Source organism: Myxine glutinosa, chromosome 5 (assembly GCF_964187855.1).
Source record: "Myxine glutinosa chromosome 5, kmMyxGlut1.1, whole genome shotgun sequence".
Classification (NCBI taxonomy): Eukaryota; Metazoa; Chordata; class Myxini; order Myxiniformes; family Myxinidae; genus Myxine; species Myxine glutinosa.
The window spans coordinates 101044309-101188487 of NC_136265.1; the positions used below are offsets into that span (position 1 = coordinate 101044309).

The 144179-nt window shown below is 44.4% G+C and overlaps 1 protein-coding gene across 1 annotated transcript; it reads right to left on the reverse strand.

Annotated features, from left to right (window-relative positions):
- Positions 1-33824: 33824 nt before the first annotated feature.
- On the reverse strand, positions 33825-117344 carry LOC137417721 (uncharacterized). Its single transcript, XM_078778399.1, is given in 7 exon segments — positions 33825-34583; positions 34585-36085; positions 92944-93117; positions 103481-103654; positions 107266-107376; positions 111483-111677; positions 117133-117344. Coding segments are annotated over 6 exon segments (2439 nt in total). The 5' UTR covers positions 111667-111677; positions 117133-117344; the 3' UTR covers positions 33825-34288.
- Between the last annotated feature and the right edge of the window lie 26835 nt (positions 117345-144179).

Below are 144179 nucleotides of genomic sequence, written 5' to 3' on the forward strand. Positions count from 1 at the left end.
CATATAAACGTCTTTATTGTAAGACTACACTGTAACACTGTACTGTCCCGGGCTGGGCGCCCGGTGTATATCATGAGGCCACGCCTACCCCTGGTGCGTGGCCACCGCCCACTTGGTGCGCGGAATGATGTCACCACGCCAGTGGGCTTTTGTGTCCGCCACACGCGCCCCCCCAGAATTCCCGCGCACCTGGAGGGCCAGTTTGCGGGGCAGACGAATGACCCGGCCGAAGCGCCCCCTGGCGATCGGCGGCGTCCGGGGTGCAGGGATGCCAGGTGGGATGCCCCTGGCTGCCCCTGGGATGGGTGCAGGACCGGGGGGCGGCGTGGCGGCGGGGCTGGGCGGTGCCGGGGGTCCGCCCGCAGGAGGGCGGCCCCGACGTGGGGGTCGGGCCACTGGCGGTGGATGGTCCACATCGAGGTGGGCCGGCTTGAGGCGGTCTACCGAAACGCGGTCAGGAGTACCGCCGATGTCCAGGGTGAAGTGCTTCGCCCCGGTCTCCAGCACGCGGAAAGGCCCGTCGTACGGGGGCCGCAGTGGTGTCCGATGGGCATCGTGGCGGACGAAGACGTACTCCGCCGTGCGAAGCTCCGGGGCGACGTGCGTCGGTGGGTGCCCGTGGCATGCCGTTGGCACCGGGGCGAACCTCTGGGCGGTCTCTTGTAGAGCGGAGCGCTGCTGTGCCGCGGACCATGGTGCCGTGGAGTCGGGGAGGAACTCGCCCGGCACCCGCAGCGGTTGCCCGAAGACCAATTCCGCCGCGGATGCGCGCAGGTCCTCCTTGGGCGCCGTCCGGAGGCCCAGCAGGACCCAGGGGAGCCTGTCGACCCAGCCGCCGTCGCGGAGGGTGGCCCGGAGCGCGGCCTTCAATGAGCGGTGAAATCGCTCACACAGGCCGTTAGCCTGGGGATGGTAGGCCGTGGTTCGGTGCAGCCGGACCCCGAGCCCCTGCGCAACCGCCCCCCAGAGCTCCGAGGTGAACTGGGGGCCGCGGTCGGATGAGATGTCTGAGGGGGCGCCGAACCGGGCGACCCAGGTGGCGATGAAAGCCTGCGCGACATCGGCCGCCGTTGTCGACGCCAAGGGCACGGCCTCCGGCCACCGGGTGGTGCGGTCCACCATGGTGAGGACGTAGGTGAAACCCCGCGAGGGGGGCAGAGGTCCCACCAGGTCCATGTGGACGTGGTCAAACCGGCGTTCCGGCACCGTGAACGGGGCCAACGGGGCCTGGGTGTGCCGGTGCACCTTGGCGCGCTGGCACGCGAGGCACGTCCTGGCCCAGCCGCGGACGGCCTTCCGGAGGCCATGCCAGACGAACTTGTCGGCGATCAGCCTTTGGGAGGCCCTCGCGCCCGGGTGGGACAGGCCGTGGATGGCGTCAAACACCTGGCGCTGCCAGCCCGCGGGCACGATGGGGCGAGGACGCCCGAGGGAGACGTCGCACAAGAGGGCCGCGCCCGCGCCATCAAACGGCACCTCGGTGACGCGGAGGCCCGTGACGGCGGTCCGCAAGGCCTGGACGTCGGGGTCAGCGGCCTGGTCCGCTGCCATCCGGGCATAGTCGATGCCGAGGTGGACTGCGTGGGCGACGGCCCGGGAAAGGCAATCCGCCACCGGGTTGTCCTTCCCCGCGACGTGCTGGATGTCCGTCGTGTACTCGGACACGGCCGAGAGGTGACGCTGCTGCCGGGCCGACCACGGCTCGGTGACTTTGCCCATCGCAAAGATCAGCGGCTTGTGGTCGACGAAGGCAGTGAACGCCCGGCCCTCGAGCAGATGGCGGAAGTGCCTGACCGCCAAGTGAAGTCCGAGCAACTCGCGGTCGAAGGTACTGAAACGGCGTTCGGGCGGGCGAAGCTGCCGGCTGAAGAACGCCAGCGGTTGCCAAGCTCCACGCACCCATTGCTCATGCACTGCGCCCACCGCGTAGTCCGAGGCATCGGTGGTGAGGGCGATCGGTGCATCGGGCGCCGGGTGCGCGAGCATGGTGGCGTTAGCCAAGGCGAGCTTCGCGCCCGTGAACGCCGTGTCCATCTGCTCGGTCCAGGTAACGTCGCCTTTGCCCGGCTTACCTCGGAGAGCTTCGTGCAGGGGGCGCAGGAGCTGGGCGATACGGGGCAGGAACCGATGGTAAAAGTTCACCATGCCCAGGAACTCCTGCAGCCCTCTGATCGTGCGGGGGCACGGAAACCCCTTCACCGCCTCCACCTTGGCCGGTAGGGGGACGGCTCCGTGCCTGGTGACACGGTGCCCCAGAAAATCGATTGTGGCGGCGCCGAACCGGCACTTTGCGGGGTTCACAATCAGGCCATGCTGGCCCAGGCGTTCGAAGAGCGTGCGGAGGTGGCGTAGGTGCTCTTCGCGGGACGCGCTGGCGACGAGGATATCGTCCAGGTAAACGTAGACAAAATCCAAGTCGCGCAGGACGCTGTCCATCAGTCGCTGGAACGCCTGAGCCGCATTCTTCAGACCGAAGGGCATGCGCAAGAACTCGAAGAGTCCGAATGGCGTGATGACCGCCGTCTTCGGGACGTCCTCCGGCCTGACGGGGACCTGATGGTAGCCGCGTATGAGGTCCACCTTCGAGAAGAAGGACCTGCCCGCCAAACGGGCGGAAAAGTCCTGAATGTGGGGGACGGGGTGGCGGTCGGGAGTCGTGGCGTCATTGAGACGGCGATAGTCCCCGCACGGTCGCCATCCCCCGCCGGGCTTCGGCACGATGTGCAGCGGCGACGCCCAAGTGCTCTCTGAGCGCCGAACGATGCCGAGTCGCTCCAGGGTAGCGAACTCCGCTTTTGCCACCGCCAGCTTCGTCGGCTCGAGGCGGCGTGCCCGGGCGTAGACCGGTGGCCCGACGGTGGGGATGTGATGGGCCACCCCGTGCTTGACGGCCCCCGCCGAGAAGGTGGGCCGCGTGAGGGCCGGGAAGCCGGCGAGGAGGCGGGTGAATGCGTCCGCTGCCGGAAGCGTACAGACCAACGTGGCCGGAACCGAATCGTTCGGCAAGCCGCTTGGCAAGCCGCTCGTTGAGCTGGGCAACGCACAAGCGAGCGAGCTGAACGTCTCGGCCTGGACAAGCCGTCTGCGCTTGACGTCGACCAGGAGCCCATTAGCGCACAGGAAGTCCGCGCCAAGCAGTGCCATGGGCACGTCGGCGGTGACGAACGTCCATCGGAAAACCTGCCCTCCAAACCGCAGAGAGAGGCAGCGTTTTCCGTACGTACGGATGGGCGTCCCGTTCGCGGCAAGCAGCGCGGGGCCCCCACCCACGGCGTGCTTGTCTGACGTGCCGGCGGGAATGACACTCACCTGCGCTCCCGTGTCGCACAGGTAACGGCGCCTGGAGAAGGTGTCCGTTATGAACAGCAGGCTGTTCGAATGGCCGGCGCTCATCGCCACTATTGAGCGCCGGCCCGGGCGTTTCCCGACCCGTTGAAGGAGCACGGCGGATGACACCGCCGAGCTTCGTGGCCGAACTTGGCATGGAACCAGCACCAGGTGGTGGAGCTGGAGGAGCGCGGCTGGCTCCGCCAGGCCGGTGGAGTTGGCGGGTTTCCCCGCGGTGGCGGTTTTCGCCGCGGCGGTGGGCGGGGCGTGGCGGCGTTCACGAGGTGCGTATCAGCATGCTGCTGAACATCAGCGTGCTGTAGAAGCTGATGCTGTGGAACATGCTGCTGAACATCAGCGTCGAGGGCCGTGACGGCCACGCCGACGCTCGCCCGCATGTCCGAAGCGGCGAAGTACCTGTCCGCCTCGGCCGCCAATGCTCGGGGTTCCGTTAGCTCGGTCCCGGCCAACGCGAGGCGGACCTGCGCTGGAAGTTGGCGCCGGAAAAGCGCCCGGAATAGCGAACCGGGGGCTTCGTCGCCCAACAGTGACAGCATATGGTCCATTCGGACCGACGGGCGCGTCTCACCGAGCTCGGGGAGATCCAGGAGGCGGTCGGCCCGTGCGTCGTCCGTAAGGCCGAACGTGGCTAGGAGTAGCCGCTTGAGTGCCTCGTACTTGTGGCCGTTCGGTGGGTGGCGAAGGACGGACACAACTCGAGCGGCCGTGCCGGGCCCGAGGGAGGCGACGACGTGGCAATAGCGCGTGTCATCGCCGGTGAGGCGCCGAAGCTGAAATTGGGCTTCGGCCTGGACGAACCAGACTTCGGCCTGAGCCTCCCAAAATTCCGGAAGTTTGACGAAGTCGGCCATGGCGATGGCGTCGCGTGTGGAAGGATCGCTCCAGCAGATCCAACGTCGAGGGTCACCAGTAAAGCGCGGCGTTACGCGCGCTGCTTGTGAGCAAGGAGGAAGCGGACAAGCGGTAACATATAAACGTCTTTATTGTAAGACTACACTGTAACACTGTACTGTCCCGGGCTGGGCGCCCGGTGTATATCATGAGGCCACGCCTACCCCTGGTGCGTGGCCACCGCCCACTTGGTGCGCGGAATGATGTCACCACGCCAGTGGGCTTTTGTGTCCGCCACACTGGGACAAATGCTCTGGTAATACACGCTGGTGGGGATGAGGACGATCGAGGAGATTCTCGGGATGTTATGCTTCTTATTATAATAGAGCAAACGGACATGGTTATGTCGTTTTGTTTAAATGCGACGAAAACGCCTTCTTCTTCTTCATTTAAAATGAACACCCTCTTAATTAACCCTCTTAATTACGTTTGGACTGCTGAAACCCCTCAGACCTTTGATGACCCTTTAATTCCCCCAAGACCCCTGAAGACCCAAAATACACTTGAAGACCCTGAAGACCGAAAAGACCCAAAATACCATTGAAGGCTCAAAAGGACCCTGAAGACCCAAATGGCCCCGAAGACCCAAAATACCCTTGAAGGCCCCGAAGACGCAAAACACCCCCAAAGACCCAAAATACCATTAAAGGCCCTGAGGATCCAAAAGACCCGAATGGCCCCAAAGTCCCAAAAGAACCGAAGACCCAAAACACCCCGAAGACCCAAAACACCCCGAATACCCAAAACACCCCATAGACCCAAAACACCCAGAAGACCCCAAAAAAACCCAAAACACCCTGAAGACCCAAAACACACCAAAGAACCAAAATACATTTAAAGGCCTGGAGGATCCCAATGGCCCGAAAGACCCAAAACACCCTGAAGACCCAAAGCACCTTGAAGACCCCAAAAAACCCAGAAGACCCAAAACACCATGAAAACCCAAAAGACCCCGAAAACCCAAAAGACCACAAAGACCCTTAAAGACCCTGAATAACCCAAATACCTCAAACACCCCAAAGACCCAAAGACCCTTAAAGACCCAAAATATCATTAACGGCCCTGAGGATCCAAAAGACCCCGAGGACCAAAAAACCCTGAAGACACCAAAGACCCTTAAGACCCAAAAGCCAGTGAAGACACCGGAGACCCAAAAGACCTCGAAGAACCAAAACACATCAAACACCCAAAATACCCTTAAAGGCCCAGAGGATCCAAAAGACCCTGAAGACCCAAAACACCATGAAGACCCAAAAGACACCGAAATGGTCAAAGATGCCCATCCCTCGAAAATGACGTGTTGTAACGAAAATGAGGTGCCGCCGAGTCACGCGAGTATAATATTGTAACGGTTTTGAGAAGTGTAACGAGTTTGAGAAGTGTAACGGTTTTTGAGAAGTGTAACAATTTTGGAGGAAGTGTAACGAATGTGAAAAGTATGGTTTTGTTATGTGTAACACCCTGGTAATGTAAATAATGGTCGCAGCCGTCCTCCTAGTTAATTCCATGAAACTTACACGCAGGCCACGATATATCTTTTTAAATAGTGTATTTCCTTATTCTATGTAGGCTAAATATGTGTTTCCCACTAGACTCTGCATTGTATCAAACGAAATAAGCGTAGGCCCTTCCAATTTCCCCAATCATCTCCGCTCTCCAAAGTTCCTTTCAAAAGCGGTGCGAGTGGTGTTCAATCCCGCAAGCCGCCATTGCCCATGTGCTAATCTCGGAGAAGAAAGGCGTGTCTCCACCTCGTCATAGAGGGGAGGAGTGAGCCAACCCCACTTGGCCAACCAGCACCGCGGTTAGCGACCCGGTAGGCGTGCCCTCGTAGCCGGCGGCTTGATTCCGCCCCGAGTGATAAAAGCGACTGTAAGGGACTGCTTCACGAGATGACCTGGGAGATGAGAGATGAGCGAAGAGGTGAGATATGAAAGGAGCGGTGAGATGCGAGACGCTCCAAGCCAAAGAGGAGAGGTACTCGGAGAGGAAACCAGCTAAGGAGAGACGCGCTGAAAGGAGGGAGACGGCTCCACCAGAAGGAGAGGAGCAGGTGTGACCGAGCCAGCGTGTGACGTCTAGAGCATCGGCAGCGGATACGCGACGGAGGGTTTTCCCGCCAAAAACGCGAGGAATTGAGAGCTGCTGCCTCCGACCCTGCCTCCCTCTCCAGCAATCCACCTCATGCCACATACCTGCCTGCAATATCCCCCGTGTAAGTGTGAACGTCGTCTGTCCTACTCGTCCTGGGGTTAAGTAAATTGAATAGGATAAGCTAACGATGCACTGTGTGACTGCTTCTTCCATCCATTGCTGTAAATAATTTTGGTCGCTCTTTCTTTTTGCTTGTGTGTGTATAATAAATCTGTTCTTCCTCCGTACTCTGTCTTCTTCTCTTTTCCTTCTCTTTCGGTCGCTTTAGAGGTTTCCCGATTGAATATCTGTGGGGCGATCTGGTCAACGTCGGGTGGAATCGGGCTAATCGGGGAGTAACTGTTCGGTCGCGGTTGGACCATCCGCTCGGCCCATCATAACATCTAAAACCGCGTCTGTAACAATTGGTTGTCAGGAGTTGGGATTCGGACCTGGGACTAAATTTGTTGGGCCCAAATTTTGGAACACCAATTGTGTTATTACAGTACCAATTGGTGTCGAGGAGTGAGATCGGACCCGAAGCGCGCTTAACGCGCTCAAAATTACAAGCTGCCGAAATTTATTTTGTTTTATAAAACCCGAATTTTGAGATCGCGCCATGGACAATCAAGGCGATCGGATGTCGGTGGGAGAGATAAACAGGGTGGAATCGACCCAGGACCTCGGGGAAATGTATGGGGAGGAAAAGGAGGAGAGCAATGAGGAGGCGGTTGAGGGGGTATCAGACGCACAAAATGGCGCCTCGCACATTGCTACGGCGGCCGCACCCGCTGCACAAGTGGGAGGGATGGCCCAAATGCAGGCCCTCATGGAGCAATTTATGCTACAAATGCAGGCGTCACTCAACCTGCAGAAGGACGATATGAGGGCTAATAGTGAGCAAATGAGGGCTGATAGTGAGCGATTGGAGGGCCAAATGGGGGCAAATGCGCACTAGCTTATGGGGTTGATGGCAGTGAAAACTAGCCCGGGTGGGTTAGGATATATCGTGTGTAGGGATCTAGCGAAGATGACATTAGGTAACGTCAAGTTTAGTTAGTGACTGATACCTGTAGTGGGGACGCAGGTAGTTTAGTGTGGATGATAATGACGTGGGAGCGCAATAGTTTAAAGGGACGACTGGGAAGCGCAAGTTTCAGAGGGGAGTAGTTAGATGAGATGATGCCGTGTGTTTGAGGATTGAACAGGTGTGATTGCACAGGTGTGCAACTGAACAGGTGAATGGAGCAGTGTATGAGTGAGTGATGATGATGGGTATTGTGATGACCAAATGGTCCAGGAAGAAAGGAGGGTGCAGGTGTGCAACAGCAGGTATGGAGAATGGTAGTGTGGAATAAATGGAGTATTGGAATGGATGGTCGTGGAGTGAGTATGGTGGAAATTGTGGAGTGGAGTGGATGGTGCCAAGGTGTGAATGGGGGAAGAGTGGACTCCCATCACGGATACCCGGGGCGGGTAGTGTAAGTGTTAGGTAGAGGGTACAGGTAAATTGTGGTTGGATATTGGCATCTGTGGTGCGGGTGAAAGAATGGTCTTTGGATGGGTGCATTAGTGTTGTGGAAATGGCTGGGCGTGTAGCCTGTTAGTGTGTGTAGTTGGTTTGGGCACTCCACCACTGTGAGGATGTCGGCCAGGTGAGGCCGCAGGTGGGCTCTGGGAGCCGGTAGTAGTTGTTGTGGATGGGGCCCGAGGATCCGGAGGACGGACCCGGGTAGCCCAGTGCCAGAGGGCACCGAGTGGGGTGACAGAGCCAGGAGGTGACAGAGCCAGGAGCCAGGAGGGGCTAACCCAGTTAGTTAGGTTAGGGTGAGGAGCTAGGTAAGCTCGGGTGGCAACTGCAGTGGTAGAGGTGTGCAGGTGGGTAGACCTGCTGGGAGAGCTACACGTCGCAGCCCAGAAATTGTGCGAGGGCACCGGGAGATGAATCGGGGGAGTGAGACCCCAAATTGAGAAGCACCACAGTTTGGTCAATGGGAATTGGTTTTTAGAACCCATAGTGTAAGTTCGCCAATGGATTGGCAGGGAGAGACCCCGGGTAGTGTAAAGTGTGTTAAAGTCATTTAGAGGATAGTTAGGATGAAGGATCTCCTCGCACCATCTGCATCCACTCACCTGAGGTGACAGGTACTCCACACCATGCCATGTTTTGATTATTTTTTATGATGCAAATGTTTGGATTGTGAGACGCATCATGACGTGGGTGTGACATTGTGCGTAATTCCATCTCTCCCTCCTTATGAGGATTGATGATGAATTGGTGATGGCAAATTTTGAAGTAGAGGGATTGTGGAGACGAATTTGGTATAGGGGAAATATGGGGAAGACGTGACAGTAGTGACGAATTCGTAATGGGTAGATTTTGTAAATATGGGGTAAGGGCAAGGGTAGTGTAGGTGACAGGGGGGTGACGTACGGTAGGGACGAGCTTTCTCACTTCGCCCTCCGTATGCATTTCGCCTTGCATTGCCTTATTGATGTGTACCCTTGTGACCTTACCCCTCGCTCAATTGTCTTCCCCCCTTTTGTCTCCCACTTGAGGACCTGTGCGCCATTGGGTGCCGAGGGGAGCGTGCGTGAGGTGGCCATTGTGCGCACGAGATTCCCAGAACCAGCATGCATTGCGTTGATGTACCACTTTATGGACCGCTGTTCTGCGGCCAAGTACCACTTGATGGACCCCAGGTTCCGGGGCAGGGCACCTCTGTTGGAGACCGGCCATAGTGGCCACGGAATCTTGCTTGCGGACCTCGGTAAGGTGGCACCTATGCCAAACAGGTGGACCACCCTTAGTAGGCCCCTGAGGCCCTAAATAAAAAACGAACACAAGTTGTGCTTTTTTATATTTCCAAGTAGGCCGCATGAAGCCAGAAGACGTCGGGAAGAACATCGGCCCAGCAGAGAAAGAGAAGACCACCACCAGTTGTTTTGTTGTGTTTATTATGAACCATGGTGACTGCGCACCGAGTGGTGCTTTTGGTGCTTTGTGGTGCTTTTGGTGCTTTTGGGTGCTTTGGTGGTATTGGTACTGGTGCATCGATGCAATGCGTGCTGTCTCCTCCCTCCCAACAGGAATTTCTTTTTCTTGTTCCCTAAAAAAAAAAAAAAACACAGGTCCTGGGTTGCGTTGTAAATAAGAAATCACGTCATTGTAAATAATGCTCCCCACCGTAAATGTATAGTTTGAGAATAATTCCGTAATTCGGTTAGCTGTGGGCTTGAGTCTGTTAGACAGGGTGCAATGCAATAGGGGGACATACTTATTTGTGTTTTAAGATTGTCACACTCAGGGTCAGGTTAATTGTAGAGGGAATTACACCTACGTGTCACACTAAGTTAAAGTTTTGTAGGCCCGAGGACGGGCCTGAAGAAAGGAGGGTGCAGTGTAACGGTTTTGAGAAGTGTAACGAGTTTGAGAAGTGTAACGGTTTTTGAGAAGTGTAACGAGTTTGAGAAGTGTAACGGTTTTTGAGAAGTGTAACAATTTTGGAGGAAGTGTAACGAATGTGAAAAGTATGGTTTTGTTATGTGTAACACCCTGGTAATGTAAATAATGGTCGCAGCCGTCCTCGTAGTTAATTCCATGAAACTTACACGCAGGCCACGATATATCTTTTTAAATAGTGTATTTCCTTATTCTATGTAGGCTAAATATGTGTTTCCCACTAGACTCTGCATTGTATCAAACGAAATAAGCGTAGGCCCTTCCAATTTCCCCAATCATCTCCGCTCTCCAAAGTTCCTTTCAAAAGCGGTGCGAGTGGTGTTCAATCCCGCAAGCCGCCATTGCCCATGTGCTAATCTCGGAGAAGAAAGGCGTGTCTCCACCTCGTCATAGAGGGGAGGAGTGAGCCAACCCCACTTGGCCAACCAGCACCGCGGTTAGCGACCCGGTAGGCGTGCCCTCGCAGCCGGCGGCTTGATTCCACCCTGAGTGATAAAAGCGACTGTAAGGGACTGCTTCACGAGATGACCTGGGAGATGAGAGACGCTCCAAGCCAAAGAGGAGAGGTACTCGGAGAGGAAACCAGCTAAGGAGAGACGCGCTGAAAGGAGGGAGACGGCTCCACCAGAAGGAGAGGAGCAGGTGTGACCGAGCCAGCGTGTGACGTCTAGAGCATCGGCAGCGGATACGCGACGGAGGGTTTTCCGGCCAAAAACGCGAGGAATTGAGAGCTGCTGCCTCCGACCCTGCCTCCCTCTCCAGCAATCCACCTCAAGCCACATACCTGCCTGCAATATCCCCCGTGTAAGTGTGAACGTCGTCTGTCCTACTCGTTGTCCTGGGGTTAAGTAAATTGAATAGGATAAGCTAACGATGCACTGTGTGACTGCTTCTTCCATCCATTGCTGTAAATAATTTTGGTCGCTCTTTCTTTTTGCTTGTGTGTGTATAATAAATCTGTTCTTCCTCCGTACTCTGTCTTCTTCTCTTTTCCTTCTCTTTCGGTCGCTTTAGAGGTTTCCCGATTGAATATCTGTGGGGCGATCTGGTCAACGTCGGGTGGAATCGGGCTAATCGGAGAGTAACTGTTCGGTCGCGGTTGGACCATCCGCTCGGCCCATCATAACATCTAAAACCGCGTCTGTAACAATATAATGGGAAAGAGAAGAAGCATCGCGCGTGGGTCCGTGTTCAAGGGGCACGCACAGTGACATAAATTATTATTCTTCCTCGGGTCGATCTCGATCGGACATAAATGTTGCAATCCGAATTGTGAGTATGTGAAATGCTGTGCAGATTTCTGGTTTTAAAACATCTTCATGAGAAGGGATAAAGCTGGTCGAACAGATGACACCTTCCTTAAAATTAAATACATTTGCATTACATTCTGTCCTCTTACGTTCTGTGCAATTATTATCGAATACATTATATACACTCGTGTTACTCAGCACGCTCCGCGCGCCTCACCACACGTCGTTTCAGAGGGATAGGCATCTTTGACCATTTTGGTGTCTTTTGGGTCTTCATGGTGTTTTGGGTCTTCAGGGCCATTTGGGTCTTCAGGGTCTTTTGGATCCTCTGGGCCTTTTTGATCCTCTGGGCCTTTAAGGGTGTTTTGGGTCTTCAGAGTGTTTTGGGTCTTCGGTGTCTTCAGGGGCTTTTGGGTCTTTAGGGTATTTTGGTTCTTCAGGGTGTTTTTGGTCTTCGGGGTCTTTTGGATTCTCAGGGCCTTTAAGGATATTTGGGGTATTTAAGGGTCTTTGGGGTGTTTGAGGTATTTGGGGTATTTAAGGGTCTTTGTGGTCTTCAGGGTGTTTTGGGTCTTCTGGGTTTTTGGATCTTTTGGGTCTTCAAGGTGTTTTGGGTCTTTTGGGTCTTCACGGTGTTTTTGGTCTTCACGGTGTTTTGGGTCTTCAGGCTCTTTGGGGCCTTTTGGGTCTTCAGTGTCTTTTGTGTGTTTTGCGTCTGAAGAGTCCTGGGTGTGTTGAAGAACAATTTGGTGTACAAAAACCAAGTCATGGACACTCATTGAATACTTATATAAAATTTAATAACTGAGAAAAATAATCATTCAGTTGCAACAGCAATACATGATGTAACCAACTCACTCAGCACAAGGACCCCGGGCCGACACGAGTATTGTTCTTGGATCGCACTGTTGTTGCCTCTTTTATATCACTTAGAACAAAGAGAGAATATTTGATGAGGTCGTCACAGTGGGGTGGGCAGGAAGCAAGAGATGGGGGGACAAGGGATTGGGAAGGGGTAGATCGGGGTTCAAGGAATCACTGATTAAACCGTTATCTTCTCAGTGGATTGTTTGAACCAAAAGATAATTGTCTTTGTACAACAAAGCTTTACAATGTTATCCTCAACTAATACTTACACACGACTGCGAATGAGAGATATGTCTGTCTTTTCATCACAAAAGCAATACCTGAGTCAACCAGTCTGAGTTATTCTGTTAAATACCTTTAAATGCGCTTTGTTCCCCTTTTTTCTTTTTTTTGTGTACTGAATCGAGGCTCGTGAAAGAGCTAACATTTACTTCACAAACAAATCAACCAGACAAACAAAATATATAAAAAGAGGGAGCGGAAGACAAGATGGGGAGAGAAGGGGAAGCACACAAACACAACATTTGAGAGCAGGGAGATGTGTGGGAGGGAGAGGGCTTGGGGGGAGGAGGCGTGGGAAGGGGGGGGGGGAGAAGTATAAAACTCAAGGACACCAAGGACTTCCAGGACAGAAGTTGGTATTTCAAAAAAGTGGAATTGGGGTGAAATTAGCGGGGGTAGAAAAGATCAAGGTTTTGGATGGGGGAAGATAAGAGATGGTGGTGAACAGCTGTTTTAAAGACCTGGAGGGTGGAGTGGGATTGGAGAGAGTGAGGGAGTTTGTTCCAGAGGCGGGAGAAAAGAGGAATGAAGGAGTGAAGGTGAGCAGAGAGTCTTGATTTTGGCAGTTTAACCATAACAGGGTTGCAGGCAGATCTTGTGTGACCTGTAGGAATATTTGCAGGGCAGAGCCCAGAGAGAGCTGGGGGGCAAGGCCAGAGAGGAGTCGGTAGAAGACGGAAAGACCACCAATCTGCCTGCGGTGAGTGAGTGAGAGGCCCCTGGAGTTACCTTCATCACGGGAGATTCCAATGATTCTGAATGCTTTGGTTTCAACAGCGTGAAGACGAGCTAGGTGTGAGGCAGGAGCACCAGCCCAGAGGGGAGAGCAGTATTCCATTGAGCTGCAGATGAAAGCCTTGTATGTGGTGAGGAGCTCAGGTGTGCCAAGGAAGGACTTCGCACGACGGAGGATGCCCAGTCGGCGACTGGCTTTAGAGGCCAGATTTGAAATGTGGTTTTCCCAGGAAAGATCATGGCAGATAGTGAGACCCAAAAGCTTGAGTGAAAGAACTTCTTGGAGAGGATTATTCAGAAAGTGGATGGGAGGGTTGTCCAGTCGGTCTTTTCAGAGAGACATCGTAAGAGTGTGAGATTTGTCAGGATTGAAAGACATATTCCACTTGTTTGCCCAGTCTGTGATTTTGTCCAGGTCTGCAGAGAGTGAGGAGGCTGCAGACTGCTGATCTGAGGGATGAAGAATGGAGCAACAGAGAGTAGAGTCATCAGCAAAGAGATAGAGAGGATTTTCAAGAGAGTCAGAGAGATCATTGATGAAGACCAGAAAAAGCACAGCGCCCAAAACACTGCACAACCAAACCACACTGCACAACCAACACTGCACAACTGCACAACCAACACTGCACAACACACTGCACAACACTGCACAACCACACTGCACAACCAAACCAGCCTGAACAGGAAGAGGAGGTAAGAGAAACCCATTCAGGGCCACATGTTGACTACGACTAGAGAGGAAGTCCGCCAGCCATGCGTGGAGATTTCCATGGATACCAAAAGAGGAGAGTTTGGTGAGCAGAGCGGGGTGCCAGACCGTATCGAAGGCAAGTGATATGTCAAGGGAAAAAAGAATGAATAGGAATGATCGTTTTAAGGCCATTTTCCCCGCTAGAGTGGGGGTTAGCCTTGCGGGCCCCATGACAATCATGGTTCCCTGTTTGAGGCAATGTTTTTATGGCCGGATGCCCTTCCTGACGCCAACCCTTGGTCACGCTCTTACGATGCGCAGGGATACGGTGTACCTATTCTAACCGGGCTACACACCGTGATCATTCAAGGGAGACAGCTCTAATTTCCTGTTTGGCATTGAGGACCTCCATCCATTGTTGAGAAAGCAGAAGCAGCATGTCCAGAGTAGAGTGACCAGGTCTGAAACCAAATTGATGATCAGAGATCAAGCCATTGGAGAAGAGGAAAGATTTCATATCCGAAGCAATGATGGATTCCATGACTTTGCTGATAATTGGGAGAAGGCTGATTGGTCTGTAGTTGCTAGGTTCTGTTTTTGCACCTTTTTTGTGCAAAGCGGTGATGTTGGCTGATTTCCAAGCAGATGGAAGATGACCTTGAGCAAAAGAGAGGGTGAATAGAACAGAGAGAGGGAGTGAAAGAGCGGAAGAACAGGATTTTAGGACCCGTGGCTGATGCCGTCAGGTCCAGTTGCAGAATCAGAGTCGAGGGTTGACAGAAACATTTCCACCTTGTCAGGAGGAAAGGACACATAGTCCAGGAGCAGCTGGGTACGACTGGGTACGGTGGGTACAGAGAGGGATGGGTTTGGGACACAAGATTTAGAGGCAAACACAGAGTTGAGGCATTCAGCTTTTTCACGTGCGGAGTCAGCCGTGTGGCCATTTGAGGTGAGGGAGGGGATGGAGGGGGAGCAAACACCAGAAACAGATTTGACCAGACGCCACCAGGATTTGGAAGAGGGAGACAGATAAGAGAGTTCGGTCCTGAGAACGGAGAGATATTGTTTCCTGGCTCTCCTGAAGGTGGACACACACTTGTTTCGGGCTTTGTGAAAGGAAATGAGATTTCCTTCCGTTGGATTTGCTTTCCAGGAGACGAAAGCAAGTTTGCTCTTGCTTAATTTTTTACGATCTTTTCTGAAATATTATCTCACAACTAGTAGCTTCATGATGAAATTTTTTTTTTTTTTTTAATCTCACGGGCTTTTATTTTCCCAAACCCATCCAGATTTTACGAAAGAATTTATTCAATCTCCATACATCTTTAATAGACAATTTTTTCCAATTTATCACTCTGTCAACCGAGATACGTTCAGACCTTATTTATTCGATATTTTGATTCACAAAGCCATAAACAAGTTTGTGGTGCACACATAAAATTGTTGTATGACAATTGTGAAGTAATTTTTTTTTCCTCATTTTTCAAACACTTTACAATTTTCACAATCTTATATTTGCTATTGGAAAAGCAACAAATACCTCTTTATTTCCAACACCAAGCAAGACACCATATCATGGGCCAATTTTTGACCCTCCTTCATACTGGTACGTATATGTCCTCTAAATATATTCACATATCTACAAAACATAGCAGACTGACCAGCCTTTTAAACTACCCACCACCCCAGCGTCTATCAGTCATGTGTGCTTGAGGACCTCACCATAAGTATACCGACAGGATTTCAACTATCAGTACACATTTTTCCGGGACAGCTCAAAGCTGTGGGTAAAATATTACAAGGTCATGTTGTGGCTTCTTTTGGACACCTTTCTTAGCAAAACTCACAGACTCGGCGAGACTCACTCAGTTTAGATCGAGATTTATTCCGATTTGCAGAGAAGACTTTACACAAAATACAGTTATACTTTACAGACAAAATACGACGCGTCGTTCCATGGGGAGAATTCTCTCTCGCAGCCTCGGAGGGTCCTGTTAAATAGATCTCAGCTGCTTTGATTTTGTTCAGTTGGAATTTCGAGGTCAACACAGAACTTGGTCAACTCCATCTTCTTGGCACCAAAGCCCGTCTGGGTTCCATCATCATAGAGACACTAAGAGGTTTACAAAAGATGGCTATCACGGGAAGAAGGGAACAGGGTCACTGTTTGGGCCGAAAAGGTCAATACTCTCTGACAATTTAATCTCAGTCAGTTGACTCTTGCATTCAAACCCGGGCTGAGTAAACACTCTGCCCTGAGCCTTTCACTAAACGACAAAGGTTAAATCTTACCGATGGTCGGCTGCTTGGTCCAGGTTCTTTGCACATTTCCTTGCATGCTTTAAGAACAAGATTCACATTGAAGTACAATTTAACTAATATTTATAAATTGTATTATAAATATGCATTATATATTTTATCTATAATTCACATGGGTCGGGGACAAGTTTGAATTTGACTGCCTGCGATAACTCGCCGACCCTAACAAATATAGAGGTCTTCTATAGTCGTCTTCCGTGACCTGTAATGTAACCTGACCAGATGTTTCTTTCAACACCTTTGGGACAATAGGGTGACCTGTAATGTAATGTAATGTCCCGATGTTTCTTTCAACAAACTTGGGACAATAGAGTGGGGTAATGTAATGCAACTCGTGGGGTCACCCGTGGGAATCCCACGGCCATGGACGTATGTGACATTTGGACATCTTGAGTTAGATGCTGCACCTGCAAATTCAGTTTTACAAAATGGTTACTGGCAATTTGTCAGATCCACAAATTATGTAATCCACACAATTTATGTACTTTACATAATGTTAATATGAATAAATGCCTGTGCAGATGGGAAATACAGTTTGTTTATAAAAATCACAAATATCAGATGAAAGTTTTTAAAATTTAGAATTATTCTCACTCAGAGTTAAACATCACCATAATATTATGTGGTTGTTTAAACTTTTTCGGTGAATTATATGTCATTGTTGTGAGATTTAAAAAAAAAAAAAAAAAAATTTGGAATGACATTTTTCTTTAAAAAAAAAAAACGGCAAAAAGCATCAAAAACAGCATTGAAGAACCATCAAAACAGCATTGAAAAACCATCAAAATAGCATTGAAAAACCATCAAAACAGCAGTGAAAAGCACCAAAACAGCAGTGAAAAGCATCAAAACAGCAGTGAAAAAGCATCAAAACAGCAGTGAAAAAGCATCAAAACAGCAGTGAAAAAGCATCAAAAAAAACATCAAAACAGCAGTGAAAAAGCATCAAAAAAGCAGTGAAAAACCATCAAAACAGCAGTAAAAAAGCATCAAAACAGCAGTGAAAAACATCAAAACAGCAGTGAAAAAGCATCAAAACAGCAGTGAAAAAGCATCAAAACAGCAGTGAAAAAGCATTAAAAAAGCAGTGAAAAGCATCAAAACAGCAGTGAAAAAGCATCAAAACAGCAATGAAAAAGCATTTTTAAAAACCCATCAAAACAGCAGTGGAAAAGCATCAAAACAGCAGTAAAAAAAAAAAAGCATCAAAACAGCAGTAAAGGTCCATTCAATCACTGCGGCTAAATGTGTTGGAGTAATTAACTATTTTCCTTCGTGCCCTCCTTTTGTTGCCTGAATGGTGTCACTTCAGGACCTCCGGGTAAACAACATTATGGGTGAAGATTCCACTGTGGCCATCAATTTTTCCCTGTTGGCCATTACTGACTACCTTTACCTTCACATCCTCAAATCGTTTAGCACGCGACAATGCAACATATAATTAGCCATGGCTGAAGACAGGTTCTGGTAAGTAAATCCCAACTTTGTGTTATGTTTGACCTTGACTCTTGTTTATTGAGAAAGAGAATGCCACACGAACTGGAAATTGATGGCGTTTGAGTACGAATGGTAGTGTTGTATCGGAAGGTACAATACTAATCCTGGGTATAAATGTGCGTGTTCCTTTGTGACTGCCAGAAATTATTTCTCCGTCTATTATGTTCGGCAACAATCTTTTAACAACCAATCTTTGCACCATTGCACAGTCCCTGTTTCGGATCAAAGATACCGAGTAACATGATGACAACACCATCTTTGAGACGAGGTTTGTGCAATGGTATTCCAGAAGGAGTCAATTGATTTAGGAATTCCATAGGACAATTTAGTGCCTCTTCAGGGTCATCACAGGCAATGGAATCAGCGCTGAAGGCTTTTCTTCCCCAGGAAATGCATCCAGTATCTCACCGTTGATCACAAATGTGGATTCATTCTTTGGACACACCACTACACGGCTCGTTGTGCCAGCGCATCATAGTTTGAATGGATTTCTTTCAAATTACCGAAAACAGCCTCTGCTAAAGAAATGTTGGCTTGTACACAGATACGATCAGGCAGTTGTATTAATTCTCAGTCCGGAATTGTTTACACAGCCCCATTTCCAACTGACAGCAACCATTTTGAGAATTCTTCATCATCAGCTCTCGTGTTTCATATTAAGTTCAGCTGTTTGAACTTTGGCCACAACTTGCTACGCTTGATGCATGTGGTGATTGCTGCAGGTGCAGCACGTGGTACAACGGGCAAAACCTGCCTGAAGTTCCCACCAAGATATAAGACCTTTCCACCAAAAGGAATGTTGTCACTGGTTACATCCCGGAGACATCGATCAACAGCTGCTAAAGCATATAATAATAATAATAATAATAATAATAATAATAATACATTTATTTTATATAGCGCTTTTCAAGAAGCCCAAAGACGCTTTGACAAAGTACAAAAAACAAGTGCAAAAAGACAAAAATAAATAGGTAAATAATCAAAGCAAAAGGAAGGAGAAGGAGAAGAGATAGTCAGGGGTTAAATGCTGTGGGTTAAATGTTAAATGCAGTGTTGAACAGGTGGGTCTTGAGTGATGTTTTGAATGTGGTGAGCGCGGAGGAGTCTCTGATGGTGTGAGGTAGTGAGTTCCAGAGGGTGGGAGCAGCGATGGAGAAGGCCCTGTCCCCCCAGGATCTGAATTTGGTCTGGATGGGGGGGGGGGGGGAGGGACAGAAGGTTGGCGCCAGCAGAGCGGAGGTTGCGGGTGGGAGTGTGTGACGGGGTTGATGTGGTCACGGGTCCGGGAATGGGTGAGTAGACGGGCAGCGGAGTTCTGAATGTATTGGAGTTTATTGATGATTATTGAGGGTGAACCATAGAGGAGGCTGTTGCAGTAGTCCAGACGGGAGGTGATGAAGGCGTGGATGAGGGTTTCTGCAGCCGTGGAGGACAGGGATGGACGGAGACGGGCGATGTTTTTCAGGTGAAAGAAGGCTGTCTTTGTGATTTGTTTAGTGTATTTGTCGAAGGAGAGGGTTTGATCAAAGATGATGCCAAGATTCCGGATGTGAGGGGAGGTGGATACTGGGAAACCGTCAATGTTGAGGGCGAAGTTATGGGTGGATTTGGTGAGCGTTTTTGGGCCAATGATGATTATTTCAGATTTATCATAGTTAAGTTTGAGGAAGTTGATTTGAAGCCAGGATTTTATTTCAGTGATGCAGTTTGTCAGGATAGAGTGGGTGGCGGTGGAGATTGACTTGGTGGAGATGAAAAGCTGGATGTCATCGGCGAAGCTGTGGAATTGGAGACCATGACGGCGGATTAAGTGACCAAGGGGGGACAGGTACAGGATGAAGAGGAGGGGGCCGAGAACTGAACCTTGGGGGACACCTTGGGGGAGGGGAGCAGTGGGGGATTTGCAGTTATTGATGGAGATGAACTGGCGTCTGTCAGAGAGGTAAGATTTGATCCAAGAGAGGGCAGTGCCGGTAATGTTAAAGGTGGTTTCAAGTCGGGTGAGGAGGATGGTGTGATTGATGGTGTCAAAGGCGGCGCTGAGGTCGAGGAGGATGAGAATGTTGAGGTTGCCAGCGTCAGAGGAGAGGAGAAGGTCGTTAGTGATTTTGAGGAGAGCAGTTTCAGTACTGTGGTTGGAGCGGAATCCGGATTGGAATGTTTCATACAGGTCATTGGCAGAGAGGTGATTTTTTTAGTTGAGTGGCTACAGCGCGTTCCAAAACTTTTGACAGAAAGCGTAGGTTGGATATGGGTCTGAAGTTATTTAGGGTGTCAGTGTTGAGTCCAGGTTTTTTCAGAATGGGGGTAACAGCAGTAATTTTGAGGGATGGTGGGACGATGCCTGTAGACAGGGAGGAGTTTATTGTTGCAGTGATAAGTGGAGAGAGAGCAGGAAGGGAGGCCTTGACAAAGCTGGAGGGGATGGGGTCCAGAGTGCAGGTGGCAGTTTTCATTCCTATGAGGAGTTCAGATAGGTCAGTAGGGGAGACTGGGGAGAACTGAGACAGGGGTTGGCAGGATAAGGGGGGGTAGGTGGTTTGAGGGGGAGCAGGTGCGGTGGTGGTTAAGCTGTTGTAGATGTTGTCAATTTTGCTTTGGAAGAATGAAAGGAAGGAGATGCAGTTGTCTACTGTGAATGACTGGGTGGTGGTGTCCAGGGGGCTGAGGAGTTTGTTTATTGTAGAGAAGAGTGCTTTTGGGTTTCCGGAGCCAGAGTGGATAATTTGAGAGTAGTAGGCGGCGCGGGAGAGGGCATCTTTGTAGTGCTGCAGGTGGTCCTTGTAGGCTTGGGAGTGAATTGTGAGACCTGTTTTATTTCGGAGTATTTCAAGTTGGCGAGCACGAGTTTTCATCAGGCGGAGTTCAAGGGTAAACCAGGGAGCAGAATGGGTGAAAGAAACTGTTTTGGTTTTTATAGGCGCAAGCTGGTCGAGGCAGAAGGAGAGAGTGTGGTTGTAGTAGTCAGTGAGGTCAGAAGGGGTGTGGAGGTCAACGAAGGGAGAAGTGGACATTTTTTCAGAGAGGGTGGATGAGAATGAGGTAGGTGAAAGAGAGTTTAGCTTGCGGAAGTTGATAATGCGATAATGCCTTGGTGCTGGGGTGGGGATGTTGATGGTCATAGTGATGGCTAAGTGGTCAGAGAGGGTGAGGTCGGAGCTAGAGAGATGGTGCAAAATTAGTCCAGTAGAGCAGACAAGGTCGAGAATGTGACCACGGTTATGGGTAGGAAAGTTGACATGTTGAGTGAGGTTAAAGCAGGTGAGTAAATCAGTGAAGTCAGTGGTTATTGTGGAGTCAGTGGAGTCCATGTGGATATTGAAATCACCGAGGAGGAGGATTGAGGGGGAGAAGGAACAGAGCTGGGTCAGAAAGTAGGAGAAGTCAGACAGGCATGATGGGTGTGGTTTGGGAGGGCGGTAGACGACTGCCATGACTGACTGTGTGTGACCAGAGAGTTTAAAAGCCAGGTGTTCAAATGATGGAGCAGATGAGATGGAGATGAGGCTGGTCTTGATGTCCTGTCGGTGAATTACGGCAATTCCACCACCTCGGCCCTCCGAGCGTGGTTTATTGATGTATGAATATCCATTGGGTGTAGTGAGGTTGAGTGAGAAGTAGTCCAGAGGTTGTTGCCAGGTTTCAGTGAGACAGAGAAAGTCCAGTTTATTGTCCAGAATGTAGTCGTTCAGGATGTGGCTTTTGTTGTTGAGGGACCGGGTATTGAACAGGGTGAGCTTGATGTTGCTTTGTACGGTGGGGATGAACTCAGGTGATTTTGCCAGGGTTTGCAGACAGGAGGTGCAATCGTGTGCGTTGCTGTGGTGACGTAGTCGATGAGTGGGAGTGCGCTGAGCTGACCAGAGTACGGGAATGGAGTGACCTGTTTGTACGTAAACAAACTTGCGACCGGAGCCTCTATGAATGTATCTGGGTCGTCGCAGGAGTCCGTGGTATTTGATTGCAGAGATGCATGATGGGGTGGAGTGAGTGTTGAGCAGAAGAAGCCTTGCGGCGGAGTACCTTAGAGCCATGCCAGGCAGGAGCGAAGGGCACGCGGACGAGGCCAAGGCCAAGGAGGACGAGCAGGCCTTGCCAGTGCGGGACGTGCAGGACGTGAAGGCCAAGGACGTGCCGACCGGGCTCAATGACCGCAGCAGCAAACCAAGACAGGAAAGGCCGCAGCGGCAAACCAAGACAGGAAAGGCCGCAGCGGCAAACCAAGACAGGAAAGGCCGCAGCGGCAAACCAAGACAGGAAAGGCCGCAGCGGCAAACCAAGACAGGAAAGGCCGCAGCGGCAAACGACCGCAGCCGCAAACCAAGACAGCAAAGGCCGCAGCAGCAAACCGGGCGTCTTGCTCACCCCGGCCTCGTGGTGTTCCAGCAGCAAACCACCCTCGTCCACGCGCAACCGCAGCCGCAAACAAGAATATGCATATGCTGGAGCCATCGGTGCTTCATCCCAAATGAATAGGTTGGCCTTCCTTAGAGCATCTGCATCTTTACTCGTTGGTGATATGCTGCCTGTGGAGTTTTCCAAAATGGGCACTGGCAATTTAAATCGATGGTGCAATGTACGGCTGCCTGCTAGCAATGTTGCTGCAATGCCTGAGGACGCCATTGGAAGAACCAAACAGCACTGGCCTCGCAAGATGTGCAGAAGCGTATTATAGAGAAAGGTCTTGCCACTTCCGCTCGGTCCATCAACGAAAAACAACCGGTTGCCTGTGTACTGGTCCCCACACTGAACGGCAACAGCAGTTCTGTAGGTCATGATTTGGTCTCATCTACAATTTACAATTTTGATCTACAATTTACATGAATTTACAATTTACATACAATTTACATCTACAATTTACATGATCATCTACAATTTTGATTTGGTCTTCATTTAGTAGTTTTCTGTTGTTTTCACCTTTTTCATGTTCAGCTCCCGGTACATACTGATAATCATCGCTTGAATGATCTTCAACAGTGTCTGGAAGTACTGGTAACTGAAATGCTTCCAAGGTCTGTCCATGTCTCAGGAAGAAAGACTATTTCTCGCAATGCCATGTAAATACCACTGTGCACAAAATCTTCGCAAAGGTCGTTTTTAAACTTTTTCCACAGTGCCGACGTGTCTGTTGGTGTGCAGAATATGCATAGGGTTGCAAAAAGAGATCTCAATTGTTGTGGCATGGCGAAGATAACTGCATCAGCTTAGGACCTGTACCATTCTGTATCATCTTCTGTTAAATGTAATTTCCTGGCTGCATCCTTGTATGTTTCACAAACAGCTCCATCTACGGTTCTGAGATCTTCAAATGATGTTTTACCAGGGCAGTGCAGCAGGAGTACACGAAGATAAAAGCGCTCGATGTCCAGAGGGCTTGCCGAAACCATGCGTCCGATAACCTTGTTGCCGCCCCTGTGTCGAAGTTTCCATGTCTTTCGTCCATCTTTAAATACGTAATGTTTTGGAATGTCATGGTACAGATAACTTCGTGCCTCAGGGTCTCTCTGGTTTAACTGAAACCAAGCTGTAAGTGTTGTACCCCCATGTCGTACAATGGCTTCTTACTCGGTACCATCCCTGAACACAACAGTCCAATTCAGGTAAGTGTACTGCAAGTCTGATGATGAAATGGGACTGTTTGTGCATTTCAAATTCCATCAATCTCCATGCTGCCTCTGGGGCACTGACACACCTGCAGCCCAAGTAGGTCTTAACTTCGTCCACCTCCACTCTGCCGCGCTCTCGAATTTCGATGCTGGCGCAGTCATGTCCCTTGTACACATATTTAAATAAGTACTTTATACTTTTAATGCTTGCGCAAACCTCAATGTTGATGTGTGCTCTGTACTTCTTCAGTAAATAAGCATTGAATGGGACCACAAATTGGCAATCAACATCGGTTCCATGAACGGTTATGGTGGGTCCATTTGGGGGACGCTTGTAAAGGGCATAGCCATCTATGCTCGCAAGTGTCTCGGCAGCATACGCTTTTGGAAAGCCTTTACTGCACACTCCATCTTTCATACAAATCCAATGGCGATTTAAAGTGCCACACGGACCATGTATCACGTGAGACTTCAGCAAGGAATGGATCTCCGGTGACTCATTTGAATTAGGAATTTGTGCGGAAACAATTCCGTCAATGTCTTTGGCGGTACAAATTTTGTCTTCTTGGCACAGCGTGAGTAATATGTGGGCATGCGGTAGGCCAAGCATTCTAATACTCGACGACATAGAGAAATGCACTTACTTTTCCCAACACGTGCTTCTTCATTATATCGTCGATTAACTCTTTTAATTTCAGATGAAACACGCATGCCACTAAATCTGGTCTGCCTTCAGCTCGTTGGTGTTGTCCGATGTTTCCTTGTATCTCTGTCCATTTTGGATTACACGTGAAGGTGATGAAGAGATCTCGTTTCCCGAATTTTCGAGCAATGACCATAGCATGTGGGTAGTTCTGCTGCATAGCTCTTGGACTCCCTGCAAAACTCGACGGCAAAATGACGATACGACCGACAGGACGTTGGTTATCAGCAGCAACGTTCTGGACGTGGTCCAGTAGTCCTCTGTATTCCATGGCTCGAAGGGTTTCCTGATTTTGTTTGAAGTATTGCAGTCGATTTGCTTCTGCCTTGCAATATCCGTCGACAACATACTGCTGGAATAATTAACCCGAAGAATGGATTGTGCTGAATTCATTTCGAATAGCCAGTCGGTAGGCATAGAATTCACGATGAGTTACCTTGTTTCGAACCGCAGTTTGTCGCTGGTGAGGCATGTTTATCATCCATCCAGGCTCGCCATGTGGAAAGAGAATGGGATATGTCATGGGATCAATGTGAGAGGAAAGTGGAGAGAGATTGTGTAAGTCCTGGTCATGCAAATGAACCTGGAAATCCCTGTTTGCAGGTGGTTCACCATCTTGTCCACTAACGAAGACGTCAGCAATTTCATCAGCAGTTGGTATGTTGTAACGTCTTTGGTCGGCCGGACACAGTCGACGAAAATGCATTTCCAAGGTAGAAGGGAGGCGATCTTCAAGCACAGCTTTCCTGATTTCTTCCTGTTCACGCTCGAACATAGTCTTGTAACATGTGACATAAGGATTAACGTCAGATAGTATGTTGTGCAGTTCTGCCATAAATTCTTGCAAACATCTGTGATTCTCAGGTCGATTCATACGTTCCTTTGTAGCTTGAGCTGTATCCAAAATAAATAATTGTGCAAATTGTGCTTGTTCATGTACATGTGATGGATGTAATGGACCACAGCGATGGTAAATTTGACCGTGGATTTTGAAACAGTACGGTCCATTTCCTGGAGGAGATGAGATCTGAGCGCCCATTGATGCAAAAGCTAATGCCGAATTGTAATTCCGGATATTATCTCGGAAGTTGCGACATTTCCCATCGTCACCCTGATAAAGTTGTTGCAGTCGAGCAGGTACGGCAAATAGTGGAGGTAATTTTACTTTTCCCTTGGAGCAACACAGTGTAAATCCATCCCCTTGTCCTGTTGATTCATTTGTGAAATGCTTTGCAGAACAGTACACACATTGTGAGGTCATCGGACCGCAATTATGCTCTTGAACAATATTATCCGATACTTCAGCCGGATTCATTATGGCTGCGGTTGTATGTTGTTGCGGATCTCCGCGCCGGCCTTTTCCCCTCACCAAGGGGGGATTAGTCCCCTTGTCTTTGACTAGCCGACGGGACCCGGGACCTATGACGTCTTTCCAGGACAGCGCGAAATAGGGTTTTAGGACTAAGAATTCGCTATTACCTAATTACTCGCACTGCCCAGAAACGAGGAAATAAGCCCCGCCCAAATCACGGGTGTTGGTGGATACGCCGAGCGGTAGCGAACCCGTGACCCGAGCCGTTATCAATGACTAAACCCCGATCCAAGCGGTTCTTATTCATGCCACCCTTACCCAATGATGGAAATCACAGAAACGGTCGAATTGGAAGAAAGGAATAACAAGATTTATTTATACTTTGTACAATAATCAGAAGAAGAAGACACAGTGCAGTCCTTAGGTACAGTCTTAACTTATTCCCTGGACAAACGGGCCCGTTCACACTCAGACACACTCACACGGGGTTTGCAGATGAACAGGTCGATGGTCCAGGGATGGCGTCCAGGCTGCTCGCTCTCCGGTCCCCAACTCGCACCGCGAAGAAGATGAATGGCAGGCGGCAGGAGCTCTCCGCGTTGTCGCGTGCGCGGGATTATTACAGGGCGAACAGGAGGGCTGGCTTTGGCGGTTAATCACTCGCGTGGCTGCGTATGTAATAGTTCAATATGCGGTCACAATGCGCTCTGCAATTCCCCAAGTCCTCGTGCAAATCCTCTCCAACAAGTCCTCTTACACAGCGCAATTCTTTCACCCAACGAGTCCTCCTCATACAGTTCTCATCAGTCCTCGACTCGAGCGCCTGCCTCTCCCTTCTCATAACTCAACTCAACACCGCGCATCCCTTCTCATCTCTCAACTAAGGTGGGGGCCTCGCGCAAAGGGTTTTATTGCCACGCCCTTGGAACCCTCTGGAACTTACTAGACGCGTCTTGCCACGCCCTATCACGCCATGCCCACAGAGCCCTGGTTGGCTGGGAGCCCTTACCGTCATCACCTTCTGACGCGCTGCTTGACGCGGCCACACCTCGACTCTCGCGCTCCTCCCTCTTCTTAGGCCTACCTCATGTTACCCGACTAGTTTCGAGCAAACAAAGGGCAACTAACGCTGCTGGCAGCCAAAGCGCCATACACGGAGGGATCAGCCAAAATGGGGCGCGGGATCAAGTTTGCTCATCGGTGGAATTGGAGGGTGGCCGCAAAATGAAAAGGACCTAAGCTCATTTCTTTACACAACGCAGATGTTACTAGTGAAATGGCCTACTGTTACACATACTATGACATAACTAATACTCTAAGTGGGCCTACGTGTTGCTTGTGGACTATCTATGGGGGGCAAACCTTTAACCTTTAATGATGTCATATATACAAATCTCAGAACCGTATCAATATGTTTGCTAAGCCCTCCAATGTCTTTGTTGCTCAGCATCCTGTGTGAGTCTGTGTTCACGTTCATCGACGGTCTCGTTCTCCCATTTCATCATTGTTGCAGCAGCATCCTGTGCGAGTGTGTTGACGTTCGTCGACGGTCTCATTCTCCCATCTCATCATTGTTGCAGCAGCATCCTGTACGAGTCTGTGTTCACGTTCCTCGATGGTCTGGTTCTCCTGGCTTATCGTAACTGCTGCTGCATGCTGTGCGAGTCTGTGTTGACATTCATCGACAGTCTCGTTCTCCTGTCTCATCGTTGTTGCAGCAGCATCCTGTGTGTCTGTGTTCACGTTCCTCGATGTTCTTGTTCTCCCGGCTCATTGTTACTGCTGCTGCATGCTGTGCGAGTCTGTGTTGACATTCATCGACGGTCTCGTTCTCCCATCTCATCATTGTTGCAGCAGCATCCTGTTCGAGTCTGTGTTCATGTTCCTCGATGGTCTCGTTCTCCTGTCTCATCGTTCGTTGTTGCAGCAGCATCCTGTGCGAGTCTGTGTTCACGTTCCTCGATGGTCTCGTTATCCCATCATCGTTTTTGCAGCAGCATCCTGTGCGAGTCTGTGTTCACGTTCCTCGATGGTCTCGTTCTCCGATCTCATTCTTTTTCTTGCTGCATCCTGTGCGAGTCTGTATTGACGTTCGTCAACGGTCTCATTCTCCCGTCTCATTCTTTTTCTTGCTGCATCCTGTGCGAGTCTGCGTTGACGTTCGTCGACGGTCTCATTCTCCCATCTCATTCTTTTTCTTGCTGCATCCTGTGCGAGTCTGTGTTGACGTTCCTCGATGGTCTCATTCTCCCGTCTCATTCTTTTTCTTGCTGCATCCTGTGCGAGTCTGCGTTGACGTTCGTCGACGGTCTCATTCTCCCATCTCATTCTTTTTCTTGCTGCATCCTGTGCGAGTCTGTGTTGACGTTCCTCGATGGTCTCATTCTCCCGTCTCATTCTTTTTCTTGCTGCATCCTGTGCGAGTCTGCGTTGACGTTCCTCGATGGTCTCATTCTCCCGTCTCATTCATTTTCTTGCTGCATCCTGTGCGAGTCTGCGTTGACGTTCGTCGACGGTCTCATTCTCCCGTCTCATTCTTTTTCTTGCTGCATCCTGTGCGAGTCTGTGTTGACGTTCCTCGATGGTCTCATTCTCCCGTCTCATTCTTTTTCTTGCTGCATCCTGTGCGAGTCTGCATTGACGTTTGTCGACGGTCTCGTTCCCCCATCTCATTCTTTTTCTTGCTGCATCCTGTGCGAGTCTGCGTTGACGTTCCTCGATGGTCTCATTCTCCCATCTCATTCTTTTTCTTGCTGCATCCTGTGCGAGTCTGTGTTGACGTTCCTCGATGGTCTCATTCTCCCGTCTCATTCTTTTTCTTGCTGCATCCTGTGCGAGTCTGCGTTGACGTTCGTCGACGGTCTCGTTCTCCCATCTCGTTCGAGTCGTTCACCAGTCGTTCATCGAGTCGTTCATTGACCGTCTCGTTCATTTCGGAAATTGGAGTTTCCATGCAACGCATTCATTTTCACGATCCCCAAGGGGAAGTGTCTCGTAATCATGAAATGGCAAGTAAATGACATTTTTAAAATTAAAGATTTCAAATAAACTTATTTAAAGTGTACGTGCACATCTATCTATAATTCCAGTAATCTCTGTACGTTTGTACGTTTGTACGTCTGTACGTCTGTACGTCTGTTTGTCTGTGACCGCTGTTTCTCGACAACCACGGGTCCGATATACTTTTAACTTGCCAGGTATATTGCTGGGGACCCGAGGATGTGCCTTTTCAAGGTTTCATATTAATCGGACAATTACTTACCGAGCTATGTCCAAAAAACGATTCAACCAATCAGAGAGCAGCGAACGATCGCGTGTGCCGAACGTGGAGGACACACTCTGCCTCGGATGGCACATTTGAGAGCGTATTCATTTATTTCACGTTTGCAAACTATGTTGGCGTTAAACTATGTTTTAAAACTAATAAAACCGAATTTGCGATTCATTCGCTTTCCTGCACGTTTGTGCACGCGATGGCGATTTCTTTACCAAACTTGGTCTGTTCTGAGCCGTTCGCTTTGGACCAAACCATTGCATGTAAATAGAGGGGGGGGATTGTCACCGTACTCGCAAGCCGTTCGCTTTGGACCAAACCATTTCATGTAAATAGAGGGGGGGGATATAATTTTAGATATAGATATAGTACGGGCAATGCCCTAGTAACTTATAAAATAAGAACGAAGAAATATCGCTCGGCAATTTCCCGTCTGTTTATTTATTTATTTTGCATCTGAATTTCACGCACGTGAAATGGAGTTTCTTTATTAATCCTGGATGTGAACCCGATGCAGCCTTGAAAAGTTGTGGGAAAACAAAACAAATTTTCAAAAACTATTTTATTTCCTTTCGCTATGAAATGCATCTTGTTTGGGCGGTGTATAATCACTCTGAACAAAACAGACATTGCCTGGTTTCCTTTGCTTGAGTTGTAATCAAAATGTACCTTTTTTCTTCAAAAATTAATTTATGATCGAAGACGTGCTGATTCAGTTTTAAAATCACAGGAAATGAGGGGGAAAAGAAGAGCAGTGAGGGTGGGAGAGGTGTGAAGGGAGAAAGGAGAGGAGTGAGGATGGGAGAGGAATGCAAAGGAAAGGAAAGTGAGGGGAGAGGAAAGTGGGGGGAGAGGAAAGTGAGGGGAGAGGAAAGTGAGGGGAGAGGAGTGAGGGATGGAGATGTGAGGGATGGAGAGGAGTGAGTGGTGGTGAAAGAAGAGGAGGATTGGAGAAAAGAGAGGAGTGAGGAGAGGATAGGAGTGAGGTGGGACAGGAAAGTGAGGGGAGAGGAAAGTGGGGGGAGAGGAAAGTGGGGGAAGAGGAAAGTGAGGGGAGAGGGCTGAGGAATGGAGATGAGTGAGGGGTGGTGAAAGAAGAGGAGGAGTGAGGGGAGGAGAGGAGTGAGGGGAGGAGAGGAGTGAGGGTGGCACAGGAAAGTGAGGGGAGAGGAGTGAGGAGGGATAGAAGAGTGAGGGTTGGAGAGGAGTGAGGAGTGGTGGTGAAAGGAGAGGATTGAGGAGTGAGGGTTGGGGATAGGAGAGGAGTAAGGTGGGAGAGGAGTGGGGGTGGGGGAGGTGCCCCACTAGTTTAATAAATAGAATGCATCAGATGTCTATCTCTATATTCACGTTTTTTGCGATCACGTTTTTTGCAAAGACAGATGGGCTGACGGCCACCAAATTTGGCAAACAGACCAAGTCCAACCAGGGGATTGTCCGAAGGGTATTTTTATTCACGACCTCAGCCTTTCAAGACCCATAAGATCCCTAATACCTCTTTTTACATGCTTGAGAGATTCGATTACATGCTTGAGAGAAGACTTTTTACATGCTTGTGAGATTCGACCCCATAAGACCCCGAAGGCCCAAAAGACACATAACACAATTAAGGCTCATGAAGACCCTGAACACACTAAACACCCTTTAAAACCCCAAATACCCCCAAAACACTTTAGACTCCAAATACCCTTTTGACCCCAAAGATCCCTAAAACCATAAAAGGCTGTTAAGACCTCAAAGACCCTTAACACCCTGAAGACTGTTACGGATTCGTCACTTCCGTTGTTGTGGTTTTCATCCACTGTAAACATTTTTGATTCCATGTACTATATTGTTGTCGTTTGAGGGAAATAGATATTGCTATTTTCAAAAGGTAAAAGTTAATGTTTTAAATGAAACCGGAACCGGACGACGAAGAAGAGGAAGAGAAAAAAGAGGGTGGAGCGAGTGAGTTGGACAAGAAGGAATCGAGCCACTTGGAGGTTTGGAGCAAACGTTGACGAACGAGAGTCACGAATGAACTTTCAGGTTTCCCGGGAAAGGGATTGCGACAGAGTTGTTATCACTTTGACAGATCAACCTACGTGTCAGGTTTTGTGGTCGATTCCGAAGAGAATCATCGTCGGGCAGTTACGTCTCGAGTACGGGCCTTCGGCCATTTTGACTCGCGCGCTTTGCGCGTCGCGCAAGGTTTCTTTGCTTCGCTTCAGCCGTTTTCACCGCATTCAGACGTTTATCTGGTGTGGGTGTGTAATATATATATATAACCACCTTTAGAGGCCATTTTTCCCCGCAAAGCGGGGGTTGGCCTTTTTCGGGAACCGTGGTTGTTGTTGTTTTTTGGTCCCCTTTTTGAAGCAATGTTTTACGGCCGGATGCCCTTCCTGACGCCAACCCTTTTTGCCGCCTTTAACGACAAACAGGGAATTACCAGTGAACTGGTACTCAATTAGCCGACCTCGGAAGGATGACAGGCTGAGTCAACCCCCCTGGCGTTAATTCAGCGATCGACCGGGATTCGAACCCAGGATCCTAGGATCATAGGCCGGCACCCTAGCCGCTAGCCCAACACTTCGGCCATTTTGACCCGCGCGCTTTGCGCGTCGCGCAAGGTTTCTTTGCTTCGCTTCAGCCGTTTTCACCGCATTCAGACGTTTATCTGGTGTAGGTGTGTGTAACGTGAATTTTGAAGGTTAATTTGTGGTTCGCCGACTGTGAGCCCTGAAACGTCCATATCCGAGGGTGTGATTTCTCAGTCGCCTGGAGGGCGCCTTTGGATTTCCCCGTCGCCTTGAGGGCACCTTTGCGCAGCTTTGGCCGCGTGGCTGTGGCTGTCATCCGAACAGGATTGTGGTCTCGATTAGACATCGTTCTGACGATCGCTGGAGCGGATCGACTTTGGCTTGATGCCGGAATACAACTTTGGCTTGATGCCGGAATACGACTTTGGCTTGATGCGGGAATAGAGACATTGGGAATCTTCTTCTTTTCGCTCACTTGGAGCACAGCGAGTTATATTGTACGAACCTGATGGTACCATCATAGGAATGATATACTATTTGTTCTACAATTGATTACTATTGTTTTTGTATTGTTATTCTTGTGTGACCTTTATACAATATTTGTTTGTTGGTAACAATTGGTGTGGTTTCACCATTGATCTTTGACACAGAATAACACATTTTTCTGCCGTGACTCCTCTCGGGGCTCGGAGGTACACCGTGACCAGGGGGTTTGGGGAGGAGCACGTAACAAGACCCTCAAGACCCTTAAGACTTTGAAGACCCTTAGACTCCAAAGACCCTTCAGAACCAAAACACCCTTCAGGCCTGAAAGACCGTTAAGACGCCAAAGAACTGTCGTAGAAAGCTCGTGCCTCGAATGAGACCAGACACAAGTTGGCTGAATCATTCATTTAAATATTTATTTACAGCTTGCAAACACAGTTGTTATACATCTTAACGTGCCTTGCACGGAGAAAGCACCTGAAAGCACGTCTGAACATCAGCTCTGAGAGCTCTGTATATAAACTCTTTCAGGAGTGAGTGGAGGGGGGGGGGGGGGGGAGGGGTGGCATTAATGTTTAACAGTTGTGAGGTCTTGGTGTGATAAACATTCACACCAACCCGAGGATATTGATTGCCAGAGAGTTTGATATCCTGTTGGTTCTCAGCACAGAAGAAGAACCCTCAAGAAATTATCTCAGCAGTTCAGCTGTCCAATTCCCTCACACAGTGTTCCCCAGCTCGGCTACAATGTGCTTTGTTATATTGGGAGAGCGGAGGGATCATGTTTCCCAAGCAACGTTGCAATTCATCAAAACTGCTTTCCCCTCTCTCTTAAAATCCCTTCAACAGCTGCCCGAAACCTGAGCCTGTTAAAGCTGTGGGAGGGGGGGGGGGGGGAGGTGGGGGCAAGAGGGGCTTGTCCATTACCGAAGCTGCACAGCAGTGTGAACACAACCAGCTGCCTGCTTCGATTTACTCCGAACAGAGAGTAGTTTAACAGAATCTTATTTTGTAAAATATATGGGTTTTCTACTCACTTGCAAACAATTTTTTTAAGTTCACAAACCTCCACAGAAGAACCTTTACGACCGCTTTCGCCACCAACATTGCCTCAACACACAATTTTATATAAAACCCGTCGAGGATTTAATTTTCGATCATTATTATGTCGACACAATTGTAATGAAATAATCGATTGTCCTCTACGTGGGATTACGTTGAAGAATATTTTTAATGCTCTGGAGAGGGAGTCTGGCTTTTACAAACAAAGAACATACCAAAAATACAGAGTTACTCGGAGTACCATCAATGAATACATCAAAGCAACATCAAATACAGAACAGTAACATCATTTAGGCCAGTATCTCTCTCTCTCTTTGGATATTCCAGTGATCTCATTTTTATACTCAAGCACACTGTCGATTACATCATCATCAAGGCCACAGCAGATGCAATGTTTGAATTATGCCGCAGTAAATCAAAGCCTGGTGTTGGCTTAGCGGTTAGGGTGCCGGCTTGGGATCCTAGGATCCTGGGTTTGAATCCCGGTCGATCGCTGAATTAACGCCAGGGGGGTTGACTCAGCCTGTCATCCTTCCGAGGTCGGCAAATTGAGTACCAGCTTGCTGGGATGAATGATCACGGTGTGTACCCCGATTTAGAATAGGTACACCGTATCCCTGCACATCGTAAGAGCATGACCAAGGGTTGGCGTCAGGAAGGGCATCCAGCCATAAAAACATTGCCTCAAAACAGGGAACCATGATTGTCATGGGGCCCGCAAGGCTAACCCCCGCTCTAGCGGGGAAAATGGCCTTAAAAACGATCATTCATTCATTCATTCAAATCAAAGGTTGTGCCATGTATAAGCGATAGGGATTGCAGACATCTTGGAGCCCAGGACGTCTTGACCTTTGTATGGACATTCATACATTTAGTTTTAAGACCATTTTATTAACCAAATACATTTAACTAATTTGCCAACATTTTAATTCAAATTCACAACCAGGTAAAATGTTATACCATTTCGTTTAGCATTGAAGATGTAACATTCATATCATAATAGGGCAAGTGTTGTCAGCGAGATGTTTGCATTTATCAGTCGAGGACAAAAGCCATTGGGGCCCTGGGCCAACTCCACATGTTCAGACAGTGGGAGAGCTGACCATGAGACTCCCCCTTCGCCGTGCCGGCAGCACGACTGTGATACGGCTGCTCAATACAGAAACACTCAGTGATTATTCTCATTAGCCACATTTTACACTGTAACACCCTCATACCCAGTAAACATGTCAGTGTGTGTGTTTGTGTGTGTCTCCCTGTACATGTGGATGAAAAATCTTCGACAGACACAATTACGTCAATTCCCATGACCTCGATCTCTCCCCCCCCGTCCCCCCCCCCCCCCTCCCCATCCAAATCCCTCCCTCCACTCAACCCAATAATGTATAAAGATGCACACACTGTAACATGAGGACAAGAGATTTTCTGGACTGCATGTTGCTTTCTTTATTGTACTGTATAATCTCTTCACGTGCGCATGTCTGATTGAATTATTTAAGCTCACGAACCGGAATAATCGAGTTACTTCTTCTACATGCCCATGTGCTTATCCAGTGGACCCCATCCCAACCCTCTCCCTTCCACAGATCTCCCTATTCTCTGCTGGTGTTGTGTTTCCCTCTCTCCCCTCTCTTCTTTCCCGCTCCCCTTTAATATGTGTTATATTTGTTAGCTCTTACACAAGCCTCGACTGAGTATAGAACAAAAACTTCTCCCCAATGTGAACGATTTTCAAGTTAGAGGACTGAATAACAAACTTTTCACAGTGTGCATTTCTCTGGGGCATTCTCCATTGTGAATTCTAAAAAAAATTTGAGGTTCCATGAGTGAATGAATGATTCTCCTTAAACTGTGCATTTGTATAAACGTTCTTCATCGTGTATTCTCATGTGCACTTTAAAGTTGAATGAATGACTACAAGATTTTCCACAAGTTGTGCATTTGTATGGGCGTTCACCATTGTGAATTATCATGTGTGTTTTAAGGTTGAATGGACGATTAAAAGATTTTCCACAAATTGAGCATTTGTATGGGCGTTCGCCGTTGTGAATTCTCATGTGTGTTTTAAGAGTAGATGGATGACTGAAGGATTTCCCACAACTTTTGCATTTATATGGGCGTTCACCATTGTGAAGTCTCGTGTTTTTTCAGGGTGTATGGATGATTGAAGGATTCTCCACAATTTGTGCATTTGTATGGGCGTTCTTCATTGTGAATTATCATGTGGGTTTTAAGGTGGGATGATTGATTAAAAGATTTCCCACAAATTGTGCATTTGTACGGGCGTTCTCCATTGTGAATTATCATGTGGGTTTTAAGGTGAGGTGACTGATTAAAAGATTTTCCACAACTTGTGCATTTGTATGGGCGTTCACCATTGTGAATTCTCATGTGTGTTTTAAGGTGGGATGATCGATTAAAAGATTTTCCACAATTTGTGCATTTGTATGGGCGTTCACCGTTGTGAAGTCTCATGTGTTTTTTAAGGGTGGATGGATGACTGAAGGAATTTCCACAACTTTTGCATTTGTATGGGCGTTCACCATTGTGAATTCTCATGTGGTTTTTAAGGTGGGATGACTGATTAAAAGATTTTCCACAAGTTGTGCATTTGTATGGGCGTTCACCATTGTGAATTCTCATGTGGTTTTTAAGGTGGGATGACTGATTAAAAGATGTTCCACAAATTGAGCATTTGTATGGGCGTTCGCCGTTGTGAATTCTCATGTGTGTTTTAAGAGTAGATGGATGACTGAAGGATTTTCCACAACTTTTGCATTTATATGGGCGTTCACCGTTGTGAAGTCTCATGTGTTTTTTCAGGGTGTATGGATGATTGAAGGGTTCTCCACAATTTGTGCATTTGTATGGGCGTTCTTCATTGTGAATTATCATGTGGGTTTTAAGGTGGGATGATTGATTAAAAGATTTCCCACAAATTGTGCATTTGTACGGGCGTTCTCTATTGTGAATTATCATGTGGGTTTTAAGGTGGGGTGACTGATGAAAAGATTTTCCACAAGTTGTGCATTTGTATGGGCGTTCACCATTGTGAATTCTCATGTGTGTTTTAAGGTGGGATGATCGATTAAAAGATTTTCCACAATTTGTGCATTTGTATGGGCGTTCACCGTTGTGAAGTCTCATGTGTTTTTTAAGGGTGGATGGATGACTGAAGGAATTTCCACAACTTTTGCATTTGTATGGGCGTTCACCATTGTGAATTCTCATGTGGCTCTGAAGGTTAGATGATCGATTAAAAGATTTTCCACAACTTGTGCATTTGTATGGGCGTTCACCATTGTGAATTATCACATGTGTTTTAAGGATGGAGGATTGCTTAAAAGATTTTCCACAATTTGTGCATTTGTACGGGCGTTCACCATTGTGAATTATCATGTGCCTTTTGAGGGTGAATGACTGATTAAAAGATTTTCCACAAACTGTGCATTTGTGTGAAAGTTCACCTTTCTTTCCTTTGTGAGCCTTATGAAAGTTATTCTCTGTAAATATTTCCTCATTCGGTTTGTCTTCTCTGTAAAATGTCCTCGTGTTGGATTCATTTGACGAGTCCTGCGGACGCGTGTCTGCATCATTCATACAAGTAGGTGCAGTCTCCCTTGTCGATTCAGTGGATTTACCTGTTGAATATAACATCACATGACCTGTAAAAATATATCAGATTCTGTTCAATACTCGTAACATCATTCTGACAAATGCAGGCAAGTCTAACATGTATGTACATATATTTGTTTCACTGGAGAAAAATAAAAACATTGTTGATGGCAATACGTAAACAGTACGACTCAAAAGTTTGGGTTTTTCTGATGATATTCATACTTCGGATAAATTCATCCAATTATTGTCAGTGATAAGTTGTGTTTATTATTCTAAATTTACAGCTTTTATTAATGCGCATTAGGGTGGTCCAAAAATTTGAAGATTGGATTTTCATTTCTCCACAAGCCTGCCCCTATTCCTATTGAAGAAAGTAGTTTGTGGTGAAAATTTGAGCTTGATTGCGCAATATTTAGAGATTGCTCAAAACGTTGACAAATTTTAATGAATAATAAGATACAGAATTTTTAGTATCATACATCAATTCATAGATTTATAATCATCTATTTTCAATTACTCAAATTATTTATTATTGTTATTGTTGTTGTTTGTTTGTAAACTAATAAATAATTATGTACAATGTACCATTGTACAATGTACATGTATGTTCAATTGTTCATTGTTCAATGTTCATTCATATAGTCAAATTAAGATTAAAAACAAAACAGTAGATTAAACATTCATGTATTAATTTGACAATAAATCATTTATCGGAAAAATTAAATCATCCATCAGAAAATATAAAATATCTATCAGAGACGATAAAACAAATCTATCAGAACAATTAAGAAAAGTAAACATCAGAATACACATAATTTGAATGATTTTACGTAACATTGTTTTCAGAAACTTGTGTTTCAAAACATTGCCTACTTCTGTGACAAGATGGCTTTGGTTGACACTGGAAAGTTTTCACGATGAAGTTTCACAACTCTCAACACAAATTGTTTCTGCTCTTCATTCTTGGTCAGAGTGTCATGGAAAGTTTGGATGAGAGCAACACCTCGCTCAGCACAGTCATTGATAACCTTCATGCTGCGTATCTTCTTCTCAAGCTCTTGGTATGAGTTGTCTGTGATCCAGAGGTGTGGCTCCTTTTCCAGAAAACTCAGTGATACTTCTTTGTCAGACTCTGAGATGACAACACCAAATAATTCAAGAGATCGACTTGTGATGTAGGTGTCCACTGAGTCAGAAAGCCTGAAGGCTTTAGCATCGAACCTATGAAGATTGTTTGGCTTTGGAGCCCGCTTGATGTTCTTCACCATCTTTGCCTTTGTCTCATCATCCACCTGGCTATCAAAAAGAGCTAATGCAGCAAGGTGTTCTGACAAATACCAGAGGTGTCTAGTGAATGCTTTAGTCAGGTTCACTATGTTTTTTCGTTCAAAATCATGGTAGATTAGCAAACCTATACATTTTTGGAAACGTTATTACATGGAAAATCTGAAAATCAATGTTTACATTTGCCAATTCCGACCAATTCGATTCGACCAATTCGACCAATCGACCAATTCCATTCGACAAATTCGACCATTCGACCAATCGCTTCGATCGACCATTCGACCATTCGATCGATTCGATTCGATTCATCGAATTCGATTCGATCGACCATTCGACCAATTCGATTTGCCAATCAATTTGACCGACCTTTGCTTGTGTGGAACGGACTGTGAAAACGATGCGGACTATATTGTCGGATACGACACACAGGACAGTGATGACGAACTCTAAATGGCATATTCTGTAATCGTGTATGTTTGATGCCATTGACTGCCTGTGTATATTTTGTCATTGACTGCCTGTGTAGATGTGAAGTTATACTGACTGCATGTGTATATATGATTTTGCTGACTGCCTGTGTATGTTTGGTGATATGAATTATTGTGACACATTTTGATGTTATTAACTGCCTGTACAAAATGATAACATGTATTTGATTATGCAACTTATCGCGAATATAAAGACAGTATTTTGCAATTCAAAACCTTTGATTCGTGTCTTACCATTCCCCATAGCACTAATTTGATACTTTCATTGGATTCCTTGTCCCTGAAAATATAGGTTTAGTATATTTTTTAAAGTTTTTAGGGAAGAGGCAGAAATAGAACAAAATATGTATTTTACAGTGGCCATTTGAAAATCCAAAATGGCCGCCATACAGGTATCTCTCCAAATGTAAACATTGATTTTTAGTTTCCTTATGCTATAACCTTTCCAAAAATGTATAGGTTTGCTAATCTACCATGATTTTGAACGAAATATAATTTATTGACATAGTGAACCTGACTACTTTGACAGCAGTTTCACGGACAACCATATCTGGGTAAGAATCAAGGGTTGAAAGAAGAAGCAAATCATTGAGGTGCCTTTGTGGGTAGTGGCACCTCATGCCAGAATCTCGCATACACAAGTGCAACAAAAAGAGCAATCTGTGTGATTCCCTTCAATTCACGTGATGTTAGCTTTATTTGGTCTTTGAAGAGAACCATCTTGAGAGCATACAGACACGTGAAAAAGTAAGTACACCCCATGTAAAGTTTTGCCTTTTTCAACATATTTCAACATATAGCTATTTGATCTTCATTTCAGCAATATTGATAGATAAAGGTGATATAATATAACAAATATCATGAAACATTTACATTTTGTAGTCCATTGTATAACTTAAATAAACATAAATGCAAATTTTGCTCGTGGGAAAAGTAAGTACACCCTTGGCTCTAATAGGTGGTTTTGCCCCCTTTGGCAGAAACAACCTCAAGTAGGCGTTTCTTATAACTGTGTACCAGTCTCTGACATCGACTGGGAGAAATTTTTTCCCACTCCTCCATGCAGAATTATTTCAGCTGTGCGATGTTTGAGGGGTTTCTTGCATGCACAGCTCGTTTCAAATCCCCCAACAACATCTCGATGGGATTTAGATCCGGGCTTTGACTTGGCCATTCCAGAACCCTCCATTTCTTTCTTTTCAGCCATTCCTTGGTGGATTTACTGGTATGTTTAGGGTCATTGTCATGTTGCAAGGTCCACCTTCGGTTGAGCTTCAACTTTCCTACAGATGGCCTCACATTATACTCAAGCACCCTCTGGTACAATGAAGAATTCATAGTGGATTATATGATGGTGAGCTGCCCAGGCCCAGATGCAGCAAAACTGCCCCAAACCATAATATTTCCACCACCATGCTTTACAGTTGGTATCAGGTTCTTGTGGTCAAATGCTGTCTTTGGTTTTCGCCAAACATGTCTTCTGGTACTGTGGCCAAATAGCTCTACCTTTGACTCATCTGTCCAGAGCACATTGTTCCAGAAGTGCTGGTCTTTGCCTAGGTGTTGTGGAAGTGTACATTTATGAAGCAAGTAATTTCTATGAGCCACAAACCTGCTTTCCTAGTCTGCAAGTTTTTTTGTGGTTTCCATGCAAAATTTGGGATCTCATACAGTTGGCAAGTTATCTCCGACACTGACAAAATTCGTTCTGCATTCCATGTCATTCCATGCAGAATTTGGGATTCCCTACAGTTGGCAAGTTATCTCCGACACTGACAAAATTCGTCCTGCATTCCATGTCATTCCATGCAGAATTTGGAATTCCCTACAGTTGGCAAGTTATCTCCGGCACTGACCAAAATCGTTGCTCGAGAAAAGTAAAAATTCTTAGTGGAGGCAATGGTGGACCACATATTGTCATTTATGACTGAGGGTTTTTTTTTTTTTGTTTTTTTTTATACAAGATCGAGGCTCGTGAAAGAGCGAACATTAATCACACAGAAAGACAAACCGACATATAAAACATATAACATCGGGAGCGGTAGACAAGATGGGGAGAGAGGGGGAAGGACACAAACACAACATTTGAGAGCAGGGACCGAGAGACATGGAGACATCGAGAGATCTGAGAGAGGGCGAGGGCTTTGGGGGGGGGGGCATGGGAAGGGGGCGGTGGGAGAGGTATAAAACATATGGACACTGCCAGGACTTCCAGGAAAGAAGTTGGAATTTCAAACAAGGTGGATCTGGGGTGAATTAGCGGGGGTAGAAAAGATCAAGGTTTTGGATGGGGGAAGATAAGAGATGGTGGTGAACAGCTGTTTTAAAGACCTGGAGGGAGGAGTGGGATTGAAGGGAGTGAGGGAGTTTGTTCCAGAGGCGGGAGAAAAGAGGAATGAAAGAGTGAAGGTGAGCAGCGAGCCGAGATTTCGGCAGTTTAACCATCAGAGGGTTGCTGGCAGATCTTGTGCGACCTGTAGGAATATTTGGGGGACAGAGCACAGAGAGAGCTGGGGGTGCAAGGCCGGAGAGGAGTCGGTAGAAGACAGAAAGACCACCTACCTGCCTGCGGTGAGTGAGTGAAAGGCCCTCAGAGATAGCTTCATCGCGGGAGATTCCAATAATTCTGAAAGCTTTGGTTTCAACAGCGTGAAGCCGAGCTAGGTGTGAGGCAGGAGCACCGGCCCATAGGGGAGAACAGTATTCCATTGAGCTGCGGATGAAAGCCTTGTATGTGGTGAGGAGCTCAGGTGTGCCGAGGAAGGACTTCGCACGACGGAGGATGCCCAGTCGGTGACTGGCTTTGGAGGCCAGCTTGGAAATGTGGTTTTCCCAAGAAAGATCATGGCAGATAGTGAGACCCAAAATCTTGAGCGACAGAACTTCTTGGAGAGGATTGTTGAGAAAGTAGATGGGAGGGTTGTCCAGTCGATCTTTTCGGAGAGACATAGTAAGAGTGTGAGATTTGTCAGGATTGAAAGACATGTTCCACTTGTTTGACCAGTCTGTGATTTTGTCCAGGTCTTCAGAGAGTGAGGAGGCAGCAGACTGCCGATCTGAGGGAAGAGGAATGGAGCGGCAGAGAGTGGGGTCATCAGCAAAGAGATAGAGAGGATTTTCGAGAGAGTCAGAGAGATCATTGATGAAGACCAGAAAAAGCACGGGGCCCAGAACACTGCCTTGGGGAACTCCAGCCTGAACAGGAAGAGGAGATGAGAGAAACCCATTCAGGGCCACACGTTGACGACGACTAGAGAGGAAGTCCGCCAGCCATGCGTGGAGATTTCCATGGATACCAAAGGAGGAGAGTTTGGTGAGCAGAGCGGGGTGCCAGACCGTGTCGAAGGCACGTGATATGTCGAGGGAGACAGCTCTAATTTCCTGTTTGGCATTGAGGACCTCCATCCATTGTTGAGACAGCAGAAGCAGCATGTCCAGAGTAGAGTGACCTGGTCTGAAACCAAATTGATGATCAGAGATCAAGCCATTGGAGAAGAGGAAAGATTTCATATCCGAAGCAATGATGGATTCCATGACTTTGCTGATAATTGGGAGAAGGCTGATTGGTCTGTAGTTGCTAGGATCTGTTTTTGCACCTTTTTTGTGCAAAGCGGTGATGTTGGCTGATTTCCAAGCAGATGGCAGTTGACCTTGAGCAAAAGAGAGGGTGAAGAGAACAGAAAGAGGGTGAGATAGAGCAGCAGAGCAGGATTTTAGGACCCGTGGGCTGATGCCGTCGGGTCCAGTTGCAGAATCAGAGTCGAGGGTTGACAGAAACTTTTCCACCTTGTCAGGAGGAAAGGACACGGAGTCCAGGAGCAGCAGGGTACGACTGGGTATGGTGGGTACAGAGAGGGATGGGTTTGGGACACAAGATTTAGAGGCAAACACAGAGTTGAGGCATTCAGCTTTTTCACGTGCGGAGTCAGCTGTGTAGCCGTTTGAGGTAAGGGAGGGGATGGGGGGGGAACAAACACCAGAAACGGATTTGACCAGACGCCACCAGGATTTGGAAGAGGGAGACAGATAAGAGAGTTCGGTCTTGAGAATGGAGAGATATTGTTTCCTGGCTCTCCTGAGGGTGGACACACACTTGTTTCGGGCTTTGTGAAAGGAAATGAGATTTCCTTCCGTTGGATTTGCTTTCCAGGAGACGAAGGCAAGTTGTTTCTGGGCAACAGCCTCACCACAAGATTCCGTGTACCATGGACGGGAGGAAGGGTATGACAACTGAAGACGAGATGGGATAAATCTGTGCATGAGAGAGAGCAATTTACTTTGGAAGAATTCCCAGGATGAGTTGATGTCAGAGGTGGTAGAGATGGGAGACCAGTCCAGATGATTGATGGCTGCTTGAAGACCGTGCCAGTTGGCCTGAGTGAAATGCCAGACTCGTCGACGCTGAGCAGGCTCCCTGAGGATGGTCAGAGAGATGTCCACTTTAACAAGGACATGATCAGATGATCCGATCGGAGCAGAAGAAGAGCAGCAGACATTTTCAGGGAAGTTAGTCATAACCAAGTCCAGAAGAGAAGATGTTCCGTTGACTGAGATCCGGGTCGGGAAATTGACAGATTGTGTCAGTCCCAGTGAGTCGCAGAAGTCCTTTGCTGAAGAGCCATGGCTGGTGAGAGAGGTACCCACACCCAGCCAACTGGCATGGTGACAATTGAAATCACCACATATGAGGAAGAGAGAGTTGGGATGAGTAGATAGAAGTTGGTCCATATCATCAGACAGCGAGATGTAGATGGAGTCATCACTGTTTGGTGGACGGTACAACACACATATGAACAAGAGGTGGGAGCGAAGGGGAAGCCGTAGCCAGAGGTATTCCTGGGGGTGAGGTGGAGAGAGTGCAGTGCAGGGCGAGTGAGGAAGAGAGTTTTTGATAAAGATAGCAACCCCGCCTCCAGGACGAGGCTCAGGTCTATCATACCGGAGGAGGGAGTAGCCCGGGAGAGATACTATGGAATCAGAGACATCATAAAGGAGGAAAGTTTCTGTTAAGCAGATCACGTCTGGTTTGACAGAAGCAACCTGTATGGAGAGATCAGTTAAGTTTGAACGAAGGCCCCGGATGTTTGAGGTCCATACCGTTAATGAAGAGGAAGGGGGAGCATCAGATACAGCACAGGGGGGAGGAGGGGTAGGGTAAGATGTGGAAGAGGTGGAAGAGATAGGGAGAGCTGTTGAAGGTGTGTCAGAGATTTCAGAATAGCTCGGAGAAAGGGAAGGATGGGGCGGACAAAAGGTTTGATGGTGATTGGGTGAGCCACAATGAGGTGTTATTTGAGGAGGGGGAAGAGCGAGGCAGAAGGTTGGGGGAGATGGAGGTGAGAGTTTGAAGGGGGAAGAAGCGGGGAGGACGCTTTGAGGAGGGGGAGTGAGAGGGGGGAAATTGAGAAGCAATGAGGGTGGGGAGATTTGAAGGGGAGGGGTGAGGGGGGAGTTTGGGAGGGAAGGGACAAGGGGAGGGATTTGAAAGGGATGGGATATGGGGGAGATTTGGAGGGGAGGGGTGAGGCAGGAGTCTAGGAGGGGAGGGGCGAGGGGGCGTCTTGGCGGGGAGGGGTGAGGGGGTAGTTTAGGAGGGAGGGGGCAAGGGGGGAGATTTGAAAGGGATGGGTGATGGGGAAGATTTGGAGGGGAGGGGTGATGGGGAAGATTTGGAGGGGAGGGGTTATGGGGAAGATTTGGAGGGGAGGGTTGAGATTGGATTTTTGAAAGTGTACGATTTATGGGAAACGAACATTTATTGCAAAATGAGTTTCTTGTGACCTTCGAGTTAAAAATACGTTTAAGGACGCTGGATGGAGGATGGAGTGCAGGAGAGTTTAGGGAATGTAGAAAAAAGGCACTATAGGAGATGGATATTTTTTTTGGGATGAATTGATTTGGTGAGCAAGTCGAAAGCAGCCTTTTAAAGAAGAAGAAGAAAAAGGTGTTATAAAATATGACGGAATACATAACTTGAGGGGAAAGTGTAAACATTGAAGGTTAATGAGTGAAAACTATCTGGGGAAATGGGGGAGAAACACGTGGTCGAAGAACGAACGAACGAATAAGAATGAATAAACGAATGAGAACAGAGAAGGAAATGTTTTTTTTTTTGTTTTTTTTTGTTTTTTGAGTTGAGATTTACACAAGGAAGTAGGCTATGGGTGAAAAGCCTGGGAATACAGAGAACGAAAGTTATTGGATCACAAACGACGGACCGCTGAGAGAAAAACAAAGCCTCAAGGTTGTACAGTGCACACTGTACAAGGCCGCAAGACACGACACGGCAAACAGACGATCAATTTATGAACGATAAACACCGAGAAACAACCAAAGTTGCACACAATAACTTCACACACCGAAAGATAAATACAGTTTCGACAAAATACAATTGTGAACAGACTTAACTTCCAAAAACGTGGAGACCGTGTGGAGCTTCGAAAATCCCTCCCACCGTCTCCGAGAATATTACATATGGGATGTTGTTTTGAAATAATGTAATGTTGGATTTAGTATGTCTCCTTGAAGTTCCATGAGTTTCATAAGTAAGATATTGTTTTTTTATTAGTATGGCTGACAGCTGACATCGCAATGTCTGAGTAAATTAGTATTCATAACTGTCCATTGTTGGTGAAAGCTAATTACAATTGGTGCCTGCTTACCAATGCGCTCGGTAAACAAGCTTTCTTTGTGACTGTGAATAATCGACTTAGTACGAATGCAAATACTTGGTAATTATTTTGCAGAGTCGAACAATGGGAGTGGATAAATCGCTCTTCACTGACCGTTGTTAAGATAAGTTCAGCGCACGCTTTTTTATTTTTCACTTATAGTTTATTTAATAAATAGTTTTATGGAATTGTCAGCGTTCTCAGTGGAATCTTTCAAAAGAACGATAATTAAACACTGAATCAAATAGCTTATTAGTATTTGATGAAGGTTAGTCTAAAATATAAAAAAAAATCCTATAGAAAATCCATGTAGGCTAGCTCTCTCTGGCTCTCTGGTATGGGGAAAAGATTGAGTTTGCAGATTGGAAAAGGATGTGATTGTCATAGCTACTGAGTGACCTTTTGATTAAATAAGGACTTTCTTATTGTATATTTTCTAAATATTAAATCATAAATGTCCCTGCAATGGCATTATAAAACGTCGCTGCAACGTTTACGCAACGTTATGATTGATAGTGTCTTGGTGCCGAAGAGTCTGGAGCAGCACATTCTTCTCATTAAAGGATTTGTAAATGCAGATCTGCTCCCAGCGGGGGGCACTCCCATCCCAAGATTTCACTCGACCAATCACATTGTATCCCCCGATCCTTGCTCCCTCCCACCCAAACTTTGCCCAACCAATCCTATTGTTCTCCTCCCCTCTCTTCGCTCCTCCCCCCTCCACTTGCTCCCTCCCACCCAAACTTTGCCCAACCAATCCTACTGCTCTCCTCCCTTCTCTTCGCTCCTCCCCCCTCCACTTGCTCCTCCCACTTGAAATTGCATAAAAATCAGAAACTGATGTCCAAATAGCCAGGATACTTCACTTGGCTGGTCGATTCTGTATGTTCATACTGTATGTTAACTGTATACTGTGCATGCTACTGTATCCTTATGATTCTGTATGGTTACACTGTATGTTGATTGTATACTGTGCATGCTACTGTATCTCTATGATGTTTCCTTTGATGTACATCTCCACTGTACCAGGATTTCACTTGGGACCTTCTGTGAATCTTGCAATGTGCTTTTGTGAATTGTAGCGTGCTCTCCTTGTTTTGATAAGGGTTATTGTTTTCTTGCTGTGTATTTCTTTGGTTCACCTATTACATACTACTGTAGGAAAATATCCCTAACAGTGTTCATTGGCAAACTTTAGTCTTGCCCTGATGTTCTTTCTGGACAGCAAAGGTTTCCTCCTGGCACACCTCCCATGTAGATCAAATTTGTGCAGCCTCTTTCTAATGGTAGACTCGTGCACTTTGACATCAACAGTGGCAAGAGCTACCTGTAGGTCCCGTGATGACATTCTGGGGTTCTTGGAGACTTTTCAGCATCTTTCGGTGTGCTTTCGGGCTGAACTTGCTGGGGCGGCCTGGCCTGAACAAGTTGGCAGTTGTTTGGAATCTTCTCCACTTGTAGATGATCTTCCGGACAGTCGAATGATTGATTTCAAATTGTTTGGAGATCTTTTTAAATCCCGTCCCAGACTCGTAGGCATCTATAACCTTCTTTCTAAAGGCCTCAGAGAGCTCTTTTGATCTAGGCATGGTGACGCCGCACACTTCAACAACAAAGAGCAAACCAAACTAAATGTCTGAGGTTTAAATAAGACAGGTTCCTCCAAGATCCTCTCTAACGATGTTCTAATCATTTGCACCTGAGCTGGTGCACCTGATTCTAATTTTAGGTATTTGAAGTAGTGATAAATGTAGGGGTGTACTTACTTTTTCCACATGCGAAATTTGCATTTATGTTCATTTAAATTATACAATGGACTACAAAATGTAAATGTTTCATGATATTTGTTATATTATATCACCTTTATCTGTCAATATTGTTGAAATGTTGAAAAAGTCAAAACTTTACATGGGGTGTACTTACTTTTTCACGTGACTGTATATGGCTTTCATCATCCAGCGGGCATTGTGCATAGCTCCTCGGGCACGGAATTTCACCTCTCTGGCCTCACATCCACTCAGAAATGAATGGCATAGTCTCAGAAGTTCTTCATAGTCATCACGTGGGTGTTGTTCTTCGAGTGCAGCTGCATAAAAATGTATCATATTCTGACGTTCAACAAGGTTATCGGAAAATATTTTATCTTCTCCGACTTGGAACCTCTTCTTGTCAATTAAAGGCCACTGTTTCTGAAACCTCTTGAACAGTCTGATCTCAGGTCCGCGAGTGGGTCCTATGACTAGTTGTAACATCAGAGAGCATTACTTCAAACACATGATGACGATATGCAATCCAGACGAGCTTAGCATCCAAAGCTGCTTCAATGAGGGTACATGCTCCGTTTCTCAGCCCTGTGTTGGATGCAGTGGTGTCAAACACTATGCCTTTCACCAACTGTTTGACATTCCACTCCTCAAGAAGTTGTATGCATGCATTTGCTTGTGCTACACCAGTGCCTTGGGGAATTTTTGGGACTCCAAGCAACTTCTCGGTATTCATACCAGTTACAAGTATCGCTACCCGATCAACGGATTCTTGGTGATTGCCAGTATAATCAGGGAGCAGTTTCCCATCCCAGCGTGGTAGGAGTGGGCTATTACATGAGAAATTTGCCTTTTCTTCAGTGGCCATTATTTCTCTTCCACGAATTCGAGCACGACGAATTCCACTGCGTGACAGAGAAATGTCTTCAATTGTATGACCAAGAGATTGTGCAAAAGCACTGGCCACAAACATAGCACGCCGATCTGAGAGATTTACTCTGTCCAGAGTTGCCACTATTGCTGGAGTGATCACCTTGATGGGAGCCTTTTTCGCCTGTTTGGCAGAAGATGGACTTTGGAGTTTGAATCCATTGTCCCCTGAATCGGAGCTTTCAATCTCAGACTCATCATCATCATCAACCACAGCCGATGTTGATGGAACAGATTGCATTGCTGTTAGAGTCTCAGCATGTTTGTTCTTTCTTTTATCTTCATTCTCAAGCCTGATAAGCTTTCTGTTCTCCTTCACTGCCAGAGTGTTGTCCACAGATCCCATACGTGAACTTGAGGGATCCTCACGCTGCACGATAAGGAATGCTTTGTCTTCTTCATTCGTCATTTTCTCAAGCGCATCATTTGGTGAGATATCGAAGAGGGATTGAAGATCATCTTTGAACATCTGCTCATTCACTCCATAGTTTTCGAATGCCTTGGTTCTATTTTTCTTTACCAGTTTGTAGGCATCATACAACTTCAAAAGTTGGCGCTCACAGGAATCTACTCTCTACACTGGAATACTAAATAACTAAAGGTGTTTCCCCTTCAATGAAATCTTTTAAAATGTGATTGGGAATACTATAACTGTTAAAAATAACATCATGCATAATAGCTACCTAATGAAATGTTTAATTCTACACTCTGAAGTCAGGTGCTTTCATGCCAGGCAGCAATATGTGTGGCATCTCAAGGCTGTCTTTCTTTGATGTCAGGCAGCTTGGGGGAGGCCTACAGAGGGAGGGCTGCATGTTTCCAGCTAATAGCTGGGAAATTCAGCCCTTGGGGAATGTTGTTGTCTCGATAACCGACTGGGGTCTCCTTACTACTGGATCACTCCGATGGCCCAACTTTGTGAGGTCAATGTTGATATCTCCTCAAGGTCTCCCCCCCCCCCCCCTCCCACCCCCATGCCTCCTTCTCCATCCCCCCAGCCTCCTGCCTCAGCACTTTCAAGCTCACACACAACCACCTTCTCTTAAATAAACAGCTGAACACTATATAAATGGTTTTTGTACAAGGACTCAGGGAGAAATATGAACTGGATGACTTCGTCCTGTAATTGTTGATGTGTCATCCGTGTATTTCTGCTGTATTTAAAGTCATGCCATGCCTCTCCCTCTCCTGCAAGTAATAAATGCTTCATGTAAACCACGTCAAATGAAGGATATTAATGTAGCCTTCCACAGCTTGGCGACGAGGATGGGATACGAACACCCATGGTGCTCGAGGGGGGAACTCTCTCCTCCGGCTCCTGCGGGTAACATATCTCAAAACAAATTGAAGTGTGCGTTGCCTTCAGGGGGGTAGGTGTTGTCGTTGTCGGTTATGTGTTCATGTGTTGAATAGTGTTACCGTGGTAGAAAAGGTGTTGCAGTGCCCGCAGTGGTTAACAGGTTTGGAGTCCTTGCTCTGGTCAAGCGGAAAAGCCAGGTGGTGTTAATTGCTCACCAGGTGGTAAGCAAGGTGTCGTCTGTCCTCGCCCGAAGACAGGACGTAGATTACAGGTGATTTTGTATGACTAAGTTCTAACCTGCAGTTGGAGACTTGGTTAGTAATCGGTAATGGGCTTTCAGTTAGCAGTTGAAGTTCTCGCCAGGAGACAGAACCTAGATTGCTGACCGTTGTCACCCCTGTTAAAATTATGTTGGTATCGACTGGAGGTTTATGGTCTTGGTGTTTGAGTAGGGTTTTCTTTGTGTCTGTGTCATATGGTAAAGTGTACTGTGTATTGTGTATTTTGTGATTCTTTGGTCACAATTTCAATTGGGAGATGTATTTGTTCATGGACATGGAGTTATCTGTTGGATTAAGTGTCATGATGATGTTTGCCCAGAGTTCAGGTGACTGTGTAGGTATGCAGAGTCTTCCAAGGCGAAGCAATTTCATTTTAAGAGTGACTTTGAAGAGTGAGTTTATGGTGTGTGGGTGGCCGAGTGCTTGTCAATTCGGTGGTTTGAAGAGTGGTTTCACGTGTGTGAGTGGTGAGTGGCTTGTGTGAGTGGCTGCAGGCTCAATGAGAATGTGTGGCATTTAGATTTTAAAATAAATTGCTCGAGAGAAGCCGTTTTAAAAAAGAGTTAGCGAGCCGGGGGGAAAGAATGTACACAATTACGAGCTGCCACGTGGGGATGTAAACATGCAAGCTGACATTGTGCCCTAGGAGGCGTGAGCGAGTGCACCGCTTTCCCCACCCCGTGGTACATTGATTGGTACGGTTGAGTTCACCTTCACATAAAGTACTTAGATGATTCATTGAGGACTCGTGTTGGGAAAGACGAAAATAACCGAGAGTCCATGTGGAAACTTAAGATTCGGGAGTGAAATTTGATGTAAATTAAGTTATTTGATAAAAGGAAATGAAAATTCAGAGTTATAAAGATGCGTACAACTAACTAGAGCCAATCAAATGGTTCTTGATGTGGAAATGAATGAATTGTTTTATCGTGGGCCGTAGATGTCCGTATCCATGCCAGTGCAGACAGGGTGAAGAGTTGAGTGTAAGCAGACTCTTGCCCATGCGTCACGATTGATGTGAGCTGTTGTTTTCATTTTAAATCGTATTTAAATCAGCCTTCACGAAGTGGACGAATAATTAGATGTAATCGGGATCATTAGTCCTGTGTATATGATTGGGCTTCAGTTCAAACCAGCCCCATCCATCGATCGCGCTGGGATTGACGAGTTTGTGCTGATTCAGGCCTTGCCGGCAGTCATAGGACCTCTACATAGCTGGGAATGTGGGCTTGGAGCTGTGGGAGGGAGAGGGCTCGGGGGGAGGTGGGAGAGGTATAAAACAAATGGACACTGCAAGGACTTCCAGGAAAGAAGTTGGAATTTCGAAAAAGTGTATATGGGGTAAATTAGCAGGGGTAGAAAAGATCAAGGTTTTGGATGGGGGAAGAAAAGAGATGGTGGTGAACAGCTGTTTTAAAGACCTGGAGGGGGGATTGGGATTGAAGGGAGTGGGGGAGTTTGTTCCAGAGGCGGGAGAAAAGGGGAATGAAAGAGTGAAAGTGAGCAGAGAGCCGAGATTTTGGCAGTTTAACCATAAGAGGGTTGCTGGCAGATCTTGTGTGATCATGTGTGATATGAGCAGATCTTTGGGGGACAGAGCACAGAGAGAGCTGGGGGAGCAAGGCCGGAGAGGAGTCGGTAGAAGACAGAAAGACCACCAACCTGCCTGCGGTGAGTGAGTGAAAGGCCCTCGGAGTTAGCTTCATCGCAGGAGATTCCAATGATTCTGAACGCTTTGGTTTCAACAGCGTGAAGCCGAGCTAGGTGTGAGGCAGGAGCACCGGCCCAGAGGGGGGAACAGTATTCCTTTGAGCTGCGGATGAAAGCCTTGTAAGTGGTGAGGAGCTCAGGTTTGCCAAGGAAGGACTTCGCACGACGGAGGATGCCCAGTCGGCGACTGGCTTTGGAGGCCAGCTGGCAGATAGTGAGACCCAAAAGCTTGAGCGACAGAACTTCTTGGAGAGGATTGTTGAGAAAGTAGATGGGAGGGTTTTCCAGTCGGTCTTTTCAGAGAGACATAGTAAGAGTGTGAGATTTGTCGGGATTGAAAGACATGTTCCACTTCTTTGACCAGTCTTTGATTTTGTCCAGGTCTGCAGAGTGAGGACTGGGGAGGCTGCAGGCTACCAATCTGAGGGATGAGGAATGGAGCGGCAGAGAGTGGAGTAAAGAGATAGAGAGGATTTTCCAGAGAGTCGGAGAGATCATTGATGAAGACCAGAAAAAGCACAGGGCCCAGAACACTACCTTGGGGAACTCCAGCCAGAAGAGGACGTGGGGAACAGTATTCAGGAGAAATACCTTACAAGGTCACAAACTGGGTGTGTGACATTGCGGGAGAAATCCATTCAGGGCCACACGTTGACTACGACCAGAGAGGAAGTCCGCAAGCCATGAGTGGAGATTTCCATGGATACCATAGGAGGAGAGTTTGGGGAGCAGAGTTGGGTGCCAGACCGTATTGAAGGCACGTCTTGGAAAAATCGAAAAATTTTGCACGTCTACATCTCGGAAAGTGCTGAATAGGAAAAATTGAGACATGGCTCATTGTAAAGAGCTCTCCATGGGGAATAAAATGTGTACATGTCATCGGTGCCTCCATTATGACGTCATAATTTGACAAGTATAAAACTTCATCCAATCAAGATGAAATTTCTTGAGCGCCATGTCGGCATAAACTGGTGGAGAAAAAAATAATAATGATGACGTCAGCGGTCACGTGGTTCGGCCGCCATTTGGAAAAACCGAAAAACTTTGCACCTCTATATCTCCGAAAGTGCTGAATATAAAAAATTGAGACATGGCTCATTGTAAAGAACTCTCCATGGGGAATAAAATATGTTAATGATGATGTCATAGGTGCCTCCATTATGACGTCATAATTCAACAAGTACAAAACTTCATCCGATGAAGATGAAATTTCTTGAGCATAATGTAGCAATAAATTAGTTTAGGAAAAAAATAATGATGTCATCGGTCACGTGGTTCGGCCGCCATATTTGTTTTAACACAAAAGCCGTAAAAATCACTGAAAATACATCCTGGCGAGGGTTTGCAATCTCTGATTGCTCTTTTTCTTGTTACATATGCGTTTGGCATCTTGTGTGATTTTGGCAGCCACGTGGCTGCCTGGGTTTTCTGTGGGAGCGACTTCAGCTAGTGGCCAGAGTTGCTGTGTAGTCTGTCTGTCGGTAGTGGCTCACCTGTCGTGTTGTTGATGGATTAATGGTTAATGTGTAATTGAATTTCCAATTTCTCAGAGGGATGTCAATGTCTGGGAGACTGGATCTGCGAGAGAGCTGGTGTTACTGTCAGCAATGGGTCAAATTAGGGGAAATTAATGTCACTTGGAGTATGTTGGGGCCTGTGTTCTGCGTGATGTTGGCATAAAATTTATTGAGAAAATTTACTCTGGGGGGACAAATGATTTCTGGCATTTCATTGTGTGAATTACATTTCATAATTCGAGTAAGTTGCATGTTTGCATTTTAAAATTGGAACTGTGGAGGCCCGTGCCAGGCTGGGGGAATGGATATCTGGGGACAATCTGGCTATATGGGGCATTGGGTTTTGTCTGTCTGGCTGTTTGTCTGTCTGTCTGTCTGTCTGTTACACTGGACCCTCAGATAATTTTTCATGAGACAAAATGCAGACAAAACCCTTATCGTTCTCCTTTGTATTCAGAATTGGTCTACCCTCAACCGCATGTCACTGTGAAGTGTTGTGGACATATTCTGTGTCTCAAAAGTTTGTGGACAGATGTGGGCGAAATCTAGTGGACAAACTGGGTGTGTGACAAGTCGATTCAAGTTGGTGAGGATGTTAATGCAAATTGGGATATGTGTCAATTATCAATTTTTAATTGCTCTATCACCATAGAAAGGGTGACAAGGGATTTTAAAGGAAAGCATTGGTGAAGGAGGCGAGCTGTAATGCCCAGGCCTGGCTGGTGCGTGATGTTATGAAACATGGAGGAACGAACTTTGGTCCAAAAAGACATTTTGATAAGGATAATACTTCATGGGATTGAGAACAACGGCTTATGCTTGTAAATATATTGATAGACAAATTGATTGGGAAAAAGTTAATGAGGATGAGGAAAATCATTATTATGAATAACGTGTAGGAGAGTTCAACTTTGGCAACCGACGTAGATGTAGAGAGGGAAGATAAAGGTAACATGGTATATGGGATATGGGATTTTTTTTTTATAGAGGGTAGTATACCCTTGGCTGCTACTTAGAATGGATATGGGACACTAAATATGATATTACAGTACCAGAGGATGTTAAACTAACTATTCTAATAGTTACATGACCCATTACGAGTACGATATAAATCCACCATATTTATCATCAAGTACCCCCAAAAGGACGATGCTGTTCAAGGTGGGGGCTTGTGACCCAGAATATGTAATTTCACACTTACGTCCAACAGAGGGCTCCTCTGCTGAGGTTTGGCACCTGAGGGAAAAGAAGGAGTCAAGCTGAATGATAATTCGAAAGGTGAACTAGGAATGACATCATGATTGGCTAACATCTCCGGAGGCTGGAATGCTGCTTTCTTGAAATTAATTGTCTCTGTTCACCTAATTGGTTCACAAGTTATCAAGTGACCACTATATTCGCCATGTGTGTGCGTCTGTCTGTCTGTCTGTCCGCAGCATAACGACCCGATGATATCATCCGATCTTGATGAAACTTGGGTGGGAGGTTGATATCATGATCTAGTTGTGTCCTGCCTGGAGTGGGCGTATTGCGCCCATTGTGGGCGGAGCGACACCCCAAAAAGATGTCTTTTTAGTGGGTAATCGAGTTCAAGCTACATCTTCTCCGAGGGAGTTTGTGGAATCTGACAGGGGTTTCGGTATTTGGTTAGGCCAATGCCATGTCTCTAGCCCCACAGAGCTCGATTTTTCATTTTCGCCCCAAGGTCAAGGTCACAAGGTCACGAAATTTAGAAAAGTCGATTTTTGTCGGAATAAATAACAGCTAAAGGTGTTTCCCCTTCAAGGAAATCTTTTAAGATGTGATTGGGAATACATAATGTACGTCTTCAGGTGGTTAAGCACAAGTCAGAGATAGAATGCAGTGAAAACCATACAGTGTTAAATTTGTTCATTCCAGGGTAAGTATAGCCCAGGGTGAGAAAAAAAAAACACGACAGCCTCTGTGCTTGTTGACGTCGGCGGAAGAGAAAAGAATGCCAGCTGATAGAGTAAAAAAGGTGAGAGTTTCGGTTTGCCTGGCTTGGTGCAAACCGCCGTATTGGGATTTAGGGTTTGGATCCTTGAAATCAATTGTTGAAAGTGGGATTTGAAATCAATTGTTGAAAGTGGGATTTGAAATCAATTGTTGAAAGTGGGATTTGAAATCGATTGTTGAAAGTGGGATTTAAAATCCATTGTTGAAAGTGGGATTTGAAATCGATTGTTGAAAGTGGGATTTGAAATCCATTGTTGAAAGTGGGATTTGAGATCAATTGTTGAAAGTGGGATTTGAAATCGATTGTTGAAAGTGGGATTTGAAATCGATTGTTGAAAGTGGGATTTGAAATCGATTGTTGAAAGTGGGATTTGAAATCGATTGTTGAAAGTGGGATTTGAAATCAATTGTTGAAAGTGGGATTTGAAATCAATTGTTGAAAGTGGGATTTGAAATCGATTGTTGAAAGTGGGATTTGAAATCGATTGTTGAAAGTGGGATTTGAAATCAATTGTTGAAAGTGGGATTTGAAATCGATTGTTGAAAGTGGGATTTGAAATCAATTGTTGAAAGTGGGATTTTAAATCGATTGTTGAAAGTGGGATTTGAAATCCATTGTTGAAAGTGGAATTTGAAATCAATTGTTGAAAGTGGGATTTGAAATCAATTGTTGAAAGTGGGATTTGAAATCAATTGCTGAAAGTGGGATTTGAAATCAATTGTTGAAAGTGGGATTCAAAATCAATTGTTGAAAGTGGGATTTGAAATCAATTGTTGAAAGTGGGATTTGAAATCCATTGTTGAAAGTGGGATTTGAAATCAATTGTTGAAAGTGGGATTTGAAATCAATTGTTGAAAGTGGGATTTGAAATCAATTGATGAAAGTGGGATTTGAAATCAATTGTTGAAAGTGGGATTTGAAATCAATTGTTGAAAGTGGGATTTGAAATCAATTGTTGAAAGTGGGATTTGAAATCAATTGTTGAAAGTGGGATTTGAAATCCATTGTTGAAAGTGGGATTTGAAATCGATTGTTTAAAGTGGGATTTGAAATCAATTGTTGAAAGTGGGATTTGAAATCAATTGTTGAAAGTGGGATTTGAAATCCATCGTTGAAAGTGGGATTTGAAATCAATTGTTGAAAGTGGGATTTGAAATCGATTGTTGAAAGTGGGATTTGAAATCAATTGATGAAAGTGGGATTTGAAATCCATCGTTGAAAGTGGGATTTGAAATCAATTGTTGAAAGTGGGATTTGAAATCGATTGTTGAAAGTGGGATTTGAAATCAATTGATGAAAGTGGGATTTGAAATCAATTGTTGAAAGTGGGATTCGAAATCAATTGTTGAAAGTGGGATTTGAAATCAATTGTTGAAAGTGGGATTTGAAATCAATCGTTGAAAGTGGGATGTGAAATCAATTGTTGAAAGTGGGATTTGAAATCAATTGTTGAAAGTGGGATTTGAAATCAATTGTTGAAAGTGGGATGTGAAATCAATTGTTGAAAGTGGGATTTGAAATCGATTGTTGAAAGTGGGATTTGAAATCGATTGTTGAAAGTGGGATTTGAAATCGATTGTTGAAAGTGGGATTTGAAATCAATTGTTGAAAGTGGGATGTGAAATCAATTGTTGAAAGTGGGATTTGAAATCAATTGTTGAAAGTGGGATTTGAAATCAATTGTTGAAAGTGGGATGTGAAATCAATTGTTGAAAGTTGGATTTCAAATCGATTGTTGAAAGTGGGATTTGAAATCGATTGTTGAAAGTGGGATTTGAAATCAATTGTTGAAAGTGGGATTTGAAATCAATTGTTGAAAGTGGGATTTGAAATCAATTGGTGAAAGTGGGATTTGAAATCAATTGGTGAAAGTGGGATTTGAAATCAATTGTTGAAAGTGGGATTTGAAATCGATTGTTGAAATTGGGATTTGAAATCGATTGTTGAAAGTGGGATTTGAAATCCATTGTTGAAAGTGGGATTTGAAATCAATTGTTGAAAGTGGGATTTGAAATCAATTGTTGAAAGTGGGATTTGAAATCAATTGTTGAAAGTGGGATTTGAAATCCATTGTTGAAAGTGGGATTTGAAATCGATTGTTGAAAGTGGGATTTGAAATCAATTGTTGAAAGTGGGATTTGAAATCAATTGTTGAAAGTGGGATTTGAAATCCATCATTGAAAGTGGGATTTGAAATCAATTGTTGAAAGTGGGATTTGAAATCGATTGTTGAAAGTGGGATTTGAAATCGATTGTTGAAAGTGGGATTTGAAATCGATTGTTGAAAGTGGGATTTGAAATCAATTGTTGAAAGTGGGATTTGAAATCAATTGTTGAAAGTGGGATTTGAAATCGATTGTTGAAAGTGGGATTTGAAATCAATTGTTGAAAGTGGGATTTGAAATCAATTGTTGAAAGTGGGATTTGAAATCAATTGTTGAAAGTGGGATTTGAAATCGATTGTTGAAAGTGGGATTTGAAATCCATTGTTGAAAGTGGGATTTGAGATCAATTGTTGAAAGTGGGATTCAAAATCAATTGTTGAAAGTGGGATTTGAAATCAATTGTTGAAAGTGGGATTTGAAATCAATTGTTCAAAGTGGGATTTGAAATCAATTGTTGAAAGTGGGATTTGAAATCGATTGTTGAAAGTGGGATTTGAAATCCATTGTTGAAAGTGGGATTTGAAATCGATTGTTGAAAGTGGGATTTGAAATCCATTGTTGAAAGTGGGATTTGAAATCGATTGTTGAAAGTGGGATTTGAAATCCATTGTTGAAAGTGGGATTTGAGATCAATTGGTGAAAGTGGGATTCGAAATCAATTGTTGAAAGTGGGATTTGAAATCAATTGTTGAAAGTGGGATTTGAAATCAATTGATGAAAGTGGGATTTGAAATCAATTGTTGAAAGTGGGATTTGAAATCAATTGTTGAAAGTGGAATTTGAAATCAATTGTTGAAAGTGGGATTTGAAATCAATTGTTGAAAGTGGGATTTGAAATCAATTGATGAAAGTGGGATTTGAAATCGATTGTTGAAATTGGGATTTGAAATCGATTGTTGAAAGTGGGATTTGAAATCCATTGTTGAAAGTGGGATTTGAAATCAATTGTTGAAAGTGGGATTTGAAATCAATTGTTGAAAGTGGGATTTGAAATCAAATGTTGAAAGTGGGATTTGAAATCCATTGTTGAAAGTGGGATTTGAAATCGATTGTTGAAAGTGGGATTTGAAATCAATTGTTGAAAGTGGGATTTGAAATCAATTGTTGAAAGTGGGATTTGAAATCCATCATTGAAAGTGGGATTTGAAATCAATTGTTGAAAGTGGGATTTGAAATCGATTGTTGAAAGTGGGATTTGAAATCGATTGTTGAAAGTGGGATTTGAAATCGATTGTTGAAAGTGGGATTTGAAATCAATTGTTGAAAGTGGGATTTGAAATCAATTGTTGAAAGTGGGATTTGAAATCGATTGTTGAAAGTGGGATTTGAAATCAATTGTTGAAAGTGGGATTTGAAATCAATTGTTGAAAGTGGGATTTGAAATCAATTGTTGAAAGTGGGATTTGAAATCGATTGTTGAAAGTGGGATTTGAGATCGATTGTTGAAAGTGGGATTTGAAATCAATTGTTGAAAGTGGGATTTGAAATCAATCGTTGAAAGTGGGATGTGAAATCAATTGTTGAAAGTGGGATTTGAAATCAATTGTTGAAAGTGGGATTTGAAATCAATTGTTGAAAGTGGGATGTGAAATCAATTGTTGAAAGTGGGATTTGAAATCGATTGTTGAAAGTGGGATTTGAAATCGATTGTTGAAAGTGGGATTTGAAATCAATTGTTGAAAGTGGGATGTGAAATCAATTGTTGAAAGTGGGATTTGAAATCAATTGTTGAAAGTGGGATTTGAAATCAATTGTTGAAAGTGGGATGTGAAATCAATTGTTGAAAGTTGGATTTCAAATCGATTGTTGAAAGTGGGATTTGAAATCGATTGTTGAAAGTGGGATTTGAAATCAATTGTTGAAAGTGGGATTTGAAATCAATTGTTGAAAGTGGGATTTGAAATCAATTGGTGAAAGTGGGATTTGAAATCAATTGTTGAAAGTGGGATTTGAAATCGATTGTTGAAATTGGGATTTGAAATCGATTGTTGAAACTGGGATTTGAAATCCATTGTTGAAAGTGGGATTTGAAATCAATTGTTGAAAGTGGGATTTGAAATCAATTGTTGAAAGTGGGATTTGAAATCAATTGTTGAAATTGGGATTTGAAATCCATTGTTGAAAGTGGGATTTGAAATCGATTGTTGAAAGTGGGATTTGAAATCAATTGTTGAAAGTGGGATTTGAAATCAATTGTTGAAAGTGGGATTTGAAATCCATCATTGAAAGTGGGATTTGAAATCAATTGTTGAAAGTGTGATTTGAAATCAATTGGTGAAAGTGGGATTTGAAATCAATTGTTGAAAGTGGGATTTGAAATCGATTGTTGAAATTGGGATTTGAAATCGATTGTTGAAAGTGGGATTTGAAATCCATTGTTGAAAGTGGGATTTGAAATCAATTGTTGAAAGTGGGATTTGAAATCAATTGTTGAAAGTGGGATTTGAAATCGATTGTTGAAAGTGGGATTTGAAATCCATTGTTGAAAGTGGGATTTGAGATCAATTGTTGAAAGTGGGATTCAAAATCAATTGTTGAAAGTGGGATTTGAAATCAATTGTTGAAAGTGGGATTTGAAATCAATTGTTCAAAGTGGGATTTGAAATCAATTGTTGAAAGTGGGATTTGAAATCGATTGTTGAAAGTGGGATTTGAAATCCATTGTTGAAAGTGGGATTTGAAATCGATTGTTGAAAGTGGGATTTGAAATCCATTGTTGAAAGTGGGATTTGAAATCGATTGTTGAAAGTGGGATTTGAAATCCATTGTTGAAAGTGGGATTTGAGATCAATTGGTGAAAGTGGGATTCGAAATCAATTGTTGAAAGTGGGATTTGAAATCAATTGTTGAAAGTGGGATTTGAAATCAATTGATGAAAGTGGGATTTGAAATCAATTGTTGAAAGTGGGATTTGAAATCAATTGTTGAAAGTGGAATTTGAAATCAATTGTTGAAAGTGGGATTTGAAATCAATTGTTGAAAGTGGGATTTGAAATCAATTGATGAAAGTGGGATTTGAAATCGATTGTTGAAATTGGGATTTGAAATCGATTGTTGAAAGTGGGATTTGAAATCCATTGTTGAAAGTGGGATTTGAAATCAATTGTTGAAAGTGGGATTTGAAATCAATTGTTGAAAGTGGGATTTGAAATCAAATGTTGAAAGTGGGATTTGAAATCCATTGTTGAAAGTGGGATTTGAAATCGATTGTTGAAAGTGGGATTTGAAATCAATTGTTGAAAGTGGGATTTGAAATCAATTGTTGAAAGTGGGATTTGAAATCCATCATTGAAAGTGGGATTTGAAATCAATTGTTGAAAGTGGGATTTGAAATCGATTGTTGAAAGTGGGATTTGAAATCGATTGTTGAAAGTGGGATTTGAAATCGATTGTTGAAAGTGGGATTTGAAATCAATTGTTGAAAGTGGGATTTGAAATCAATTGTTGAAAGTGGGATTTGAAATCGATTGTTGAAAGTGGGATTTGAAATCAATTGTTGAAAGTGGGATTTGAAATCAATTGTTGAAAGTGGGATTTGAAATCAATTGTTGAAAGTGGGATTTGAAATCGATTGTTGAAAGTGGGATTTGAGATCGATTGTTGAAAGTGGGATTTGAAATCAATTGTTGAAAGTGGGATTTGAAATCAATCGTTGAAAGTGGGATGTGAAATCAATTGTTGAAAGTGGGATTTGAAATCAATTGTTGAAAGTGGGATTTGAAATCAATTGTTGAAAGTGGGATGTGAAATCAATTGTTGAAAGTGGGATTTGAAATCGATTGTTGAAAGTGGGATTTGAAATCGATTGTTGAAAGTGGGATTTGAAATCAATTGTTGAAAGTGGGATGTGAAATCAATTGTTGAAAGTGGGATTTGAAATCAATTGTTGAAAGTGGGATTTGAAATCAATTGTTGAAAGTGGGATGTGAAATCAATTGTTGAAAGTTGGATTTCAAATCGATTGTTGAAAGTGGGATTTGAAATCGATTGTTGAAAGTGGGATTTGAAATCAATTGTTGAAAGTGGGATTTGAAATCAATTGTTGAAAGTGGGATTTGAAATCAATTGGTGAAAGTGGGATTTGAAATCAATTGTTGAAAGTGGGATTTGAAATCGATTGTTGAAATTGGGATTTGAAATCGATTGTTGAAAGTGGGATTTGAAATCCATTGTTGAAAGTGGGATTTGAAATCAATTGTTGAAAGTGGGATTTGAAATCAATTGTTGAAAGTGGGATTTGAAATCAATTGTTGAAATTGGGATTTGAAATCCATTGTTGAAAGTGGGATTTGAAATCGATTGTTGAAAGTGGGATTTGAAATCAATTGTTGAAAGTGGGATTTGAAATCAATTGTTGAAAGTGGGATTTGAAATCCATCATTGAAAGTGGGATTTGAAATCAATTGTTGAAAGTGTGATTTGAAATCGATTGTTGAAAGTGGGATTTGAAATCGATTGTTGAAAGTGGGATTTGAAATCGATTGTTGAAAGTGGGATTTGAAATCAATTGTTGAAAGTGGGATTTGAAATCAATTGTTGAAAGTGGGATTTGAAATCGATTGTTGAAAGTGGGATTTGAAATCAATTGTTGAAAGTGGGATTTGAAATCAATTGTTGAAAGTGGGATTTGAAATCAATTGTTGAAAGTGGGATTTGAAATCAATTGTTGAAAGCGGGATTTGAAATCGATTGTTGAAAGTGGGATTTGAGATCGATTGTTGAAAGTGGGATTTGAAATCCATTGTTGAAAGTGGGATTTGAAATCCATTGTTGAAAGTGGGATTTGAAATCCATTGTTGAAAGTGGGATTTGAAATCCATTGTTGAAAGTGGGATTTGAAATCAATTGTTGAAAGTGGGATTTGAAATCAATTGTTGAAAGTGGGATTTGAAATCAATTGGTGAAAGTGGGATTTGAAATCCATTGTTGAAAGTGGGATTTGAAATCGATTGTTGAAAGTGGGATTTGAAATCGATTGTTGAAAGTGGGATTTGAAATCCATCATTGAAAGTGGGATTTGAAATCCATCGTTGAAAGTGGGATTTGAAATCCATCGTTGAAAGTGGGATTTGAAATCGGTTGTTGAAAGTGGGATTTGAAATCGATTGTTGAAAGTGGGATTTGAGATCAATTGTTGAAAGTGGGATTTGAAATCGATTGTTGAAAGGGGGATTTGAAATCGATTGTTGAAAGTGGGATTTGAAATCAATTGTTGAAAGTGGGATTTGAAATCGATTGTTGAAAGTGGGATTTGAAATCAATTGTTGAAAGTGGGATTTGAAATCGATTGTTGAAAGTGGGATTTGAAATCCATTGTTGAAAGTGGGATTTGAAATCGATTGTTGAAAGTGGGATTTGAAATCCATTGTTGAAAGTGGGATTTGAGATCAATTGTTGAAAGTGGGATTCAAAATCAATTGTTGAAAGTGGGATTTGAAATCAATTGTTGAAAGTGGGATTTGAAATCAATTGTTCAAAGTGGGATTTGAAATCGATTGTTGAAAGTGGGATTTGAAATCGATTGTTGAAAGTGGGATTTGAAATCCATTGTTGAAAGTGGGATTTGAAATCGATTGTTGAAAGTGGGATTTGAAATCCATTGTTGAAAGTGGGATTTGAAATCGATTGTTGAAAGTGGGATTTGAAATCCATTGTTGAAAGTGGGATTTGAGATCAATTGGTGAAAGTGGGATTCGAAATCAATTGTTGAAAGTGGGATTTGAAATCAATTGTTGAAAGTGGGATTTGAAATCAATTGATGAAAGTGGGATTTGAAATCAATTGTTGAAAGTGGGATTTGAAATCAATTGTTGAAAGTGGAATTTGAAATCAATTGTTGAAAGTGGGATTTGAAATCAATTGTTGAAAGTGGGATTTGAAATCAATTGATGAAAGTGGGATTTGAAATCGATTGTTGAAATTGGGATTTGAAATCGATTGTTGAAAGTGGGATTTGAAATCCATTGTTGAAAGTGGGATTTGAAATCAATTGTTGAAAGTGGGATTTGAAATCAATTGTTGAAAGTGGGATTTGAAATCAATTGTTGAAAGTGGGATTTGAAATCCATTGTTGAAAGTGGGATTTGAAATCGATTGTTGAAAGTGGGATTTGAAATCAATTGTTGAAAGTGGGATTTGAAATCAATTGTTGAAAGTGGGATTTGAAATCCATCATTGAAAGTGGGATTTGAAATCAATTGTTGAAAGTGGGATTTGAAATCGATTGTTGAAAGTGGGATTTGAAATCGATTGTTGAAAGTGGGATTTGAAATCGATTGTTGAAAGTGGGATTTGAAATCAATTGTTGAAAGTGGGATTTGAAATCAATTGTTGAAAGTGGGATTTGAAATCGATTGTTGAAAGTGGGATTTGAAATCAATTGTTGAAAGTGGGATTTGAAATCAATTGTTGAAAGTGGGATTTGAAATCGATTGTTGAAAGTGGGATTTGAGATCGATTGTTGAAAGTGGGATTTGAAATCCATTGTTGAAAGTGGGATTTGAAATCCATTGTTGAAAGTGGGATTTGAAATCCATTGTTGAAAGTGGGATTTGAAATCCATTGTTGAAAGTGGGATTTGAAATCAATTGTTGAAAGTGGGATTTGAAATCAATTGTTGAAAGTGGGATTTGAAATCAATTGGTGAAAGTGGGATTTGAAATCCATTGTTGAAAGTGGGATTTGAAATCGATTGTTGAAAGTGGGATTTGAAATCGATTGTTGAAAGTGGGATTTGAAATCCATCATTGAAAGTGGGATTTGAAATCCATCGTTGAAAGTGGGATTTGAAATCCATCGTTGAAAGTGGGATTTGAAATCGATTGTTGAAAGTGGGATTTGAAATCGATTGTTGAAAGTGGGATTTGAAATCGATTGTTGAAAGTGGGATTTGAAATCAATTGTTGAAAGTGGGATTTGAAATCAATTGTTGAAAGTGGGATTTGAAATCCATTGTTGAAAGTGGGATTTGAAATCAACTGTTGAAAGTGGGATTTGAAATCAATTGTTGAAAGTGGGATTTGAAATCGATTGTTGAAAGTGGGATTTGAAATCCATTGTTGAAAGTGGGATTTGAAATCCATTGTTGAAAGTGGGATTTGAAATCAATTGTTGAAAGTGGGATTTGAAATCAATTGTTGAATGTGGGATTTGAAATCGATTGTTGAAAGTGGGATTTGAAATCGATTGTTGAAAGTGGGATTTGAAATCAATTGTTGAAAGTGGGATTTGAAATCAATTGTTGAAAGTGGGATTTGAAATCAATTGTTGAAAGTGGGATTTGAAATCGATTGTTGAAAGTGGGATTTGAAATCCATTGTTGAAAGTGGGATTTGAAATCCATTGTTGAAAGTGGGATTTGAAATCAATTGTTGAAAGTGGGATTTTAAATCAATTGTTGAAAGTGGGATTTGAAATCGATTGTTGAAAGTGGGATTTGAAATCGATTGTTGAAAGTGGGATTTGAAATCAATTGTTGAAAGTGGGATTTGAAATCGATTGTTGAAAGTGGGATTTGAAATCAATTGTTGAAAGTGGGATTTGAAATCGATTGTTGAAAGTGGGATTTGAAATCCATTGTTGAAAGTGGGATTTGAAATCGATTGTTGAAAGTGGGATTTGAAATCCATTGTTGAAAGTGGGATTTGAGATCAATTGTTGAAAGTGGGATTCAAAATCAATTGTTGAAAGTGGGATTTGAAATCAATTGTTGAAAGTGGGATTTGAAATCAATTGTTCAAAGTGGGATTTGAAATCAATTGTTGAAAGTGGGATTTGAAATCGATTGTTGAAAGTGGGATTTGAAATCCATTGTTGAAAGTGGGATTTGAAATCGATTGTTGAAAGTGGGATTTGAAATCCATTGTTGAAAGTGGGATTTGAAATCCATTGTTGAAAGTGGGATTTGAAATCGATTGTTGAAAGTGGGATTTGAGATCAATTGGTGAAAGTGGGATTCGAAATCAATTGTTGAAAGTGGGATTTGAAATCAATTGTTGAAAGTGGGATTTGAAATCAATTGATGAAAGTGGGATTTGAAATCAATTGTTGAAAGTGGAATTTGAAATCAATTGTTGAAAGTGGGATTTGAAATCAATTGTTGAAAGTGGGATTTGAAATCCATTGTTGAAAGTGGGATTTGAAATCCATTGTTGAAAGTGGGATTTGAAATCGATTGTTGAAAGTGGGATTTGAAATCAATTGTTGAAAGTGGGATTTTAAATCGATTGTTGAAAGTGGGATTTGAAATCCATTGTTGAAAGTGGGATTTGAAATCGATTGTTGAAAGTGGGATTTGAGATCAATTGGTGAAAGTGGGATTCGAAATCAATTGTTGAAAGTGGGATTTGAAATCAATTGTTGAAAGTGGGATTTGAAATCAATTGTTGAAAGTGGGATTTGAAATCAATTGTTGAAAGTGGAATTTGAAATCAATTGTTGAAAGTGGGATTTGAAATCAATTGTTGAAAGTGGGATTTGAAATCAATTGATGAAAGTGGGATTTGAAATCGATTGTTGAAATTGGGATTTGAAATCGATTGTTGAAAGTGGGATTTGAAATCCATTGTTGAAAGTGGGATTTGAAATCAATTGTTGAAAGTGGGATTTGAAATCAATTGTTGAAAGTGGGATTTGAAATCAATTGTTGAAAGTGGGATTTGAAATCCATTGTTGAAAGTGGGATTTGAAATCGATTGTTGAAAGTGGGATTTGAAATCAATTGTTGAAAGTGGGATTTGAAATCAATTGTTGAAAGTGGGATTTGAAATCCATCATTGAAAGTGGGATTTGAAATCAATTGTTGAAAGTGGGATTTGAAATCGATTGTTGAAAGTGGGATTTGAAATCGATTGTTGAAAGTGGGATTTGAAATCGATTGTTGAAAGTGGGATTTGAAATCAATTGTTGAAAGTGGGATTTGAAATCAATTGTTGAAAGTGGGATTTGAAATCGATTGTTGAAAGTGGGATTTGAAATCAATTGTTGAAAGTGGGATTTGAAATCAATTGTTGAAAGTGGGATTTGAAATCAATTGTTGAAAGTGGGATTTGAAATCGATTGTTGAAAGTGGGATTTGAGATCGATTGTTGAAAGTGGGATTTGAAATCCATTGTTGAAAGTGGGATTTGAAATCCATTGTTGAAAGTGGGATTTGAAATCGATTGTTGAAAGTGGGATTTGAAATCAATTGTTGAAAGTGGGATTTTAAATCGATTGTTGAAAGTGGGATTTGAAATCCATTGTTGAAAGTGGAATTTGAAATCAATTGTTGAAAGTGGGATTTGAAATCAATTGCTGAAAGTGGGATTTGAAATCAATTGTTGAAAGTGGGATTCAAAATCAATTGTTGAAAGTGGGATTTGAAATCAATTGTTGAAAGTGGGATTTGAAATCCATTGTTGAAAGTGGGATTTGAAATCAATTGTTGAAAGTGGGATTTGAAATCAATTGTTGAAAGTGGGATTTGAAATCAATTGATGAAAGTGGGATTTGAAATCAATTGTTGAAAGTGGGATTTGAAATCAATTGTTGAAAGTGGGATTTGAAATCAATTGTTGAAAGTGGGATTTGAAATCAATTGTTGAAAGTGGGATTTGAAATCCATTGTTGAAAGTGGGATTTGAAATCGATTGTTTAAAGTGGGATTTGAAATCAATTGTTGAAAGTGGGATTTGAAATCAATTGTTGAAAGTGGGATTTGAAATCCATCGTTGAAAGTGGGATTTGAAATCAATTGTTGAAAGTGGGATTTGAAATCGATTGTTGAAAGTGGGATTTGAAATCAATTGATGAAAGTGGGATTTGAAATCCATCGTTGAAAGTGGGATTTGAAATCAATTGTTGAAAGTGGGATTTGAAATCGATTGTTGAAAGTGGGATTTGAAATCAATTGATGAAAGTGGGATTTGAAATCAATTGTTGAAAGTGGGATTCGAAATCAATTGTTGAAAGTGGGATTTGAAATCAATTGTTGAAAGTGGGATTTGAAATCAATCGTTGAAAGTGGGATGTGAAATCAATTGTTGAAAGTGGGATTTGAAATCAATTGTTGAAAGTGGGATTTGAAATCAATTGTTGAAAGTGGGATGTGAAATCAATTGTTGAAAGTGGGATTTGAAATCGATTGTTGAAAGTGGGATTTGAAATCGATTGTTGAAAGTGGGATTTGAAATCGATTGTTGAAAGTGGGATTTGAAATCAATTGTTGAAAGTGGGATGTGAAATCAATTGTTGAAAGTGGGATTTGAAATCAATTGTTGAAAGTGGGATTTGAAATCAATTGTTGAAAGTGGGATGTGAAATCAATTGTTGAAAGTTGGATTTCAAATCGATTGTTGAAAGTGGGATTTGAAATCGATTGTTGAAAGTGGGATTTGAAATCAATTGTTGAAAGTGGGATTTGAAATCAATTGTTGAAAGTGGGATTTGAAATCAATTGGTGAAAGTGGGATTTGAAATCAATTGGTGAAAGTGGGATTTGAAATCAATTGTTGAAAGTGGGATTTGAAATCGATTGTTGAAATTGGGATTTGAAATCGATTGTTGAAAGTGGGATTTGAAATCCATTGTTGAAAGTGGGATTTGAAATCAATTGTTGAAAGTGGGATTTGAAATCAATTGTTGAAAGTGGGATTTGAAATCAATTGTTGAAAGTGGGATTTGAAATCCATTGTTGAAAGTGGGATTTGAAATCGATTGTTGAAAGTGGGATTTGAAATCAATTGTTGAAAGTGGGATTTGAAATCAATTGTTGAAAGTGGGATTTGAAATCCATCATTGAAAGTGGGATTTGAAATCAATTGTTGAAAGTGGGATTTGAAATCGATTGTTGAAAGTGGGATTTGAAATCGATTGTTGAAAGTGGGATTTGAAATCGATTGTTGAAAGTGGGATTTGAAATCAATTGTTGAAAGTGGGATTTGAAATCAATTGTTGAAAGTGGGATTTGAAATCGATTGTTGAAAGTGGGATTTGAAATCAATTGTTGAAAGTGGGATTTGAAATCAATTGTTGAAAGTGGGATTTGAAATCAATTGTTGAAAGTGGGATTTGAAATCGATTGTTGAAAGTGGGATTTGAAATCCATTGTTGAAAGTGGGATTTGAGATCAATTGTTGAAAGTGGGATTCAAAATCAATTGTTGAAAGTGGGATTTGAAATCAATTGTTGAAAGTGGGATTTGAAATCGATTGTTGAAAGTGGGATTTGAAATCAATTGTTGAAAGTGGGATTTGAAATCGATTGTTGAAAGTGGGATTTGAAATCGATTGTTGAAAGTGGGATTTGAGATCGATTGTTGAAAGTGGGATTTGAAATCCATTGTTGAAAGTGGGATTTGAAATCCATTGTTGAAAGTGGGATTTGAAATCCATTGTTGAAAGTGGGATTTGAAATCAATTGTTGAAAGTGGGATTTGAAATCAATTGTTGAAAGTGGGATTTGAAATCAATTGGTGAAAGTGGGATTTGAAATCCATTGTTGAAAGTGGGATTTGAAATCGATTGTTGAAAGTGGGATTTGAAATCGATTGTTGAAAGTGGGATTTGAAATCCATCATTGAAAGTGGGATTTGAAATCCATCGTTGAAAGTGGGATTTGAAATCCATCGTTGAAAGTGGGATTTGAAATCGATTGTTGAAAGTGGGATTTGAAATCGATTGTTGAAAGTGGGATTTGAAATCGATTGTTGAAAGTGGGATTTGAAATCAATTGTTGAAAGTGGATTTGAAATCAATTGTTGAAAGTGGGATTTGAAATCCATTGTTGAAAGTGGGATTTGAAATCAACTGTTGAAAGTGGGATTTGAAATCAATTGTTGAAAGTGGGATTTGAAATCGATTGTTGAAAGTGGGATTTGAAATCCATTGTTGAAAGTGGGATTTGAAATCCATTGTTGAAAGTGGGATTTGAAATCAATTGTTGAAAGTGGGATTTGAAATCAATTGTTGAATGTGGGATTTGAAATCGATTGTTGAAAGTGGGATTTGAAATCGATTGTTGAAAGTGGGATTTGAAATCAATTGTTGAAAGTGGGATTTGAAATCAATTGTTGAAAGTGGGATTTGAAATCAATTGTTGAAAGTGGGATTTGAAATCAATTGTTGAAAGTGGGATTTGAAATCGATTGTTGAAAGTGGGATTTGAAATCCATTGTTGAAAGTGGGATTTGAAATCCATTGTTGAAAGTGGGATTTGAAATCAATTGTTGAAAGTGGGATTTTAAATCAATTGTTGAAAGTGGGATTTGAAATCGATTGTTGAAAGTGGGATTTGAAATCGATTGTTGAAAGTGGGATTTGAAATCAATTGTTGAAAGTGGGATTTGAAATCGATTGTTGAAAGTGGGATTTGAAATCAATTGTTGAAAGTGGGATTTGAAATCGATTGTTGAAAGTGGGATTTGAAATCCATTGTTGAAAGTGGGATTTGAAATCGATTGTTGAAAGTGGGATTTGAAATCCATTGTTGAAAGTGGGATTTGAGATCAATTGTTGAAAGTGGGATTCAAAATCAATTGTTGAAAGTGGGATTTGAAATCAATTGTTGAAAGTGGGATTTGAAATCAATTGTTCAAAGTGGGATTTGAAATCAATTGTTGAAAGTGGGATTTGAAATCGATTGTTGAAAGTGGGATTTGAAATCCATTGTTGAAAGTGGGATTTGAAATCGATTGTTGAAAGTGGGATTTGAAATCCATTGTTGAAAGTGGGATTTGAAATCCATTGTTGAAAGTGGGATTTGAAATCGATTGTTGAAAGTGGGATTTGAGATCAATTGGTGAAAGTGGGATTCGAAATCAATTGTTGAAAGTGGGATTTGAAATCAATTGTTGAAAGTGGGATTTGAAATCAATTGATGAAAGTGGGATTTGAAATCAATTGTTGAAAGTGGGATTTGAAATCAATTGTTGAAAGTGGAATTTGAAATCAATTGTTGAAAGTGGGATTTGAAATCAATTGTTGAAAGTGGGATTTGAAATCAATTGATGAAAGTGGGATTTGAAATCGATTGTTGAAATTGGGATTTGAAATCGATTGTTGAAAGTGGGATTTGAAATCCATTGTTGAAAGTGGGATTTGAAATCAATTGTTGAAAGTGGGATTTGAAATCAATTGTTGAAAGTGGGATTTGAAATCAATTGTTGAAAGTGGGATTTGAAATCCATTGTTGAAAGTGGGATTTGAAATCGATTGTTGAAAGTGGGATTTGAAATCAATTGTTGAAAGTGGGATTTGAAATCAATTGTTGAAAGTGGGATTTGAAATCCATCATTGAAAGTGGGATTTGAAATCAATTGTTGAAAGTGGGATTTGAAATCGATTGTTGAAAGTGGGATTTGAAATCGATTGTTGAAAGTGGGATTTGAAATCGATTGTTGAAAGTGGGATTTGAAATCAATTGTTGAAAGTGGGATTTGAAATCAATTGTTGAAAGTGGGATTTGAAATCGATTGTTGAAAGTGGGATTTGAAATCAATTGTTGAAAGTGGGATTTGAAATCAATTGTTGAAAGTGGGATTTGAAATCAATTGTTGAAAGTGGGATTTGAAATCGATTGTTGAAAGTGGGATTTGAGATCGATTGTTGAAAGTGGGATTTGAAATCCATTGTTGAAAGTGGGATTTGAAATCCATTGTTGAAAGTGGGATTTGAAATCGATTGTTGAAAGTGGGATTTGAAATCAATTGTTGAAAGTGGGATTTTAAATCGATTGTTGAAAGTGGGATTTGAAATCCATTGTTGAAAGTGGAATTTGAAATCAATTGTTGAAAGTGGGATTTGAAATCAATTGCTGAAAGTGGGATTTGAAATCAATTGTTGAAAGTGGGATTCAAAATCAATTGTTGAAAGTGGGATTTGAAATCAATTGTTGAAAGTGGGATTTGAAATCCATTGTTGAAAGTGGGATTTGAAATCAATTGTTGAAAGTGGGATTTGAAATCAATTGTTGAAAGTGGGATTTGAAATCAATTGATGAAAGTGGGATTTGAAATCAATTGTTGAAAGTGGGATTTGAAATCAATTGTTGAAAGTGGGATTTGAAATCAATTGTTGAAAGTGGGATTTGAAATCAATTGTTGAAAGTGGGATTTGAAATCCATTGTTGAAAGTGGGATTTGAAATCGATTGTTTAAAGTGGGATTTGAAATCAATTGTTGAAAGTGGGATTTGAAATCAATTGTTGAAAGTGGGATTTGAAATCCATCGTTGAAAGTGGGATTTGAAATCAATTGTTGAAAGTGGGATTTGAAATCGATTGTTGAAAGTGGGATTTGAAATCAATTGATGAAAGTGGGATTTGAAATCCATCGTTGAAAGTGGTATTTGAAATCAATTGTTGAAAGTGGGATTTGAAATCGATTGTTGAAAGTGGGATTTGAAATCAATTGATGAAAGTGGGATTTGAAATCAATTGTTGAAAGTGGGATTCGAAATCAATTGTTGAAAGTGGGATTTGAAATCAATTGTTGAAAGTGGGATTTGAAATCAATCGTTGAAAGTGGGATGTGAAATCAATTGTTGAAAGTGGGATTTGAAATCAATTGTTGAAAGTGGGATTTGAAATCAATTGTTGAAAGTGGGATGTGAAATCAATTGTTGAAAGTGGGATTTGAAATCGATTGTTGAAAGTGGGATTTGAAATCGATTGTTGAAAGTGGGATTTGAAATCGATTGTTGAAAGTGGGATTTGAAATCAATTGTTGAAAGTGGGATGTGAAATCAATTGTTGAAAGTGGGATTTGAAATCAATTGTTGAAAGTGGGATTTGAAATCAATTGTTGAAAGTGGGATGTGAAATCAATTGTTGAAAGTTGGATTTCAAATCGATTGTTGAAAGTGGGATTTGAAATCGATTGTTGAAAGTGGGATTTGAAATCAATTGTTGAAAGTGGGATTTGAAATCAATTGTTGAAAGTGGGATTTGAAATCAATTGGTGAAAGTGGGATTTGAAATCAATTGGTGAAAGTGGGATTTGAAATCGATTGTTGAAAGTGGGATTTGAAATCGATTGTTGAAATTGGGATTTGAAATCGATTGTTGAAAGTGGGATTTGAAATCCATTGTTGAAAGTGGGATTTGAAATCAATTGTTGAAAGTGGGATTTGAAATCAATTGTTGAAAGTGGGATTTGAAATCAATTGTTGAAAGTGGGATTTGAAATCCATTGTTGAAAGTGGGATTTGAAATCGATTGTTGAAAGTGGGATTTGAAATCAATTGTTGAAAGTGGGATTTGAAATCAATTGTTGAAAGTGGGATTTGAAATCCATCATTGAAAGTGGGATTTGAAATCAATTGTTGAAAGTGGGATTTGAAATCGATTGTTGAAAGTGGGATTTGAAATCGATTGTTGAAAGTGGGATTTGAAATCGATTGTTGAAAGTGGGATTTGAAATCAATTGTTGAAAGTGGGATTTGAAATCAATTGTTGAAAGTGGGATTTGAAATCGATTGTTGAAAGTGGGATTTGAAATCAATTGTTGAAAGTGGGATTTGAAATCAATTGTTGAAAGTGGGATTTGAAATCAATTGTTGAAAGTGGGATTTGAAATCGATTGTTGAAAGTGGGATTTGAAATCCATTGTTGAAAGTGGGATTTGAGATCAATTGTTGAAAGTGGGATTCAAAATCAATTGTTGAAAGTGGGATTTGAAATCAATTGTTGAAAGTGGGATTTGAAATCAATTGTTCAAAGTGGGATTTGAAATCAATTGTTGAAAGTGGGATTTGAAATCGATTGTTGAAAGTGGGATTTGAAATCCATTGTTGAAAGTGGGATTTGAAATCGATTGTTGAAAGTGGGATTTGAAATCCATTGTTGAAAGTGGGATTTGAAATCGATTGTTGAAAGTGGGATTTGAAATCCATTGTTGAAAGTGGGATTTGAGATCAATTGGTGAAAGTGGGATTCGAAATCAATTGTTGAAAGTGGGATTTCAAATCAATTGTTGAAAGTGGGATTTGAAATCAATTGATGAAAGTGGGATTTGAAATCGATTGTTGAAATTGGGATTTGAAATCGATTGTTGAAAGTGGGATTTGAAATCCATTGTTGAAAGTGGGATTTGAAATCAATTGTTGAAAGTGGGATTTGAAATCAATTGTTGAAAGTGGGATTTGAAATCAAATGTTGAAAGTGGGATTTGAAATCCATTGTTGAAAGTGGGATTTGAAATCGATTGTTGAAAGTGGGATTTGAAATCAATTGTTGAAAGTGGGATTTGAAATCAATTGTTGAAAGTGGGATTTGAAATCGATTGTTGAAAGTGGGATTTGAAATCAATTGTTGAAAGTGGGATTTGAAATCAATTGTTGAAAGTGGGATTTGAAATCAATTGTTGAAAGTGGGATTTGAAATCGATTGTTGAAAGTGGGATTTGAGATCGATTGTTGAAAGTGGGATTTGAAATCAATTGTTGAAAGTGGGATTTGAAATCAATCGTTGAAAGTGGGATGTGAAATCAATTGTTGAAAGTGGGATTTGAAATCAATTGTTGAAAGTGGGATTTGAAATCAATTGTTGAAAGTGGGATGTGAAATCAATTGTTGAAAGTGGGATTTGAAATCGATTGTTGAAAGTGGGATTTGAAATCGATTGTTGAAAGTGGGATTTGAAATCAATTGTTGAAAGTGGGATGTGAAATCAATTGTTGAAAGTGGGATTTGAAATCAATTGTTGAAATTGGGATTTGAAATCGATTGTTGAAACTGGGATTTGAAATCCATTGTTGAAAGTGGGATTTGAAATCAATTGTTGAAAGTGGGATTTGAAATCAATTGTTGAAAGTGGGATTTGAAATCAATTGTTGAAATTGGGATTTGAAATCCATTGTTGAAAGTGGGATTTGAAATCGATTGTTGAAAGTGGGATTTGAAATCAATTGTTGAAAGTGGGATTTGAAATCAATTGTTGAAAGTGGGATTTGAAATCCATCATTGAAAGTGGGATTTGAAATCAATTGTTGAAAGTGTGATTTGAAATCAATTGGTGAAAGTGGGATTTGAAATCAATTGTTGAAAGTGGGATTTGAAATCGATTGTTGAAATTGGGATTTGAAATCGATTGTTGAAAGTGGGATTTGAAATCCATTGTTGAAAGTGGGATTTGAAATCAATTGTTGAAAGTGGGATTTGAAATCAATTGTTGAAAGTGGGATTTGAAATCGATTGTTGAAAGTGGGATTTGAAATCCATTGTTGAAAGTGGGATTTGAGATCAATTGTTGAAAGTGGGATTCAAAATCAATTGTTGAAAGTGGGATTTGAAATCAATTGTTGAAAGTGGGATTTGAAATCAATTGTTCAAAGTGGGATTTGAAATCAATTGTTGAAAGTGGGATTTGAAATCGATTGTTGAAAGTGGGATTTGAAATCCATTGTTGAAAGTGGGATTTGAAATCGATTGTTGAAAGTGGGATTTGAAATCCATTGTTGAAAGTGGGATTTGAAATCGATTGTTGAAAGTGGGATTTGAAATCCATTGTTGAAAGTGGGATTTGAGATCAATTGGTGAAAGTGGGATTCGAAATCAATTGTTGAACGTGGGATTTGAAATCAATTGTTGAAAGTGGGATTTGAAATCAATTGATGAAAGTGGGATTTGAAATCAATTGTTGAAAGTGGGATTTGAAATCAATTGTTGAAAGTGGAATTTGAAATCAATTGTTGAAAGTGGGATTTGAAATCAATTGTTGAAAGTGGGATTTGAAATCAATTGATGAAAGTGGGATTTGAAATCGATTGTTGAAATTGGGATTTGAAATCGATTGTTGAAAGTGGGATTTGAAATCCATTGTTGAAAGTGGGATTTGAAATCAATTGTTGAAAGTGGGATTTGAAATCAATTGTTGAAAGTGGGATTTGAAATCAAATGTTGAAAGTGGGATTTGAAATCCATTGTTGAAAGTGGGATTTGAAATCGATTGTTGAAAGTGGGATTTGAAATCAATTGTTGAAAGTGGGATTTGAAATCGATTGTTGAAAGTGGGATTTGAAATCGATTGTTGAAAGTGGGATTTGAAATCGATTGTTGAAAGTGGGATTTGAAATCAATTGTTGAAAGTGGGATTTGAAATCAATTGTTGAAAGTGGGATTTGAAATCGATTGTTGAAAGTGGGATTTGAAATCAATTGTTGAAAGTGGGATTTGAAATCAATTGTTGAAAGTGGGATTTGAAATCAATTGTTGAAAGTGGGATTTGAAATCGATTGTTGAAAGTGGGATTTGAGATCGATTGTTGAAAGTGGGATTTGAAATCAATTGTTGAAAGTGGGATTTGAAATCAATCGTTGAAAGTGGGATGTGAAATCAATTGTTGAAAGTGGGATTTGAAATCAATTGTTGAAAGTGGGATTTGAAATCAATTGTTGAAAGTGGGATGTGAAATCAATTGTTGAAAGTGGGATTTGAAATCGATTGTTGAAAGTGGGATTTGAAATCGATTGTTGAAAGTGGGATTTGAAATCAATTGTTGAAAGTGGGATGTGAAATCAATTGTTGAAAGTGGGATTTGAAATCAATTGTTGAAAGTGGGATTTGAAATCAATTGTTGAAAGTGGGATGTGAAATCAATTGTTGAAAGTTGGATTTCAAATCGATTGTTGAAAGTGGGATTTGAAATCGATTGTTGAAAGTGGGATTTGAAATCAATTGTTGAAAGTGGGATTTGAAATCAATTGTTGAAAGTGGGATTTGAAATCAATTGGTGAAAGTGGGATTTGAAATCAATTGTTGAAAGTGGGATTTGAAATCGATTGTTGAAATTGGGATTTGAAATCGATTGTTGAAAGTGGGATTTGAAATCCATTGTTGAAAGTGGGATTTGAAATCAATTGTTGAAAGTGGGATTTGAAATCAATTGTTGAAAGTGGGATTTGAAATCAATTGTTGAAATTGGGATTTGAAATCCATTGTTGAAAGTGGGATTTGAAATCGATTGTTGAAAGTGGGATTTGAAATCAATTGTTGAAAGTGGGATTTGAAATCAATTGTTGAAAGTGGGATTTGAAATCCATCATTGAAAGTGGGATTTGAAATCAATTGTTGAAAGTGTGATTTGAAATCGATTGTTGAAAGTGGGATTTGAAATCGATTGTTGAAAGTGGGATTTGAAATCGATTGTTGAAAGTGGGATTTGAAATCAATTGTTGAAAGTGGGATTTGAAATCAATTGTTGAAAGTGGGATTTGAAATCGATTGTTGAAAGTGGGATTTGAAATCAATTGTTGAAAGTGGGATTTGAAATCAATTGTTGAAAGTGGGATTTGAAATCAATTGTTGAAAGTGGGATTTGAAATCGATTGTTGAAAGTGGGATTTGAGATCGATTGTTGAAAGTGGGATTTGAAATCCATTGTTGAAAGTGGGATTTGAAATCCATTGTTGAAAGTGGGATTTGAAATCCATTGTTGAAAGTGGGATTTGAAATCAATTGTTGAAAGTGGGATTTGAAATCAATTGTTGAAAGTGGGATTTGAAATCAATTGGTGAAAGTGGGATTTGAAATCCATTGTTGAAAGTGGGATTTGAAATCGATTGTTGAAAGTGGGATTTGAAATCGATTGTTGAAAGTGGGATTTGAAATCCATCATTGAAAGTGGGATTTGAAATCCATCGTTGAAAGTGGGATTTGAAATCCATCGTTGAAAGTGGGATTTGAAATCGATTGTTGAAAGTGGGATTTGAAATCGATTGTTGAAAGTGGGATTTGAGATCAATTGTTGAAAGTGGGATTTGAAATCGATTGTTGAAAGTGGGATTTGAAATCGATTGTTGAAAGTGGGATTTGAAATCAATTGTTGAAAGTGGGATTTGAAATCGATTGTTGAAAGTGGGATTTGAAATCAATTGTTGAAAGTGGGATTTGAAATCGATTGTTGAAAGTGGGATTTGAAATCCATTGTTGAAAGTGGGATTTGAAATCGATTGTTGAAAGTGGGATTTGAAATCCATTGTTGAAAGTGGGATTTGAGATCAATTGTTGAAAGTGGGATTCAAAATCAATTGTTGAAAGTGGGATTTGAAATCAATTGTTGAAAGTGGGATTTGAAATCAATTGTTCAAAGTGGGATTTGACATCAATTGTTGAAAGTGGGATTTGAAATCGATTGTTGAAAGTGGGATTTGAAATCCATTGTTGAAAGTGGGATTTGAAATCGATTGTTGAAAGTGGGATTTGAAATCCATTGTTGAAAGTGGGATTTGAAATCGATTGTTGAAAGTGGGATTTGAAATCCATTGTTGAAAGTGGGATTTGAGATCAATTGGTGAAAGTGGGATTCGAAATCAATTGTTGAAAGTGGGATTTGAAATCAATTGTTGAAAGTGGGATTTGAAATCAATTGATGAAAGTGGGATTTGAAATCAATTGTTGAAAGTGGGATTTGAAATCAATTGTTGAAAGTGGAATTTGAAATCAATTGTTGAAAGTGGGATTTGAAATCAATTGTTGAAAGTGGGATTTGAAATCAATTGATGAAAGTGGGATTTGAAATCGATTGTTGAAATTGGGATTTGAAATCGATTGTTGAAAGTGGGATTTGAAATCCATTGTTGAAAGTGGGATTTGAAATCAATTGTTGAAAGTGGGATTTGAAATCAATTGTTGAAAGTGGGATTTGAAATCAATTGTTGAAAGTGGGATTTGAAATCCATTGTTGAAAGTGGGATTTGAAATCGATTGTTGAAAGTGGGATTTGAAATCAATTGTTGAAAGTGGGATTTGAAATCAATTGTTGAAAGTGGGATTTGAAATCCATCATTGAAAGTGGGATTTGAAATCAATTGTTGAAAGTGGGATTTGAAATCGATTGTTGAAAGTGGGATTTGAAATCGATTGTTGAAAGTGGGATTTGAAATCGATTGTTGAAAGTGGGATTTGAAATCAATTGTTGAAAGTGGGATTTGAAATCAATTGTTGAAAGTGGGATTTGAAATCGATTGTTGAAAGTGGGATTTGAAATCAATTGTTGAAAGTGGGATTTGAAATCAATTGTTGAAAGTGGGATTTGAAATCGATTGTTGAAAGTGGGATTTGAGATCGATTGTTGAAAGTGGGATTTGAAATCCATTGTTGAAAGTGGGATTTGAAATCCATTGTTGAAAGTGGGATTTGAAATCCATTGTTGAAAGTGGGATTTGAAATCAATTGTTGAAAGTGGGATTTGAAATCAATTGTTGAAAGTGGGATTTGAAATCAATTGGTGAAAGTGGGATTTGAAATCCATTGTTGAAAGTGGGATTTGAAATCGATTGTTGAAAGTGGGATTTGAAATCGATTGTTGAAAGTGGGATTTGAAATCCATCATTGAAAGTGGGATTTGAAATCCATCGTTGAAAGTGGGATTTGAAATCCATCGTTGAAAGTGGGATTTGAAATCGATTGTTGAAAGTGGGATTTGAAATCGATTGTTGAAAGTGGGATTTGAAATCGATTGTTGAAAGTGGGATTTGAAATCAATTGTTGAAAGTGGGATTTGAAATCAATTGTTGAAAGTGGGATTTGAAATCCATTGTTGAAAGTGGGATTTGAAATCAACTGTTGAAAGTGGGATTTGAAATCAATTGTTGAAAGTGGGATTTGAAATCGATTGTTGAAAGTGGGATTTGAAATCCATTGTTGAAAGTGGGATTTGAAATCCATTGTTGAAAGTGGGATTTGAAATCAATTGTTGAAAGTGGGATTTGAAATCAATTGTTGAATGTGGGATTTGAAATCGATTGTTGAAAGTGGGATTTGAAATCGATTGTTGAAAGTGGGATTTGAAATCAATTGTTGAAAGTGGGATTTGAAATCAATTGTTGAAAGTGGGATTTGAAATCAATTGTTGAAAGTGGGATTTGAAATCAATTGTTGAAAGTGGGATTTGAAATCGATTGTTGAAAGTGGGATTTGAAATCCATTGTTGAAAGTGGGATTTGAAATCCATTGTTGAAAGTGGGATTTGAAATCAATTGTTGAAAGTGGGATTTTAAATCAATTGTTGAAAGTGGGATTTGAAATCGATTGTTGAAAGTGGGATTTGAAATCGATTGTTGAAAGTGGGATTTGAAATCAATTGTTGAAAGTGGGATTTGAAATCGATTGTTGAAAGTGGGATTTGAAATCAATTGTTGAAAGTGGGATTTGAAATCGATTGTTGAAAGTGGGATTTGAAATCCATTGTTGAAAGTGGGATTTGAAATCGATTGTTGAAAGTGGGATTTGAAATCCATTGTTGAAAGTGGGATTTGAGATCAATTGTTGAAAGTGGGATTCAAAATCAATTGTTGAAAGTGGGATTTGAAATCAATTGTTGAAAGTGGGATTTGAAATCAATTGTTCAAAGTGGGATTTGAAATCAATTGTTGAAAGTGGGATTTGAAATCGATTGTTGAAAGTGGGATTTGAAATCCATTGTTGAAAGTGGGATTTGAAATCGATTGTTGAAAGTGGGATTTGAAATCCATTGTTGAAAGTGGGATTTGAAATCCATTGTTGAAAGTGGGATTTGAAATCGATTGTTGAAAGTGGGATTTGAGATCAATTGGTGAAAGTGGGATTCGAAATCAATTGTTGAAAGTGGGATTTGAAATCAATTGTTGAAAGTGGGATTTGAAATCAATTGATGAAAGTGGGATTTGAAATCAATTGTTGAAAGTGGGATTTGAAATCAATTGTTGAAAGTGGAATTTGAAATCAATTGTTGAAAGTGGGATTTGAAATCAATTGTTGAAAGTGGGATTTGAAATCAATTGATGAAAGTGGGATTTGAAATCGATTGTTGAAATTGGGATTTGAAATCGATTGTTGAAAGTGGGATTTGAAATCCATTGTTGAAAGTGGGATTTGAAATCAATTGTTGAAAGTGGGATTTGAAATCAATTGTTGAAAGTGGGATTTGAAATCAATTGTTGAAAGTGGGATTTGAAATCCATTGTTGAAAGTGGGATTTGAAATCGATTGTTGAAAGTGGGATTTGAAATCAATTGTTGAAAGTGGGATTTGAAATCAATTGTTGAAAGTGGGATTTGAAATCCATCATTGAAAGTGGGATTTGAAATCAATTGTTGAAAGTGGGATTTGAAATCGATTGTTGAAAGTGGGATTTGAAATCGATTGTTGAAAGTGGGATTTGAAATCGATTGTTGAAAGTGGGATTTGAAATCAATTGTTGAAAGTGGGATTTGAAATCAATTGTTGAAAGTGGGATTTGAAATCGATTGTTGAAAGTGGGATTTGAAATCAATTGTTGAAAGTGGGATTTGAAATCAATTGTTGAAAGTGGGATTTGAAATCAATTGTTGAAAGTGGGATTTGAAATCGATTGTTGAAAGTGGGATTTGAGATCGATTGTTGAAAGTGGGATTTGAAATCCATTGTTGAAAGTGGGATTTGAAATCCATTGTTGAAAGTGGGATTTGAAATCCATTGTTGAAAGTGGGATTTGAAATCAATTGGTGAAAGTGGGATTTGAAATCCATTGTTGAAAGTGGGATTTGAAATCGATTGTTGAAAGTGGGATTTGAAATCAATTGGTGAAAGTGGGATTTGAAATCCATTGTTGAAAGTGGGATTTGAAATCGATTGTTGAAAGTGGGATTTGAAATCGATTGTTGAAAGTGGGATTTGAAATCCATCATTGAAAGTGGGATTTGAAATCCATCGTTGAAAGTGGGATTTGAAATCCATCGTTGAAAGTGGGATTTGAAATCGATTGTTGAAAGTGGGATTTGAAATCGATTGTTGAAAGTGGGATTTGAAATCGATTGTTGAAAGTGGGATTTGAAATCAATTGTTGAAAGTGGGATTTGAAATCAATTGTTGAAAGTGGGATTTGAAATCCATTGTTGAAAGTGGGATTTGAAATCAATTGTTGAAAGTGGGATTTGAAATCAATTGTTGAAAGTGGGATTTGAAATCGATTGTTGAAAGTGGGATTTGAAATCCATTGTTGAAAGTGGGATTTGAAATCCATTGTTGAAAGTGGGATTTGAAATCAATTGTTGAAAGTGGGATTTGAAATCAATTGTTGAATGTGGGATTTGAAATCGATTGTTGAAAGTGGGATTTGAAATCGATTGTTGAAAGTGGGATTTGAAATCAATTGTTGAAAGTGGGATTTGAAATCAATTGTTGAAAGTGGGATTTGAAATCAATTGTTGAAAGTGGGATTTGAAATCAATTGTTGAAAGTGGGATTTGAAATCCATTGTTGAAAGTGGGATTTGAAATCCATTGTTGAAAGTGGGATTTGAAATCCATTGTTGAAAGTGGGATTTGAAATCAATTGTTGAAAGTGGGATTTGAAATCAATTGTTGAATGTGGGATTTGAAATCGATTGTTGAAAGTGGGATTTGAAATCGATTGTTGAAAGTGGGATTTGAAATCAATTGTTGAAAGTGGGATTTGAAATCAATTGTTGAAAGTGGGATTTGAAATCAATTGTTGAAAGTGGGATTTGAAATCAATTGTTGAAAGTGGGATTTGAAATCAATTGTTGAAAGTGGGATTTGAAATCAATTGTTGAAAGTGGGATTTGAAATCGATTGTTGAAAGTGGGATTTGAAATCGATTGTTGAAAGTGGGATTTGAAATCCATTGTTGAAAGTGGGATTTGAGATCAATTGTTGAAAGTGGGATTTGAAATCGATTGTTGAAAGTGGGATTTGAAATCAATTGTTGAAAGTGGGATTTGAAATCAATTGTTGAAAGTGGGATTTGAAATCGATTGTTGAAAGTGGGATTTGAAATCCATTGTTGAAAGTGGGATTTGAAATCGATTGTTGAAAGTGGGATTTGAAATCCATTGTTGAAAGTGGGATTGGAGATCAATTGTTGAAAGTGGGATTCGAAATCAATTGTTGAAAGTGGGATTCGAAATCAATTGTTGAAAGTGGGATTTGAAATCAATTGTTGAAAGTGGGATTTGAAATCAATTGTTGAAAGTGGGATTTGAAATCAATTGTTGAAAGTGGGATTTGAAATCGATTGTTGAAAGTGGGATTTGAAATCCATTGTTGAAAGTGGGATTTGAAATCGATTGTTGAAAGTGGGATTTGAAATCCATTGTTGAAAGTGGGATTTGAAATCGATTGTTGAAAGTGGGATTTGAAATCCATTGTTGAAAGTGGGATTTGAGATCAATTGTTGAAAGTGGGATTCGAAATCAATTGTTGAAAGTGGGATTTGAAATCAATTGTTGAAAGTGGGATTTGAAATCAATTGTTGAAAGTGGGATTTGAAATCGATTGTTGAAAGTGGGATTTGAAATCCATTGTTGAAAGTGGGATTTGAAATCGATTGTTGAAAGTGGGATTTGAGATCAATTGTTGAAAGTGGGATTTGAAATCGATTGTTGAAAGTGGGATTTGAAATCGATTGTTGAAAGTGGGATTTGAAATCGATTGTTGAAAGTGGGATTTGAAATCGATTGTTGAAAGTGGGATTTGAAATCGATTGTTGAAAGTGGGATTTGAAATCGATTGTTGAAAGTGGGATTTGATATCGATTGTTGAAAGTGGGATTTGAAATCAATTGTTGAAAGTGGGATTTGAAATCAATTGTTGAAAGTGGGATTTGAAATCAATTGTTGAAAGTGGGATTTGAAATCAATTGTTGAAAGTGGGATTTGAAATCGATTGTTGAAAGTGGGATTTGAAATCGATTGTTGAAAGTGGGATTTGAGATCAATTGTTGAAAGTGGGATTTGAAATCGATTGTTGAAAGTGGGATTTGAAATCGATTGTTGAAAGTGGGATTTGAAATCGATTGTTGAAAGTGGGATTTGAAATCGATTGTTGAAAGTGGGATTTGAAATCGATTGTTGAAAGTGGGATTTGAAATCCATTGTTGAAAGTGGGATTTGAAATCAATTGTTGAAAGTGGGATTTGAAATCAATTGTTGAAAGTGGGATTTGAAATCAATTGTTGAAAGTGGGATTTGAAATCGATTGTTGAAAGTGGGATTTGAAATCGATTGTTGAAAGTGGGATTTGAAATCGATTGTTGAAAGTGGGATTTGAAATCGATTGTTGAAAGTGGGATTTGAAATCGATTGTTGAAAGTGGGATTTGAAATCCATTGTTGAAAGTGGGATTTGAAATCAATTGTTGAAAGTGGGATTTGAAATCAATTGTTGAAAGTGGGATTTGAAATCAATTGTTGAAAGTGGGATTTGAAATCAATTGATGAAAGTGGGATTTGAAATCAATTGTTGAAAGTGGAATTTGAAATCAATTGTTGAAAGTGGGATTTGAAATCAATTGTTAAAGTGGGATTTGAAATCAATTGTTGAAAGTTGGATTTGAAATCAATTGTTGAAAGTGGGATTTGAAATCAATTGTTGAAAGTGGGATTTGAAATCAATTGTTGAAAGTGGGATTTGAAATAAATTGTTGAAAGTGGGATTTGAAATCAATTGTTGAAAGTGGGATTTGAAATCAATTGTTGAAAGTGGGATTTGAAATCAATTGTTGAAAGTGGGATTTGAAATAAATTGTTGAAAGTGGGATTTGAAATCAATTGTTGAAAGTGGGATTCCAAATCAATTGTTGAAAGTGGAATTTTAAATCAATTGTTGAAAGTGGGATTTGAAATCAATTGTTGAAAGTGGGATTTGAAATCAATTGATGAAAGTGGGATTTGAAATCAATTGATGAAAGTGGGATTTGAAATCGATTGTTCAATGGGAAATTGAAAGCGTGCTGGAAAGGAGAATGTGAAACCATATTAGGAATTATAATGTGAAATCATCGCAGAAATTGAGAGCTTGTTTGGTGGTAGGTTATGAAAGGTAACCTGTGAGCTCCACTGGATGATGGAGCACCCACTGGTGGAGCGATTGGAGTCATTCTTCAGCTGCTGCTATGCATTGGGTTTTTTTTTAAGAGCACGCACTTTTTACACAGGGGTTCTGCGTGTTCGTGTGAAACCGAACTTGCGGACAGTGATTGCAGCGCGAGGCTGACACGGTCGGGCTTTGCCCATGGAGTGTGAAGTGTCGACTCTGACCATCTGTGACCTGCTGGAGTTTTGGGTGTAACGAGCTGGCTACCGGAGATGAGTTGCCAACCATGAAAGTCTGAATCAATGCTTGATTGTATGTAAATCTGTGAAATGTGTGTTTTATAATCTTGGGAGTTTAATTATAGTCTGGGTTTCTTTTCATTGGTATTAACTCGCAGAGTACCCGCCCTACAGGCGATCTTGTTCCAAGCGTGCAACACATTTTTCTGCCATCGGATATTTTCTGCTGACACAACTACTTTAACTTGGATTTCTTGCCGATTTCCTTTGGAAATACTGCTCTTGCTGATTTCTGTTCAACTTAGGTGTCCTTGGTTTTTGAGACATCTCAATTTTCCAGAAAATAAAAAAATAAAATATCAAACGTTACCCTAGCTATCAATACCCACAACCAACCCACACCCCCCTCTTTCCCTTCCCCTCACAAATCCCCCATCAAGCATCAACCCCACACTCCACTTCCCCCCACAATCCCCCATCAACCATCACCCTAGATAACAATACCCGTGACCACCCACACCCCTCACCCCACTCCACAACCCATCACATTCCCCCATCAACCATCACCCGAACTAACAATATCCATGACCACCTCACATCCCTTACCAGACTCCACCATCCCCTCAGAATCCCCTGTCAACAGTCACTCCAGCTAACAATACCCTAACAACCCCACTCCAACTTCCCCCCACAATCCTCCTTCAATTGTCACCCTAGCTAACAATACCCATGACCACCCCACACCACTCACCCCACTCCACCACCCCTCACAATCCCCTATCAACCATCACAATAGCTAACATTACCAATGACCCCCAACCCCCCCACCACCATCCCCTCACAATCCCCCTTGAACCGTCACCCAAGCCAACAATACCCAAGACCCCAACCCACACCCCCCTCTACCATGCAATCACAATCCCACGTCAACTGTCACCCTAGCGAACAATACCCCACGATCACCACACACTCACCACCCCCTTCCACCATCAACCCCAATCAGTATCGGAATCCGAGCTCACAATGCACCGTTTCTCTATGTACCATCGCCGGCAGGATCACGGTGAGTTCACAATGTGACGTCATTGGCAATCTCGAAAATCGACAGTCTCGGGTTTTTTTCGGCACTTTGTGATTGGTAAATAAATAAAAATCCCTTTTTTTTTTTTGGGGGGATACTGAATCGAGGCTCGTGAAAGAGCTAAGAATTAGACCGTGATTAATGATTGCGTTTGAGGTCCCCTATAAGGGTCTTTAGAGTCTTGATAGTCATTTGGGTCTTCAGCATATTTTCAGTTTTTGGGGTCTTTTCATTCTTTGAAGTTTTTTGGAACTGGATCTTTGGGGTATTTTGAGTCTTTTCAGTCATTTGGTCTTTGGGGTATTTTGGGTCTTCAGGGTATTTTGGGTCTTTTGAGTCTTCAAGGATCTTTGGGATATTTTGAGTCTTCGGGGTTGTTAAGGGTCTTTGAAATATTTTCAGTCTTCGAGGTCTTTTAGGTTTTCAGGCTCATTTTTCCCAAGAATGTCCCTTTTCTATAGTTTGCCAAATGGCACATCCCATATAAAGGGGCCTTTTCTATGCTCTGGCATTTTTCACAAGATACATTTTAAATACGAACAAAATGCATTTGTTAATCGTAGAAAACTTTATTCAAGACGATATAAAAGACTTGAAAAAGTAAAGGGAAATTTTTTTTTGCAACCCAGATGGGATGCCTTATCCATTAGGTCATTGGGCCAGCACGTTGATTTGTGTAATAATATTTGTAAAGAAGTATAAAGTGTGTTTATGTATATTTATATAAAAATTTAAATTTAAAGCAAAAACGATGGCACGAAGGTGGAATTTATTTCGAAAGCCATTAGCTCGACCTATTGGCAGATGTATATTCCAAGTTTCAGCTAGTTTCAATGTATAGTCCTCGAGATATGAGCGCCAACACATTTTGAGCGGACGGATGGACGGACAGACAGACACCAACGAGAATTTGAGGGTTTTCTGAATAAAACTCAAGAATGCATAAACGGACGTTGCTGAAATTTGGAAAAATATTACCTCCGTGTGCAAAGCATTTACTTCTGAAATTTGCAGCTGATTTCGTCCAGAAGAAGGTGAAAAACGCATTTTCAGTACCCATGTTAAAACTGCAAACAGAGAAACGATCCGTTATATAAAGGCAGGAGCTTTGCGCCTCCCTTTGATTGCAGCGAGGAAAATGCTGAATGCATGCATAGAGAATATCTGTGAACTGTAAAATAATGTGGCTTTGTGTCCAGATACAGTCCTTGCCAAGGAGAGCGGAGTGTCAGCAAGTGTCCAGAGAAACAGCTTGGATAAACAATTGCAATTGCAGGCTTATCAAAACGTCAATTTCCTCACCATTCTTGGAATTATTGCTCACCCCAAGTATGCAATGTTACCAGAACACATGAAAGGCCACGTTTTAAGAATGGTATCATGGGATAATCGACGTCCATAACCTAAATTCAGCACGCTCCGAATGTACTGCTCCACACTGGCAGTACATCAGTGACAGCAGTTATCAGATTTCTTCCTTCAGTAATCCAACCAAAGACGAGTGCTGAATCGTGAACATGGTGCCAACTGACAAATCCGGCGACTTGTGTACATTTTACTCTTCTTTAAAGAAAATGGTGTGGCCATGGCTATAAAAACTCACTTTATTCAAACAGGCATTTTCATGTCAATTCAACATCTTGATGAAAATATTTTTCAACTGGAGGGATCTGTGTCCCTTTATAACTTCTTGTAGTGGGGCAACTTAGCATAACAATTGTGCATTTTGTGAGGAAAGCACCAAATTTGGCACACTAGTAGACTATCATAATTATGAAAAGATCTGGATATTGGGCCATCTCAGATTCAGAGATTTGATTTTTGCAAGATTTTGATTCGATTGGGATCGAAGAGAACACCTTCTTCGTCTTCTGTACAGTGAAGTTGCCAGCCCTGAATTATCTGGCTACATCTGGGTGCTTCATTGGGAGTGCAACCATGTCCCTCAGGTGAACAGGGACCCACCTGGCATAGTGTGTGTGGTCTAAGGCATGGAACCATTGGACCAGTTCCGTCAGGGCATCAAGGTACATCGTGAATGAAGCCTGCCGCAGAGAACGCACGTAGACCAGTACCAACATCTCTAGTTCCAGCACAGTTGCCCAGTACCGAAAGTTGGGAATGTCTTCTCCTCTCTGGTGACACCAGTCTTCGAACTCAGGTAGGTCTTCTGCATCATCAGCATATGCCATACAGTGGCGTTCATACGCACGGTGTTGCAGGATGTGCAGTGCCGCTGCAGTGATTTGATGAGCTCTTCTTGTGCGGGTGACGTGGGCAGCTCGCAGGAAGGATTCGGCCGTCCCTGGCGTTGCAATCTCAGCTTGCAAATCTGCAAAATCTGCAAATCTTGCAAAAATCAAATCTCTGAATCTGAGATGGCCCAATATCCAGATCTTTTCATAATATGATAGTCTACTAGTGTGCTAAATTTGGTGCTTTCCTCACAAAATGCACAATTGTTATGCTATATTTAGCTAAGCTGCCAGACTATTGGTAAGTCTGAGTCCAAAAGCATGCCCTCTATGAAAGAGGGTTCACCATTATTGGGAAATCTTTGGTTGCCACCAACTACATGGCTTTCGACACAGCATTCTGGCTTCTTGATATGGGTCACTGCACCGAGTGGAATTGTGCCAATCAATCATAATCATCATCTATGATGTGTGGTATGTATGCATGCATGTATGTATGTATGTATGTATGTACAGTGCATTCAGAAAGTATTCAGACCCCTTCACTTTTTTCACATTTTGTCATGTTGCAGCCTTATACTGAAATCGTTTAAATTCAGTTTTTCTCTCATCAATCTACACTCAATACCCCATAATGACAAAGAGAAAACAGGATTTTAGAAAGTTTTGCAAATTTATTGAAAAGAAAAAACTGAAATATCACATTTACATAAGTATTCAGACCCTTTGTTATGACACCCGAAATTTAGCTCAGGTGCCTCCCATTTCTCTTGATCATCTTTGAGATGTTTCTACACCTTGATTGGAGTCCACCTGTGGTAAATTCAATTGATTGGACATGATTTGGAAAGGCACACACCTGTCTATATAAGGTCTCACAGCTGACAATGCATATCGGAGCAAAAACCAAGCCATGAGGTCGAAGGAACTGCCTGCAGAGCTCAGAGACAGGATTGTGTCGAGGAACGGATCTGGGGAAGCCGACAAAAAAATTCTGCTGCATTGAAGGTTCCCAAGAGCACAGTGGCCTCCATAATTCTTAAATTGAAGAAGTTTGGAACAACCAGGACTCTTCCTAGAGCTGGCCGCCCGGCCAAACTGAGCAATCGGGGGAGAAGGGCCTTGGTAAGAGAGGTGACCAAGAACCTGATGGTCACTCTGGCTGAGCTCCAGAGATCCTCTGTGGAGATGGGAGAAACTTCCAGAAAGACAACCATGAAAAGACAACCACATGAAAGCCCACAGAATCTTGTTTCTCACAGTCTGAGAGTCCTTCAGGTGCTCTTTTGCAAACTCCAAGCAGGCTTTCATGTGTCTTTCACTGAGGAGAGGCTTCCGTCTGGCCACTCTGCCATAAAGCCCAGATCGGTGGAGTGTTGCAGTGATGGTTGTCCTTCTGGAAGTTTCTCCCATCTCCACACAGGATCTCTGGTGCTCAGCCAGAGTGACCATCGGGTTCTTGGTCACCTCTCTTACCAAGGCCCTTCTCCCCCGATTGCTCAGTTTGGCCGGGCGGCCAGCTCTAGGAAGAGTCCTGGTTGTTCCAAACTTCTTCCATTTAAGAATTATGGAGGCCGCTGTGCTCTTGGGAACCTTCAATGCAGCAGAGATTTTTTTGTAGGTTTCCCCAGATCTGTGCCTCGACACAATCCTGTCTCTGAGCTCTGCAGGCAGTTCCTTCGACCTCATGGCTTGGTTTTTGCTCTGATATGCATTGTCAGCTGTGAGACCTTATATAGACAGGTGTGTGCCTTTCCAAATCATGTCCAATCAATTGAATTTACCACAGGTGGACTCCAATCAAGGTGTAAAAACATCTCAAAGATGATCAAGAGAAATTGGAGGCTCCTAAGCTAAATTTCAAGTGTCATAACAAAGGGTATGAATACTTATATCAATGTGATATTTCAGTTTTTTCTTTTTAATAAATTTGAAAAACTTTCTAAAATCCTGTTTTCTCTTTGTCATTATAGGGTATTGAGTGCAGATTGACGAGGGAAAAAATGAATTTAAACGATTTCAGCATAAGGCTGCAACATAACAAAATGTGAAAAAAGTGAAGGGGTCTGAATACTTTCTTAATGCACTGTATACATCTGTGTGAATGTAAAGATTTCACATGCAGATTTGGGATACCTTGTAAACCTTCAAACGTTTGGGGAATCTATTTTATGGGACAAGTCGTGCAGGAATTGTGTAAAGCCCGACAAGTGAAACAACATTTTCATTGTCCCTATCACCCACAATCAGCGGGGGCGGTAAAAAGACAGAATGGGTTCCGGAAAAAAATTAACTGGCCAAAATTTGTAGCCAAATGGGGTTAAAATGGCCAGATGTAATGCTAATAGTCTTGATGGCAATAAGATCAAACTCCAACAGAAAAAACAGGCTTATCCCCACATGAGATTAAAATGGGAAGCCCAATGAGGTTGTCATACATGGAATTAACACTTAACATTTTATGTTGCCTGAACAAATGTTGTCAAAGTTTTTCATGTGCAGGTGAAGGAAGCATTGTGAAGCCAGCTGTAGCTGACTGCCCTAACTTCCAGCCTGGTTACTTTGTCTTCATAAAATCTCACAAAGGAAATCTGGAGAAAGAATGTCCAGCCATGACTGCACACTCTTCACCACGTGTGATGTTATCCTCTTTGTCCAGATTACGTTGTTAAATGAAGGGGTATACCATAGCCAAGGGAATGTATTACGACTTAAACCAGATGAGAAACACGTACATTTACAACTGTTGAACGCACTGTTAAGTGACCTTAAATCAGAATGCGGTTACGTACCGTAGAGGGCGCACAAACTTAAGCACCCACACTCACATTCCGATGTCATTCACACTCACCAGCCACATAAACCTAGATATAAGAGACAGATTCCTGTTAATCTCTACAAAATGCTAAGATTTTGAATAAGAGTACCTGTTGGCTTTGTACTCATGGACCTCATTCAACGAAGAGTGAAATACCACTATTAGCAGTATATTTTAAATGGAATGAGTGGTGTGGATATTTTACAAGGTGGATGCAACGGAAAAATCAGCATGGTAATAGTAATAATAATAACCATAATAAGGATTTAGAAGGAAAATGGCTGGACCAAACAGCAATAATAAAAACAACTAATGGTATTAGACCACCAAAAATTGATGACTCCATTTGCATTTCGCTGTCTGACAACATGGACCAACTTCTATCCACTCATCCTAACTCTCTCTTCTTCATATGTGGCGACTTAAACTGTCACCATGCCAGTTGGCTGGGTGTGGGTACCTCTCTCACCAGCCATGGCACCTCAGCAAAGGACTTCTGCAACTCACTGGGGCTGACACAATCTGTAAATTTCCCGATCTGGATCTCAGTCAACGGAGTATCTGCTCTTCCAGATTTGGTTATGACAAACTTCCCTGGAAATTTCTGCTGCTCTTCTTCTGCTCCAATCGGTTCTTCTAATCATGTGCTTGTTAAAGTGGACATCTCTCTGGCCATTCTCAGTGAGCCTCCTCAGCATCGACGAGTCTGGCATTTCACTCAGGCTGACTGGCACGGTCTTCAAGCAGCCATCAATCATCTGGACTGGTCTCCCATCTCTACTGCCTCTGACATCAACTCATCCTGGGAATTCTTTCAAAGTAAACTACTCTCTCTCATGCACAGATTTATCCCATCTCGTCTTCAGTTGTCATACCCTTCCCTCCCGCCCATGGTACACTGAATCTTGTGGTGAGGCAGTTGCCCTGGAACAACTTGCCATCGCCTCTTGGAAGGCTAAAATCTCCATTCCTTTCACAAAGCTCGGAACAAGCGTGTCTACCCTCAGGAGAGCCAGGAAACAATGTCTCTCTACTCTCAAGACTGAACTCTCAAACCTGTCTCCTTCCTCCAAATCCTGGCGGCATCTGGTCAAATCCGTTTCTGGTGTTTGTTCCCCCTCCATCCCCTCCCTTACCTCAAACGGCTACACAGTTGACACCGCACGTGACAAAGCTGAATGCCTCAACTCTGTGTTTGCCTCAAAATCTTGTGTCCCAAACCAGCCTCTGTCTGTACCCACCGTACCCAGTCGAACGCAGCTGCTCATGGATTCTGTCCTTCTCTCCTGACAAGGTGAAGAAGTTTCTGTAAAACCTCGACTCTGATTCTGTAACGCGACCAGACGGCATCAGCCCACAGGTCCGTAAATCCTACTCTGCCGCTCTATCTCACCCTCTCTCTGGTCTCTCCACCCTCTCTTTTGCTCAAGGTCATCTGCCATCTGCTTGGAAATCAACCAACATTACCGCTTTACACAAAAAGGTGCAAAAACAGATCCTTGCAACAACAGACCAATTAGCCTGCTCCCAATAATCAGCAAGGTCGTGGAATCCATAATCGCTTCTGACATCAAATACTTCCTCTTCTCCAATGGCTTGATCTTGGATCATCAATTTGGATTAAGACCAGGAAACGTGACTGGACATGTTGCTTCTGCTGTCTCAACAATGGATGGAGGTCCTCAATGCCAAATAGGAAATCAGAGCTGTCTCCATTGACAAATCACGTGCTTTCAATACGGTCTGGTACACCACCCTGCTCACCAAACTCTCCTCCTATGGTATCCATGGAGACCTCCATGCATGGCTTGCGGACTTACTCTCTGGTCGTAGGCAATGTGTAGCCCTGAATGGATTTCTCTCGTCTCCCCTTCCTGTTCAGGCTGGAGTTCCTCAAGGTAGTGTTCTGGGCCCTGTACTTTTTCTGGTCTTCATCAATAATCTCTCCGACTCTCTGGAAAATCCTCTCTATCTCTTTGCTGATGACCACTCTCTGCCGCTCCATATATCAACCCTCAGATCGGCAGGCAGCAGCCTCTTCACTCTCTGCAGACCTGGACAATATCTCAAACTGGTCAAACAAGTGGAAAATCTCTTTCAATCCTGACAAATCTCACACTCTCACTTTGTCTCTCCAAAAAGAACGTCTGAACAACCCTCCCATCTACTTTCTGAACAAAGAAGAAGGTCTTTCACTCAAGCTTTTGGGTCTTGCTATCTCCCATGATCTTTCCTGGGAAAACCGCATTTCCAAGCCGATCTCCAAAGCCAGTCGCCATCTGGGAATCGTCTGTCGTGCAAAGTCCTTTCTATGCACTTCTGAGCTCAACACATACAAAGCTTTCATCCGCAGCTCAATGGAATCCTGCTCTCCCCACTGGGTTGGTGCTCCTGCCTCGCACCTAGCTCAACTTCACGCGGTTGACACAAAATCATTCAGAATCATTGGTATCTCCCGTGATGAAGCTGATTCTGAGGGCCTTTCTCTCTCTCACCGCAGGCAGGTTGGTGGTCTTTCGACTCCTCTCCGGCCTTGCTCCCCCTGCTCTGTTCCCCCAAATATTCCTGCAGGATGCACAACATCTAACAGCAACCCTCTTCTGGTGAAATTTCCAAAATCAAGACTCTCTGCTCACCTTCACTCTTTCACTCATCTTTTCTCCAACCTCTGGAACAATCTCCCACTCTCTCTTCAATCCCTCTCCTCCCTCCACGTCTTGAAAATAGCTGTTCACCACCGTCTCTTATCTTCCCCCATCCAAAACCTTGATCTTTTCTACCCCTGTTAAAACACCCCAAATCCGCCTCTTTCAATCTCCAACTTCTTTCCTGAAATTCCTAGAAGTGATCATTTACTTTATACTGTGTACCCCTCCTCTCCCAGCCCTCCCCCTTCCACAGATTTACTGACATCCCTGTTCTTCACTGTTGTTGTGCTTGTGTGCTTCCCTCTCTGCCCCCTCTTGTCCCCCGCTGCCTTCATTGCATGTTTTATATGTCTGTGCATGTTTTCATGTTCAATGTGTTTGCTCTTACACAAGCCTCCATTCTGTATACAAAAACAAAACAAAGACAATGTGAGTACAAATGCAAAAATTGTGGAAAATATTCATTCATCATTTTCACTACATCATGATTCTTTCCACAGATTTTTCATTTGTGTGAGAATTTTTCTTTGCAATATTCTTTCTCCAATGGGGAATTATTGTATGTTTTCAAGTTATAGTACTGAACGAAAAGCTTTTCTTACAATAAACATTTTTATGGGCGTTCTCCATTGTGAATTCTCAAATGTACTTTGAGGTTGCACAAGTGAACGAATGATTCTCCTCAAATTGCGCATTTCTTTGAACGTTCTTCATCATGCATCCACATGTGCCTTTTAAGATGGGATGACTGAATAAAAGATTTCCCACAAATTGAGCATTTGTATGGGCGTTCACCAGTGTGAATTCTTATGTGTGTTTTAAGGGTGGATGTCTGAGTAAAAGATTTCCCACAAATTGAGCATTTGTATGGGCGTTCACCATTGTGACTAGTCACATGTGCTTTAAGGGTGGATCTCTGGGTAAAAGATTTTCCACAAATTGAGCATTTGTACGGGCGTTCACCATTGTGAATTCTCCAGTGTACTTTAAGGGTGGATGGAGAACTGAAAGATTTTCCACAATTTGTGCACTTGTGTAGATGTTCACCTTTCTTTCCACTGTGAGCCTTGTGAAAATTATTCTCTGTAAACATTTCCTCATTCGGTTTGGGTTGTTTGTGAAAGGTCCTCTTGTTGGTTTCTTTTGCCGAGTCCTGCGGGCGTGTGTCTGGGCAGTTCATAAAAGTTGGTGCAGTCTCCCTTGTAGATTCAGTGGATTCGCCTGTAAATATAACATCATATGACCTGTAAAAAACATATCAGATTCTGTTCAATACTCAAAACATCATTGTGACAAACATGCCCATGTTGTACGCGTACGTATGTGTTTGTTTTATTCCAGAAAAATAAAAACATGTTCTTGATGTAAATACATGTAGAGTATTGTTGAAAAGTTTTTTGGTTTTTTTTCCAATGATATTGTGACGGTTCCATGAGGCAGTCACCCCTTCCAGGCAATGGCAACCATGATAGAGGTCCCAAATTAGTTATTTAATTAGTAATCATTCAGATATTCCTCACCTTTAGTGTAGTGGGTTTATTGGGATTAGCTATGGTTTCCCCCTTTTTTCTCAGCATTTCATTAGAAATAGCAAAGAGCTCTGTAACTTGTGCTGCGCGGCACTCACACCAGCTCATTTGCAAATTTCGCCAAAACCAAATTTAAATTGCATGCGAAGACCAAACTGTCACACCAATATAACCCACACCACACTCTTTCTACAAAGGCTTTAGTCCTCATATGACACTACAAAAACAAACACTTTTATTCACACTTCACATTATTTGAACATGACAAGCTCATGATACATGCTCTCCATTGCTCAAACCACGACACCTCAAAACCAAAGTACGAACCACAACCACGATGCCGCCTCACCCACAACTCACCCATAATAACACCTCTATCACCACTTCAACCATGATCAATGGGAAAAACAGCACAATGCAGCCGAGATGGGTCATGTGGAAGAAAATTAATTATCTGCGTTCGTAATTTGTGTGATTGAATGGATTTTCTTGAGCCTCGACCGTTTGTTGCAAACACTTAAGTTTTAATTGTTTTAATTGCTTGCATGAGCTCCATTAATACATATAGTAATCAGCTTTAATTGTGTTCTATTGAACTTACGAGCCTAACAACTATTTACTCAGAGCTTTTGGACTGACAGGTCATAAATTAGGCTAAAGGCGAACGGTTGTTGGGGCAACATGCCTGCTCGGAAAATGGGGTGTTATCAGTTCCAGAGTTTGGCTTAAGTTTCGACTAGACAAGTTTGGCTTAAGAAATAGTTTCTTTTAATTAAATATCTGTATAACAAATAAATATACTCTTTATAGAACATATATATGATCATGATAATCTGCAAACAGTTATGTATTTAGACTCCAATGTAATACAAGTTTTAAGAAATCTTTTGGAAGTTTGGAAAGAAAATAACTTCTCAAACTTATCACTGAACACTGGTCAAGGTCGGACCAGCTTCCATAACTTTGTCCAAACCTGGTGGGCCGATAATTAAAAGTTTCACAAAACATGCTTTGTTTTCCAAAATACTTTCCTTTGATGCGTATTAAAACTTTAACTCGTATACTCAATGATTTAAACTATAGAACAAATAATTAATTGTTAGTAAGTCTGTATAAGTATATATTGTGTTAAAACTTATATTGCAAAAGCGTTAACATCTATGACCGATTCAAGCACCATCCCTCCCTTTGGAGGACCAGATAATTACCTTAGCAACCAGGGTCATAAAATTCCTTTTCTCCAGGAAAGCCAATTACACACTATCTTTCAAGCTGTTACGGATTCGTCACTTCCGTTGTAGTGGTTTTCATCCACTGTAAACATTTTTGGTTCTTGTACTAATATTGTTATCGTTTAAGTGAAATGGAGATAACCGTTTTCAAAAGGAAAAAAAAATGAGTGTTTTAAAAGAAACCGGAAACCGGATCGGGAGAAAACCGGAAGAAGAAGAGGAGGAAGAAGAAGCGGAGCAAGTGAGGTGGAGAAGAAGCCGAGCTGCTTTGAGGTCTTGAGCAAACGCTAGCGAACGGGGGTCACGAGCGAACTTTGGGTTTCCTGGGAAAGGGATTCCTGTGACAGAGTGGTTATCGCTGTGACAGATAAACCTGCGTGACAGGTTTTGCGGTTGATTCCGAAGAGAATCATTGGAGTGCAGGTACGCCTCCACTATCCAGTACGGGCCCGTCGGCCATTTTGCCTCGCTCCCGATTTCGCATCGCTCCAGGCTTTTCACCTCGCTTCAGCCATTTCACCGCACCCAGTCGTTAACCTGGTTTGCGTGTGTAAATGTGGATTTTGAGAGGGAATTCACCAGTTTCCCAAATGGTTCGCCGTTTGGGAGCCGATGAACGTTCATACCCAAAGGTGTGATTTCCCAGTCGCCTCTTGAGGGCACCTTTGCCCAACTTTGGCAGCGTGACTGTCAGCCGAACAGGATTCTGGTCTCGATACGACATCGCTCTTACGATCACCGGAGCGTGGATCGACTTTGGCTTGATGCCGGGACAGAGACTTTGGGAATGTTCTTTTCGCTCACTTGGAGCACAGCGAGTTATATTGTGCGAAACTGATAGTACCATCATAGGAATGATATATTTGTTGTACAATTGATTATATTGTTCTTGTGCTGTTATTCTTGTGTGACCTTAATACAATACTGGTTTGTTGGTAACAATTGGTGTGGTTTCACCATTGGTCTTTGACACACAGAATAACACATATTTCTGCCGTGACTCCTTTCGGGGCTCGGAGGTACACCGTGATCGGGGTTTGGGGAGGAGCACATAACAGAAATTGGGGGCTCGTCCGGGATAGAATTCCCTAACATTCCCAAAATTCCCAAATTTGGAATTTCCTAACATTACCAATTTTTTTTTAAAATTGGAATTTTTTTGTGTGTGAAGGTTAACAGGTGCTAACTGATAGTCACCATGGTGTTTGACGCAGAAAAGTTTGCGGCATCCCCTAATGAGGCACAGTTCCAGGCGTTAAAAAAGATCGGAACTCATGATATTGGCCAAATATTTTAACTTGGAGGTCCGAGTTAGTATGAAGAAAGCAGAGATTCAGACATTGGTGGTAGAGTCTCTAGTGGGACAAGGAACATGGGAAGAGGTAGCCTTGGATTGGTTACCAGAGGAAAAAGGAAATGTGGAGCTCCGGAAAATTGGAGATGCAACTGCAGAGCCAGGAAAGGTTAAAAGAGTTGGAATGGAAAGCCGAGGAGAGAAGAGCCGAGGAAAGAGCAGAGGAAAGGAGAGCTGAAAAGGTAAGAGTAGAACAGGAACGAGAACTCGAGGAAAGAAGAGCAGAACTGAAACGAGAACTCGAGGAGAGAAGAGCAGAGGGAAGGAGAGCTGAAGAAGAAAGAAGAGCAGAGGAAAGAGCAGAGGAAAGGAGAGCCAAAAGGGAGTTAAAGGAACGGGACATGGAGTATCAGAGGGAACTTAAACTCAAGGAGCTGGAATTACTGGGGGAACGGAGAGAAGTAGTATCAATGCCGGCTAGTTCGACAAATAGTCAGAACTCTTGGGATGTTGGTAGGCATGTGAGGTTGGTTCCACCCTTCAATGAAAAGGAGGTAGCCAAGTTTTGTTTTACACTTTGAGAAGGTGGCTCAAATGTTAAAATGGCCTGTGGGGTCCTGGACTATGTTCGTGCAAAGTGTTCTGGTGGGTAAAGCTCAAGATATATTTTCGGCTTTACCGATTGACCAATGTGCAGATTTTGAGATCGTGAAGAAAGCCATTCTCAAAGCCTCTGAATTGGTCCCTGAAGCTTACCGCCAAAAATTCGGGAATGCCAGGAAGAGGGAGAGTGAGACCCATGTGGAGTTTGCCAGAATGAAGGAAACTATGTTTGATAGGTGGTGTGACCCGAAGGAGATTGGGAAAGACTTCAACCTGTTACGACAATTGATCTTGGTGGAGGAATTCAAACAGTGTGTCCACGTGGACATTAAAGTACATCTGGATGAAAAATAAAGTACCAGAATTGTATGAGGCAGCCACAGTGGCAGTGACGATGCCTTGACACACAGGATGGGGTTCCAGAAACCTAACTTATCGCCTAGAGATAGCCAGGGGAGTTATGGTAAATCAGGTGCGGAGAACAAATATTCATGGAGGTGGCCTAGAGATGACGATGAGGACAAATCTGATACCGCGACTTTTAGGGATCAGAAGACTGCAGTTCCAAGACATACCTATCTTCCGGGGGGCCGAGGCAGACCAGGAGTTTTTCCTGCGGGCCTACTTGTGCTTTTTGCAAGAAACCTGGGCATTTAATGTCCCAATATTACGCCCTCAAAAGGAAAAATCAGGAGCGGAGTCAAACTAGTGCAACTCCGAATGCATTGGCCAATGCGAGAAATCGTCCTTGGAGAACAGTGCCTTGTGAAGGTTCCCGTGCCAAAGTTACGGCATCACAGAACGACCTTGTCCAAGAGGGTTACAAACCTTTTATTTCCGAGGGGTTTGCGTCACTGGATGGGGACTCGACTAACCAGAGACCTGTTAGGGTATTGAGGGACACAGGAGCACATCAATCTTTGATGCTTGAAGGCATTTTGCCATTGTCAGAGAAGACGGCAACTGGTGTTAGTGTTCTTTTACAGGGGGTTGGTGGCTATGTTAAAGCTCCTCTTCACGTCATCCATTTAAAGTCTGATTTGGTGTCAGGACCGGTCACTGTGGGGTTACAAGCCATTCTTCCTGTCGAGGGAATCTCTTTTATTATCGGGAATGATTTGGCCGGGGGTCGAGTTTCTGGTAATCCGATGTTGGTTGAAAAGCCCAGTATGGAAAATAACAGTACAGTTAGAGCAGGAGATTCCGGGTATCTTTCCATCCTGTGCAGTGACTCGTGCTATGGGTAGGAAGCGCTCTGAAGAGGAGAAGGAAGGCGATGTGGATTTGGGTTCCTTAGCGATATTGGAGGAAAATTCTGGAAGAGATACTAGGAAAGGGAGTGACATCAAGGAACCGAAGGAAAAGGTGGCATCTGGACCAAAAGAGGAAACTGAGTGTCCGTCGGAGACATCTGGGAACGAGGTTGAACAAACGGTGCTCGTCCGAAAAAGACTTGTTGAAGAACAACACGGAGATTCGGAGCTCCGGAGTTTAATTGGTAAAGCCGTCACAGAGGAAGAGGCTATGAAGATACCTGTTGGTTACTTCATGAAAGGGGAAATACTCATGAGAAAATGGGGATGACCGGAGGTGCCAGCAAACGATGAGTGGAAAGCTCATTACCAAATTGTGGTGCCACCGCCGTACCGGAAGGAGATATTGAGTTTGGCGCATGAGACACCTTTGGCCGGGCACTTTGGAGTGAACAAGACATGTGACAGAATATTGGTACATTTTTTCTGGCCAGGATTGCGACGTGATGTGGCGGAGTTCTGTAAATCTTGCCATTCTTGCCAGCTTGTGGGAAAATCTAATCAGAAAGTCCCATCCGCACCTTTAAAACCAATCCCAGCTTTTGAAGAGCCATTCAGCCGAGTCATTATTGACGGTGTAGGCCCTTTACCTAAAACTAAGGCTGGACATCAGTATTTGCTGACCATCATGTGCGCTTCCACAAGGTTCCCAGAGGCAGTACCTCTTAGAAAAATTACTGCGGCAGTTTTTTTGTTTGTATGTTTGGTTTTTTGTATACTGAATCGAGGCTCGTGAAAGAGCTAAAGCTTATTGCGAAGGCCTAGATTAAATTTTTCAATTTGGTTGGCCTACCTAAGGTCATCCAGTCTGGTCAGGGGTCCAATTTCATGTCAACGCTTTTTCAGCAAGTGGTACACCTGTTGGAAGTGGAGCAAGTAAGATCAAGTAGTTACCATCCGAGAGCCAAGGGGCCTTGGAAAGGTTTCACCAGACATTGAAGAATATGATCAGAACGTATTGTTTTGAATGTGACAAGGATTGCGATGAAGGAATACCCTTACTGTTGTTTGCCAGTCATCACCTCTGTTATTGAACAGAGGCTGTGATGAAAAGGAAAAAAAAGCAATTATTAGTCGTGTATTATTTGGTTCTGTATAAAATAATATATAATTAATAGGCTTAAACAGAGCTTACCAGTCTTGTTGTGATGAATGAATGATGAATGAATGAATGAAATCTTCGTTTTAAGGCCATTTTCCCCACCAGAGCAGGGGTTAGCCTTGCGGGCCCCATAGTCAGGTTCACTATGTCAATAAATTATATTTCGTTCAAAATCATGGTAGATTAGCAAACCTATACATTTTTGGAAAGGTTATAGCATAAGGAAACTAAAAATCAATGTTTACATTTGGAGAGATACCTGTATGGCGGCCATTTTGGATTTTCAAAATGGCCACTGTAAAATACATATTTTGTTCTATTTCTGCCTCTAATTACCCTAAAAACTTTTTAAAATATACTAAACCTATATTTTCAGGGATAAGGAATCCAATGAAAGTATCAAATTAGTGCAATGGGGAATGGTAAGACACGAATCAAAGGTTTTGAATTGCAAAATACTGTCTTTATATTCGCGATAAGTTGCATAATCAAATACATGTTATCATTTTGTACAGGCAGTTAATAACATCAAAATGTGTCACAATAATTCATATCACCAAACATACACAGGCAGTCAGCAAAATCATATATACACATGCAGTCAGTATAACTTCACATCTACACAGGCAGTCAATGACAAAATATACACAGGCAGTCAATGGCATCAAACATATGCGATTACAGAATATGCCATTTAGAGTCCGTCATCACTGTCCTGTGTGTCGTATCCGACAATATAGTCCGCATCGTTTTCACAGTCCGTTCCACACAAGCAAAGGTCGGTCAAATTGATTGGCAAATCAAATTGGTCGAATGGTCGATCGAATCGAATTCGATGAATCGAATCGAATCGAATCGAATCGATCGAATTGGTCGAATGGTCGATCGAAGCGATTGGTCGAATGGTCGAATTGGTCGAATCGAATTGGTCGGAATTGGCAAATGTAAACATTGATTTTCAGATTTTCCATGTAATAACGTTTCCAAAAATGTATAGGTTTGCTAATCTACCATGATTTTGAACGAAAAAACATCGTGAACCTGACTACCATGACAATCATGGTTCCCTGTTTGAGGCAATGTTTTTTGATGGCCGGATGCCCTTCCTGACGCCAACCCTTAGTCGCCTCTTACGATGCGCAGGGATACGGTGCACCTATTCTAAATCGGGGTACACATCGGGATCATTCATCCCAACAAGCTGGTACTCAATTTGCCGACCCCGGAAGGATGACAGGCCGAGTCAACCCCCCCCCCCCCCCCCCCCCCCGGCATTACTTCAGCGATCGACCGGGATTCGAACTAAGGATCGTAGGATCCCAAGCCGGCACCCTAAACCGCTAAGCCAACACCAGGCTTATGTGATATTGGAACCTCAAACTGTGATATACTGTGATAGTGGGTGAAAATCAGCCGCATTGGAACCTCAACGTAGTCTCATTCAAGGTCGTGATATTCAATGACTTAATTTTCAACCTTAACCATCAACTCTGTTATTGAAAATTTGGGGACAAACTGACATAAAAAAAGGAAAAGTAATAATTGTTAAATGCGTCGTTATTTGGTTGTGTCGAAGACAATATATAATTAATAGGTTTAAGCATAGCTTACCAGTCTTGTTGTGGAAAAGATTGAAACTAATCTCCAAGGTCAAATAAGTCTTCGATTGACATCCTCTGTCTCTTTGAAGCATACTGGACCTGGGTTCGTCTTATATAAATCAAAATGATGACGCGACAGAGTTAGAACAATAGCCTTCCTGTGTAAGAGGAAGGAATTCAAATTCTTTATGGTAAGAGGAAGGAACTCAACTCGTAGGATTAAATGTTTTAAAATATCACTTAACGAAGAGAGTTTGTAGTGATCAATTATTTGGAAGGGATAAAAAAATTTGAAAGGATTAAATGCTCTTGACTCTTGCTGAACCACATTCTTAGGTTATCAATTCTTAGCAGGCTAGAATACAATTATTTAAATACACTGATTTTAAAAGAAATGCTTACCGAAAAAATAAGAAAATTAAGTTATTCCCTAAAATAGAACACAAACAAATATTCATTGGCTCTCTATACGAGGTCAAATAAAATGAGTGTTTTAGAATAAACAAAGGGTTTAGGGATCTATTGAAGATTTAACATTTGTTAATGGCTTGGATGGGGAGGGAGAAATTCCCGGATGTTTTTTTGGTTTTTGGTGGGTGGCCCACAAGTTCCTACGCACTTTCTCCATTCACTCACATGTAAAAATGTGTCTTAGAACAAACATTCTTCCACCACTAGTGTACATTTTACTCTTTAAATAAATTGGTGTGGCCATGGCTGTAAGAAGTCACTTTATTCAAACAGAAATGTTCATGACAATTCAAAATCTTGATGAAAATATTTTTTCAACTGGAGGTTCTGTGTCCATTTTTAACTTATTGTTAAGTCCGAGTCGAAAAGCATGTCCTCTATTAAAGAGGGTTCACCATTATTGAGTTATCTTTGGTCGCCGCTAACTACATGATACAGCATTCTGGCTTCTTGATATGGGTCACTGATTGCACTCAGTGGAATTGTGACAATCAATCATCATCATCTATGGTGTGTGGTATGTATATATCTGTGCGTATGTATGTAAGAACGTGTGCATGCAGCCAAAACCCCAGGGATTGCATTTTTCATAAATTAAAATGAGTGCATGGCTGTTTTTTTATGTGCACACAAATAATGTTTTTCATGTGTGAACAAAACTAATTAAACTAGAATGGCACTCGGTAGAGAGCATACCTCCGCCTGGTTGGCCATATCACTCAATGGTGAAGAATCACTTAAAAAATTAAATAATTCTCATAGCCGAATCCATATTCAGATCTTCACCAAAATTGAATCTATTTGTCCTTCTCAGACACCCAACCGGTCCACCAATTTTCGTCCAAATCGTGCCACAACTTTTTGAGATATCCTGTTATGTATCGTTTTTGGCCCTATCTCCAAATCGTGAAGAATCACTTTTTAAAATTCCAGTAGCCAAATCCAAATCCGGATCTTCACCAAAATCTAATCATTTCGTCCTTGTGACATGTGCTACATCTCTGCCAAAAAAAAATATTGGTTCACATAGATATTTTGTTGACAAACAACCAAACAAACAAACAGACAAGGGTGAAAACATAACCTCCATCCACCTTTGATGGCGGAGGTAATAATGCAATTATCACAGAACATGGTTATTTAAGTGATCCTACTGCCCCGTCATAGACAAGCCCTTCAACTAGGAGAGTAAATGCCCAGAGGGCCAGTGTGATTTATCATGTGCGTTTAAAGATTGCCTGAAGGACTAAAATATTTTTCAAAAACTGTATATTGGGCCAGGGATTCACCAATTGCAGATTCTCACGTTGGTTGTTATCTCCAAATGTGGGTTTTAGTAGGTGAGGGGGCGGGGGGGGGCGCGGAAATTCTCCCAGAACTCAAAATCTCCACCTCCTTTTTCGGTAAAGGATCATTATTCATGAACCACATTGGGAAACTTCATTCTCATCGCTTTGTTATCCTGTGTGTAAAAAGGTGTGCTGAATGGCACCGAGAATATTACACAAATTGTGCAATTTTCAGCAATTTCTTTATTTCTATGGACATTCGCTTTGTTTGCACTCTCCGTGTTCTCCTCTGGGAATATTCAATTGCGTTTTCAGGTGGGATGTCGTGTCTGATTGGTTCATGTCTGAGATGATGTTATAAATGGAGTGGTTTGTAGTTTACAAAGAGAATGCCCAAATACAAACGCAAAAATTGTGGAAAATCCTCGTTCATCATTTTCATATATCATTATTTTTTTGCAACAGATTTTCAATCATGCAGGCATGCTTCTTGTTTGCAATATTCTCTCTCCACTGTGATTTATTATTTGTTTTTAAGTTTGAGGACCGAATAAAAAGCCTTTCACACAATGTATATTTCTATAGGCATACTCCATTGTGAATTCCTAAATGTATTTTAAGTTGTACGAGTGAATGAACGATTCTTCACCATGTATTCTCATGTGTGATTTAAGGTTGCATGACTGACGACAACATTTTCCACATATTGAGCATTTGTATGGGCGTTCACCATTGTGAATTCTCATGTGTGTTTTAAAGTGGGATGACTGATTATAAGATTTTCCACAAATTGTGCATTTGTATGGGCGTTCACCATTGTGAACTCTCATGTGTATTGCAAGGTTGGATGACTGAGTACAAGATTTTCCACAAATTGAGCATTTGTAAGGCCGTTCACCATTGTGAATTCTCATGTGTGTTTTAAAGTGGGATGACTGAGTACAAGATTTTCCACAAATTGAGCATTTGTAAGGCCGTTCACCATTGTGAACTCTCATGTGCATTTTAAGGGAGGATAGATGAATGAAAGATTTTCCACAAATTGTGCATGTATTTGGGCGCTCACCACTATGAATTTTCATGTGCGTTTCAAGGATGCGTGATTGATTAAAAGATTTTCCACAATTTGGGCATTTGCATGGATGTTCACCTTCCTTTCCTTTGTGAGCCTTGTGAAAATTATTCTCTGCAAGCATTTCGTCATTCGGCTCGTCTTGTTTGCAAATACTCCTCTTGTTGGTTTCATTTGTCGAGTCCTGCGGGCATCTGGTTGTGTCGTTCATAAAGGTTGGTGCAGTCTCCCTTGCAGATTCAGTGGATTCACCTGTAAATACAACATCACATGACCTGTAAAATAGGACCTCGGGTCCTGAAGCTCACTTGGATGAGGCGCAACAGTCACTCAAACTCCCCACAGACCCAATCAGACCCTGATATTTTTAATGCTGTGAACAAACTTTGGTACATCATGGGCCATGAAGGTTGTGATCAAGTTTCATTGAAACTGTGTGTGCAGTTTAAGAGAAGAGAGCAAATACCTCATTTTGGGTGTCTTCAAACCCTCCACAGACCACCTTATACCTTGTTTTTTATGCCATGAACAAACATTGGCACATAACGGGTGATGAAGGTTGTGGGAAAGTTTCATCAAAATTGTGTGTGTTGTTTTGGAGAATAGAGCAAATAAATTTTCATTTTTGGGGGTGGTGGGGGGTCAAAAACACCCCCGTAGTTCCCCTGAATGAGTGCAGATTTTGATGTAGTCAATAAACCTTCATTGGGCATCAGATATGAATCTTGTGGCCAAATCTCATCAAAATTGTGTGTTTGGTTCAAGCGATAATGACTGAAGCATTTAGGGACACATTCACTCATTCACTGACTGACTGACTGACTGACTGACTTACGGACACTGCTCGATCGATGAAAGTCCAGGTGAGCTTAAAAAAAAAAAAAGAAAAAAAAAAAGATCCTTTTCAATACTCCTAACATCATTCTGACAAACAAACCCCAGTCTAACATCTACAGTGCCTTCAGAAAGTATTCAAACCCCTTCAGCTTTTTCACATTTTGTTGTGTTAAAGCCTGAATTTTAAATGTGAGTTAGTGAGTTGTAAAGTGAGTTGTTTTTATTGGTCACTGATCAACACATAGTACCCCACAATGTCAAAGTGGAATTTTTCTTTAAGAAATGTTTACAAAATAAGTAAAAATGAAGAGCTGAAATGTATTGAGTTACGGGTAATGAATATTCAACCCCTTTGCTATAACACTCCAAATTTAGCACGGGTACATCCAATTTCCTTTGATCATCCTTGAGGTGTCTCGACAACTTGACTTGAGTCCACCTGTGGCCAATTCAATTGATTTGATATGATTTAGAAAGAAACACACCTTTCCATATAAAGTCCCACAGTTGACAGTGCATGTCAGAACAGAAACTCTACCAAGAAGTCCAAGAAACTGTCCGTAAAACTCGGAGATAGAATTGTGAGGAGGCATAGATCTGGGGAAGGGCATCCAACAATTTCTATGGTGTTGAGAGTTCCCAAAACCATAGTGAGCTCCATCATTAGAAAATGGAAGGAATATGGAACTACCCAGACTCTTTCTAGAGTTGACTGTCCGACCAAACTCTGTCAGGAAGTTGACCAAGAACCCAATGATCACTTTGACAGAACCACAGATTTCCTTGGCTGAGAGGGTAAAATCTGTCGGAAGGACAACATTCACTGTAGCACATCACAAATCACGGCTTTATGGGAGAGTGGGCAGATAGAAGCCACCCCTGAGAAAAAGGCACATGACAGCACGCCTGGAGTTTGCAAAAAGGAACGTGAAAGACTGAGAGCATGACGCAAATGATTCTGCAGTCTGATGAGATGAAAATTGAACTCTTTGGCCTGAATGCAAAGCACTATGCCTGGCAGAACCCAGACACAGCTTATCACCCATCTCACACCATCCCTACTATGATGCATGGTGGTGGCTGCATCATGCGATGAGGATGCTTTTCAGCGGCAGGGACTGGGAGACTTGCAAGGATAGAGGCAACAGCGAATGGAGCCAAATACTAGAAAATCCTTAAGTATTGTTACGTTTATAGGCGGTAGGCAATGAAATACCATAGCACCAGGGAGAATTGTATATAAATCCATATGTCGCAATGAAGAAGAACCCCATGTACCATAAGTAGGGAATCCGTTAGACCAGATGTCGCATAAGTGTATAATAGTCCCCATGATGAGGGGCGGGGTTATGTTAATTTGTTAGGCATTGATGGTAAAGTCCCTGTATGTAAATCGGCCCTGAATGGATTTTTCTCATCTCCCCCTCCTGTTCTGGCTGGAGTTCCCAAAGGTAGTGTTCTCGGCCCAGTGCTATTGCTTGTCTTCATCAATGATCTCTCCGACTCTCTAGAAAATCCTCTCCATCTCTTTGCTGATGACTCCACTATCTGCCGCTCCATCCCTCATCCCTCAGATCGGCAGTCTGCAGCCTCCTCACTCTCTGCAGACCTGGACAAAATCACAGACTGGTCAAACAAGTGGAACATGTCTTTCAATCCTGACAAATCTCCCACTCTTACTATGTCTCTCCGAAAAGATCGACTGGACAACCCTCCCATCTACTTTCTCAACAATCCTCTCCAAGAAATTCTGTCGCACAAGCTTTTGGGTCTCACTATCTGCCATGACCTTTCTTGGGAAAACCACATTTCCAAGCTGGTCTCCAAAGCCAGTCGCCGACTGGGCATCATACGTCGTGCGAAGTCCTTCCTTGGCACACCTGAGCTCCTCACCACATACAAGGCTTTCATCCGCAGCTCAATGGAATACTGTTTCCCCCTCTGGGCCGGTGCTCCTGCCTCTCACCGAGCTCGGCTTCACGCTGTTGAAACCAAAGCTTTCAGAATCATTGGAATCTCCTGCGATGAAGCTAACTCCGAGGGCCAAAGGCCTTTCACTCACTCACCGCAGGCAGGTTGGTGGTCTTTCTGTCTTCTACCGAATCCTCTCCGGCCTTGCTCCCCCAGCTCTCTCTGTGCTCTGTCCCCCCAATATTCCTACAGGTCACACAAGATCTGCCAGCAACCCTCTTATGGTTAAACTGCCAAAATCTAGGCTCTCTGCTCACCTTCACTCTTTCATTCCCCTTTTCTCCCACCTATGGAACAAACTCCCCCACTCCCTTCAATCCCACTCCTCCCTCCAGGTCTTTAAAACAGCTGTTCACCACCATCTCTATCTTCCCCCATCCAAAACCTTGATCTTTTCTACCCCCGCTAATTCACCCCAGATACACTTATTTTTGAAATTCCAACTTCTTTCCTGGAAGTCCTTGTAGTGTTCATATGTTTTGTACCTCTCACACCTCCCCCCAAGCCCTCCCCCTCCCACAGTCTCTCGATGTCCCTGCTCTCAACTGTTGTGTTTGTGTCCTTCCCCCTCTCTCCCCATCTTGTCTACCGCTCCCCTTATTTTGTGTTTTATTTGTAGGTTTGACTTTTTGTGTGATTAATGTTAGCTCTTTCACGAGCCTCGATCTTGTATACAAAAAAAACACTAGATTAACACATATCAACGACACCCAAACCCAACCCTCTGATTACGAGATAACTGTTTCCTCCCTTCCTCTCTGTCCTCTTTTTCTGTTCCTTGTATAAGCATGTTAAATAGATCAATAAAAAGTGTGCACAATTAATATTCGATAAAACTGACGAAAGTTCAAATTGAGGATAACAGGATAACATCAAGGCACATTATTGTTGATTCAAATCTTTCACCTAATGATGAAGGGGATAATTAATGGATGTGATCCACCATCGTGGTTATTTCTCAACGCAATTAAATCAAAATGTAGGTATTTTTTTTTCCTCTACACCAGATGTAATGATCAAACTGTCCCAAGCAAAATGTATAGGCAGTCAGAAACCTTCATGGGGATGGTTCTTGAAGAAAAAAGCTTCAGTGTCATTTGGTTCAGGTAGATCCAGGTGGCCATCGATGTCATGCTCCGTTTTCACTTCCACTTTCACAAATAAATCTGGAAAAGCAACTTTTATTAAATGCAGGCAAGCTTGTATCACGTGCTTAGCTGTTTTCATATTCTAAATAAATATAAATATTGCATTAAAATAATTGATTTGAGGTCTTCCTCGAGGAGAGAAAATAAAACATTTCCCCATGGTTGAACACCAACATCGGGCATTGCATCAGCGGCATAGCTGCCAACTCAACCAATGATGACATTTGGCAGCCTTGTGCTGCATCCGAATGAAGCAGAAGAAAACCACCACCCAAAATCACAAACAACAAAATAGAGAAGGCAAGAAAAATGTTTTCTCCCTAACCTGCATTATTTGCCAAATTACATACAATTCCGATCCAACATGTGATGAGTTTTTTTTGTGTCGAAAGTCATCCCTCCTGAAAAACTAAATGACAGAGTGTGGTCGGTTAACAGATCGACAATTAATTGTCCAAATATAAGACACTGTGACCGACCGTATGACAAGGGGAGTGGAAAGGGGCAAAAGAGTGAGCAAGTGGAGAAAAGCTCAGGAGTGGGTATGTATTGTTGTGTTGAGGAGTGGGTGGAAAGGCTCAAAGGTAATCATGTGTTGAGCAATTATACTGAAGGACTGGGCTGCCAAGATACCTCAGATGTACCCACACGTGTCTTTGAGCTGTCCAACCTGAAGCACATACAAACTGCCATCCTGGTTTTTCACATGCAGTGAATTCATTAAGGTGTGCGCCCTCCCACGGATGAATATTAAACTGAATGTCCTGTCTGCTAGCATCAGTTGGTGCACATTTAGGATCCCATGTTGTCTTTCATGAAGAGTGGGCGAGTTAATCCCGGCACCCTGACAAATATATAAAATTCCTTCTCTAAAGTGCATCGGCAGCAAATTCGGACTTCCAACAATGCTGCAAATCAGCAGCCAAGTGTTGTTCACGAAACGAAGACTGAAGGACCTGAGTTCCTTGACAGAACAGCGCTCTGTCGACATTATCACTGACGGTTCCCCAACAAGTGATGAAGCCAGTGCAGCGGCTGATGTGAGCTCGTAGTGTTGGTTTTTTCATACTTGTGCTACTACTCTTGTGCTACGATACTTGCAGGCACGTAGAGAGGCAGCCTGGGCCCAGAGCCAAACAACCTCGGGGACCAAACCCCCACCCTTTTTTCTTTTATAACTTTTTAAGGAACTTTCTTTAATGAAAAACCAAATATTTTTAAAAAACAAATGGTCACTTTTATTTAGCCGTATGATCTAAAATAAAGGAGATAGCAGGATGTTTGGACCGATTGAGTCAATTCGCACCCTCGACTGTTGAATACCATTTTTTCCTAAGATTAGCAAAAATATGGCAGAAGACGATGAATAATTTTTTTTGGACAAAGAGAATACAAACCCATTTCTTTCTAACACACATTTCTAGTTAATAAACATTTTTTGTAAAGTTTGAAACTGTACCATTAACAGCGGTAAATGTCGTTTTGATTCCGGCAAGAAAGCAAAATCAGCTTCTGGGTTTAAATGCAACGATGAGAAAGTGAGGATGAGCCGATGAGGGGTTTCAAAGTACCGCTTAAAAATAAATACAGGAGAAGCTCGAGCCCCGAGGCAGCGACCCCACATCCCCCCCCCCCCCCCCCTGCATACTTGTGCACAGTCAGCTGTGCCACCAGTTACTGAATGTAAGGGTTCACGTACTTTTCCCGACAAAGAAATTGAATGTTGCATCATTTTGCTCAATAAATAAATGAAAAGTAGCTTTTTGGTGCTATTTGTTCAATCAGGTGATCTTTATCTATTATTAGGACCTAGATGAAGATCTGATAAAAAATTTCGTCAAATTTATGCAGAAATACAGAAAATTCCATGGGGTTCACAAACTTTTTTCACCACTATGGAGCTTGATTCAGCAAAGGCCTTATCTTGTGCAACTTTTCTTGGTTGCTTTATTCAGCCTTCTTTGCCGAGGAGAGGCAAAGTGTTAACTATCTCGTTCCAGAGTCTCAGCTGGGGAAGATTGGTGAGGTTTAAAAAAAATTATGTAGTATGCTAGTGGCTGCTGGTTGCATCATTGCTGGGAACATGGTTGTGCCACTGATGAAGTGTCCGCTGTTTCCAGTTATCTGGTACTCATTTTGCCCACCTTGGAAATATGATGGGCTGAGTCAACCCACCTGGTGTTATGCAACAGCACGACGAGGTCTCAAATTCAAGACCCAAATATCTTAAGGCCGCCACCTCAACTGTTAAGCCAACACCAGGGTTATTGATGTCATGAGAGGAGATTGGTTGTTTCCTCACATGATAAGTGAAAGGATGTCATTGGGGTTTTAATACTCCTAAATTGAAACAGACTCGGACTCTCAAACGGGTGGCATGAGACCGCTGGAGAATAATCAACTCCTGACGGTGAGCGGAAGCGAATACACAAGCGCGAACAAGCCAATGTCAATGCAAGTGCTTTACCAATTTCACAGTGCGGCCGTTTCGGTGCGTTTCCTGTACTCTCAACAATGGATGGAAGCCAGCAATGCCACACATGAGGTCAGGGCTGTCTCTCGAGACAGATTTCACGCTTTCTATCCAGGCTAGCACCACTCCTTGCTCTCCAAACTCTCTAATTATGGCATCCAAAGCCACCTCCACACATGCCAAACAGACTTCCATTACTCTCATAGTAAACGCGTACCTCTCAATGGAATCCTTTCATCCCCTCTCCCTGTCATTGCTGGAGTGCTCTGAGGCAGTGTGCACAGCCCAGTCCCATTCTTCATCAATTATCTCACTAACCCTCTGGAAAATCATCTCTTTGTCTTTGATGATGACTCTACCCTCTGTCGTGACATCCCTCATTCTTCAGAGAGATAGGCAGCAGCCTCTTCCCTCTCTTCAGAGAGATAGGGAGCAGCCTCTTCCCTCTCTTCAGAGAGATAGGCAGCAGCCTTGTCCCTCTCTTCAGAGAGATAGGCAGCAGCCTCTTCCCTCTCTTCAGAGAGATAGGCAGCAGCCTCTTCCCTCTCTTCAGACCTAGATGGAATCACAAGCTGCTCAAACACTTAGAATATGTATTTTCAATTCTAACAAATCTCACACTCTCACCATCTCACCATCTCACCATCTCTCCATCTCTCCATCTCTCTCCGAAATGACCAACTGACAAACCCTCCCATCTCCTTTCTTAACAACCCTCATGAAGAAATTCAGTCACTCAAAATGTGGGGTCTCAATATCAGCTTTGATATTTCTTGGGGAAACCACATTTGTGAGTTGGCTCCATAATGCAAGGTCCTTCCTCAGCACACCTGATTTTTTTTGCACAAACAAGGCCTTCATCTGCAGCTTCATGAAGGTCTACTCGATCTGGTTGGTGCCCCTGCCTCACACCTTGCTCAGATTGACGTCATGGAAACCAAGGCCTCAAGATAATTGCAATCTCCCACAATAAAGCTGAGTGAGGCTATGGGCCCATCACTTTCATGTTGCATTTCTTTCTTCCACTGCCTCCTTTCTTGTCTTGCACCATCTGCTCTTTTCGTGTGTCTCTCCCTCCCAACCCTCCCTCCCAACCCTCCCTCCTCCACATCCCCCACAGGCAACACACAGTACACCAGCAACCCCTTTCTGGTGAAACGACTAAATCCAGAATCACTGCTTGCCTCCACTCTTTCGGTTTTTGCCACCTGAGGAAAAAACTTCCACATTCACTTCAAACTCATTCTTCCCTCCAGATCTTTGAGACAGCTGTTCACCACCATCTCAGATCATCCCTCATCCAAAAACATGATATTTTTCATAGCACTCCCTATTTCCAAGTCATTGTGATTTTTCCCACCTATTCCTCACCTATTTTTGTTTGTTAGTTGTTGTGTGGTTTGTTGGGTTTCTGTTTCATCCCGCTTTCCCCTTTCTCCTGTGCTTCATTCAACTTGTGTGCAGTTTGTCACCCGCATGTCTCCTTCTCCCGTCCCTTTAGTATCACTCTCACTTCTACTCTGCTGTCGTTTCCACCTTTTACATTCTGCTCTAGGTCTTCAACAAGCCTCTGTCATGAACACAAAAAAATTAAAAACAGCGCTAAACAAACACAGATACCATAACAATTGATATAGATCACACAACTCACCATTCAGCTGGTCGCTTTGCATTTCTTCCAGACCAAAGGAGTTCACATCCTCTATTTTTATCTGCAGAATCTCAGAAGATTCTTCCAGCTCCTCAACCTTTATTCCACACACGAGCAGAGTCGGCTGTTCCGATTCCGGCTGCACACCACAGGAATCCTTCCAACAGCCAACTTGAGTGTACATGGTGGGTGAACCTTTAAAGAGGCAGGAAACATACCACTCTTCCTGATGTTTGCTCCACTCTGAGTATACCTTGATCCCACACAGTACCTACATTTGAAGTGCCTCTGTACTTCATACCTTATCCTCTGCCTAATTCAGTTACAGCACTTTTATCGTTCACCATACACATGTATGTGCACCGTGGGACACCCACAAAAACAAATTGCACATGTGCAGGTTCTTGAGGCAATACTGTATTTATATCAATGTGCAGGATCTTGAGGCAATACCCTGTGCAGGTTTGCGCCTTCGGATTTGTTCTGGTCTCTCTTATTTGCAGTATATATTCAGTCAAAGCACAAAATATATTTGACCAACCTCCCCTACCACCCATCATCCCTGCCCCCCCCCCCCCCCCAACAACACAATCACCATACACCCCATCCCCCCTCCACCATTCCCTCCCCTCCACCCCCTTCCCTCAATCCCTGAGAATGCAGACATGGTCAAGATGCCCATCCCTTTGAAACGACGTGTGGTGGGGTGCGCAGAGCATGCCGAGGCACGCTAGTGCATGCAAATATACAAAATCAATCCCCAAATAATCAAACTGATTGAGAAAGCAATGCAGCTATGGAATACCACATTGATATTACAGCACTCCCAAAGAGATATTGAAATAACGATGTGAATATACGGCATGTAATCTTCCAGGGAGACAGTCTTTCCCCCTTTTTGTTTTGTCTAGGTCTGGACCCACAAAGTAACCTCATCAATGAACAAGGGATACACCCTAACAACCAATAAACGAACAGCCAAAGAAATAAGAAAGGGGGTGACACATCTACGATACATGGATGATTTAAAGCTCTTTGCACCAAATGACGAAAAATTGACAGAACAATTAAAACTAGTAAAACGGTTTTCCAAGGACATTGAAATGGAATTTGTACGAGACAAGTGCGCTAAGTGCGCATTTGTACAAAGTAAACCAACAAAAACAGACAACTTAAAAATTGACCTTGAAATAACAATACAGCAGTTAGAAAACGAAGCATCATACAAATACCTCGGAGTAGAAGAGGGCCATCAAATATAATCACAAAAAATGCGCAAGACAATCGCCAAAGAATACCGACGTAGAACGAAGCTGTTCCTGAAAACATACCTCTCCCCAAGAAACAAAATTCAAGCCATAAACCAGCTTGCAGTACCAGTGTTCCAATATAGCTGCGGATTAATAAACTGGCCCCATTCAGAAATCAACAAGTTAGACATCAAAACAAGAAAACTCCTCACCATCCACAAAATCTTTTACAAAAACCAGTGCATCCCGAGAATGTACCTGCTGAGACGAGAGGGAGGGAGCAGCCTGATGGAACTCAACTAGGTGCACAGTGACGAGTGTATGGCTAGCTGAGTATGTGAAATGTTCAACAGACTATCGGATGTAATTTATAAACAAACATGAACACAACAAACCTGAAAAAGTATCTGTAACTCACCTTAAAAATAATTTCCAAAAACAGGTGTAAATAGAAGATACCGCATAGGAAAATTAAACAACAGATAGAGCCCCAACAATTGCAAAAAAGACAAAATAAATATATAAAAAGAAATATCAAGAAATATATACCAACAACTGGGAGAAAGACAAAAGAGCAGGAAAATGCAAAAAATAATTGGACATAGTGGACATAGTGGGATAGACAAAGAAGGGTCATTGGAATGGTGAATTCCAGCTCAAATGGGTCAGCTCAACTGGGACGACGAACGAATCATAATAAATGCCCAAGATCAAGGATTTTACATCAATGGATTTTAAAAGATGGCGGAACTAAGTCAGACGGACAAGTGTGGATTCTGCAAGACAGAAACAGAAAGTACTAGTCACCTGCTAATGGGATGTAAAAAACTATTATCAGAACAACTTTACACACAATGGCACAACAAAGTATGCAAACTGATTCATTGGCATATCTGCAAAAAATTAAACATCCCAGGTCCAGAAAACTCATGGAAACACAAACCAAGGGCAATCATCATGCGTGCACATTGAAAACAAAGCATTGCGTCAGGAACAAAAAGGAAAAGACAGCATTGCCGATTGAGATATCAGTACCAAGCAATTTTGGCCTAAACAACGCAGAAATTAAGAAAATGACCAAATAACAAGACCTCAAAAATAAGGTCAAGATATCTTGAAAGCTGAAGAACATCGAAATTGTACCAGTGTTAATTGGAGCAACAGGAATGATTAAAAAAAAGAACCTCAATGAAATTTTAAAAACCATTCCTGGGACTATTACCGAATTAACTACAACTGGAGGCAATACGGGGTTTGGTGACGATCCTGAAAAAGCCCTTGGAACAAAACTCTGAAAAAGTTGAACAGCTTGGTCCATGAACTGTGTTCCCGTACCAAGGCGGAGATGGATTATTTGGGTCCTTGGAGGGCTCTGTTCTACCTACTGAAAGCCGTCAATGGAGATACAACCAACAACACACACAATAACTTGATATCACTGTGACACATTTTACCGGTGATAACAATTTACGTTCACATGATAAATTAAAGACATCAGCATAAATGTAAGCCGAATCAGCAACTCTGATCAGGCAAATACTATTCAGTTGAAACTTCACCGCCAAGAAACAAACAATAATAAAATAATAATAATAACTAGCGTGACAACGAGCTCCGTGCGCCTCACCACACGCCGTTTCAGAGGGATAATAATAATAATAATAATGCATTTATTTTATATAGCGCTTTTCAGGAAGCCCAAAGACGCTTTGACAGAGTGCAAAACATAATGCATAGCAAAACATAAAAACAATTGCAAAAAAGAAGAATCAATAGGGAAATATTCAAAGCACAAAGGAGGGAGAAGGAGGAGATAGTCAGGGGTTAGATGCTGTGGGTTAAATGTTGAATGCAGTGTTGAACAGGTGGGTCTTGAGTGATGTTTTGAATGTGGTGAGTGAGGAGGAGTCTCTGATGGTGTGAGGTAGTGAGTTCCAGAGGGTGGGAGCAGCGATGGAGAAGGCCCTGTCCCCCCAGGATCTGAATTTGGTCTGGATGGGGGGGGGGGGGGGTCAGGAGGTTGGTACCAGCAGAGCGGAGGTTGCGGGTAAGAGTGTGTCTGGAGAGGAGGTCAGCCAGGTAGGATGGGGCCAGGTTATGGAGGGCTTTGTAGGTAAAGAGGAGGATTTTGTACTGGATTCTCTGGGAGATGGGGAGCCAGTGAAGCTTGTAAAGGATGGGGGTGATGTGGTCACGGGTCCGGGAATGGGTGAGTAGACGGGCAGCGGAGTTCTGAATGTATTGGAGTTTATTGGTGATTGTTGAGGGTGAACCAAAGAGGAGGCTGTTGCAGTAGTCCAGACGGGAAGTGATGAAGGCGTGGATGAGGGTTTCTGCAGCCACGGAGGAGAGGGATGGATGGAGACGGGCGATGTTTTTCAGGTGAAAGAAGGCTGTCTTTGTGATCTGTTTAGTGTATTTGTCGAAGGAGAGGGTTTGGTCAAAGATGATGCTAAGATTCCGGATGTGAGGGGAGGTGGATACTGGGATACCGTCGATGTTGTGGGCAAAGTTATTGGTGGATTTTATGAGCGTTTTTGGGCCAATGATGATTATTTCAGATTTATCATAGTTAAGTTTGAGGAAGTTGATTTGAAGCCAGGATTTTATTTCAGTGATGCAGTTTGTCAGGATAGAGTGGGTGGCGGTGGAGATGGACTTGGTGGAGATGAAAAGCTCGATGTCATCGGCGAAGCAGTGGAATTGGAGACCATGACGGCGGATTAAGTGACCGAGGGGGGACAGGTAAAGGATGAAGAGGAGGGGGCCAAGAACTGAACCTTGGGGTAGGCATATTTGACCATTTTGGTGTCTTTTGGGTCTTCATGGTGTTTTGGGTCTTCAGGGCCATTTGGGTCTTCAGGGGCCTTTGGGTATTAAGAGTCTTTTGTTTCCTCTGGATCTTTAAGAGTCTTTGGGGTATTTTGGTTATTTGGGGTATTTTGGGTCTAAAGTGTCTTTAAGGTTCTTCGGGGTCTTCAGGGCGTTTTGGGTCTTCAGGGTCTTTTGGGTTGTCAAGGTCTTTAAGGGTCTTTGTGGTTTTCAGGGTGTTTTGGGTCTTCGGAATGTTTTGGATCTTCTGGGTCTTCCGGGTATTTTTGAGCTCCAGGGCCTTCAAGGGTATTTTGGATCTTTGGAGCGTTTTGGGTCTTCAGGGGTCTTGGGGGAATTAAAGGGTCGTCAAAGGTCTGAGGGGTCTCAGCAATCTAAACGTAATTAAGAGGGTTAATTAACAGGGTGCTAATTTAATTATATTTGAAGATGAAGACGTTTAGGTCGCATACATAACCAAATACGTTTTATCTTTTCATAATAGAGCACTTCGAGAAACATTTCAAAATCTTTTTTTTTTTTAAATAAAGTTTCCTTAAATGTGAAAAGTGATGCTTTTGGTCACTTTAAACTCGCAGGAATGACTGTGATTGCAGCCGTGAGCAAAACAGAACACTGAACATGAACACCATGTTTTTTATGAAATCGATGACCTGAACAGTCTCCCCAGACTATGGTAATCCAAGATAGAGGTAATGACTTATCGCTGTTGCTACTCGCTACCTACATATCACCAAAGCGGGGATCGCTACCGTTATACATACCGCTCAATCGGTGTGTTCCATTACCAATCAGCTTGTCGAGCGCTTGCCAAGTGGCTTAAGTACTCAGCTCGTCAAGCTAACTCATTATTTTCCTGCAAATTAGCAGGTGGATGATTGAATAGCTGGCGGGAGTGTGATGTGATGACGAGAGCTGCGAGGTTGCTGGTATGAAAACACTCAAATTTGATCTGTAGGTGTCGTGAGACACACACACACACACACACACACACACACACACACACACACACACACACACACACACACACACACACACACACACACACACACACACACACACACACACACACACACACACCAAGTAGGGAGCATGGACCCGCCAGGCTGAACAGTTTACGTTTTGTAACCCATTGCTAGGCCTGGTCCACAACTCCATGAAATATCAAGCTATATATCGTTTTGGCCAAATGTCTCAACTCTCAATGATGAAGAATCACTTAGAAAAATTAAAAATAATTCTCATCATTTTCCAGATCGTCACCAAATTCAAATCAGTTCGTCCTCATCACACACCCAACCGGTCCAAAAAGTTTTGTGCGAATCCGTAGACTTTTTCATATATTCTATTCACAATAAATAAATAAAAACACCCACACACACACACGAGGAGGACGGGGTTTCATTGCTGACGTCATCGCGTAGCAACGTCTTTCAGGATTCTCCATTTGTCAAACCATGAACCTTCGTTATTGTAAACTTATTTAACAAACATCTCATCATCCGCACCACGAGCTTTAGTTCTCCTCACGAATATGTTCAAAAACCCGAAACCTCCACAACACTTACCTCACTCACAACTCCCTTTGTAAAATGTTTCTTTCACTGCGCGGGCCCCAAAACCGGATCCACGCCTGATCCAAACACGACTCTTCTTCTTCCTCCCTAAACGATTGACATTATTTCTCTCGAACGATATCTCACCTCCACTGCTGTGTATTGTTTTTCCAGCTTAAAAATCATTCTGTACAAAAATATCCATTGCTGAAAAACCGAGGATCTAGAAGTAGAAGGTTCAACAAGCCGGACTAAAATATACACCCACGTTGGTCAGAGTTCAACATTAATAAATGGTTGTTGTTGTTGTTGTTTATCCATTTTGGTGCACGGTTGTAAAAACACGGCTTTCTCTGCGTTTCTCCTTTTTTTTTATAACGTTGAAGGAGCTGTGCTCCAACGCGAGTTGAAAGAATTGACGCGACCAAAGATGGAAATTCGGCCGAGTAGGTTTAATAAATGTATCACACTCGGGTACTCTGAAAAGCCCGTTTATCGGGCAGCAATATATATACACATTTATGTCGGGAAGTTTGCCCGGCAAAAGCTATACCGGGCATGCCCGGGTATCAAGGGCGAGCCTTGGAAAGGCGAGTCTGGACCTGCCCGGGCGTGTTTGGCTGCGGCCTGGCAAGTCGAGGCTGGGCGTGCCCGGGCGCTCTGGACGAGCACTGGAAAGGCGAGAGCGGGCATGCCCGGACGCTCTGGGCGAGCCCTGAAAAGGCGATAGCGGGCATGCCCGGACGCTCTGGGCGAGCTCTGGAAAGGCGAGAGCGGGCATGCCCGGACGCTCTGGGCGAGCCCTGGAAAGGCGATAGCGGGCATGCCCGGACACTCTGGGCGAGCCCTGGAAAGGCGATAGCGGGCATGCCCGGACGCTCTGGGCGAGCCCTGGAAAGGCGATAGCGGGCATGCCCGGACGCTCTGGGCGAGCCCTGGAAAGGCGAGAGCGGGCATGCCCGGACGCTCTGGGCGAGCCCTGGAAAGGCGATAGCGGGCATGCCCGGACACTCTGGGCGAGCCCTGGAAAGGCGATAGCGGGCATGCCCGGACGCTCTGGGCGAGCCCTGGAAAGGCGATAGCGGGCATGCCCGGACGCTCTGGGCGAGCCCTGGAAAGGCGATAGCGGGCATGCCCGGACGCTCTGGGCGAGCCCTGGAAAGGCGATAGCGGGCATGCCCGGACGCTCTGGGCGAGCCCTGGAAAGGCGATAGCGGGCATGCCCGGACGCTCTGGGCGAGCACTGGAAAGGCGAGAGCGGGCATGCCCGGACGCTCTGGGCGAGCCCTGGAAAGGCGATAGCGGGCATGCCCGGACACTCTGGGCGAGCCCTGGAAAGGCGATAGCGGGCATGCCCGGACGCTCTGGGCGAGCCCTGGAAAGGCGATAGCGGGCATGCCCGGACGCTCTGGGCGAGCCCTGGAAAGGCGATAGCGGGCATGCCCGGACGCTCTGGGCGAGCCCTGGAAAGGCGATAGCGGGCATGCCCGGACGCTCTGGGCGAGCCCTGGAAAGGCGATAGCGGGCATGCCCGGACGCTCTGGGCGAGCCCTGGAAAGGCGATAGCGGGCATGCCCGGACGCTCTGGGCGAGCCCTGGAAAGGCGATAGCGGGCATGCCCGGACGCTCTGGGCGAGCCCTGGAAAGGCGATAGCGGGCATGCCCGGACGCTCTGGGCGAGCCCTGGAAAGGCGATAGCGGGCATGCCCGGGAAAGACGAGACCAGGCGTGCCCGGGAGGTTCGGGCGTGCCCGGGAACAGTGAGTCCGGGCATGCCCGGGAGAGGCGCGTCTGGCCGTGTTCTGGCCGGTGCAAGGCGATTGTGTGCATCCAGCGGTAACCGCAGACCGCTACAACGTCATGTAATATATTAATTCCTCTTGTGACCGGGTGGGGGGGGGAGGAGGAGGGAGGGGTGGGGGGGGGGGGAGGAGGAGGGAGGGGTGGGGGGGGGGAGGAGGGAGGGGTGGGGGAGGAGGAGAGAGGGGTGGGGGGGGAGGGGTGGGGGGGAGGAGGAGGAAGGGGTTGGGGGGGGAGGAGTAGGGAGGGGTTGGGGGGGAGGAGGAGGGAGGGGTGGGGGGGGATAGAGTACCTACATAAAGAGAGTAGCGACAACTTCAGCATTGACGCCATTTTGTTTCACTCGCCAGCGCGCGGTGCCAGTGAACTAATATCTACAATCTACATGGTCCAAACTTTGGCTGTATGGCAAAGTCGTTTCCCCACCCCCCCCAGCGGATTCATCAAAGTGAACCTGCAGAAAAGAAGCTACATTTTGTAAATTTAATGTACACTCTGGTGCTGGGTAATGGTACCAACAAATATCACTGCATTTGTCACTCCTCTTCAAATCACTAGCTCAGGAGAATATTGAAGTTGTGGTGGACACGATGGCTCGCTAGCGCGATGACATCATTCTGCGCACCAGGAGGGTGTCGGCCACGCCCGAGGGGTAGGCGTGGCCTCGGGATATACACGGGGCTCACAGCCCCGAGCACGGCAGTGCTATAGTTTGATCCTTGGAATAAAGACGCTTTTGATTACATACGTTGTTGCTTCCTTTATTGGAAAGACAAGTCGTGCGCATAGCACCGCACTACATTGGTGACCTCCGACTAGTTCAGCCGACGCTGACCTACAGAACGCGCCATGACAAGCAGCAACGCAGTAGCGGTGAAACTCCCTGAGTTTTGGGAAGCTCAGGCGGAGATATGGTTCATGCAGGCCGAAGCCCAGTTTCAGCTTCGTGGCATAACGGCGGACGAGACGCGCTATTTCCACGTCATCGCCGCCCTCGGGCCCGGCACAGCCGCCCGAGTCATGTCCGTCCTGCGGAACCCACCGGCCGACCACAGGTACGAGGCACTCAAGCGTCGCCTCATCGCCACGTTCGGCCTCACAGAGGACGAACGGGCCGACCGTCTCCTGGACCTTCTCGACCTCGGCGACACGCGACCATCGGTCCGGATGGACCACATGCTGTCGCTACTGAGGGACAAAGCACCGGATTTTTTATTCCGGGCGCTCTTTTTACGCCAGCTACTGGCCCAGGTATGCCTCGCGTTGGCCGGTTCCAAGATAAAGGAACCCCGGGCACTGGCCGTCGAGGCCGACAAGTTTTTCGCGGCGTGTGACAAGCGGGCGAGCTTCGGTGCGTCCGTCGCGGATCCCGGGGCTGACGCTGATGCTGATGCACCACACCTCGGGGTTCCCGAGGCCGATGCACACCGCGTGGCCGCCGCCACGCCCCGCCCACTGCCACCGCGAAAACCGCGGCCTCTGCCTTCACCGCAAACCTGGTGCCATTTCCACACCAAGGTTTGGCCACAAGGCGAGGAGTTGTCGCCCGCCGTGCTCGTTCGGCAAGTCGGGAAACTGCCAAGCCGGCGCTCGGTAGCGGCCCTGAGCGTCGGCCATTCCGGCAGCCTTCTTTTTATAACGGACACCTTGTCCGGGCGCCGCTTCCTATGCGACACAGGTGCACAGGTGAGCGTTATCCCTGCCTCTACGTCCGACAAGCGAACCGCGGGCCGGCGCCCCGCGTTGCTTGCAGCCAACGGAACACCCATACGCACGTTCGGGAAGCGCTGCCTCTCCCTGCGGTTCGGAGGGCAACGCTTCACGTGGTCGTTCGTAACCGCCAGCGTGCCCATGGCATTGCTCGGTTCGGACTTCCTCTGTGCAAACGGGTTGTTGGTAGACGTGAAGAACAGACGCCTTGTCCAGGACGAAACGTTCAGCTCGCTTGCTTGCGCACTGAGCAGCTCGTTGAGCAGCTCACTGAGCGGCTCACCGAGCGGCTCGCCAAGCGGCTTGCTGAGCGGTTCGGTCCCGGCGAGGTTGGTTTGTACGCTTCCGGCAGCGGACAAGTTCACCCACCTCCTCGCCAGTTTCCCGGCCCTCACGCGGCCCACCTTCTCGGCGGTGGCCATAAAGCACGGTGTGGAACATCACATACCCACCGTCGGGCCACCGGTCTATGCCCGGGCCCGCCACCTCGAACCGACGAAGCTCGCGGTGGCGAGAGCGGAGTTCGCTACGCTGGAGCGGCTGGGCATCGTGTGGTGCTCCAAGAGTGCTTGGGCGTCGCCGCTACACATCGTGCCGAAGCCTGGCGGGGGATGGCGGCCGTGCGGGCACTACCGCCGCCTCAATGATGCCACCACCCCCGACCGTTACCTGGTCCCCCACATACAAGACTTTTCCGCCCGGTTGGCGAACATGTCCTGCTTCTCTAAGGTGGACCTCATACGCGGCTACCACCAGGTCCCCGTCAGGCCGGAGGACATCCCGAAGACGGCCGTCATTACGCCATTCGGCCTCTTTGAGTTCCTTCGGATGCCCTTCGGTTTGAAGAATGCGGCTCAGGCGTTCCAACGACTGATGGACAGCGTCTTGCGCGACCTGGATTTCGTCTATGTCTACCTGGACGACATCCTCGTTGCAAGCGCATCCCGTGAAGAGCACCTCCGTCATCTCCGCACACTCTTCGAACGCCTGGGCCAGCATGGCCTGATCGTGAACCCCGCCAAGTGCCGGTTCGGCATCGCCGAGATCGACTTTTTGGGGTGGATGCGGCCATCCCCTTAACAGCAAAGGTGGAGGCGGTCAAGGGGTTTCCGCGCCCCCGCACGATCAGGGGGCTCCAGGAGTTCCTGGGCATGGTGAACTTTTACCACCGTTTCCTGCCCCGCATCGCCCAGCTCCTGCGCCCCTACACGAGGCCCTCCGGGGGAAGCCGGGCAAAGGTGACGTCATTTGGACCGAGCAGATGGACGCGGCGTTCGCGGGCGCAAAGCTCGCCCTGGTTAACGCCACCATGCTCGCGCACCCGGCGCCCGATGCACCGATCGCCCTCACCACCGACGCGTCGGACTACGCGGTGGGCGCGGTGCACGAGCAATGGTTGCGTGGAGCTTGGCAACCGCTGGCGTTTTTCAGCCGGCAGCTTCGCCCGCACGAACGCCGGTACAGTACCTTCGACCGCGAGTTGCTCGGGCTTCACCTGGCGGTCAGGCACTTTCGCCATCTGCTCGAGGGCCGTTCGTTCACGGCCTTTGTCGACCACAAGCCCCTGGTCTTCGCGATGGCCAAAGTCGCCGAGCCGTGGTCGGCCCGGCAGCAGCGTCACCTCTCGGCCGTGTCTGAGTACACAACGGACATCCGGCACGTCGCGGGGAAGGACAACCCGGTGGCGGATTGCCTTTCCCGGTCCGTCGCCCACGCGGTCCACCTCGGCATTGACTATGCCCGGATGGCGGCGGACCAGACCCCCGACCTCGACGTCCAGGCCTTGCGGACCGCCGTCACGGGCCTCCGCGTCACCGAGGTGCCGTTCGACGGCGCGGGCACGGCCCTCTTGTGCGACGTCTCCCTCGGGCGGCCTCGCCCCATCGTGCCCGCAGGCTGGCAGCGCCGGGTTTTTGACGCCATCCACGGCCTGTCCCACCCGGGCACGAAGGCCTCCCAGAGGCTGGTCGTCGACAAGTTCATCTGGCATGGCCTCCGGAAGGTCGTCCACGATTGGACCAGGACGTGCCTCGCGTGCCAGCGCGCGAAGGTGCACCGCCACACCCAGGCCCCGTTGACCCCGTTTACGGTGCCCGAACGTCGGTTCGACCACGTTCACGTGGACTTGGTGGGACCTCTGCCCCCCTCGCGGGGTTTCACCCACGTCCTCACCATGGTGGACCGCACCACCCGGTGGGCGGAGGCCGTGCCTTTGGCAGCGACGACGGCGGCGGACGTCGCGCAGGCGTTCATCGCCACCTGGGTTGCCCGGTTCGGCGCCCCCTCGGACATCTCGTCCGACCGTGGCCCCCAGTTCACCTCAGAGCTCTGGGGGGCGGTCGCGCGGGGGCTTGGTGTCCAGCTGCACCGTACCACGGCCTATCATCCCCAGGCCAACGGCCTGTGCGAGCGTTTCCACCGCTCCTTAAAGGCCGCGCTCCGGGCCACCCTCCGCGACGGCGGCTGGGTCGACAGGGTCCCCTGGGTCCTGCTGGGCCTCCGGACGGCGCCCAAGGACGACCTGCGCGCATCCGCGGCGGAGTTGGTCTTTGGACAACCGCTGCGGGTGCCGGGCGAGTTCCTCCCCGACTCCACGGCACCATGGTCCGCGGCGCAGCAGTGCTCCGCGCTGCAGGAGACCGCCCAGAGGTTCGCCCCGGTGCCGACGGCGCAACACGGGCGCCCGCCAACGCACGTCGCCCCGGAGCTTCGCACGGCAGAGTACGTGTTCGTCCGACACGACGCCCACCGGACACCGCTGCGGCCCCCGTACGACGGGCCCTTCCGCGTGCTGGAGACCGGGGCGAAGCACTTCACCCTGGACATCGGCGGTACTCCTGACCGCATGTCCGTGGACCGCCTCAAACCGGCCCACCTCGACGTGGACCACCCCCCGCCAGGGGCTCAGCCCCCGCGTCGGGGCCGCCCCCCGGCGGGCGGACCCCCGGCACCGCCCAACCCTGCCGGCACGCCGCCCCCCGGTCCCGCACCCATCCCAGGGTCAGCCGGTGGCATCCCGGCATCCCAGACGCCGCCAGCCGCCAGAGGGCGCTTCAGCCGGGTCATCCGTTTGCCCCGCAAACTGACCCTTCAGGTGCGCGGGAATTCTGGGGGGGGGGCGCGTGTGGCGGACACGATGGCTCGCTGGCGCGATGACATCATTCCGCGCACCAGGAGGGTGTCGGCCACGCCCGAGGGGTAGGCGTGGCCTCGGGATATACACGGGGCTCACAGCCCCGAGCACGGCAGTGCTATAGTTTGATCCTTGGAATAAAGACGCTTTTGATTACATACGTTGTTGCTTCCTTTATTGGCAAGACAAGTAGTGCGCATGGCACCGCACTACAAAGTTGAACTTCTGATATGGAAGAGCTACATCAAGCTCAACAACGGCTTCAAGTTCAATAAATGGCACATTAATTACTGTAATACTGTAGCAAAAGACATCAGATTAGGAGGAAAACTGTTTTGATCATTGCTTTGCCTTTTTACTCTTTACTCAGAGTGAAGAGTGACTCTGCTTAGATTTACTTTTTTTTTTAGCAGGTTTTCAACTTAGTTGTAATTGGTAATGTAAGTCAGCTTCGGCTGCAAAAGTTAAAGACAAAAGCAATTTGAATAAAAATATTAATAATTATAAGGAAATAATTCTCGATGTCTGTCGACAAATTAATTTGTACTTAATTGTTGTCATACCAGTATGTTGATGAAACCTTGATTATTTTCTGTCATTTCATGACATGTCGTGGACAAAAAATATTATTCAATCATGGAACAAGTGCATTAGCAACAAGACAGTTCTCGTGGGGGTTTCATAATATTGAAATAAGTATTTGCAAATAATAATTTGGTGGCTGGACATTCTGAGTTAAGGACGTCTTACCGTTACGCATGTTCAAAATGTAAAACTTTTGTCAGTTGTTTTGTAAATTGAAAATTGTCTGACCGTTTTGTTATTTATGGCCAACAGGGGCCGACTATTGTGGTCCACCTGTTGGGCATAGGTGCCACGTTACCGTGGTCCGTGAGCAAGGCCCTTGGCCCCTCCCAACAAAGGGGTCATGCCCCCAAAACATTGGGGTCCATGGTGGTGCTCGGCCACAAACAAGTGGTCCATAAGGTGGTGCCCCAAGTTCGTTTGCTCGAGAAAAGTAAAATTCTTGGTCGAGGCAATGGTAGATCACATATTGTCATGGCAAAATCATTTTATGACTGAGGGTAATATGATTACAAATAGGGTTTTTGGAAATAATGTACTATTATATCGAGTATGTCTTATTGAGTTTTATAAGCAAAATGAAGAAAAAAAAAGATATTGTCTTCTTGGTAAATAATTAAATAATACAAATACACACATATACACATACACACATATATACACATACACACACACACATATACACATACACACATATACACACACATATATACACATACACACACACACACAGACATATATATACACACACACACATATATGCTCGCACACACACACACACACACACATATATGCACGTGCACACACACACACACACACGTACACATATACACCCACACACATATACACATACACACACACACACACCCCTGGAACTGTATGGAGATTCCGCTCTTGTTCTGCGAGGCTGCGTCATCGCGTTTTTTCATGACGTCATACGATTAAGCTCCTCCATTTTCGTGCGAACCGATACATACGCCAATATTAATACATGGGACCGATATCACCACTGCTTACCTCGCACAAACACGATGACGAAGTTGGTTTCCATCCCACTCTGCTCACTTTGTTCTCCCATACTTTCCGTCTTTGTGGATATGCAGGGAACCTATACATCTTGTACCCATTCTCCGATTTATTGCTGCATCCAAAGGCGCAACATCCCGTCATTTTGTCAGATTTTTTGATCACCAAACTTTCAGTACTAATTCGTTTTAAGCTGCGTAAGGCGTTGATTGATACGCGATCGCGTGTGAAACAAAATGGCACCTGGAGTCACGTGACCCTAAATTTCTGGTCCCCCTATGTCGCTACTCTCTTTATGTAGGTACTCTAGGGGGGGAGGGGTAGGGAGGGGTGGGGTGGAGGAGGAGGGAGGGGTGGAGGAGGAGGGAGGGTGGGGGGGAGAGGGTGAGGTGCGGGGGGGGGGGAGAGGGAGGGGTGGGGGATAGGGGGGAGGTGCGGGGGGGAGAGGGGGAGGGGTGGGGGAGAGGGGGGAGGTGCGGGGGGGGGGGAGAGATGGAGGGGTGGGGGGAGGGGAGAGGTGCGGAGGGAGAGGTGCCGACTCCTCTCTGGCCTAGCTCCCCCATCTCGATCTGTGCTCTGTCCCCCAAATATTCCTGTAGGACCCTCACTCTCTTCAATCCCTCTCCTCCCTCCAGATCTTTGAAACAGCTGTTCACCACCATCTCTTGTCTTCCCCCATCCAAAACCTTGATCTTTTCTACCCCCGTTAAAACATCTCAAATCCGCCTCTTTCAATCCCCAACTTCTTAGCTGAAATTCCTAGGAGTGAAATTCCTCGTCGTGTTCATTTGCTTTATACCCCTCCCTCCTGGAGTGTACCCCTCCCTCCTCCCCACCCCTCCCCCTTCCACGAATCTACCGACGTCCTTGTTCTCCGCTGTTGTGCTTGTGTGCTTCTTCTCCCTCTCCCGCGCCATTCATTGTATGTTTTATGTGTCTATGCATGTTTTCATGTTCAATGTGTTAGCTCTTCCACGAGCCTCGATTCTGCATAGAAAAAAAAAAACCTTTTTTGATTCAAAAACACCATATTTTCTTTGAACTCATATAGAGAGCCAACCAATATTTATTTATGTTCTATTTTAGGAAATAACTTAATTTTCTTGGTGAACTCATCACCATCGAGAATATTGATAAATAGTATGTTTGAACCTGGTTCTTGGTTTAAGTATCTTTGTTGGGCAAAGATGAAATGATAAACCTCTCTTATTAGTCCCCTACCGGTGTACACCGGAGGGGACTATAGGTTTGCACTCCGTCCCTGCATCTGTCAGTCTGTCCGTCTGTCAGTCCGTCACGCAAAGAACAGTTTTCCCAACTTTTTTTCTAAACTCTTAAAGCTAATGATTTCAAACTTGGTACATGGTTTCCTCATGATAATTTACACATCAAATTCGAACTTCACGACGTGTCGATCATTTTTGACAAAGTTATGGCACTTTGAACTTTGGTAATTTCCCCAACAGTTTTCCGGACGACAGACTGCCGGTAGGGGACATGTATTGCAGCGCAATACTCAGAATGTATGTTGGTATTTAAATTTATCCGCTTATTTGTTTTATCTACTGTTGTTTTAGTGATTTCTTCAAGAAGACTTAATTGCTATTTCTCACAATCGTGATATCTCACAATCATTTTCCATTTTTCTACCAACGCTGTGATTTTCTCCACTATTTGGTTTGGTTATTGCTTGGTACTGTCATTTATATACCAGTAAAAAGGCAGCGGTAGCCCGTTAAACCCCCCAACCTAAAAAAAATAATAATTCTTCAGTATATTGTTGCGGATCTCCCAAAGCCCGTTCCCGTTACAAAGGGGGGATTAAACCCCTTTTTCCCCCTTGGGTCTTCGTGTCCACGAGGCCAAATCACCACTTCCGGAGCAAGCGTGAAAAAGGGTATCGGGTCAACGTCGCACGTACCTTTAACCCACGCTGCCACGAAAGCGGGGACCGAACCTCGCAAAAGCCACGCTTAATCAAGTACGCCCGAGCGGTATGCGTATCACGTGACTCGTGCCGTTACTTTTATGGAACCCGATTCGAGCGGTTCTAGTCGTACCATGCGAGGCCAATCAATGGAAGGGACGGGAACGGTCAAATAAAAGAAATAACACAATTTATTATTATTTACAATGATTCGCAGAGACACAGAGCAGGCACTTAATCAATGTTAACGTGTGCCCAGACACAGGGCCCACTCACGCACACGGGGAGAAGAAGAGAAGAAGTCCACACGCCAAACGCGCTTTGCCATCGGTCGCTCCGGGGCAGCTCGCCCGGCGTGGCTCTCTGGCGGTCACGGCACGTATGCAGGAGAAGGCAGGCAGGAGGAGATCGCGCGTCTGTGGCCCGAAACGGGTCGTCTTCCCAAGCGCGCGATTAATACAGTGCAGAGCGCAGGGCACGGGGCACGGGGCAAGTTTGTGTACAATCTCGATAACCGGCAATGCAATTGACTCGTTCTCTTGCACGTTCTCTCTCTCTGACTCAATCAATGCCTCAACCCAAACTCCAACTCACTCTCACAGGGGCTCCGACTCAACTGAACTGAGGTGGGGGGCTCGGAGCAGGGTTTTTTGGCTCCGCCCCGGCCTTACTCGAATGTTCCAAACCCCACCTCTCATCGTCGTGGTTAGCCACTCCCCTCGAGCCCTGATTGGCGGCTCGTTGCTTACTGGCCACTCCCTCCTGCAGCTCCTCCCTTCGGCCTCGCTAGACTTGTTCAGGCCTGCCACGTGGCATGCCAGCACAATTGACCGCCCTACTCATGGGCCTGCTCAACGCAAAACTAACACAGGAAAGGACTACGCTTACATTCACTAAGAAATAACTGAACAATCGCGAGGCTTCATGTTGTGGTGCATCTACCTACGAGGGGGATTATCCTTTATTCCAAAACTGTAACAATATCTTCACACTTATGCTTCTCTTTTAAATATCTTAACACTTATGTATATGTTAACTCTTATGTTTATCTGAATTCTTATGTTTATCTTAACACTTATATTATCTTATCACTTATCTTAATGCATATATCTATAAGGCATACTATCAATTCCATTGTCTAAAATAAACTTCTTATCATCAAAAGCCCCCAATGCCTTCTTATTTACCTCCTCTGTATATAATTGATGTTTATAACTTCTTATTGTATTCATTTTTCTATACTCTTCTTTCTTAAAGGTTAAACGGTTGTAATAATGTTCAAAGTTTCTTTTTCTTTGATTACATTTTTCTTTACCCCCTTTAACTTTTATCACTCTTTTCAATATTATTATCAATATATTTATAAGAATAAGCCTTTGCTCTCAATCCCACAAATTCAGTCATTATCTTTCCACCCAATTCATCTTTAAACTTTCCAATATCCTTTTTATTCTTTGTAGAGATTAGTTTATTATCTGATTTATAATTGCTTGTATCAAATGAATCAATAGTTTGAGACATATCCTTATAAATATCCTCTGTATTGATTTTCAAAATAAAGCTGTCTGTATCCATATATAGGAGATTAATATCATCCACATATCTCCTCTTCAAATTATTGTAAAAGTAATCATACATTAATAATTTTGATAGGTCAAGAATTGATGTTCCTATATAAATAGGTTTATCCATTTCAATACTTTCTTTAACCAAATGGATAGCACAAAAACTTTCTGAAAACACCTCTATTCTTTGAAAACTGCATCTATTAATTAATTTAGATGCTTGCTTCCAAGATGTAGCAAGTCTTGTATTTTGTGTTTCTAACATTCTCCATTGTCTTTCCAAACACAGAATTGTGTATCAATTTATAAAAGTCCTTCTCAAAATCTGTCTTTGCCTCTGGTCTTAGCTTTGTATTTCAATCAATATATTGTAGCATCCCCAGGATTAACACCCCTGGGTGACGGATGGTCAACCGAGCTTTAACTCGGAGGGGTATACTCAATGATGGCGGTTGTGACACACGTAGGGGTAGTGGAGGTCAGCGAGAGCTTACCTGGACGGATGGGCGCAGCAGGGGTTTTTTCCGAACCACCAACAAATAAACGGGACAGGACAAGGAATTTAAAATGTAACAAATAATGAGTTTAATAAAATTAATGCCAGGATAACAAAGAATGCGCGTTAAAATCAGATTCCTAAATGAGGATCCTCCAAAAGACTCATATACAGACACAGGGAGAAATAAACGAAGGTAAAAATGTGTGTGGCGCGTTTGCCTGTTACTCCGCCTGGCATCCTTGACTGTCCGCAGCCGTCACAGGTCCCGTGTCCCTGGGCGGGAAAACACGCCTTGGCGCGAAGTTGCGTTCCCACCAGCTGCCGACGTGAAGTGAACAGGCCCTTGCTTCTTCCTCATCCCACCTGCTCGGCCGCACTGAGCCCCGACGTTCTTCCCAGGCGCACACGGCACCAAGCGTCACCGCCACGAGCCAACACCAAGGAGAGAGAGAAGAAGAGAAGGATGCGTCTGCCCTTTCCGCAACCCGGAACAGAGGGATAGGAAATGCGACTGCTCGCAGTGAAGGCCAGCATGGAGAGAGCACAAACTGCGACCGCCTGTGACCAAGCCCAGAACGAGAGAGAGAAAGATTGCGGCAGCTTTGCTTTTTTGTCCGTGGTCCTGGAATGTTCTATCATGACGTCACGCGCGCACCAATCAACGAGTGCCATCGCATCACTCTATGGCCCTGACCAATCATCACCTTTGGGGGCAGGGCCTCACAGCACTTCTTGCTGTCCCTTGCAATGACTCGGCTGGTGGCGTCAGTGGCAGTGTTCGAATGTCCGGTTCCGGTCGGCGGTTATGTTATTTAGTGTTGGTGCGGATCGCATGGCTGGTGTTGCGTGTGTCATAAGGAACGAAGGAAAAACCACAGAGGCAACTACATACAGGAAAAGTTACCTTATACCCGAACTAAATAGCATCGCTCCAACCCTCACATGGAGACAAATATACACTTATGAGACATCCGGCCCTACTTAGTTACAGGAAGGTGTCTACGCGACATACGGAGCACATTACCCTACACAATCAACCAGGACTAAGGTATTCAATTGCGTACACCCCATAAACGGAACAAAATGTTTTCAACCAATGACTTTGTCGAAATGGTAGAACTCCATGAATCTTCTTTACTCTCAAACCAGCAGCCAAATATTGTCTGAAATTCCTTTGATGTCAAACATAATGTTACGCAACTGTGATTAACACCACAGTTACGGATGGCCGATTGCGAGACTTTACACTCCCGAGGCGAAAACTCAATGGCGGATTCAACCTCAACACAAAGTTAAACGCGCGGAAGGGCAGACACAGCAAGCTCCGCAGCCCTATCTATTAAAATGAAACACCCAGGAAAACTGCGTTCAGATATATACAGAAAATAATATAAGGATTTATTATTTATAAGTAAAGACAGTGAAAAAGCCCGCGCCGGTAATACTAATAACTCGAATAAGCCTAAATTGGGATCCCACACACAACAGATATCAAACACGATACGAGGGAGGTGAATACGAAAATAACACGTCTTTTAGTTTTATGCAAAGTGTATTCGCGGGTACGGCCTTATCTCGTCCTTGTCGTCTTGGTGACCGCCGTCCAACACCCGGCTCCTTTCGTCCCGCGGCACGCCTCACTCCAAGTTCCACGGCCCCGCGGCCCTCTCCGTCCGCCTCCAAGCGCCACCAGGCCTCGTCGGTTCGACGGCCCACCCACACCACGAGCTCCTTTGCTCCAACGGTCCAACGCAGGGCTGCACAAAGCAAACGAACTCCACTTGACTCGACTCGACTCTCTTCGGGAGTGCTGGCAGCCAAGTCCAACTGTTCAGTGCCAACTGCCAACTCCAACGAACTCTTCCTAAAATGGCGTCCGACCGTCGAATCTATCTCTCGCCGTTTTCGTCACATTCGCGCACTCCTCAGCCAATAATAGCCTCCCAACTCGCCGGCTCGCCCAGGTCACGCCCTCTGCGGCATCGCTCCACGCTCCCATCCCCGACCCCGCGGTCCTTGTCTTATAACACGTGCCAGGCGAGGTTTGTAGGCCTTGGAGGTGTAAACGGTGGCGGCCAATTGTGGCGGTGTTTTTTTGTTGGCCTGGTTTCCCGTCCATTTGTTCCGAAGTCATTGTCAGGGAAAGGAATTATTTAATGTTGCGCTAAGGACCTAACTAATGTTTATGTGGTTTGCAGTGCCATAATGGACAAAGGTTTGACTACTAGGTGAAACTCACAGGGGCGTTACCTTTAATCCCTCACTATTTAACACTCGAACCTCCAGGTAGATCCACAATCATACATCTTCCCCCGACAAACGCCTAAACATCAAGAACTTATTACATGTAGAGTTCCTGTCACGACAGCCGAATACCTACCTATTCAGATCTACCTAGCTCTAGATGTTGCTCTACCAAATTCATAACAATAATTTTGTTTCTCATGTAATGTAGTAAGTCGTTTGTCTGTAGGTTTTCCTTTAGTAAAAAATGATTGTTGATAACCGCTGAGCCATTCTTTTCTAGGTTTTTCTTTATCAGGGGCATAGGGCAGGTCTTTGTGTTTGTTGTGGAGTTATTCTGGATATTTTAAATCAACATCAAAATAATACCCAACTTCTGCTTTCTCTAACCCCCTTTGAGAAGAGATAACGATGTTTTGTAAAACTCTTTCATAATCTTTTTCTTTAACCCACATACAGTGCATTCAGAAAGTATTCAGACCCCTTCACTTTTTCACATTTTGTTATGTTGCAGCCTTATGCTGAAATCGTTTAAATTCATTTTTCCCTCAATCTACACTCAATACCCCATAATCACAAAGAGAAAACAGGATTTTAGAAAGTTTTGCAAATTTATTACAAAGAAAAAACTGAAATATCGCATTTACATAAGTATTCATACCCTTTGCGATGACACTTGAAATTTAGCTCAGGTGCCTCCCATTTCTCTTGATCATCTTTGAGATGTTTCTACACCTTGATTGGAATCCACCTGTGGTAAATTCAATTGATTGGACATGATTTGGAAAGGCACACACCTGTCTATATAAGGTCTCACAGCTGACAATGCATATCAGAGCAAAAACCAAGCCATGAGGTCGAAGGAACTGCCTGCAGAGCTCAGAGACAGGATTGTGTCGAGGCACAGATTTGGGGAAGCCGTCAAAAAAAATTAATTCTGCTGCATTGAAGGTTCCCAAGAGCACAGTGGCCTCCATAATCCTTAAATGGAAGAAGTTTGGAACAACCAGGACTCTTCCTGGAGCTGGCCATCCGGCCAAACTGAGCAATTGGGGGAGAAGGGCCTTGGTAAGAGAGGTGACCAAGAACCCGATGGTCACTCTGGCTGAGCTCCAGAGATCCTGTGTGGAGATGGGAGAAACTTCCAGAAGGACAAACATCACTGCAAAACTCCACCGATCTGGGCTTCATGGCAGAGTGGCCAGACGGAAGCCAAACAGTTCAATCTTGGTTTCATCAGACCACAGAATCTTGTTTCTCACAGTCTGAGAGTCCTTTAGGTGCTTTTTTGCAAACCCCAAACGGGCTTTCATGAGTCTTTCACTGAGGAGAGGCTTCCGTCTGGCCACTCTGCCATAAAGCCCAGATCGGTGGAGTTTTGCAGTGATGTTTGTCCTTCTGGAAGTTTCTCCCATCTCCACACAGGATCTCTGGAGCTCAGCCAGAGTGACCATCGGGTTCTTGGTCACCTCTCTTACCAAGGCCCTTCTCCCCCAATTGCTCAGTTTGGCCGGACGGCCAGCTCGAGGAAGAGTCCTGGTTGTTCCAAACTTCTTCCATTTAAGGATGATGGAGGCCACTGTGCTCTTGAGAACCTTCAATGCAGCAGAATTAAAAATTTTTGACGGCTTCCCCAAATCTGTGCCTCGACACAATCCTGTCTCTGAGCTCTGCAGGCAGTACCATTGACCTCATGGCTTGGTTTTTGCACTGATATGCATTGTCAGCTGTGAGACCTTATATAGACAGGTGTGTGCCTTTCCAAATCATGTCCAATCAATTGAATTTACCACAGGTGGACTCCAATCAAGGTGTAGAAACATCTCAAAGATGATCAAGAGAAATGGGAGGCACTTGAGCTAAATTTCAAGTGTCATCGCAAAGGGTATGAATACTTATGTCAATTTTTTTTTTTTTTTTTTTGTATACTGTATCGAGGCTCGTGAAAGAGCTGACATTTACTTCACGAACAAATCAACCAGACAAACACAATATATAAAAAGAGGGAGCGGAAGACAAGAGAATGGGAAGCACATAAACACTTGAGCGCACACAACATTTAAGAGCAGGGAGATGTGTGGGAGGGAGAGGGCTTGGGGAGAGGAGGCGTGGGAGGGGGGGGGGGGGTTGGAGAAGTATAAAACACAAGGACACCAAGGACTTCCAGGACAGAAGTTGGTATTTCAAAAAGAGTATTTGGGGTGAAATTATCGGGGATAGAAAAGATCAAGGTTTTGGATGGGGGAAGATAAGAGATGGTGGTGAACAGCTGTTTTAAAGACCTGGAGGGTGGAGTGGGATATAAGAGAGTGAGGGAGTTTGTTCCAGAGGCGGGAGAAAAGAGGAATGAAGGAGTGAAGGTGAGCAGAGAGTCTTGATTTTGGCAGTTTAACCATAAGAGGGTTGCAGGCAGATCTTGTGCGACCTGTAGGAATATTTGCGGGACAGAGCCCAGAGAGAGCTGGGGGGGGCAAGGCCAGAGTGGAGTCGGTAGAAGACGGAAAGACCACCAACCTGCCTGCGGTGAGTGAGTGAGAGGCCCTTGGAGTTAGCTTCATCGCGGGAGATTCCAATGATTCTGAATGCTTTGCTTTCAACAGCGTGAAGACGAGCTAGGTGTGAGGCAGGAGCACCAGCCCAGAGGGGAGAGCAGTATTCCATTGAGCTGCGGATGAAAGCCTTGTACGTGGTGAGGAGCTCAGGTGTGCCAAAGAAGGACTTCGCACGACAGAGGATGCCCAGTCGGCGACTGGCTTTGGAGGCCAGATTTGAAATGTGGTTTTCCCAGGAAAGATCATGGCAGATAGTGAGACCCAAAAGTTTGAGTGACAGAACTTCTTGGAGAGGATTATTCAGAAAGTAGATGGGAGGGTTGTCCAGTCGGTCTTTTCGGAGAGACATCGTAAGAGTGTGAGATTTGTCAGGATTGAAAGACATGTTCCACTTGTTTGCCCAGTCTGCGATTTTGTCCAGGTCTGCAGAGAGTGAGGAGGCTGCAGACTGCCGATCTGAGGGATGAAGAATGGAGCGACAGAGAGTAGAGTCATCAGCAAAGAGATAGAGAGGATTTTCAAGAGAGTCGGAGAGATCATTGATGAAGACCAGAAAAAGCACAGGGCCCAGAACACTGCCTTGGGGAACTCCAGCCTGAACAGGAAGAGGAGATTAGAGAAACCCATTCAGGGCCACACGTTGACTACGACTAGAGAGGAAGTCCGCCAGCCATGCGTGGAGATTTCCATGGATACCAACAGAGGAGAGTTTGGTGAGCAGAGCGGGGTGCCAGACCGTATCGAAGGCACGTGATATGTCAAGGGAGACAGCTCTAATTTCCTGTTTGGCATTGAGGACCTCCATCCATTGCTGAGAAAGCAGTAGCAGCATGTCCAGAGTAGAGTGACCAGGTCAGAAACCAAATTGATGATCAGAGATCAAGCCATTGGAGAAGAGGAAAGATTTCATATCTGAAGCAATGATGGATTCCATGACTTTACTGATAATTGAGAGAAGGCTGATTGGTCTGTAGTTGCTGGGATCTGTTTTTGCACCATTTTTGTGCAAATTTTCTGTCTGTAGTTGGCAGATTTCCAAGCAGATGGCAGATGACCTTGAGCAAAAGAGAGTGTGAAGAGAACAGAGAGAGGGAGTGAAAGAGCGGAAGAACAAGATTTTAGGACCCGTGGGCTGATGCCGTCAGGTCCAGTTGCAGAATCAGAGTCGAGGGTTGACAGAAACTTTTCCACCTTGTCAGGAGGAAAGGACACAGAGTCCAGGAGCAGCTAGGTATGTCTGGGTACGGTGGGTACAGAGAGGGATGGGTTTGGGACACAAGATTTAGAGGCAAACACAGAGTTGAGGCATTAAGCTTTTTCACGCGCGGAGTCAGCCGTGTGGCCGTTTGAGGTGAGGGAGGGGATGGAGGGGGAACAAACACCAGAAACAGATTTGACCAGATGCCACCAGGATTTGGAAGAGGGAGACAGATAAGAGAGTTCTGTCCTGAGAACGGAGAGATATTGTTTCCTGGCTCTCCTGAGGGTAGACACACACTTGTTTCGGGTTTTGTGAAAGGAAATGAGATTTCCTTCCGTTGGATTTGCTTTCCAGGAGACGAAAGCAAGTTGTTTCTGGGCAATAGCCTCACCACAAAATTCCGTGTACCATGGATGGGAGGAAGGGTATGACAACTGAAGATGGGATGGGATAAATCTGTGCATAAGAGAGAGCAGTTTACTTTGGAAGAATTCCCAGGATGAGTTGATGTGAGAGGCGGTAGAGATGGGAGACCAGTCCAGATGATTGATGGCTGCTTGAAGACCATGCCAGTTGGCCTGAGTGAAATGCCAGACTCGTCGACGCTGAGGAGGCTCTCTGAGAATGGTCAGAGAGATGTCCACTTTAACAAGCACATGATCAGATGAGCCAATTGGAGCAGAAGAAGAGCAGCAGACATTTTCAGGGAGGTTAGTCATAACCAAGTCCATAAGAGAAGATGCTCCGTTGATTGAGATCCGGGTTGGGAAATTGACAGATTGTGTCAGTCCCAGTGAGTCACAGAAGTCCTTTGCTGAAGAGCCATGGCTGGTGAGAGAGGTACCCACACCCAGCCAACTGGCATGGTGACAATTGAAATCACCACATATGAGGAAGAGAGAGTTGGGATGGGTAGATAGAAGTTGGTCCATGTTATCAGACAGCGAGATGTAGATGGAGTCATCACTGTTTGGTGGACGGTACAACACACATATGAACAAAAGGTGGGAGCGAAGGGGAAGCCGTAGCCAAAGGTATTCCTGGGGGTGAGGTGGAGAAAGGGCATTGCAGGGCGAGTGAGGAAGAGAGTTTTTTTATAAAGATAGCAACCCCCCCTCCAGGACGAGGCTCAGGTCTATCATACCGGAGGAGGGAGTAACCTGGGAGAGATACCAAGGAATCAGAGACATCATGAAGGAGGAAAGTTTCTGTTAAGCAGATCACGTCTGGTTTGTCAGAAGCAACCTGTATGGAGAGATCAGTCAAGTTTGAGCGAAGGCCCCGGATGTTTGAGGTCCATACTGTTAAAGAAGAGGAAGGGGGAGCATCGGATACAGAACAGGGGGGGGGGGGGAGCGGTAGGGTATGATGTGGAAGAGGAGGAAGAGGTAGGGAGAGCTGTTGAAGGTGTGTCAGAGATTTCAGAACAGCTTGGAGAAAGGGAAGAATGGGGTGGACAAAAGGTTTGATGGTGATTGGGTGAGGCGCAGTGAGGTGTTGTTTGAGGAGGGGGAAGAGTGAGGCAGAAGGTTGAGGGAGATGAAGGTGAGAGTTGGAAGGGTGAAGAAGCGGGGAGGACGCTTTGAGGAGGAGGGGTGAGAGGGGAGTCTTGGAGGGGAGGAGTGAGGGAGGGTCTCAGAAGGGATTGGTGTGGGGGGAGTTTAGGAGGGAAGGGGCAAGGGGGGAGATCAGAAAGGGATGGGTGATGGGGAAGATTTGGAGGGGAGGGGCAAGGGGGAAGATTTGAAAGGGATGGGTGATGGGGAAGATTTGGAGGGGAGGGGTGAGATTGGATTTTGAAAAATGTATGATTAATGGGAAACGAACATTTCTTGCACAATGAGTTTCTTGCGACCTTCGAGTCAAAAATACGTTTGAGGACGCTGAAGGATGGGTGGAGTTCTGGAGAGTTTAGGGAATGTATGAAAGAGGCACTGTAGCTGTAAGAGATGGAATTTTTTTTGGAATGAATAGATTTGGTGAGCAAGTCGAAAGCATCCTTTTATAGAACAAGAAGAAAAAGGTGTTATAGTATATGACAGAATACCATTCTTCAGGGGACAGATGAAACATTTCTTAATGACGTGAACACGTGATCACGAACAATGTGGTCAAAGAACGAACGAACAAATAAGAACGAAACGGATAAGAACAGAGAAGGGAATATATTGTTGTGGATATGAGGATTGTGTTTTTGTTGTTGTGTTTTTTATTATTATTGCTTTATTCTGGACCTTCCTTACTCCAGTTATGTATAAAGGTCAAAGGGCGTCCCATAATTAGGTCATAAACAATCACGTAAGCCAATCATAGATTTCCCCCTTGTTGATAGTTATATCTTTATTATGTGTATTAGGGTAAGGCCTTGTCTTCCATTAAGATGACACTCCATTGCACCAAGTGAAATAAGATAGATCCCCTTTCATTCCCCTTCCCAAAACCTCCATTTCCAACTGCGTCATTGCCAAGCCTCAATTGCCAGCTACATCCCCTCCAAGCCTCCATTGCCAACTGCACTGGGCAGTTTGCCAGTTTTGCTACAGCTGTGGGTTGCTGATTTCGCCCCAAAACCACCATTGAACATGTGCTCGGGTCGGGGAACGAAGGCGTGTCCCCACCGCGTCATAGAGGGGAGGAGTGAGTCAGCCCCACTCAACCAACCACGAACAAGGGGTTGGACTTGGAGAGGGTGTGGAGAGAAACATCAAGGAGGTTCGCGAAGGTTCAGGGGCGTGGCATATATAACCCGCAGAAGGCGCCCCCACCTCAGATGAGACGAGACGAGTCCTGGAGAAAGCACGCGACGTCCACACAGCAGCAGCCACAGCAGCAACAGCAGCAGCTTCAGCAGCAACAGCAGCAGCTTCAGCAGCAGCAGCAGCAGCAGCCACAGCAGCTTCAGCCACAGCAGCTTGGGGCCTTGACGGCAGTTTCGAACGAGGCCGCGAAGGAACGGCGGCTGCTAAATGCGCCGATCGAGAGAGGAACGGCGGCTGCTAAACGCGCCGATTTATGCTGCAGTACCCGTGGACCTTCCTCTCCCTCCAGCCATCCACCTCCTGCCTTTCCATCCTTTTGTGTACGTGAGTTTGTTCTGTGTGTCTTGTCCCTGGGTATTAATTAAGCTTGTATTAGTTAATAATTGCACTGTGTCTCTAATTCTTCTGTATATTATTTTATTATCCTTCCTTCTCCTTGGTTACTTTGAGCGTGTAAATAGTAAGAATAAATTTAGTAGTATTTCAAACCTTTTTGGCTTCTTCTTCTTCTTCTTCACATCCGTGTCGCCTTTGTCTTTTCCCTATTGAATACCTGTGGCGCGATCCGGCCAACGTTCGGGAATCGGGTTAGTCGGGGTAACTGTTCGGCCGCGGTGCCATCCGCTCGGCAAACCAACATCCTTATCCGCGGTCCGTAACAATATTTTTTGGGGTTTTTTTTTTTTTTTTGAGTTGGGATGAAAACAGAGACAGAGACCGAACATGGAACGTGAAAAATAGAGACCGAAAGGAATTGCGAGCGCAATCGAAGAAACCGCTGAGACAGAAACAAAGCCTCAAGCCAAGTTTAGACACGGTAGCCTCCTACTACTAGTCCTACACTTGGCGTCAGAATATGCGACACGAACTGTACCGACGATTCTGTACACAGGTATGAAAAACCAACACCAAGAATACTATTAGAGACACACCAATACTATTGGCAATAGTTACATACACACCGAAAGAAAGATAAAGTTTCGACCTGTGGTAAAGCCGGTATTACGCCAAAAACACAATTGTGAAAAGTTACTTATTAACTTCGAAAGCGTGCGCGCATGCACAGCTTTGAAGAGACGTGACGTCACGTGACTTCCCGAGACGAGAAGAGATGTGAAGAGACTTTGAAGAGATTTAAAACGTGAGACAAGTGGTCGATGTTCGGGGAATTTAGGGTGAGAAGAGAAAATCTAAGAAATAAGCAATACAGCGAAGGAAAGAACTTAAATTCGCAGAACACCTATGGGCCGAGATAAACTAGGCCGCGCACGCGGTGGGACAGAAAAGGATTAAATTATACAAAAGTTTGCAAGAATTGCAAATCAACAACAACTGGAAAACATCCTGCAACACATGCACAATAAAAAACGAGTAGAAATTGACGAATACACGAATGGAAAAAATACTTTAACTTTTGCTGCCATCCAGAGGTCGAACACGCTTCCTTGCTCCAGGGACCGGAAACGGAAGTCCAATGTGATATTTGTGGTGGGAGGGGTGAGGGATGTGATATTTCAATTTTTTCTTTGTAATAAATTTGCAAAACTTTCTAAAATCCTGTTTTCTCTTTGTCATTATGGGGTATTGAGTGTAGATTGATGAGGGAAAAAAAGAATTTAAACGATTTCAGCATAAGGCTGCAACATAACAAAATGTGAAAAAAGTGAAGGGGTCTGAATACTTTCTGAATGCACTGTATTGAAGTGTGGTGCTGCGCACACAACTTGCTTGCCAGAGAGGTAGGCCACAACGCGTTTGATAACCAACAGAGTCTTTATTAAGAAAGCTCAAACTGCAGCACTGGGCGGGCTCGAACTTGGAGCCCGCATATATGTGCCGAGGCCACGCCTAGTCCCCGGGCGTGGCCGATCGGTCGATAGGCGGGGCATGCCTTCCAGTTCCCCGCCTGGACGTTCGCGCCACCTGCTGGTGCGCTGAATTCGTGTCCTCTTGCTTGTGTCCGCCACACGCGCCCCCCCAGAATTCCCGCGCACCTGAAGGGTGAGTTTGCGGGGAAGCCGGATGACCCGGCCGAAACGCCCCCTGGCGATGGGTGCCGGTCTGGGGGGGGGGGGGCGGGACGGCGGGGCAGGGGGGTGCCGGGGGTCCGACCGCCAGGGGGCGGCCTCGACACGGAGGAAGAGCTGCTGGCGGGGGTGCCGGGGGTCCGACCACCAGGGGGCGGCCTCGACGCGGAGGCAGAGCCGCTGGCGGGGGGTGGTCCGGATCGAGGTGGGCCGGCTTGAGGCGGTCCACGGAAATGCGATCTGGGGCACTGCCGATGTCGACCGTGAAAAATTTGTCCCCGGTCTCCAACACGCGGAAGGGCCTGTCGTACGGGGGCCGTAGCGGTGCCCGGTGGGCGTCGTGCCGGATGAACACGTACTTTGCCGTGCGAAGCTCCGGGGCGACATGGGAAGGCGGGCAACCGTGGTGTGCCATTGGCACCGGGGCGAACCTCCGGGTGGCTCCTGAAGGGCGGAGCGCTGTTGTGCCGCGGACCACGGAGCCGTGGAGTCGGGGATAAATTCACCCGGTACCCGCAGTGGTTGCCGGAAGACCAGCTCCGCCGAGGACGCGCGCAGGTCGTCCTTGGGCGCCGTCCTGAGGCCCAGCAGGACCCAGAGGAGTCTGTCGACCCAGCCGCCGTCACAGAGGCTGGCCCGGAGCGTGGCCTTAATGGAGCGATGAAAGCGCTCGCACAGGCCATTGGCCTGGGGGTGCTGGGCCGTGGTGCGGTGTAGTTTCACCTCGAGCCCTTGCGCCACCACGGCCCAGAGCTCCGAGATGAACTGGGGGCCGCGGTCAGACGAGTTGTCCGAGGGGGCACCGCACCGGGCAACCCAAGTGGCGATAAAGGCTTGCGCCACCTCAGCCGCAGACGTCGCCACCAATGGGATGGCCTCCGGCCACCGTGTGGTGCGGTCGACCATGGTGAGGAGGTGGGTGAACCCTCGCGAGGGGGGCAGAGGTCCCACCAAGTCGACGTGCACGTGGTCGAACCGCCGCTCGGGCACCGTGAACGGGGCCAATGGTGCCTGGGTGTGGCGGTAGACCTTTGCGCGCTGGCATGCGAGGCACGTCCTGGCCCAGTCGAGGACGTCCTTCCGGAGGCCATGCCAGACGAACTTTGCCCCGACGAGTTTCTGGGATACCCTCGCGCCAGGGTGGGACAGGCCGTGGATGGCGTCGAACACTGGGCGCTGCCAGCCAGCAGGAACGATGGGGCGAGGCCGGCCGAGGGAGACGTCGCATAGGAGGGCCGTGCCCGCGGCGTCGAATGGCACCTCGGTGACGCGGAGGCTTGGGACAGCGGTCCGCAAGGCCTGGACGCCGGGGTCGGCGGTCTGGGCCTCCGCCATCCGGGCATAGTCGACCCCGAGGTGGACCGCGTGCATGACGGACCGGGAAAGGCAATCCGCCACCGGGTTGTCCTTACCCGCCATGTGACGGATGTCCGTCGTGTACTCGAACACGGCAGAGAGGTGGCGCTGCTGCTGTGCCGACCATGGCTCGGCGACCTTGGCCATCGCGAACACAAGGGGCTTGTGGTCAACGAAGGCCGTGAACGGGCGGCCCTCCAGCAGATGGCGGAAGTGTCGGACCGCCAGGTGGAGTCTGAGCAACTCGCGGTCGAAGGTGCTGTACCGGCGTTTGTGTGGGCGAAGCTGCCGGCTGAAAAACGCCAGCGGTTGCCAAGCACCACGCACCCATTGCTCGTGCACCGCGCCCACCGCGTAATCCAACGCGTCGGTGGTGAGGGCGATCGGTGCATCGGGCGCCGGGTGCGCCAGCATGGTGGCGTCGTCCAGAGCCAGCTTTGCGCCCGCTACGCCGCGGCCATCGGCTCCGACCATGCGATGTCACCTTTGCCCGGCTTGCCCCGGAGGGCCTCGTGCAAGGGGCGGAGGAGCTGGGCGACGTGGGGCATGAAGCGGTGGTAAAAGTTTACCATGCCCAGGAACTCCTGGAGCCCCTTGATCGTGCGGGGCCACGGTAAATCCCTGACCGCCTCCACCTTGGCCGGTAAAGGGACGGCCCCGTGCTCGGTGATGCGGTGCCCCAATAAGTCGATGGTGGTGACACCGAAACGGCACTTGGCAGGGTTGATGATTAGGCCATGCTGGCCCAGGCGTTCGAACAGTGTGTGGAGGTGGAGCAGGTGGTCCTCCCGGGACGCGCTCGCGACTAAGATGTCGTCCAGGTAGACGAACAGGAAAGGTAAGTCGCGCAAGACGCTATCCATAAGCCGCTGGAACGCCTGAGCCGCATTCTTCAACCCGAAGGGCATCCTTAGAAATTCGAAGAGGCCGAAAGGGGTGACGACGGCCGTCTTCGGGACGTCGTCCGGTTGGACGGGGACCTGATGGTAGCCCCGGATGAGGTCCACCTTCGAAAACACGGTCGTGTTGGCCAACCGGGCGGAAAAGTCCTGAATGTGTGGGACCGGGTAGCGGTCGGGGGTGGTGGCATCGTTGAGCCGGCGGTAGTCCATGCACGGCCGCCATCCCCGCCAGGCTTCGGCACGATGTGCAGTGGGGAAGCCCAAGCACTGTTGGAGCGCCGCACGATCCCCAGCCGCTCCAGCGTGGCAAACTCGGCTTTCGCCACCGCGAGCTTCGTGGGCTCGAGTCGGCATGCCCGGGCATAGACCGGCGGCCCGACCGTGGAGATGTGATGCTCCACCCCGTGTTTAACAGCCACCGCTGAAAAGGTGGGCTGCGTGAGGGCCGGGAAACTGGCGAGGAGGGGGGTAAAGTCGCCTACTGCCGGAAGCGTGCAAACTAAACTCGCCGGGACGGAACCCTCCAGCAAACCGCTTGGCAAGCCGCTTGGTTAGCCGCTCAGTGAGCCGCTCAACGAGCTGCTCAGCGAACAAGCGAGCGAGCTAAAGGTTTCGGCCTGGACGAGCCGTCTGCGCTTTACGTCGACCAACAACCCATTCGCACATAGGAAGTCCGCACCGAGCAATGCCATGGGCACGCTGGCGGTCACGAACGACCATTGAAAGCGCTGCCCTCCAAACCGCAGGGAGAGGCAACGCTTCCCGAACGTGCGGATGGGTGTACCGTTGGCGGTAAGCAATGTGGGGCCCCGGCCCGCGGTTCGCTTGTCGGACGTGTAGGCGGGGATGACGCTTACCTGTGCTCCTGTATCGCAGAGGAAACGGCGCCAGGACAAGGTGTCCGTGATGAATAGGAGGCTGCCGGAACGGCCGACGCTCAGGGCCGCTACCGAGCGCCGGCCTGGTCGTTTCCCGACTTGTCAAACGAGCACGGCGGGCAACACTTCCTAGCCTTGTGGCCGAACCTGGCGTGGTAAGAGCACCAGGCTTGCGGTGGCGGGGGCTTCAGCGGCCGCGGTTTTCTCGGCGGCTGTGGTGGTGGGCGTGGCACGGCAGCGGCCACGAGGGACGCTGTAGCATCTGCCTCGGGAACCACGACTGCAGCACCGTAACTCAACCGCGTGTCGCAAGCCGCGAAGAACTTGTCGGCCTCTACGGCCAGGGCGCGGGGTTCCCTTATGTTGGAACCGGCCAGCGCGAGGCGTACCTGTAGAGGTAGCTGGCATAGGAAAAGCACCCGGAATAAGAAATCCGGGGCTTGGTCACCCAGCAGCGACAGCATATGATCCATCCGCACGGTTGGTCGTGTGTCGCCGAGTTCGGGAAGGTCCAGGAGGCGGTCGGCCCGTTCGATCTCCGTGAGGCCGAACGTGGCGATGAGGAGATGTTTGAGTGCCCCGTAGTTGTGGTCGGCTGGCGGGTGCCGCAGGATGGACACGACTCGGGTGGCAGTGCCGGGCCCGAGGGCGGCGACCACGTGGTAGTAACGGGTCTCGTCCGCCGTTATGCCTCGAAGCTGAAATTGTGCTTCGGCCTGCACGAACCACACATCGGCCTGTGCTTCCCAAAACTCTGGGAGTTTGACCGTGACGGCGTTGTTGGCCATGGCGCGTTCGGTGGTCAGAAACGGCTGAACCAATCGGGGTCACCAGTGAAGTGTGGTGCTGCGCACACAACTTGCTTGCCAAAGAGGTAGGCCACAACGCGTTGTTA